Raw genomic sequence first — 119,597 nt, 5'->3', positions numbered from 1 at the left:
CTACAGGACAGTCTGGACACCTCAGGGTGGTGATGGACGGTTGCGTGATCATGTGACCGACCAAAGGGCTTAGCATTATTTGGATGTTGAAATAACATTATTTTTAAGCTCATGTTTTTCAGCAAAATTTTGAAAAGTAATGATTGTGAAAATAATAATAATTAGACCTACATCTAAAGAAATGTTGATATTTTAGTGTGGGATCCATAGTGAGTGAGCAACACCACTTGAATGTGTAATGTCAGTCTTATGCCAGCTGTGGTTCCACTCGGATGAAATCATGATCGGTGGATGATTAATGTGCATTTTGTAATCGTGCCTGACAGGTGCTGGTACAAGAGGACTGTCCATTGAGTCCAACAGCCTGGTGCTCCTGAATGAACTTCTGGCCAAAGTCTCATACACCAGCAGTACCTACCACATCAACAGTGGAGACCTGGGTATGTGTCCAAGAAAAAATGTAGATCAGAAATAAGAGCGAGAAATGAGAGTTTCAATGCAAAATTATGCCATGTCCCATTCCTGGTGCAGGAAGTGGTATTAAGATGAGGTGATTAGATGGATGGATGGAGGCATGCATGAGCCTTACTGAGCCCACACTGTGTTCTTCTGCACTCAGCATTCTTCAGGTTTGAGAGCCATGAAGCTGTGTTTCCCATTGTCATCAAACAGCCCCAAGTCCCAGTTCTGTACGACATGGGAACAGGTAGGAAAACACTTCTCATAGGTTGCTAAATACAACTCGTCTTAGGTTCCACACTGGTCCCAGCTTTGAACAACATAGATGCAAAATAAATTACTTAAAAACATAAAAAATGTGGTTTGTTGTCAGCCATGTCAGTTCAACAATATGATTTTCAGAGGTCATCAGTGTCACGTACCCATTTATTTGTTGTGTTCTTTCATTTGTCAGACATTCGATCTCATGTCAATCATTCGCCTCCCCTCCTTCCTTTGAAATGTCTCTATTGAGTCAGTCAGCCAGTCATTTGTGACACAGACAGGATAAGACTGGGACACAAGAAAAAGGTAAGAACAGCAGCATTTACATCCCTTAATTCATTTATCATTTATCAGGGAAAATTCTCACCAAATTAAATGTCTTCAAAAGTAGTTTCATTAATGTCAGATATTTTGTGATCTTTTGTGATATTTTATTTATTCTAAATGATTTCCCATTTTAAAGGGAACTTGACCCAGTGGATTATCATTACATGACTTCATTTACAGAACATGAACAAAACATCTTTGTTTCATTCTACCTACAGATGCCTGAATCAAACAAAAGACTGGTTCTGGTTGCTGTGATATGTGTGACCACACTGCTGTTGCTTCTCATGTATTGCAAGACGATGGGCAGCTTTTCACTGGCTTCTCAGCAAATGGTCATCAAACCAAAAAGGTAAGATCAGTAGTCTGGATGTGTGTGTCTGTGTGCCAACTTCTCATTTATCCTTAACATTGTTTGTCAGTATTGTTCATTGATCCGAATGAATTTTTGACTTGGATATTCCAACTACGTCTTGTCATATATTATGCAGCCAGCAGGTAGCTTGCATTTGTGACACAAGAGTGCTGCTTTTAGTTGCGTTTGCAAACAAAATCAAGTTCATGTGCCATCACATGCTGTCTGTGATTTATCCAAATGTCTCAGAGACCTACTCAGTGTAAGAAACAAAATTAACATATGAACTGAATGGACACATGAAAATAGGTGAAATGTTGGAATTTCAGGATTTTTCAGTCTTCCAGAAGTTTGGATTTATTGGGCGAATTAAGTGAGATTATGAACAGGTTGAGAAAGTCTTGACATGGTTTTTTTCAAATTGAAGGGTAAAATACTGATAAATGTAAAAAAAAAATGGTTCTTGATTTATTTAACAAAAAAAAAAGAAAAGAAAAGAAAAGAAAACAGCACAGACAGCTGCACAATGTGACTGTTGTCCAGCCTGCACCAGGACACCAGGTGGTCCATGCACAGTAAATGGCGTTTCAGTGGAATTGTTCACTTTTGTCCTCTCCCTTCTCCTGTGTGTTTGGTGCTGTTCTAACCTGTCTGTTGTTTCCAGCTCTGTGACTCACATATGGCAAACATATTGTCCAAGAACTAATTTTAACCAACATAGACATTTGTAAATCTATTAAAGTAACTAGAATTTCCAAAATTTGTAAACAAAAGGAGAGAAAGGAAGACCTAAAAATTTTACAGAGCATGAGGGAGCTCATCACTGACTGGCACCAAAGCCCAATAGATCACCGATTTAAACTGCTGCAATGTAAATTTGTTAATGAGAACATATTTTACACCAGTTAAATTGAGCAAGAACAATAGCAACTTTCCAGATTCATGTGTAACATGTAGTGAGGCAAAGGGGACCTGATGCTGTGTGCAACAGAGGCAAATCCAGAGAGAAAACAACCAAGAGTCCTGCTACACTGAGCTGTGAATTATGAAGAAAAAGTATTGTGGTTTGTCTTCTGTGATAGTAGTTAATGTATAACTACTGTTTAGGAAGAAAGATGAAGCTTTTCTTCTAAAAGGGTGGAAATATTGATCCTTCAAGACAGCGTTACACCTTTCAACCCTCTAGGTCCACATTTCCCCGTCAGCTTCCGCCTTCTCCATCCTGTGAATGCATGAATCACTCAGTGCTTCTCAAAGATGTCCTCCCCAAGGAGCAGCGTGAGGCCATCATGCAACGTCGAACAAAGGAGTTCCAGCAACACAAAGCAAGGTAATGGCTGCAGAGACTGGATCAGATCCAACAAGATGGGTGAATGATTGACTTCCCAGCAACTGAGAATGGTGGACTGTTTTTTCTTTCTGTTTTCCTTTTTTATATCTTGCACAACATTCCAGAGTACATCAAATCAAATTAAACTTCAGTTCTATTGCACTTTTCATCTTAAAAGACAACACAATGTGCTTTCCAGTATTAAAAACAAAAATCAGTATACAATAAAAATAAAGCAAAATCACACCTTCACCATAATCACACACTCCCACGTTCATCGCTTACAATAGGGAGAAGACATAGCATGGCACTGAGCATCATGGGAAACACCGCCACTGGGGCCATCTACACCAGGAGAAGTCATAGGTTGGGACTGCCGGGGCACCCCCCAGGTAGTAATAATTTTTTTATCAAGGGGAGAGTTGAAATCCTTTTTTGTTTTGGAAGACCAGGGAGGAGTCCATGACAGTAACCTGACTGACAGGAGACAAAAGCATATATTAGCACCTCCTTACCAGCCTGATAGAGAAACGGGTGGACTCTGGCTATATTCTTAAGATGACAAAAACCAGTCTTAGTAATATTTTTAATATGTGGTGTAAAATTCAGCTCAGACTCAAAAATCATGCCCAGTCTTGTAGTTGTGGTTGAAGTTATTTTCTGTGGCCTCCAGGACCGAAAACTACAACCTGTTTAGTCCTGGTTGCAAATTCACTGCCATTGTTACGTCAGCGGCTCAAAAGGAGGAGAGGAAGTAACATAAAACCCAGATATAAAGGGGTGAACAGAGGTGTTTAATAATTAAAAAGGATTACATTAATAATTAAAAAGGATTACATTAACTAAGGGACACCAGAAGTCAAAATCAACCCAAAAATGGAAAAACAAAACCACTCCGAATGGCGATTCCCAAACAATTAACCAAAACAACATAAAACCACCAGCTACTCTAATCCAATCCAGTTTAGCACACAGATCCAAGCAGTTAGACACTTCAGCCGAGCCAGACATGTGGGGAGCGACTGCTCAGAAGCAGCCGCTCCCAGAATGATCTTCCCACCAGGCTTTTCAAGGGGAGGCTCCTCCCATTCCTGCTCGTGATTGGAGACTGCCGTGTCCTTCCCTGTGGTCTGGTGCTCCAAATAATAATTCAATTATCACCTTCCTGGACAACTTGAAACTGAAACAGCAAGAAACCCCAACCACATGCATGCGCACGCACACACTCACGCACAACAACAAACAATACAGCAGCAGTCGTAACAACCATCCTCACTTGTTGTCTGCAGTACAGTTAAAAAGGGTTTCAATTGGCCCTGAGTCATCACAGCCATGTACAGCTGAGTATCATTCGTGTAACGATGGAAACTGATGCTGTGTCTCCTGATGACGTCCCCAAGTGGAGGCAAGTAAAGGTTAAAAAGAATGGGACCTAAAATTGAGCCTTGGGGAACCCCAAATCTAATTTCATGGGTACCAGAGAGCCCAGCCAGGTGTCTGAGTCTATTTAATAAAATGTGATGTTCCACTGTGTCAAAGGCAGCACACAAGTCCAGATATTCTTATGCTGAACATTATTTTGAGAGATACCCTCTCCTTTTCTGAGAATTCATGCATTTGTCGATTTAAAGGTGCCTTAAGGAGTTTGCACGTTTTATGCGAAACAGCGCCCCCTGCAGGCCTTGGGCGTAATGCAGCTTAGTGAAAAACTCGTCCCTGTGGCTCGCATGCACGGAAGAGAGGAACTCTGTCTTTGCTCGTTTAGAAGCGCTCAAGTAAGATTTAAGTTTCTTTTACCTGGTGGAGTCTGTGCTGGAGTTGTGGCAGTGCTGGAAGCCAGTCTTTTCTTACTTTGTGGAAGATCCTGCTCAGTTGTTGCTCACTAAGCATCTGGCGGAGTAATGGCGGACAAATCGAAACTTAACAACCCGGAGCGCGCATTACATCATTCCTTTCAAATTCTCCCCAAAAAAATGCTGGTGCCAGACCGGCACTGCAACTTTCAAGTGACAATTTAGCGTTGTTAGAGGGACTTGTAATGAATATGTCAGGGCACATTGTACACATCATTAAAAATGTGTAACATATTTATGGTGGAAAATAAGTATTATTAAGGTTGTAAAACTCCTTAATGCACCTTTAAATGCAGGTACCTGGAGGTCTTTGTTGGACAGACATGGGAGCTGACATTAAGGAGTGGTATTTGTTCTCACGACTTCCTTGCATCCCTCTCCTCCACAGGACATCATCTGTTCTATCCAAACTCCTCTATGCTTTGCCAAACTCTCCTCTGCAGTATCCAATCCAAGGCTACACAGTGCGGCCTTTGACCCCAACACTAATACCAGGTACTTAGCTCTCTTTACCAAAGAGTAATCTGAAAAACTGTTTATTTAACATGTCACAGTAGATGAGAAAAAAGAAAATAGATATTACCTGTAAATTGTTGATCTTTTTCAATGTCCTGTGTCAAGTTTCAATCTTATTCCTCTGTGTGCATTTTTTTTATATTTCAAAAAAGAGACATTTTTGAAGGATCCAATTTTCCTGAATGTGTGGCTGTCAGTCTCTCTGTTTGTCTTGTGATGGACTAGTGCCTTGTGCAGGGTGGGATGGGTTTCACTGCCCTGTGACTCTGAGTTTGGTGAAGCAGAATAAAGTTACCATGAAGCCAAACAAAAACATCCTTTCAAAAGAATTTTCTGAAATGAAATTCTTAAAGTTGAATGGATGAGATGTCCTTTTGTGTTTTCAGTATTAGGGCTGCATACGGAAAAAAGAGACAGCTACAAGGTTGGTCATGTTCCATTGACTGATCCTTGGTGGTGGGATTGGTGGTGGGATACAGGTCTGGTGGGTTCCTGTATGTTTGCTCCACCTTTCTGGAATTCTTCTACTGGGACAGGGGAGATGTATCATTGTTCTCCAACCCTCAGGTTTCTAATGTCTTCACTTTCTGTGATCTTGCTTCTATTTCCTTGTTGTCCCTTGTTGTTGTTCAATTCATGAGTGTAACGTCTGTATTTCTATTTAAAAAAGCTGCGTTTGAATGATCTGGCTCTCCATGGCTGTATAGATTGTCGCCATATGCCCTATGCACAGCGGGCTGCTAGGCTGGCACAGGCACACCTGCTGCTGAGGGTGGCCTGGGGACCTTCTCTTTCGGGCAGCTGCCTGCCTGTCAGCCGAGATGTTCAAAGTGCCGCGGGGAATCCGCTGCTGGAGCCCAGCCGCCTGAGAAGCAGGCGAAGACCGAGCAGCAGCTCGCTACAGAGATGGCTCGGCTGCATAGGGAACTGGAGGAAGTGAGGACCCTCCTGCACGAGCGGCAACCTGACTCCCTGGTGGGGGGGCACCAGAACGCCGTGCATACTGGATCTGAGGGGCCTCAACCGCTACTTGAGGGTGCTGCTTTTCCGGATGCTGACGCTGAAGGAGGTGTTGCAGACCGTCTCTCCAGGGGACTGTTTCACGCTGGTCGATCTGATGGACGCTTACTTCCATGTCCCGATTGCCCCTCAGCACAGGCGGTTCCTTCGAGTCGCCAACAGAGGCTGCCACTGGCAGTTTCGGGCGCTCGGGTTTTTACCCAAGTCGTGAAGACGGCCTCTGTCCCCCCTGCAGGCACAGAGTATGGCAGTGTTCCCATACCTGGAGGACTGGCTGGTTTGTGCACCATCACGAGCACAGGTGGCCCAGGATACTTCCAGGCTCCTTGCTCACGTGGAGCGGTTGGGCCTCAGGGTCAACCTCCCGCAGTTCTGCCTGGTTCCAGCTCAGAGGATAACCTTTCTAGGGGTGACCCTGGACGCTGCGACCATGAGGGCCTGGCCTTCCCCGACCAGGGTGGACAACGTCCTCAGTCTCCTCGTCGTGTTCCGGTGGAACGCCACCTTGCTGTATGGCACTTGCTTGCGGCTTTTGGGGAAACTGACTTCCCTGACAGCTGTGGTCCCTCTGGGCCTGCGGTCATGCACCTGCAGAGGTGGCTGAACGGCTTCCACTTTGATGCCAAGTTGCATCGCCACCAGTGGCTCAGAGTGTCGCAGTGGTGCCTTTCGGCCCTGGTCCTGTGGAGGGACAAGGCTTGGCTATTAGGGGCGTCCCCTTTCACACGGCCCCAGCCCGCCATGAGACCAGCACCACGGACGCCATTTTCTTGGGGTGGGGCGCTGTCTGGCACCACAGAACAGTATGGGGACGGTGGTCGGTCCAGGACAGCGCAGACCACATCGACGTGCTGGAACTGCGGGCAGTGCATCTGGCCCTCAGGCACTTTCTTCCGTACCTGAGGAAACGGCATGTGGTCGTGCGGTCCGACAATGTCTCTGCCTTTTTTTTACATCAACCACCAGGGCGGGACCAGGTCTGCCCGACTGTTGCAGGTTTCCCAGCTGCTACTCCTATGGGTGGCCCCCCCATCTGGCCAGCCTGTGGGCAATGTACCGACTGGGGGCTCTCAATCTGCTGGCGGACTCCCTCTCCCACCAGGGTCCCCCATCTGGGGACTGGCACCTCCACCTGGAGGTGGTTCACGCGATCTGGGAGTGTGTCGGCAGGGCTGAGGTCAACCTCTTTGCCGCCAAGGAATCCTCCCACTGCCCACTCTGGTTCTCCCTAGGAGAACCCACCAGCCCCCTGGGCCATCACACGCTGGCAGATTCTTGGCCGCGGATCCTGTTCTACATATTCCCTCCGGTCTCCCTGCTCTAGCCTATGCTCCTCAGGGTGCTGGGGGAGGGGCACACGCTGCTGCTGGTGACCCCGTACTGGCCGGGGCGGACTTGGTTACCTCTGCTCTACAGGCTGTCTCACGGCAGGCCATGGCGCGTTCCCAGCAGGAGGGATCTGCTGTCTCAGCAAGGGGGATGGGTGTGGCATCCCCGCCCTCACTGTCTCTGCCTTTGCGCCTGGCTCCTGATGGAACCAAGTAACTACTGAACAGCTGTTTGAAGCCTGTCAGGCGAACCGTTTTGAATGCTAGGGCACCGTCTACCAGGCTGCTATATGACAACAGGTAGAAGTTGTTTGCACAGTAATGCAATGGCCGGAGGAAGGACCCGGTGCTCTGCCCAGTCCCCGTGGTCCTAGACTTCCTGTAGTCTCTCTTGAACGATGGCCGGTCCCTGTCCACCCTGCGGGTGTATGTGGCGGCGATATCGGCCCGCCATGCCCGAGTTGCAGGCGGCACAATTGGGGGCCACACTCTAGTGTCGGCCTTCCTCAGGGAGGCTTTGAGGCTCCACCCCCACTGGAGCCCCATGGGCACTGGCCTGGGATCTACATCTGGTGCTGGAGAGCTTGTGTCAACCTCCCTATGAGCCCCTTGCAGCGGCGGAGCTGCGATGGGTTTTACGCAAGACAGCATTCCTGCTGGCCATCACCACAGCAAAGCATGTTGAGGAGCTGCTCACTCTGTCTGTTCACCTGGCGTGCTTCAGGTGGCATCCGGATGGGGCGGGCATCCCACGTGGCCGAACACTGCTTTCCTTCCTAAGGTGTTGCCGAGACTGCGAGCCAACCAGCCTATACGACTCGTATAAATTGTTCCAATACCAAGAGACCAACTGGTACAGTCTGTGTCCACGTCTCCTGAATAAACTTTTTCTCATTGAATACACAAAAGCAGATGTTCTTATTGAGGGTCAGGTTTTAGGAGTTAAGGTCAGGGTTGGAGTCCATGAATCGTGTATAGGTCGTACTCCGACCAGTTCCATGAGGACCCCATAAAGACAAAAGCTTCCTGGAGGGATGCATGTGCTATCTTGGCTGCAATGTGAACACAAGAGGCATCTTTTTAAAGGCATAAAGGAGTTAAAATGCTGTCTTCAACCTTAGGCAGGTTAAAAGAAAAGTGGCTTCAGCATTTGTAGCACCTGTAAATTGAACTTTCAGTTGGTCGGCTGATGTTTCTGACGTCAGTATTCAGTACAGCTGCTGATGAAGCACGAGAAGGCTCATGAGAACATGATTAGTTGAAGACGCATGACTTTGCTGTCCTCTTTTTAATACAGATTACAGAGTCTGTCTTTACTTGTAGTGATCATCTGGTTTTGTAGATGTGTTGTTGTTCTTTGTTCAGTTTCATTTAGGTGTCTCTATCGTAGGTGTTCTTGAATGTGTCCAAAGGCATCCTGACGACTGTGACTCCAGACACACAGGTGACAGTTAAAGGTGAGTTCCTGTTGGTAAGACTAGATTCACATAATACTGTGTTTATTGAGTTTTCATGCCTGTCAAGGCATACCTCATGCCGCCCTTATTCGTGGTGGTGGTGGTGGGGGGGGGGGCTTTCACACCTGTGCTGAGTTCTTAAATAATGTGTTTATTGGCAGATGAAAGAAAACTGAAGCAAAAAAAAAAAAAAAAAAAGCAAAACAAAACAACAATTGCAACATGAAATATTTCAAACATATTGATTTAAATGTACTCTTATATGGACATAATCTTGATCCACAACATTGTAGTAATGTGAGAATAATAAGCCAATACCACAAAATAAAATTAAAAAAAAAAAATCATCATCATCATCATAATAAATAACTAAATAAATAAATAAACAATATTTTTCAAATTTACATTAGCACAGGGGATATTGCTTAATTTGAGCCTACACAATATGTTTCATCCTGTATTTATTAACAGACATGTATTGTATATCACATACTGAACAAACTAAAGGGAGGGACATTAATAAAGGGAGAAATAGAATAGAAGAGGGGTGTGTGTGAGTGTGTAGCCATGAATTTGCTTCATGGTGCTGATTCATAATCTTCTCTAGATCATTTGCTGTGCTAATAGTACATCAATGAATAAATAAATGAATTAGTCACCATGTATTTAAATGTATTTGTTTATATTTAGCTTGACTATCCACCTTGTGCAAGACGGCATGGTTCTAGAATAGTTTCAGGTTATGCCTGTTATATTTAATTTGTGAGATAGATATACAAATATTACCATTTTAATGAGATTTTCAGAAAATGACAATTCAAATTCTTGTAATGATTAATGTTATTGTTGTTGTATTTTTACTGTAATAGTCCAAAATTATGCGAATATGTACATTGCATAGTTTTAGTGACATAACAAAATGTCCGCCATCATTGCCTCTTGAATTGTCGAAAAACATTGAAACTCACTTGACAGTGTAATGATCCATGTCTCTATTGCACTGATCTCCTGCCAAAACAAACATGTAGAAAAAAAAGAGGCATAGTTTCTCCCTTCAGCATTTGTGTGGCTAATTAGCTTCTATAAAGTTATAAAAGGTGTGTGAGTCAGACACACACACTTCAGTTAATTAATCATCTTGCAAGAAGACAACGTGCCCAAATGAAAACCACTGCAAAACCTCCTCACTGGACCACCTGGTGTTAAACCCAGTCCTAGATTAGACCTACATCTAAAGAAATGTTGATATTTCAATGTGGGATCCATAGTGAGTGAGCAACACCACCTGAATGTTTAATGTCAGTCTCCTGCCAGCTGTGGTTCCACTCGGGTGAAATCGTTATCGGTGGATGATTAATGTGCATTTTGTACTCGTGCCTGACAGGTGCTGGTACAAGAGGACTGTCCATTGAGTCCAGCAGCCTGGTGCTCCTGAATGAACTTCTGGCCAAAGTCTCGTACACCAGCAGTACCTACCACATCAACAGTGGAGACCTGGGTATGTGTCCAAGAAAAAACCAAGATAAGAAATAAGAGCGAGAAATGAGAGTTTCAATGCAAAATTATGCCATGTCCCATTCCTGGTGCAGGAAGTGGTATTAAAATGAGGTGATTAGATGGATGGATGGAGGCATGCATGAGCCTTACTGAGCCCACACTGTATTCTTCTGCACTCAGCATTCTTCAGGTTTGAGAGCCATGAAGCTGTGTTTCCCATTGTCATCAAACAGCCCCAAGTCCCGGTTCTGTACGACATGGGAACAGGTAGGAAAACACTTCTCATAGGTTTGTCAATACAACTCGTAGATGCAACATAAATTACTTAAAGACATAAAAAATGTGGTTTGTTGTCAGCCATTTCAGTTCAACAATACAATTTTCAGAGGTCATCAGTGTCGAGGACCAATTTATTTGTTGTGTTCTTTCATTTGTCAGACATTCGATCTCAAGTCACCATCACTACAAAGACTTTCCTGAGATACCCACAGCTAAAGGTGTTGTTGGCCAGCATTCGAAAGTTCTACCCTGACATAACGGTCATCATCGCAGATGACAGCTTTGAACCAGAACACATCTCTGGAGAAAATATCCAGCAGTACATCATGCCTCCAGCTCAGGTCTACAAGCACACCAACTCTGACACACATTCAAACTTTCTTTTAATTTTCTGCTTAGTTTCATTCAACTTGATTCAGGAATACAATCAAAGTAAGATGTTAAAGACTGTGTTTTGACCCTCAGGGCTGGTTCGCCGGTAGGAATCTGGCGGTTTCCCAGGTGATCACCAAATACCTCTTGTGGGTGGATGATGACTTTTTCTTTACAGAGAATACAAAGATTGAGGAATTTGTGAAGGTGATGGAGGCTGTCCCGGAACTGGACATGGTAAGAATCTCCATCACACAACTAAAGAGACAAAACCATAGTGTTGTGGAATTTTTGGTGAATCAGAGCCAAAGATGACGAGTCAAGGTGTTGACGCTGCACAAGGAGGATTTATTGAGGATTGCAGAGGAAGCACACACAAATCAGCTGATTGAGAGCAAGGCTGTCGCTCCGGGGAGAATCCAACCCGACTCTGGCATGACTTCCGGCCATGCCATCTCATATAGCTAGATCTCACGAGACTAGCAGACGCTGTTTCCAAGTGACTTCAGACAAAACAGAGCGGCCTTCACACTGTGTTCCTGAGAACTTTGTAAACAAAGCATTATTCCATATCACATAGTCCAACATACAAACCAAGCTCAAACATGGATTTAAAGATGCACTTTGCATTATTGCAGGTCACAGTGTGTCATCCACAGAAAACTACATTGCACTGCAGACCATAGTGTAACATTCATTCATCCATTCATTAAACTCAACTCAACTTTGTTTATATAGCACTTTAAAAACAACTAAAGCTGGCACAAAGTGCTGTACAAAGACACAAATAAATATGCAAGTGCAAGTGCAAAAGTAATATACAGTTAGAATAATAATAAAATAAGAATAGTGTAACATTCATTCATCCATTCACTAAACTCAACTCAACTCAAATGAACTTTATTTATATAGCACTTGAAAAGCAACTAAAGCTGGCACAAAGTGCTGTATAAAGATACAAATATGTAAGTGCAAGTGCAAGAGTAAAATACAGAACAAAGAAAATAAAAACAAACAACAAAAAAAAGGCATTTAAATAAAATTTTTTAAAAAACTGGAAGAAGTATTTTGTCCACTTTCGCCAGTCCGGCTCTGTTTCCTCTTCACCTCCAACAATTGAGCTAAGCTAACTACGATGCTAACAGCTGGGAGCCAGCCACTGGACAAACAGACACAAAAAAGGTATTTATGAGCTTGTCTCAATTTGTCAATGATAGGGAAAGGGCGTGGGTCCAAAATCTCCGGAGTATTCCTTTAAATAGAGAGGAGCAGGTGGAACAGATCAGCCACTCTCTGAACAGGTGACCCCAATGAGGTGATTACACCCTCCACACCACAGCAAGCTCACCTGCAAACAGAAGGGGAGGGAAGACAGCATAGAAAACCAGCTCCATCCAGTGGCCGAGGAGCGGATATGACAAGCACTAGTTTAAATCAACTGGACTTTTCTGAGTTGAATAAGCTTAATTTTTCTGATTGATCCAACCAGGCATTATCAGTAGTATTGGTTTAACATAGCTTAATTTTTATGAGCTCATGTAAAGTAATAAAATAATTTTCATTCTACTTAAAAAAGCCTTAATTTAGATGAATGTACTTCTGGTTATTCACCTCATTCATCTCAATTAATTAATTATACTGTAAAATTTATCCAAAAAAAACACACCAAAACATAAATAGACTTTCTAGTGAGAAGCAACAATTTCAAATGAAGAACGAGCTGAAAAGACATTTAAAATATTTATTTGTAAAATGTTTAACTTCTGTCATAAATATAGCCATAATGTACAAAATTCACCATAACAAGGGTGGCACGGCGATAAAAGTTAGTGGAACAGTTGAGCAACCAGTTCCATTCTGGAACTCCATGCACTCAAAGTTTGCTTCTGTAATTTCCTGCTTTATACTTCAAGCTCTGTTGCCACAGAGACCATTGAAAGAACCTGGTTCCTTCAAACATGGGCATTCCTATGTGAGAGCTTCTGCAACTGCAGAAGCTCTATATAAGATGTAAGATATATAAGAAGATATATTTGCTAAACTTACCTTTTTGTTTTTTTTCCCCCATTGAGGAAATAAACCATGTTGAATTATTAAACTTGACATACGAGGAGCCAATATCAAAGGAACAAACAGTGTTGTTGTGATGAATGTTTGGCCGCCACAAAGCAGTAGTAACCCCTGTTGTAGCTTTTCTGAAATCTCATTGTTAAAACCCTGAAAGTCAGAAGTGTTCCACTGGAAACGACACTACAAACCTATTGCCTGAAAATACAATTTTTTGGGGGCGGGTATTATTTCCCAATGTATGTTGGTACCCTTTAAGGTTTACTGTAAATATTCAAGACCACATTCAAGATTTTTTTATAAAATTGACATTTTTTTTGAGCAACAAAAGCTTTGTTGTCACGTTTTTGACGACAGGCTTTGTGCAGCTTTTTTCTGTTTCTGATAACATGAATACTGAAACCAGTCACTGTCCAGAAGTCCACAAGATTTAAAAGACATTCACACAAATTCAGATGGATTAAAATGTATTCGCCACATTTTCTCTTATCGTCCTGGAGCTCATGAAACACATTTCACGAGCCAAGCTGAATGACTTTGTGGTGTCTCTTCTCTCATCAGGTGGGAGGCTCAGTAGAAGGGGACACAGGGAGCCGATTCTACTTTTCTTTTCTCTATGAAGAAGGAGACGAAGAGGAAGGCGGCTGCCTGACCAGGAAGTATGGTCTAAAGTTTCACCCACTTCCTGACTTCCCAAAATGCTTTTTAGATCAGGGAGTGGTCAACTTCTTCCTGGCTCGGACAGACGCAGTACGGAGGGTCGGATTTGACATTCGGCTGCAGCGGGTAGCTCACTCAGGTGGATACTTTTATTTACTAATCTAAACCCATGCAGTTTCTTTCATCCATGACACAAACATGTTTTGATGTGAATATGACCAATCCTTCCCTGTGTTTTTAGAGTTCTTTATGGATGGTCTGGGCTCACTGATGGTTGCCACATGTAAAGACGTGAAAGTTGGGCATCAACGCAAAACTAAGGAAAACACCAATCCTCGCTACACAAAATTCAGAAAAAGTAAAAGCATTGGTGGCTTTAAATCCCGGCTTCACTATTTCAAAAACCACCTCAAGTGTGTTCATTATGCATGAAAGACTTCAGAACAAAAAAAAGTTATTGTACTCTACGCAACGGTCTTTTATCCAACCCTGTATTTTTGGAATTTGGTTGACAGAGTCCATGTCCATGGGTGATTTCCATTATAAGACACCAAGAAAAATGCTTCCTGTGATTGGAAAGAAAAAATCAGGTCACTGTCTGATTGCAGTGTTCAAACCAGTCTCATTCCAAATTGTGTAATAGGTGTAATAGGTTGGTCCACAGCACATAGTGTAGAAATGTCACCATACACTGCTACATTTGATCATCCCAGTCTGGCGAAAAATGCTGTATTTCAAGATAGTTTAAAACTTACCTTCGTTTTGATGACTTTTCTAGTGACAAATGTCCACTTTATTCCATATTCTCAGTTGATGTACATGGACCGTAGTTTATTCGATTTACCGTTTGTTCATTCAGCTTGATGAGCAACATTGTCGCCACGCTACAATTCCCTTGTTGCCAGGGTGGGTGGTTGCTACAGACATTTTTGAAGTCGGAAGGGAGTTGATTTGCCTCATGGGCTATTTGCGTGTGTTTTTTTTTTTTTTTTTTGAAAAAAAAGATTAATCACAATCAAAACTATTGAAAGGAGACATCTTTGTATTGTGCTTCTGTAGAGAAATATACTTCTGAATGTGATCAGTTTTTTTTTTTTTTTTCAACCATGACGTCTGAGAGCTCTTTGTTAGGCTGGTTGTTAAAGACTCTGACCCACCAACCGGAAGGAAGTTAATCTGCTTGTCAGGGTGATTTTTTTTTTTTTTTTACGAGCAAGTTGGTGGCGTTAAACTAATTATATCTGTCCAAAAAAATATGTTTAGGTGTATTAAAAACACAGCTCCTGTTTGTTTTTCAAAATAATATTCTTTTGTAATTCAGATTTCTGTATACATACAACAATTGTGTTCCTGTTCTGTTGTAAATCAATCAATAAATGATTCACTCTGTCTGTTTGTCTGCATTTATGTATTATTTCACAAAATTAAAATGATTCTTTATCCAATGTTTTAATAGTATTTATGATGATTATGAAGTATTGATATAACAACAACGACAATAAATGATGGTAAATTAACTTATTTCTTTTAACAACAGAAGAGAACAGTCACGTCATCACCCTCTAAAGGCCTCGTTGAGACAGCACACCTGTGCTGAACTTTGACCTATGTAGCTCTTTTGCTCTCATTTGGCCTCCACAGCAGAGACAGACCTGAAACTTGAACTGTGAGGCTTCTGGATACTATAAAATCATGAACTGGTGGATTTAATTCATTAGCTTCTTCCAATCAGGAAGTAGCTTCAGGAAGGAGGCAGGGCTTTCAGGCAGTGGCTTTCAGGCAGAGGTGTGAACACATCCCACAAATCTCATCTTATTTGGAGCAAATTTGACCAAATAACGAGGCTTAATTTTTAACTGGGCATTGCGGCGTCCCGTATGGACAGCAGAAAGAACTTCGTGGAGTCAAACCACCGCAGATGCAATCCTTTGGGAAGACAGAACAACATTGCAAGGTTTCAGCTTCCTTGATTTAAAAAGGAGCAGTTTTATCAGCTGATGACACTGGGCCCAATCAGGCTCTGTGACTTTCATACTCTCAGAGCCTTTGTGAGCAATCTGGAGAATCAAATTCAGGCGTGACTCTCCATCTCCACAATCTGAGCGTCCGTGATGGGCAGACCCAAAGCCTGACGACGACAGGAGGACAGGACTCTGCATCAACAGTTCAGAAGTTACAACTTGCTCCAATAAAGAAAGCTGGAGTCATTTTAATACATTTATACATAAAAAACAAACTCAACCTCTACTGTCCTTACCTTCATTTTTATCTAAGTATGCAGTGTCTTTAGTTCAAGGAAGTAGCTGAGGGATAAATGTCCTGCGTGAGAATTAAAAAGATATGATCCTCGGTTCATCGCACGCAGATAAAAATCCAGTTTGGAATCGTGTTTGATCACATTCTCTCAACAGACCTGAAATGCCTCCTTCTTGATGTGTTTGTTCCCACATGACACTTGAACCTTGTGAACCTTTTCCACAATCGCTTTATAATCAGTGTAAACTGTAGATCCAAGCGAAACTTGTCTGTTCTGCTTTGGATTTAATATGAGTCTATTGAACTATTACATTAATTTTTGTTTAATGAATAATAGAGATGTATTGTCAACTTTCATGTAATTTCAGCTAAACTGAAAACTTAACTACCCTCAACAACATGCTGATGATGCTTTTAATATCGACCTGAATTATAAATATTTTAGGGTAGTGATGACTGGATAAAAATTAAATTTTGCATTTGATTGTTTTGATGATGCTCTGTTGGTGACTAGTATAACTTTATAAGCTATGGCCACATGGACTTTTGGACTCTTTAAGGCCATTTTTTATGTCATTGTCTGGATTATTGTTGTTGATGTACATTGTTGGAAGAAAACATCCTCTTGTGAAGTAAACCCAGCTTCAACGTGTGCGCTCTCAGTAGAAGGGAACCGATGTGGAAGGCGGATGCCTGATCAGGAAGTCTTGTGGAAAGTGTCACCCACTTCCTGACTTCCCAAAATGCTTTTTAGATCAGGGAGTGGTCAACTTCTATCTGGCTCGGACAGACGCAGTACGGAGGGTCGGCTTTGACCCTCAGCTGCAGCAGGTAGCTCACTCAGGTGGATACTTTTTTCATCCATGATACAATCATGTTTTGATGTGAAGATGCCCAATCCTTCCCCGTGTTTTTAGAGTTCTTTATGGATGGTCTGGGCTTACTGATGGTCGCCACATGTCAAGACGTGAAAATCGGCCATCATTGCAAAACTGAGGAAAACACCAATCCTCGCTACGCAAAATTCAGAACACCTACAAAGAGTGACGATGGCTTTAAATCCTAGCTTCGCTTGTTCAAAAATCATCTCAAGTGTTTTGTTGTTCATGAAAGACTAAAGAACAAAAAAAATAAAAAATGTTGGTGTGAGTTCTGCATTTGTCTTATCCAACCCTGTATTGTTTTAATTTGGGCCTCAGAGTCCCTGATCGTGGTGATATCCTGTTTATGACACCAGCAGTAATGTGATCCTGAATTTCTGAAGCTGTTAAAAATTTGATTAAATGTTTGTGTGTGTGAGTAGGTTTGAGAGTGTGTGTGAGTGTGTGTGTGTGTGTGTGTGTGTGTGTGTGTGTGTGTGTGTGTGTGTGTTTTGTGTGTGCGGCCTGCACCCTGTATGGTTTGAACCTGTGGCTTACTGTAAGCAGTAAATGTATCTTTTTCTCCCTGAAATTAGTACAAAATGTTTCTGACATGCAACGATTGACCTTCTGACAACAAGAAGGTAAGTTGTTCGATCATGAGGCTTCACCACTTGGTGGCAGTAAAAAACCTGTTGCTGACGCAGCTGGGGTTCATGTCCTAATGTCACTTCTGCTTTCAAATCATTTTATATTTATTAATCAACTTTTTTTAAATATAGAAGTGTCTTGAGGATTAAGAAAAGCACACATGCTGTGCTTTATGACTGTGTCAAGCTCAATTTGAAGCAAACAAGAGGGAATTTGGAACTCACCAAACTTACAGTTCAATCTGCTTATTGAGCAGCTCTCCGATGACACCACTTTCTACCAGCTGAAATAAGAGCTTGTTTGCCTTTGGTGTTGGTCCCAACCTAAATGTTGCTTTTACAAGTGCTCAAAACTTGTTAAAAAAATATACACAACTACAAATTGTACCTTTACAGGTGCTCAAACCCTTTTCACCAAAGATACCTCCATAAGAAACAACAGCACCCTCTTCAGTTGTAGTTACAGCACTGAGCTGACAGTCTGTTCTTTCACCTCCCCTCCTTCTTTTGAAATGTCTCTCTTGAGTCAGTCAGCCAGTCATTTTAGACACAGACAGGATAAGACTGGGACACATGAAAAAGGTAAGAACAGCAGCATTTACATCCCTAAAAATTATCATTTATCAGGGAAAGTTCTCACCAAATTAAATATCTTCAAAAGTAGTTTCATTAATGTCAGATATTTTGTGATCTTTTGTGATATTTTATTTATTCTAAATGATTTCCCATTTTAAAGGGAACTTGATCCAGTGGATTATCATTACATGACTTCATTTACAGAACATGAACAAAACATCTTCGTTTTATTCTACCTACAGATGCCTGAATCAAACAAAAGACTGGTTCTGGTTGCTGTGATATGTGTGACCACACTGCTGTTGCTTCTCATGTATTGCAAGACGAACAGCTTTTCACTGGCTTCTCAGGAAATGGTAATCGAACCAAAAAGGTAAGATCAGTAGTCTGGATGTGTGTGTGTCTGTGTGCCAACTTCTCATTTATCCTTAAAGGGCAACTCCGGTTTTTTGGCACCTGGACCTTATTTATAGGTGTGTGCATGCTCATATACTCACTCAGACAAACATCGTGCAGCTCGGAGTCCTCCAGAAGTTATTTAGATCCAACCGATTTAGCGGGGGCCACGGCAAGGGAGCTTTAGCGTGGGACATAATCTCTGAAAAATCGCTCATTCCGGCTATATTTTTTCATCCATCGCCAGTCTTATCATAAAGTCAGCTCGTCTACCGTCTTCAGGTGGGTCAGCTGACAGTTTTCGCTAACTTAGCCACAATTAGCTCGGATGGGAACGTTGCAGAGCTCCTCTCCCCAGCAGAGAGGCACTTTGAGTCAGCCGTCAGCCTCGGCTGTCACGGCGCCCCCCCCCCCCCCCCCCCAGTACGTGGCGCCCCAGGCAATGAACTGTTTCACCTGTAGGAAGGACCGGCCCTGCTTGCATTTGTGACACGAGGGTGCTGCATTGCGTCTGCAAACAAAATCAAGTTCATGTGTCATCACATGTTGTCTGTGTTTTATTCAAAAGTCTCAGAGATCTACTAAGTGTAAGAAACAAAATTTACATATGAACTGAATGGACAAATGAAAATAGGTGAAATGTTGGAATTTCAGGATTTTTCAGTCTTCCAGAAGTTTGGATTTACTGGGTGAATTAAGTGAGATTAAAAAGAGGTTGAGAAAGTCTTGACATGGTTTTTTTCAAGCTGAAGGGTAAAATTTGCCTCGTAAACCAGACTCGCCCACTCATCATCCCCGTTTGGATTTTGGTGTTGAGCTCAACTCCAAATCCAAATGTGGATGAGGAGTGGGCGGGTCTGGTTTACGAGGCTAGGGTAAAATACTGATAAAAGAAAAAAATGGTTCTTGATTTATTTAAAAAAAGAAAGAAAGAAAGAAAAGAAAACAGCACAGACAGTTGCACAATGTCACTGTTGTCCAGCCTGCACCAGGACACCAGGTGGTCCATGCACAGTAAATGGCGTTTCAGTGGAATTGTTCACTTTTGTCCTCTCTCTTCTCCTGTGTGTTTGGTGCTGTTCTAACCCGTCTGTTGTTTCCAGCTCTGTGGCTCACATATGGCAAACATATTGTCCAAGAAATAATTTTAACCAACATAGACATTTGTAAATCCATTAAATTAACTAGAATTTCCAAAATTTGAAAACAAAAGGAGGGAAAGGAAGACCTAAAAATTTTACAGAGCATGAGGGAGCTCATCACTGACTGGCACCAAAGCCCAATAGATCACCGATTTAAACTGCTGCAATGAAAATTTGTTAATGAGAACATATTTTACACCAGTTAAATTGAGCAAGAACAATAGCAACTTTCCAGATTCATGTGTAACATGTAGTGAGGCAAAGGGGACCTGATGCTGTGTGCAACAGAGGCAAATCCAGAGAGAAAACAACCAAGAGTCCTGCTACACTGAGCATTGAATTATGAAGAACAAATATTGTGGTTTGTCCTCTGTGATAGTAGTTAATGTATAACTACTGTTTAGGAAGAAAGATTAAGCTTTTTTTGTTTTTAAAGGGTGGAAATATTGATCCTTCAAGACAGCGTTACATCTTTCAACCCTCTAGGTCCACATTTCCCCGTCAGCTTCCGCCTTCTCCATCCTGTGAATGCAGTCATGGCGCAGTGCCTCTCAAAGATCTCCACCCCAAGGAGCAGCGTGAGGCCATCATGCAACGTCGAACAAAGGAGTTCCAGCAACACAAAGCAAGGTAATGGCTGCAGAGACTGGATCAGATCCAACAAGATGGGTGAATGAATGACTTCCCAGCAACTGAGAATGGTGGACTGTTTTTTTTTTTTCCTGTTTTTCTTTTTTATATCTTGCACAACATTCCAGAGTACATCAAATCAAATTAAACTTCAGTTCTATTGCACTTTTCATCTTAAAAGACAACACAATGTGTTTTCCAGTATTAAAAACAAAAATCAGTATACAATAAAAATAAAGCAAAGTCACATCTTCACCATAATCACACACTCCCACGTTCATCGCTTACAATAGGGAGAAGACATAGCATGGCACTGAGCATCATGGGAAACACTGCCACTGGGGCCATCTACACCAGGAGAAGTCACAGGTTGGGACTGGGGGGACTGGGGCACCCCCCAGTTAGTAATATATATTTTTTTTTTATCAAGGGGAGAGTTGAAATCCTTTTTTGTTTTGGAAGACCAGGGAGGAGTCCATGACAGTAACCTGACTGACAGGAGACAAAAGCATATATTAGCACCTCCTTACCAACCTGATAGAGAAACGGGTGGACTCTGGCTATATTCTTAAGATGACAAAAACCACTCTTAGTAATATTTTTAATATGTGGTGTAAAATTCAGCTCAGAGTCAAAAATCACGCCCAGTCTTGTAGTTTTGGTTGAAGTTACTTTCTGTGGCCTTCAGGACCGAAAACTACAACCTGTTTAGTCCTGGTTGAGCTGTAGCAAATTCACTGCCATTGTTACGTCAGCGGCTCAAAAGGAGGAGAGGAAGTAACATAAAACCCAGATATAAAGGGGTGAACAGAGGTGTTTAATAATCAAAAAGGATTACATTAACTAAGGGACACCAGAAGTCAAAATCAACCCAAAAATGGAAAAACAAAACCACTCCGAATGGCGATTCCTAAATAATTAACCAAAACAACATAAAACCACCAGCTACTCTAATCCAATCCAGTTTAGCACACAGATCCAAGCAGTTAGACACTTCAGCTGAGCCAGACGTGGGGAGCGACAGGTCACTGCTCAGACGCAGCCGCTCCCAGAATGATCTTCCCGTCAGGCTTTTCAAGGGGAGGCTCCTCCCATTCCTGCTCGTGATTGGAGGCTACCGTGTCCTTCCCTGTGGTCTGGTGCTCCAAATAATAATTCAATTATCACCTTCCTGGACAACTTGAAAGTGAAACAGGGAGAAACCCAAACCACACATGCATGCGCACGCACACACTCAGGCACAACAACAAACAAATACGGCAGCAGTCGTAACAGCCATCCTTACTTGTTGTCTGCAGTACAGTTAAAAAGGGTTTCTATTGGCCCTGAGTCATCACAGCCATGTACAGCTGAGTATCATTCGCGTAACGATGGAAACTGATGCTGTGTCTCCTGATGACGTCCCCAAGTGGAGGCAAGTAAAGGTTAAAAAGAATGGGACCTAAAATTGAGCCTTGGGGAACCCCACATCTAATTTCATGGGTACCCGAGAGCCCAACCAGTAGGGATGGGACGAGATCTCGTGTCACGAGATCTCGCGAGATCGCAATGCCGCGAGATCTCGCGAGATCGAATGCCGCGAGATTAAGTACATTTATATAAAGGCAAAAACTCTTTATTAACTGGAATATTGACGGAATGATACATTACATGGCGCACAGCCATATAAGCACGTGCAAAACCCTGAATGTGCTCATTTAAAAACCCAGTCGAAAAGGACATGAAATACTGTTCTGCGCATGTTCTATCTGCAAGGAATCTTGGTCTTTTGAGTACACAAACTACTTGTGATACAGTTTAATTGATACGACGTAAAGAAAATGTGCGGAAACGGTCGTTCAGTTCTTCTCTTTTATTGAAAAAACGGTGCATCGCATCAATGAACATTTTACCTCGTCTTGCCGGCTCACACTCTTTTTCTAACAGCACGCAGAGAGAGCCTGCAGCGGCTGCGGCGCCCTTCTTCCTCTGTGGTGTCTGTGAAAAATAAGGTTGAACATGCAAACAGCGCACCTAGTGGCATGAAGTGCAAATGCAGTCATGGCGTCATTTGTGCGCCGCGGTTTGAATGGGAATAGGCGAACGAGGCGGCCGCTGAGGGCGCAGTGTAGAGCGGAGGGCAACGTGGCCGTACAAGGGGCACTCCAACCCGACACTCCATGCTCCGACGCTGCATGTGAGTACCGCACTGCCCCCTACACCTCAGCACCAAACCAACCAACCCCCCCCCCCCCCCCCCCCCCCCCCCCCGTCTCGTGTCGTCTCGATCTCGTGGACTCAATCTCGCGAGACATCTCGTCCCGTGAAATTTGTGTGTCGTCCCACCCCTACCAACCAGGTGTCTGAGTCTGTTTAGTAAAATGTGATAGTCCAATGTATCAAAGGCAGCACTCAAGTCTAGATATTCTTGTGTACATTATTCTTGTGTACATTATTTTGAGAGATACCCTCTCCTTTCTCATTGAGAATTCATGCATTTGTCGATTTAAATGCAGGTACCTGGAGGTCTTTGTTGGACAGACATGGCAGCTGACATGAAGGACTGGTATTTCTTCTCATGACTTCCTTGCATCCCTCTCCTCCACAGGACATCATCTGTTCTATCCAAACTCCTCTATGCTTTGCCAAACTCTCCTCTGCAGTATCCAATCCAAGGCTACACAGTGCGGCCTTTGACCCCAACACTAATACCAGGTACTTAGCTCTCTTTACCAAAGAGTAATCTGAAAAAGTGTTTATTTAACATGTCACAGTAGATGAGAAAAAAGAAAAAAGATATTACCTGTAAATTGTTAATCTTTTTCAATGTGTCGAGTTTCGATCTTATTCCTCTGTGTACCTTTTTTTTAATATTTCAAAAGAGACATTTCTGAAGGATCCAATTTTCCTGAATGTGTGGCTGTCAGTGTCTCTGTTTGTCTTGTGATGGACTAGTGCCTTGTGCAGGGTGGGATGGTTTTCACTGCTCTGTGACTCTGTGTTTGGGAAAGCAGAATAAAGTTACCATGAAGCCAAACAGAAACATCCTTTCAAAAGAATTTTATGAAATGAAATTCTTAAAGTTGAATGGATGAGATGTCCTTTTGTGTTTTCAGTATTAGAGCTGCATGCGGGAAAAAGAGACAGCTACAAGGTTGGTCATGATCCATTGACTGATCCTTGGTGGTGGGATTGGTGGTGGGACGCAGGTCTGGTGGGATCCTACATGTTTGCTCCACCTTTCTGGGATTCTTCTACTGGGACAGGGGAGATGCATCATTGTTCTCCAACGTTCAGGTTTCTAATGTCTTCACTTTCTGTGATCTTGCTTCTATTTCCTTTTTGTCCCTTGTTGTTGTTCCTTGTTGTTCAGTTCATGAGTTGAAGGTCTGTATTTCTATTTAAAAAGCTGTCTTTGAATGATCTGGCTCTCCGTGGCTGTATGGATTGTCCCCATATGCCCCATGCACAGCGGGCTGCTAGGCTGGCACAGGTTTCACCCGCTGCTGAGGGTGGCCTGGGGACCTTCTCTTCAGGGCAGCTGCCTTCCTCTCAGCCGAGATGTTCAAAGCACCATGAGGGATCCGCTGCTGGAGCCCAGCCACCTAAGAAGCAGGCAAAGACCGAGCAGCAGCTCGCTACAGAGACAGCTCGGCTGCATAGGGAACTGGAGGAGGTGAGGACCCTCCTGCGTGAGCGCCAGCCTGACTCCCCTGTGGGGGGCACCGGAATGCCGTGCACCCAGACTGCATCAGCCACCGAGGAGGATGTGTCCTTAGTGGCCTCTGCCTCACATTTTTCTGAGGAGGCCGGTGAGCGCGGCTCTGTGGTGTCAGAGCAGGAGTCCCTCCGGTCGTCGTAGAGATTGGTGGGCCAGTTGGAGAATGAGTCCATGCAGGCTGGCACAGCTGCAGCTGGAAATCCCACAGCCAGCACAGCCTGCTTCTGTCAGCGCTTTCTTCAGGCACAGGCGGCCCCTGTCTGCATTCGCGGTCCCTCCCTCGGAGGATTTTCTGACGGAGTTGCACTCCTGCTGGAGGGATGGCGCGGCCCCCCCTCAGGCTGTCGGAGGATGGTCGGAGACTCATTCATTCATTCATTCATTTCAGGCGATTAATACTGCAAAACAAAAAAAAAAATTCCAATATAATAACATAAACACAGAATGCCTGAAAAAAGGGAGTAGGAGGAAGAAAACTTATTTAATCCTACCCCCAAGCTCAACAATGGAAACACTGTGAGCACATGGTTATGCTACAAGACAAAATACAGTAAACAATAGACAGTAACAACTAGACAATACCGACAATGGTAATTAACAAAAACCAGCTATTGTGACGGACAGAATAGCAGAATGGACAAATAGCAGGAATGATCACGGACTAATAACAGAATGGACAGATACTGGAATGGACAAATACCAGAATTGAGCAAGGTGAAGGACAGAATACAATTGAAGGTAATGGAACACTAATATAGACGATAAACCAACATGGATAATGGACGACATGGAAGCGACAGGAGGAGAACGTACATTATGGTGAAGAATAACACAATGATCAGTATCTGTAAATGACAAGGTGAGTTACAAGATGCTGTACCTATATTTAGACCAGATCTAGTGTTTATAATACAGTTTAAATCTATTAATACTTTGGCATTGCTTGTGCTGTAAGTCCAAACTGTTCCAGAGTTCCACCCCACACACAGACACACAAAAACTTTTACGAGTAGTTCGAATTCTGGGTAATGTGAAATTAGCATAACCTCTCAAATCATGTGTTTGCTCTCGAATTATAAAGAAGCGTTGAAGATTGGATGGTTGGATTCAATAATTTATTGAAAGCTTTAAAGAGAATGATTGATGTGTTATATTTTACGAGATCATTGAATTTAAACAACTTTGACTGAGTAAACAAATTATGTGTGTGTTCTAAAAAACCCACCTTGTGAATGATCCGCACAGCTCGTTTTTGTAACAGAACAAGAGGATTAATTGTGCTCTGGTAGGTGTTTCCCCACACTTCAACACAGTATGTCAGGTAAGGAAAGATTAAAGAATAGTAAAGTGTGCGAAGTGCATTCACATCCAGGTAAGGTTTTGCTTTGTTTATAATTGAGAGACTTTTTGAAATTTTAGTTTTAATGTGTTTGATGTGTGGTTTCCATGACAACTTGTTGTCAATTACAGCACCCAAAAATTTAGTTTCACAAACAAATTCAATAGGTACATTATCAACCGAAGGTTGCATCTCTGAATTCCTTTGTAGATTCCCAAACATCATTGCCTTGGTTTTTTCAATATTTAAAGATAACTTATTTATATCCATCCATTTCTTTATCGCTTTGAGTTCTTTATTTACTACAGTTATTAATTCATTATAATTGTCATTACAATAGAATATATTTGTATCATCGGCAAAAAGGATGAGTTTCAGAGTCTGAGATACATTAAAGATATCATTTATGTAAATATTGAACAGTTTGGGTCCCAAGACAGACCCCTGGGGCACACCACAAGCAATTCCAAACACATCCGATTCAAACTGTCCCATTTGGACATACTGTGCTCTTCCAGTCAGGTAACTTTTAATCCAGTCTCCCGCCACACCTCTGATTCCATATTTATATAATTTATTAAGTAATAGAGTATGATTAATAGTGTCAAATGCTTTTTTTAAATCGATAAAAATGCCAATTGCATGCAGTTTCTGGTCGAGTGCAGATGTGATTTCTTCAAGTACTTCAATTATTGCCATTGATGTTGTCCTTTTAGATCTGAATCCATACTGCCCTTCATTTATTATTTGATGTTTTCCAAGAAATGATTCTAAGCGAGAATTGAAAAGTTTTTCCGGGATTTTTGAAGTGAGATTGGTCTATAGTTTGTAAAGTGGTGTTTATTTCCCTATTTATATAGCGGGATTACTTTTGCGATTTTCATTTTTTCTGGAAAACAACCAGTTTGAAATTACAAGTTAAAGATGTAGGTCAAGGGTTTGACAATATTCAAAATAACCTGTTTTATTATCATCATACTAATATTGTGACAATCAACAGATGACTTACTTTTACACTTTTGAACAGTTTTCATAACTTCTTGCTCATTTGTAGCAGACAAAAAAAAAGACATGGAATTATGTTTTATATGCACAATAGTCATCACTTCCTTGGTCAGGAATTTGTGCTGACAATTCAGGGCCAACATTTACAAAGAACCGATTGAATTTATTTACAACATCCTTCATGTTATAATTTTCACCATTTCCGTTGATAAAATATTCCGGATAAGATGACTTAAATGATCCTTGTTTAATTAAACTATTTAGTGTATCCCAGGTCCCTTTCATATTATTTTTGTTTTCATACAGTTTATTTCTATAATACAATTGTTTGCTACTTCTTATGATGTCGGTTAATTTATTTTTGTACTGTTTATACTGTTGCTCAGCTTCATTAGTTTTCAGTTTAATAAAATTTCTATAAAGTGTATTCTTTTTCTTACATGCCTTGATTATACCTTTTGTGAGCCAAGGACTTTTCAATTTTTTTTTTTTCATGGAATAGTTGATCAGCGGACAGTGTTTATCATACAGTGAGGTAAATAAATCCAGAAATGTATTATATGCAATGTCCACATTTGGTTCACTGAGGACTGTAGTCCAATCTTGATATGCAAGACTAGAATTTAAGGAGTGTATAGATTCTTGAGTTATCAGTCTTTTGGAGAAAGTTGTATCTTGGATTTCTGGTTTTTTTAAATGGTAGTCATATACAGTGAACACAGGTAGATCAGTGATATCACAAACAAGCAGGCCACTAGTGATTTTGTTTTCTATAATGTTAGTCAAGATATTGTCAATAATTGTCGCACTGTGTGCGGTTATTCTACTCGGTTTTGTTATAGTTGGATAAAGGCTGAAAGTGTACATAGTATCAGTGAAGTCATCAATAGTTTTAAGCTTTGAGGGATTCAACAAATCAATGTTAAAATCCCCGCAGACGAACAATGGTTTAGGGCTGACAGTGGAAAACAATGTTTCGATATAATCATTAAATGTAACTATACATGATCCAGGCATCCTGTACATGCAACTGATAATTATATTTTTCCTTTTATCATTAAGTATTTCCACTGTTAGACATTCCATTAAACCATCTATGGCGAGCGTCATGCTTGGTACAACTTTAAATTTTATAGATTTATGAATGAACATAGCAACCCCCCCTCCAGCTATATTTACTCTATCCATATGTGTTAATTCGTATCCATCAAGACTAAAGAGTGCACCTTTTTCGCAGTTAATCCAGGTTTCAGTTACAGCAATAATTTTAAATGGTTCAGAAAAAGTTTCTAGGTACTGTTTGATCGGCTCAAAGTTTGCGTACAAACTTCTGGAGTTGAAGTGTATGATTGATAGTTTGGTATCTGGTTTTACGTTGTTCTCAAATTGTTCATGTGTAAAATAGTTGCAGTTATTGGTAAGAGAAACAAGGAAATTATTGTCCGGGTCTCTTTCTGCATCATATATAGTGTTTTCATGATATTCGTCGGTTTCCAATTCCATTTGTTCGTCAACGTTAATAGTGTGCACCATGTCCATGTCCATGTCCATTATAGGCCATACTATAGAAGTAGTGTTGAGTATGTTGAATAACTGAGTTCAGTTACCTCAATATTTGTCCAGGTCCTCGATGTTTTTGACCACCAAAACTTTGGCATCCTCTGGCGTCCCGTTCAGTTTGATGAAGATTTTGCAGTTGGCATGCATGCATGACATGGCTGAAGCCGGCCTCGGCCCAGGACCTCAGTGCCAGGGGCCAGGGACTGATGTCCAGGGGCCGGTTGTCAGTGCTTTTTCCCATCAGCAGCTGAGTCTCTGGGTAGCTGTGGCCACAGACCCCTGGGTGGTTTCCACCTTGACCTTGAGGATACACGTTGCAGTTCCGACGCCGGTCCCACGTTCTCGGCCAGGTCACCATGACCGTCATCAGGGACCCGGTGAAGGCACTAGCCTTGGACCAGGAGCTGGCCACCCTCCTGGCCAATTGGGCAATCGAGGCGGTAGACTCCCTGGTGGACCCAGGGGGATTCTATTCTGGGTACTTCCTTGTACCTAAGAAAACTGGGGGATTTCTCCCCATACTGGATCTGAGGGGCCTCAACTGCTACTTGAGGGGGCTGCCATTCTGGATGCTGACGCTGATGCAGATGTTGTGGACCATCTCTCCAGGGGAATGTTTCACGTCGGCCAATCTGGTGGTTCCTTCGATTCGCCTACAGAGACCACCACTGGCAGTTTCAGGTGCTCCCTTTCGGGCTCTCCCTCTTGCCGCGGGTTTCCCAGGGATGACCCTGGACACTGCGACCATGAGGGCCTGGCCGTCCTCTCCCAGGGTGGACAATGTCCTCAGTCTCCTCGGCTTGTTCCGGTGGAATGCCACCTTGTGGTATGGCACTTTCCTGCGGCTTTTGGGGAAAATGACTTCCCTGACAGCTGTGGTCCCTTTTGGGCCTGCTGTCATTGCGCCCCCTGCAGAGGTGGCTGAACGACTTCCAAGTGGCATCGCCACCGGAGGCTCAGGGTGTCGCAGCGGTGCCTTTCGGCCCTGGTCCCATGGAGGGACAAGGCTTGGCTTGGCTCGGTGCTCTGCCTGGTCCCTGTGGTCCTGGACTTCCTGCAATCTCTCTTGAATGATGGCTGGTCCCCGTCCACCCTGAGGGTGTATGTGGCGGCAATATCAGCCCACCATGCCTGATGGCACAATTGGGGGGCCACACCCTAGTGTCGGCCTTCTTCAGGGGGGCTTTGAGGCTCCATCCACCCAGAGCCACTCGGGCACCGGCCTGGGATCTACATCTGGTGCTGGAGAGCTTGTGTCAACCTCCCTATGAGCCCCTCGCAGCGGCAGAGCTGTGGTGGGTATCACGCAAGACGGCATTCCTGATGGCCATTATCACGTCGAAGCATGTGAGGGAGCTGCACCCTCTGTCTGTTCACCCGACATGCCTCAGGTGGCATCCGGATGGGCGGGAGTTACGCTGTGGCCGAAAGCCGCTTTCCTTCCTAAGGTGTTGCCGAGGCTGCGAGCCAACCAGCCTATACGACTCACTTGATATGATCCTCCATCAGACGACACAGGGGGCTGGCCAGAGCTCTTGTGGCTAGTTTACATGGCAGAGGCTACATGGCGGCTACGGTGGATGTACTGACGTCTGACCTGTTGTTTGTCTGCTTAGAAATAAGGGCTCTGCACTGTCCAAGCAATGCCTGTCCCACTGGGTTGCGGACACCATTCGACATTCCTATCAGGCCGCGGCCGGCCTCTGCACCAGGGTGTGCACTGCCATTCTACTAGGGCGGTGTCCACGTCATGGGCCGCCCTTGAAGGGAGTGCCCCTGGTTGACCTCTGTGCTGCCACCTCCTGGACGATGCCTGGCATCTTCTCCAGGTTCTGCAGGTTGGACATTGTGCCTCTGCATCCACTGTGGGTGGTACTGGGCCCTACAGAGGCATCTCAGTGAGGGGAGTTCCTGGGAATCGTCATTACTAAGTTGGCATACGTCATTCCAGTGCTTTAAGCACCGCCTCTGGTGGTCAGTAAGGATGAACTAGAGCGAAAGTTCCGAATGTAACTATGGTTCTATGTATCCCGGATGACCGCCAGAGTGTTCGGTCACTCAGAATCCTCGTGGTCACGCGAGAAGATTCTTTAGGAACCGAACCCAGGGTAGATACCTGAACTTATAGTAGTTCCTGGGTCACCCAGGGGTCACGAGTGACGTTGTTGGAATACATACTCAAACTGCGCATGCGCAAAGGGAACATTCCAGTGCTTTAAGCCCCGCCTCTGGTGGTCATCCATGATTCATAGAACCGAAATTACATTCATAACTTTCGCTTTATTTTCACTCTGCTTTAGAACTTCCCAGTCCCAGGAGAATATGGACTGGGAGTCATGACACTCTGGAGGCCGCCATCGTTGTTTTTTACAATTTACAATTTACAATTTTACTTAGCAGACGCTTTTGTCCAAAGTGACGTACAACAGTGGGGGCAATTCAGGGTTCAGTGTCTTCCCAAAGGACACTTCGGCATGCAGACAGTGGGAGACAGGACTCAAACTCACAACATCCAGATTGTGGGACAACTGCTCTCCGAACTGAAACACCGCCGCCCCTTTTTTGTCCATCTTTTCATGACTGTGCAGATTAAGTATTCACTATGGCCATGTCCTGCATGCACAGCAGCGGCATTTCCAGCATCTCCACAGAAATGGAGCAAAAAAAAAAAAAAACATGTAGCAATGTTTTCATTTTGTCCCATTTGTTAAAAACTTCCACCTTGGGAGTCATTCTCAAAAAGTTGCTTTTTCTGTTGCTCCAAGCACTGTTGTTGTGTAAACCGACACCCAAAGCTCAATAAAAGTTTTGTGTTTCAACTTGAAAACATCTCTTATTGGTGGATGTTAGCGGATGTGTGTCAGTGGGTCTCGATTACTCTTTATTCTTTTGCTTGAATTCAAAACCAACATTTATTTACAATTTGATACGTGTTTAAAAAAAAAACTTGTGTTTTTTTGCTTCAAAGGTGATGCTTAATTAAGTGTACAGATTCTCAATTTGTCCATAGTTTAGGGTTTGGAATAGGGTCAGGGCATTGATGCCATTTAAATTGTTCCACTAGTAGTGGACCACTCTTTGTAGTGGACCACTACCAAGAGACCAACTAGTACAGTCTGTGTCCATGTCTCCTGAATGGACTTTTTCTCATTGAATACACAAAAGCAGATGTCGTTCTTGTTGAGGGTCAGGGTTTAGGAGTTAAGGTCAGGGTTGGAGTCCATGAATCGTGTATAGGTCGTACTCTGACCGGTTCCATGAGGAACCAGTAAAGACAAAAGCTTCCTGGGGGGATGCATGTGCTATCTTGGCTGCAATCTGAAGACAAGAGGTATTTTTTAAAGGCATGAAGGGGTTAAAATGCTGTCTTCAACCTCAGGCAGGTTGAAAGAAAAGTGGCTTCAGCATTTATTATCATTTCTCTGAATCTGTTGAAACGGTACACCTTTCCCAAACGTCATTACCTTCATTCCCGGATCTCGAGGACGTGAATGCCCAACCCTCCTCCTTGAAATGCATGAAGCAGGTCAGTTGCTTGACGATGTTGCAGCACCTGTAAATTGAACTTTGAATTGGTCGGCTGATGTTTCTAACGTCAGTATTCAGTACAGCTGTTGAGGAAGCAGGTGGGCTCATGAGAACTTGATTAGTTGAAGACACATGAATGACTTTGCTGTCCTCTTTGTAGTACGGATGACAGAGTCTGTCTTTACTTGCAGTGATCATCTGGTTTTGTAGATATGTTGTTGATCTTTATTCAGTTTCATTCAGGTGTCTCTTTCGTAGGTGTTCTTGAATGTGTCCAAAGGCATCCTGACGACAGTGACTCCAGACGCACAGGTGACAGTTAACGGTGAGTTCCTGAGGGTAAAACTAGATTCAGATAATGCGATGTTTATTGAGTTCCCATGTCTGTCAAGGTATACCTCATGCCTCCCTTATTTGGGGGGCTTTCACACCTGTACTGAGTACTTAAAAACTGTATCTATTGGCAAATGAAAGAACACTGAAGCAAAAAAACAAAACAACAATAGAGGGTTTTCACCGACGTCACGACTTGGGCGGTACCCTCGCTGCGCCGGCATATTGGAGATACTCAATGTAAACAATCATACTGACAGTAGTCATGATTGTATGTTATGGAACAATTTGAGTGCGTTCAGCCATGTCGAAAGCTCGTCAAAACGGACTGAAGAAGCACAGGAATATCGGGAAGGCCTTGGGTTACAAGAGAAAGCCCGATATTTCAAGAAGCTACGGTTTATTGGTGGTAAAGATCCGTACGAGTTGGCTCCCACCTCCTGGACCCTCACTGGGGACCAGCGCTTTCGTAGGGGTTGGGGTTGGGGTTGTAAATAATTGATTAAAACGCAAATATTACCAAGCTGATGGCTAGAAATAGTGTGATAGCTGAAATATGTTTTTTTTTTTTACATAAAATACTTTAAAAATCTAGCACAAACTGTTTTTTTTTTTTTCAGGAGTAATACATCTCTTAAGGCTAGGGACAGAAAAATTCAAGTTTCTGTAGAAGCTAAACGTTTATGAATGGTCAAAGTAACATATGAAGTCATTAATGAGCTTAAACTGTTGCGCTCTGTTTCACTTACCTGACAAGAAATGTGCCGAACAAATTCGGATGTTGTCCAGATTTTTCCCTCGTAGATCTTGGTGAAGCTTTGCTAACCACAAGCGCCTCCGTTCCTCTGATAGTTTTTGGCATTCTTCGCCCTGGTTTTTTATAACTTTTGGAAGTCTATTCATTCGGGGGTCTATTCATTATCGGGGTCGCGGGTGGCTGGAGCCGATCCCAGCTGCTGTGGACGAAGGCGGGGTATGCCCTGGACAGGTCGCCAGTCTGTCGCAGGGCGACGTCTATATAATTCGAAATGTTTTTCTCAGTCTGACCTATTGGTACAACCAAGACACGGCAATAATTTACCATTTTTCTTGATAACGCTCTGGATCTTCCTTAGGACTCGTGCTTTGTTGTGATACGGAGTACCTCCAAGATGGCGACTTCCGGGTCGATGACGCGCCTAATGACGCGACGAGAAAACCCTCTATTGCAACAATGAACTATTTCAAACATATTTATTTAAATGTACACATATAAACACAATCTTGATCCACAACATTGTAGTAATGTGAAAATAATAAACCAATACCACAAAATAAATACATTTAAATTAGTGGTGGCCAACGCAGAAAAAATAAGTGATTAATCGCAATTATTCGCATTATGCGCAAAATAAAATAACGAATTCAAAAGTTCTCTGTAATGATCATCCTGCCCCTTGCCGGGGACAGGGACATTTTGCAAGAAGCAATTTTACAATAATAATTTTACAATTCATCAAATATGATTTATAATAACTTGAAATAACAAGTCTTTCCAAGAGTGCACCCCGACCCCCCCAACACACACACACACACACACACACACACACACATACACACACACACACACCACCACCACCACCACCAAGAGCAGAGCAGATGAAAAACGCAGCTCATTCTGAGCACACACTTCCTCTGTCTCAAAAGACAGGATAAATTCAGTCAAGGCAGATTGTGTGTTGAAAGGAAATGTTTTTTTGTTTTGTTTTTTTGCGTGTTTTCAGCGCCCAGCAGGTCGAAATGTTGCGCCGGCAAAAGACGCGATTTAAGTTTCATTTTCATTTTTGTCATATTTGCTCTCCCTGTTTCAGTTTGTACCTTATACCAGCCTTTTCCTCGTGATTTTTCTGATAATTCGGCCAAGTTCAATATGGCAAATAATAAGGAATGGACCGTGTTTCACGCAGAAAGCGCTGCAGCTGTGTGTGCTTTTTTGATGCGCAGCTGGAGAGACACCCAGCTGGAGGGGGGCGGGGGGGGGGGGGGGGGGGGGGTGCTTAACGTCTGATGAAAATATTTGTCGGTGTTAAAGCTCCTGTCCAGAGTTTTGAAAGAGTGAGAGTTTTTTTTAATCCAACGTCTTGAGGTTCTGCCCTTCCTCTGCTTTCGTGAGCGACCAAGCCACGCCCCTTTAATTGTGCACGCGCATTATTCGTCCGGTGAAAATGAGTTCCTCTGAGTCCGCAAGCATCCGACATGTTTAGCTGTTTACGGTGGATGTTCAGGAGACAGTGGATATTCCGAGGTAAGCGGGGCGGCTGCTGCATAGCGAACTCACCTCTGCCTGGGCGAGTGCGCGTGCTCTCTGGCTGCATGCACACGTTGATTGACAGCATGACAAAGCGGAAGTTTGAAATTTATTGGCTGAAGCTGACGGCGCTTTTTTAGATAATATGGGGGTCTATGAGATGAAGGTGGAGCTCATAAATACATTTTTATGTTGCTTTATGCTAAAATTATATTATAGTATCGAACCAGACTAACACATTTAAGCTGTGTTGAAAAAATTATACATACATTGGAAACGAACGGAAACTCCAGACACAAGCTTTAAGAAAGCAGTGCAGTAACGCGTTAATAACGCGTTAACGTGCCGAGCACTAATTTAAATAAATAAATGAATGAATAATTATCAAATAAATAAATGAACTGTATTTTTCAAATTTACATTAGCACAAGGGAGATTCCTAATTTGAATTTACACAATATGAATAGTTTCAGTCTTCATTGTCAGCTAGATACAAACAGCAGGAATGAAAGGGTTTTTCAAAATCAGTGCTGTCTTCAGCCGGTGGAGCAGATCTGACGTTAAGTCTGTGTTCAGTTGGCACCTCAGTGGCTCCACCACAGGTCCAGAACATGATCACAATATTCCCTGCTTCACACAAAATCCACGAGCAAAATAAATCTTATTTTAAAACTTATTTTACTTTTTTACTTTATGATCTTATCTTACTTATTTTCTATTAACTTTGTATCATGTGTTTTTACGTTTTTAGCCGCTTAACTCCAGTGTTTCCTGAGGGCGGTCCTTCACACCGGGAGTTGGTCCCGGTCCAGTGCTGGGGTCACTGCGCTCGAGTCCTCTGGTCCTGGCTGGCCTGGGGGTCTCCACACCTCAGTGTGCAGGTTCCCCTTGGTCTGGCGGGTTTGGGGGTCGAGCGCTTGGGCCCCAGTATTAGTGACCTTCGCCTTCTCCTGGTTTGGACGGCCCCACTAGTAGTGTTTTCCCATGATGCTTAGTGCCATGCCATGTCTCCTCTGCTTTGCTGTGTGCAAAAATTGGGAGTATGTCTGTGTGTGTGTGGTGCATATTTATTAATGGTGCGGTTTTTATTCTTTGTTTTTATTATGAAAAGTGCTATACAAATAAAGTTTGATTTGATTTAAATAAATAAATACATTTTAAATAAATAAATCTTACAGCGTGGCACCGATCAGCTTTCCCAGGACTTCCTCACCAACCTACCTTTTCTCCCTCACTCTGCACCCCGAACAAAACAAAAGTGTTTCCCTCTCCCTTGAACTAATCAGAACTATGGTAGACACAAAGCCCGCCCCCCGACCAATCACAAACACATAAACCTGGCCATGACCTTGACTGACAGTCAGACATCCAATTACTGTTCAGTTAATTTTAGGTTCTCTCAATTTTTTTTCCACAGTCTATTTTTTTTTTTTTTTTTTGCAATAGGAAATGGCAATACGCTCATTTTTGTTAAAATTGCAATTTCCCTGTATTAAAATACGGCAAAACCGCATCACTTGACAGGTAGACAGGAGATTCTTGGGGGGAATTGTAGGAGATTAGGGGAAATTTTTTCTTTCAAATATGTGAAATCATCAAATTGTGTTTGTCACACACAATAAATGCCCAATTTGGTTTTAGTGACATAACAAAATGTCCGCCATCATTGCCTTTTGAATTGTCAAAAAATACTGAAACTCACTTGACAGTGAAATGATCCATCTATTGCACTGAGCTCCTGACAAAAGAAACATATACATATATATTAAAAAAAAGAGGCCTGGTGTAGCTTATCCCTTCAGCATGTTATGTGGTTAATTAGCTTCTAGAAAAGGTGTGTGAGTCAGACACACACACTTCAGTTCGTTGATCTTGCAAGAAGACACCGTGCACAAATGAAAACCACTGCAAAACCTCCTCACCAGACCACGAGGTGTTCAACCCAGTCCTAGATTAGACCTACATCTATATCAATAACATTATTTTTAAGCTCATGCATTTCAGCAAAATTTTGAAAAGTAATGAATGTCGAAATCTTAATGATTAGACTCTACATCTCAAGAAATGTTGATATTTCAGTGTGGGATCCATAGTGAGTGAGCAACACCACCTGAATGTTTAATGTCAGTCTCCTGCCAGCTGTGGTTCCACTCAGATGAAATCATGATCGGTGGATGATTAATGTGCATTTTGTACTCGTGCCTGACAGGTGCTGGTACAAGAGGACTGTCCATTGAGTCCAGCAGCCTGGTGCTCCTGAATGAACTTCTGGCCAAAGTCTCGTACACCAGCAGTACCTACCACATCAACAGTGGAGACCTGGGTATGTGTCCAAGAAAAAACCAAGATAAGAAATAAGAGCTAGAAATGAGAGTTTCAATGCAAAATGATGCCATGTCCCATTCCTGGTGCAGGAAGTGGTATTAAAATGTGGTGACTGGATGGATGGATGGATGGAGGCATGCATGAGCCTTACTGAGCCCACACTGTATTCTTCTGCACTCAGCATTCTTCAGGTTTGAGAGCCATGAAGCTTTGTTTCCCATTGTCATCAAACAGCCCCAAGTCCCAGTTCTGTACGACATGGGAACAGGTAGGAAAACACTTCTCATAGGTTTGTCAATACAACTCGTCTTGTTTGTGTTGTGTGTTCCAGAACAGTCCATGTCTGTCTTTTGAGATGTGTCCTCTGATGAGATGAACAAAGAACAAAAATCTCCCATGGAGTATTTAATTTTAACTAGAGCCTCTGCAGTAAATGAAGAGTAAAACATGAATGAACTAAAGCTGTTGATGCATGGACAAGCCGAAAAACCTTCTCTTTTGCCCAACAATCAAAATGACTGAATTGCATTTAATCTTTTAATTGCTTATTGATTTAAAGGTGCATTGAGGAGTTTGCACGTTTTATACAAAACAGCGCCCCTGCAGGCCTTGGGCGTAATGCAGCTTAATGAAAAACTCATCCCTGTGGCTCGCGTGCACGGAAGACGGGAACTCCTTCTTCGCTCGTTTAGAAGTGCTCAAGTAAGATTTAAGTTTCTTTTACCTGGTGGAGTCTGTGCTGGAGCTGTGGCAGTGCTAGAAGCCGGTCGTTTCTTACTTTCTGGAAGATCCTGCTCAGTTGTTGCTCACTAAGCATCTGGCGGAGTAATGGCGGACAAAATGAAACCTAACCAGCCGGAGCGCGCATTACGTCATTCCTTTCAAATTCTCCCCAAAAAAATTCTGGTGCCAGACCGGCACTGAAACTTTCAAGTGACAATTTAGCGCTGTTAGAGGTACTTGTAATGAATATGTCAGGGCACATTGTACACATCGTTGAAAATGTGTAACATATTTATGGTGGAAAATAAGTATTTTTAAGGTTGTAAAACTCCTTAATGCACCTTTAAGTTCCAAATTGGTCCCAGCTTTGAATAGAATAGATGCAACATAACTTCCATAAAAGCATAAAAAATGTGATTTGTTGTCAGCCATTTCAGTTCAACAATGCGATTTTCAGAGGTCATTAGTGTCGAGTACCATTTTATTTGTTGTGTTCTTTCATTTGTCAGACATTCGGTCTCAAGTCACCATCATCACAAAAACTTTCCTGAGATACCCACAGCTAAAGGTGTTGTTGGCCAGCATTCGAAAGTTCTACCCTGACATAACGGTCATCATCGCAGATGACAGCTTTGAACCAGAACACATCTCTGGAGAAAATATCCAGCAGTACATCATGCCTCCAGCTCAGGTCTACAAGCACACAAACTCTGACACACATTCAAACTTTCTTTTAATTTTCTGCTTAGTTTCATTCAACTTGATTCACAAATACATTCAAATATGTTAAAGACTGTGTTTTGACCCTCAGGGCTGGTTCGCCGGTAGGAATCTGGCGGTTTCCCAGGTGATCACCAAATACCTCTTGTGGGTGGACGATGACTTTTTTTTTACAGAGAATACAAAGATTGAGGAATTTGTGGAGGTGATGGAGGCTGTCCCGGAACTGGACGTGGTAAGAATCTCCATCAAACAACTAAACAGATAACACCATGGTGCAACATGAAAACCAAGCTAAAAAAAAAAACATGGATTTAAAGATGCACTTTGCATTATTGCAGGTCACAATGTGTCATCCACAGAAAACTACATTGCAATGCAGACCATAGTGTATATATGTGTGTGTGTGTGTGTGTGTGTGTGTGTGTGTGTGTGTGTGTGTGTGTGTGTGTGTATGTGTATGTATATATATATATATATATATATATATATACATACATACATATACATATACATATATATATAGTATATGTATATGTATATGTATATACATATATGTATGTATGTATGTGTGTGTGTGTGTGTGTGTGTGTGTATATATATATATATATATATATATATATATATATATATATATATATATATATATACATACATATACATATACATATACATATACATATACATATATTAGTGCTGTCAGTTTTAATCGCATTGATCGCAATTAATCATGATTAATTCATGGAGAACTGTCAACAATTAACTTCTCTTAACAATAACAACAATAATCTTAACAACAAGATCTCTGAAGTCAATACGTGATCAGGAAGTAAACTGAAGTACATCCACCAAGAGACACAGTAGGTGGCGCTGTGCACCAAAGTTGTTGGTCGCCACCTGCTCCAAAGAAGAAGAAGCACATCTCTGAACTGCAAACATCTGCTGTGGGCCATCTGCTGTGGAATTTATCCTTTAATCCAATGTCTGGAGGTTCCGCCCTCCCTCTGCTTTCATGAGCGACCAAGCCACGCCCCTTTAATTGTGCACGCGCATTATCTGTCGGATGAAAATGAGAGCCTCCGACTCCTACAGCATCCTACATGTTTAGCTGTTTATGGTGGATGTTCAGCAGACAGTGGATATTCCGAGGTGAGCGCGGCAGCGGCTGCGTACCTGACTCACCTCTGCCTGGGCGAGTGCGCGTGTTCTCTGGCTGCGTGCACATGTTGATTGAGGGCATGACAAGGCGGAAGCTCGAACTCTATTGGCTGAAGCTGACCAGCGCTTTTTCGGATAACTTGGGGGTCTATGAGAAGGCAGAGCTCATAAAACATTTTTTATATTGCTTTATGCTAATATTATATTATAGTATCGAACCAGACTGACACATTTAAGCTGTGTTAAAAAATGATACATACATTGGAAACGAACGGAAATTCCGGACACGAGCTTTAAGATAACACCGTTATCTGATTGACTAAAGATGGAGTGAGAGGACTGCTTCCCATACTCTTTGGGATCAGTCTTTTTACGATCTACAAACTTGGATCCATACGCTCTTCTAGGCAACAGTAACTCAATCCTGCACTGATTTGCATTCGAAACAAAATAAAATCACATTTGAATCCAAACCAGATCTCACTTTCAGTACCCATTGCCAGAAATCCATGTGATAACATGAATACTGAAACCAGCCACTGTCCAGAAGTCCACAAGAGTTAAAATACGTTCGCACAAATTCAGATGGATTAAAATGCATTCTCCATCTTTTCTCTTGTCGACCTGGAGATCGTGAAACACATTTCACCAGCCAAGCTGAATGACTTTGTGGTGTCTCTTCTCTCATCAGGTGGGAGGATCAGTAGAAGGGAACCAGTTCTACTTTTCTATTCTTTATGAGGAAGGAGACGGAGTGGAAGGCGGCTGCCTGATCAGGAAGTCTGGTGGAAAGTTTCACCCACTTCCTGACTTACCAAAATGCTATTTCACTCATGGAGTGGTCAACTTCTTCCTGGCTCGGACAGACGCCGTACGGAGGGTCGGCTTTGACCCTCAGCTGCAGCGGGTAGCTCACTCAGGTGGATACTTTTAATTACAAATCTAAACCCATCCAGTTTCTTTCATCCAAGATACAATCATGTTTTGATGTGAAGATGACCAATCCTTCCCCGTGTTTTTAGAGTTCTTTATGGATGGTCTGGGCTCACTGATGGTCGCCACATGTCAAGACGTGAAAATCGGCCATCAACGCAAAACTGCGGAAAACACCAATCCTCGCTACGCAAAATTCAGAACACCTACAAAGAGTGACGATGGCTTTAAATCCCAGCTTCACTATTTCAAAAATCATCTCAAGTGTTTTCTTTATTCATGAAAGACTTCAGAACAAAAAAATGTTGGCGTGAGTTCTGCAGCTGTCTTTTGTCCAACCCTGTACTGTTTTTATTTGGGCCTCAGAGTCCCTGATCGTGGTGATATCCTGATTATGACACCTGCAGTAATGTAATCCCTTGTTTTTCAAACTATTAAAAATGTCATAAAATATTTGTTTGTGTGTGTGTCGGTTTGAGAGTGTGAGTGTGTGTTTCAGGCCTGTTGCAGTGTGATGTCTTTTATCCAACCCTGTATTGTTTTAATTTGGGCCTCAGTTTCCCTGATCATGGTGATATCCTGTTTATGACACCCGCAGTAATGTAATCTCATATTTTTGAAACTATTAAAAATGTCATAAAATGTTTGTGTGTGTGTTTTGGGCCAACTGCAGTGTGCGCCCTGCATGCTGTATGGTTTGAACCTGTGGCTTACTGTAAGCAGTAAATCTATCTTGTTCTCCCTGAAATTAGTACAGAATGTTTCTGACATTAAGAAAAGCACACATGCCGTGCTTTATGACTGTGACAAACACAGTTTGAAGCAAACAGGAGGGAATTTGGAACTCACCAAACTTGCAGTTCAATCTGCTTATTGAGCAGCTCTCCGATGACACCATTTTCTACCAGCTGAAATAAGAGCTTGTTCGCCTTTGGTGTTGTTCCCAACCTCAATGTTGCTTTTACCAGTGCTCAAAACTTGTTAAAAATATACACAACTACAAATTGTACCTTTACAGGTGCTCAAACCTTTTTCACCAAAAATACCTCCATAAGAAACAAGAGCACCCTCTTCAGTTGTAGTTAGAGCACTGAGATGACAGTCTGTTCTTTCACCTCCCCTCCTTCCTTTGAAATGTCCCTTTGAGTCAGTCAGTCAGTCATTTGTGACTCGGACAGGATAAGCTTGGAACCCTAAAAATGATCATTTATCAGGAAAAGTTCTCAATAAATTAAATGTCTTCCAAAGTAGTTTCGTTAATTTCAGACATTTTTGTGATCTTTTGTGATATTTTATTTATTCTAAATGATTTCTCATTTTAAAGGGAACTTGATCCAGTGAAGTACCATTACATGACTTCATTTACAAACATGATTAAAAATCTTTATTTTATTCTCACTACAGATGCCTGAATACAACAAAAGAGAAAACCCCACTGTACTCAGTGACTGACAGTTCAATGGTGCTACCATGTGTTAGTATTACATACTGCTAGAACAGATCACAAACTCAGTTACCAAAACCTCCACTGACAGAAACATATTAGATCTGATATCAATAAATCTGACATTATATGAACAAATATTTCACAGAAGTCAGAATTTGGATCCCAACCACCAAATGTTTGTAAGTGTAAGATCATTGCCTACTGATAGTAATCAATGATCATACACTTATCACTAGGATGTCGACATACAAGCAGATGTTTTAGGCTCAGAAATCGCTCCATGTTTTACTGTTAACGCTGAGTTACTCAGTCACTGACAAAAGCTCCGGATGTGGCAAAAATAATGTTTTTAGAAATTTGAAGTTGGCTCACTGGTACCAAACATTGGTATATTTACTGACTGGACAAGAAATTTTAATGACACATCAAAACAAATCTAAATAACTTCCTGACTTTTCTTTGGGGTTCACTTGGAATGTGCTCTTGCACAAACCAATCAGAATCAGCGAAATGTTTCCTCTAGAAATTACACACGAAGGTCAAGAAATTCAGTGTCAAGAAATATGCATTTCAGTGACTTATTGGGTCTTATTAGATTGTAAACATTTCTATTTGAACCTAAAATGGGCTTCCATCACTTGCAGCTGTTTGTAATCATCCATCAGTCTGTCATTTATCCTGATTTGTCCTGTTCAGGTTCCAATCAAACCATTTTGCGACATTAACTGTCTAATTTGATTGTAAACCTAAATATTTTAGCACATTATGGTGGAGCATCAAAAGAAGAGCTGTCTTTGAGTGTGAGGAGCCTGGGTTTTAATCCCAGCTGCGTCAGGAAGGGCATCAGTGTAAAACATTTTAAAAAATGTTGCTAGAGGAAGTTGTGAAGGTCACGACCTCTGTATAAGAGACCAGCAGAACAGACACCAACTTTAACATTTAAAGCTTTGAGTGATGAAGGTAGAATGATGAGAAAAGTTCAAATGATTTCATCAGTTTCTTTACTGAGCTGCATCACAGCATTTACAGGCCAAACATCTGCTCATCTCAGTTAAAGCTCAAGCTCAATCTTCACGTCCATCTTCGCGTTGTACGGCTCCAGCAGGGGGCGCACTTCTTCAGACAGGAACCTGGTGACCTGGAGAAAAGAAAAATAACATGAAGCTGACAGATCACCTCAGTCATGGCCGAGAAGCTGGTGATGGATGAGCGGTCCTTGGCGCTCCACCTGCTGTGGAGCACGGCCAATGAAGGTCCTGGGGTCCAGCAGGGCATCCAGCTGCCCCAGGATGGGGGCGAAGTAGGGGTCTCGCTGGACTCTGGCCAGCAGATCATTGTCACCGCCCTCCTGTTTGACCACGGCTGCTGCCTCCTGGGACAGAACGCGGATCTTCTCGTGACAGTCCTGAAAAAAAAACAAAAAACATGATCGCTTGAGGCTGATCCAAAAAGACCTGCTGGAGTCTCTACACACTATTTCTTTATTTCTACCTGTCTGTTTCCTCCAGCCTTCACCATCGCCATAATGATGTTCTCCGTGGCCATGAAGGGCAGCTCATGGCGGATGTGTCTCTCAATGACTTTGGGGTAGACCACCAGGCCCTCTGTGATGTTCTGCAGGGTGCTGAGGATGATGTCTGCAGTCAGGAAGGACTCGGGCAGGGAGATCCTCCTAACGGAAACAGGGACGAAGTTCGAAATTCATTCTGGAACCAGCGCCTGCAGACGGAGTCTACTCAGAGTTGCACGGCCTTACGACTGACCTGTTGGCGCTGTCGTCCAGCGTCCTCTCCAGCCACTGGACCGAGGCCGTCTGCAGCGGGTCGGCCATCAGCGCCACCAGGTGACGGGCCAAGCTGCAGCAGCGCTCCGCCCGCATGGGGTTCCTCTTGTAGGGCATGGCACTGGATCCTGCACAGGGAGCGGCAGACAGTTTGGTAATGCAAGTTTCTAAACGAAAATTAAATGAAAAATAAATTTAATTCAGCCAAACAAACCAATCTGCTCCTTCTCAAAAGGCTCCTCGATCTCTTTCAGGTTAGCCAGCAGGCGGATGTCGGTGCAAATCTGAAGCAAACAGTTTAAAGAGGTTTGTTTGGTTCACAGAAGCGTGGAAGCAATGTCAGAAAATTCCCAATAGTCGCCACTAGATGGAGACAATCATCAACATGAGTTCACCTTGTGAACAGTGGCTCCCAAACTGGCCAGACTGGACAGACAGTCCACGTCCACCTTACGACTGTACGTCTGTCCAGTCACCAGGTAGGCTCTGAAAAACATGAGGTTAACATTAAAGCAGCTCATAACAAGATTAATACAGCCTGTTGAATACAGTAACCCTGATTTTGTAGCAGCTGCACTGAGACAATCATTTGATTTTTCACTTTAACTGCATAATTTTTCAATTTGAAATGTGAGAAAGAGGAGCTTACTTTTTGAAACCAGCCATTTCAGTTACCATCCGGTCCAGCTCCTCCACCTGGTGGCAGAAAAGTCTGATTTACAAACTCAAATTCATCAGAAATATTCTGGATTTGTATGATGCTGTTGCTCTTAGAAATCTGTTACAGCAAAATGTGACCTGTCCAAGATGGATACTGCTCAAAGACAGTGTCAGAAAAGCTGGATGGTTAATCTGGATCTGATTCTCCATCATTACTTTATCATGATCCCCTTGAAAAAGCTGCAGGAAGCTGGCCTGGGTGCCAGTGGTCCCCTTGACCCCCCGAAAGCGAAGATCATCTCGGGCTCGCTGCAGGTTCCTCATGTCCATGGCGAGGTCCTGCAGCCACAGACAGGCTCGCTTACCGACCGTGGTCAGCTGGGCAGGCCTGTACGAAAAGGGCAACGGAGGCACAAGAAGACAGGAAAAGGGAATATGACATAGAGATATAGAGACAGAGATATGAGATCTCAGGGTTGCAAGTTCAAATCCCACAGCTAACTGGTTTGCACTGTGGTTGCCTAAGCAAGGCTTCTGAGCTACAGTATACCGTGGCAGTGCAGTGCACTGCTCCTAGAAGAAGGATGGGTTAAACGTGGAGAAATGTTTCTTACTAATGATCCAGGGTGCTGCTGGTGGAATGTACCATCTTGCTAAGTCCTGATCATCACAAAATGCTTTAAGAGCACCACAACAGGCTCAAGAAATTCACAAAGACGCAACAATTCAATCAAAAATAACACATTTATGATGACTCACAAAGCATGAGGGGGCAAAAAGAAGTCTAACTTAAACTGTAAAGTTGGGATTATTATGACAAGAATGTGCAAATACTGAGTCTCTAGAGGTGGGACTGAACTGAGACTTACTGGTAATGTGTGAATCCAAGCGTGGGGAGATCAGCATATTTCTCTGCGAAGTTTGACAGCCTGTCAATGACTCTCGCCAGCTGTAGATGAAAGAACCAAACTCTGTTACCTCCAACCAATAAAACGAGCGTAAAAATTTCAGCATTGATGTTTGACTTTTAATCTTGGTGCAGTGTGAAAACTGTGTTAATTAAATTACTGTGCAGATTAGTTCTACATTGCTGACTTGTTACGTAACGGCTGGGGGCTTACACAAAATACAGAGGCGCTCTGATTTCCACTCATTTAACAGATGGGCGTGTGTGTTTTCTGTCCAACAGCTGAGCCTCACCTTAGGCAAGAGGACGTCGAAGCCATCTCGCAGCATAATGAGATCCTGGTGAAGAAGATGAAATGCGCTCAAGCAACTTTGTAAATAATTTCATGAGGAACAAACCCTGCATGCTGAACTGTTCTGCGAGTGAATGGACGTATTTACAGTGTTGTCTCCCACGTAGCAGGAGGTTGCTCCCAGGTGGATGATGGGAGCGGCGGAGGGGCAGCAGTGGGCGAAGGTGTGGACGTGAGCCATGACATCGTGCCTGAGCTTACGCTCCTCTTCGGCCGCCATGGCGAAGTCGATGTCCTCTGCGTGGCTCTCCATCTCCGCTATCTGAGCGTCCGTGATGGACAGACCCAAAGCCTGATGAAGACAGGAGGACAGGAGACAGTCAGAGACAGGAAGACAGGAGGACAGGAGGACAGCACACTGCATCATCAGTTCAGAAGTTACAACCTGCTCCAATATAGACAGCTGGAGTTGCTTTAATGCATTTATACTTTAAATATAAAACATACTCAACTTCTACTCTCCATATCTTCATTTCTATCTAAGTATGCAGTACAGTTAGTTCACAAGGAAGTAGCTGAGGGATAAATGTCCTGCGTGAGAATTAAAAAGATCTGACACCCGGTTCATCGCACACAGATAAAAATCCACAGTTTGGAATCGTGTTTGATCACATTCTCTCAACAGACCTGAAATGCCTCCTTGTTGACGTGCCTGTTCCCACATGACACTTGAACTTCTGAACCTTATCTGTTTGTAGCTAAAAATATTTAATCCACTGGATTGTCCACTTTCATGTAATTTCAGCTAAGCTGAACACTTAACCACCCTCAACAACATGCCGATGATACTTTTAATAGCTACCTGAATGATAAATTATTTAGGGTTAGTGATGATTTGATATAAATTGAATTTGACGTGGGTTTGTTTTGATGACGCTTTGGATTATTTGACCAATCTGAAGCGTAGCTCCACTAAAATATTTTCTTAAATGTCACATGACTTCCTGCAGCCACATTAAAACTACTTAGTAGTTTTTGGCTGAGCAGAAAACAAACTGTCTCGTGATCCCCTCGTGAAAACACAGTGGCCGCCCTGATTAGATTGGGATGTTTTTTCTTCCCATAGGAACTCAGGAGTCATGTGATTATTGGAAGACTTCAAATTGAAAATGATTGAATTAAGCCTGCTCACGGCTATGGCTTCACTGTCTTCACATTATGACACGACAGTTTTCTGCCGACAGCACGAGGTTCATTACAACCAACCTTTCAGATGCTTGTAAGTTAAAGGCCAAGTAAAAAGTGGAAAACACGTGGCCATGCAGGGAATGAAAATGGACAGCACAGGCCCCGACTGGTGTTCATGCAGAGCTGAGGGGTGGCTCATGTGACTCACTTAAACTCTTCAATAAACTACTGAAACTACACAGATGCTGATATTTTATGTCAATCATAATGTTTGGTTAAATGATCTATGGGTAAATTTCACTGGTTAACACTGAGCTGTCTTTGCAGGAAGAGATCTCACAGCGGATCGGTTTGACAGCTAAAGGTCAAGAGTTTTGATCATCTGATATGGTATCTCAGAAGGCATCATGATAGACTCACGCCATGCAGGCAGTCGTTGTTCAAAACCAAACAGACATTTTATAACTGCAGATTAAAAAAAGATATATCTACATTTCAACACAGAAATAGAGAAAATGATCTAAAATATACAGGGTCGCTTAGAAAGAGGTTGTAGTTTGGGCTTCAATTAGCTATCAAACTGATAATTATTTTACGAGACTATAAGATAGATTGATCTGCTCATTAATAGGTAACCAAAAAAAATTGAGGTCAAATATGTTCAAATTGCTTCATTTCTGACACTATTTAAAAGTAATTAATTTATTTATTTACTATGCCAATTGATCAAAAGGCAATATAAATCTATAGATCATTTTAAAAACTACTGGTGTGAGGCCACACGTTGTTCTGAAAACCATTTCTTTGAAACTTTTCATATCAATTACATTGATAAGAAATAAGAAAATATTAGGGAATAAAGATCACAAAGTCTTTCAAGTTGTAGTTTTCTCTAATAGTGATGTTTTGCTTTTGAGTGAAAATTGAAGAATCTAAAGAGTTGATTTTGGTCTTGGATTTAGTCTCTGAACTCTTTGACAGGCTGCAGTTTTTAATTACTGTTCTCTTGTGTGCAACATATATATTATTCATTAATTCTGTGCAACAATAATCTCTGGTGTATTTTAAATTTCTACCAACATTTTCTTGTGAGAACATACAATATTGTCACCCTTAACTTGTTTTCAAGAGTTACTATTGCTTGTTCTTTCCACAAATTTCTCCATTGTGGGACAGATAATAGGTTTATCTCATAGTATGTTATCTTATCAATGATTCTACTTTCATTTGGGCTTAAATACTGAAAAAGCCTGTTACCAAACGTCTGAAAAATACACTTGTATTTCAGTGTAAGGTGACAAAAAAAAAGTTCAAAATCAAGCACAACAATATAGTGTTAACCATTATCAATGGCATTTTTGAGGAAAGAAGATTTATGATATGGACTCATGACAGACAGAAGCAGAGAAATGGGGGTGCAACGAGGTTTGTGTTTGTGCTGCAACAGTGTAAGCTGTCCAGCTCTGTTAGGAAACAAGACAAAACATCCAGTCAACAGTATTTTCCTAAAGGAGTTCATCTTGCACAACAATGTTTAATGTAATCACGTGGATCCTGACTCAAAGCAGACTGCACTGGTTTGAAGCTTTCTCTGCTCTTCTACTTGTTGCAGCTGTGCACTGTGCACCCTCAGGACCTGAGAGCCATGCAGACAGCTCTGCTCTGCTGCTTCTTATAACGGCACTATATTTAGAGCTGGAAACTTGATAGGACTCTCTGAAGGTCAGAAAAAGCCCCATTTCAAACCGCTTGACACAAAAAGTTTGGAACGTGAATATTCTAAACAATGAAACGCATGTGGCAGCCGCAGAGTGTCAGACCTTCTCAGCCTTGGCCAGGTAAATCCACAGCTTCCTCCAGGTGCTGAATTTCTTCCTGTCGCTGAAGTTGTAGGCCATTTCTTTGCTGGCATATCTGGACACCAGCGGTGAGCGGTACTTCATGCACTCGTCGGCTCCCTCCATGGTTGTGGGACAAGGCTTTGGGTCCTGCAGCACAGAAACTTCAGAGAGAAGACTTCTTCCTCTCCCCTCACTAGCTCCCAGGTAGCAACTCGCCCTGGTGTTTTGGATTAACTGGTTTCCCTGTTAACTGGTGACCAACTTCCTGTAGCAGCCGCCGTTGGCGCTAATAACAGCGTATTTTAAAACAAGACCGTCGAAGGTGCAACACTTCGAAATTTTATTGTTGCTTCAGTTGAACTGAGTTCACCAGGATAGCTGTTGTTTATTTGACATCTGCTGTTATTAGCGGCAACAGTGGACTCTAAAGGAAGTTGGTGACCAGTTAACATGGGAACCAACCGATCCGAAACACCGACTCGTAGCGTCACATGGACTGCTTTTACGACACTTTCATTGGTTGTACGACAGGAGGCGTGAACGCTGGCTGCTGCTGCTTCCAAAAAAATATATCAGTACTTCGTTTAAGTGCAATGCTGATATGTTAGCTGCTAAAATACTGAAGTAATGTGCGCAATGTTTTTAGCCTCTTCGCACCTGGGTCAAAAAGTAGATTTTTTTTTTTTTGCATTTGTACATGATTTCCAGATGGTCCGTGAACGCATCTCGCTAGTGTACACAATGAACCTGTTAAGGAGCCAAAATGTGACCTCAGACATCAGGATGTGTGTTTTTTTCTGCTCCGCATGAAGCATCCTTCATAAAGAAGCACAGACCGAGGGTGACAGAACAAGACACATATCGTCTTACAGTCATCTGCTATTTATAGGAGCTTTTCTGCATTATGTAATCTGTGGCTTCATGTCTTGAATCAATATTTAAATTTATTCATGCAGTATGCATCTCCTGCCTGCTCCCGTAATGTCTCTATGCACGAAGGCATCATATAAATAGTTGTGTTTTTGTATGATGCAGCAGCAGCTGGGGAATACAGCCAGCTGTAAACAGAACAGAATGATCTCTCTCTCTCTCTCTCTCCTCTCCCTCTCCCACTCTCTCCCTCTCTCTCCCTATCTATCCATCTTTCTATCTGTTCTGACTGCAGTCTGCATCCAGTGCCACACTGCTGCTGCTGCTGCTGCTGCTGCTGCTGCTGTGATCCAAGCGAGTGGGAGGAACAGCTTCCTCTGTTTCGCCTCAAAAATGACCAGACATCTTCCTGGAGCTGCTGCTGCTGCAGGGGTGGATTTGGCTTCCAGTCTCCTGCATTGCACAACCTCTTCCCTCCACTCGGACAGATAAATAAGACAAAAGAGGGATTGCTTGGAGACGAGGAGAGGTGGAGACAAGCTACAGAGGAAAGGTTGGAAAAGAGGGAGCGTGTGACTGAGGGGGTGTGGAAAACATACAGATTACACCAAAAAGAGAGAGAGAGGGAGAGATAGAGGGGGGCTGAATGGCTCAGGAGGTATGAGAGGGAGGCAGGGGCACACAGGAGTGAAGACAGACTGAGTTCCACTGCAGTAGAATGAGGGTTAGAGTGAAAGAGAAGGATCATCCAAGCTGTCAGCCTTTCGCTCGCCACTCAGGACCTGCCTCTCTCTGAAAGGAGCAAGAAAAGGAAGCCACCGTGGAGGCGAGAAGGAGAAGGAGGAGGGGGGGCGGCGGAGGAGGAGGAAGCCAGAGGTTCTACACACAAGATGGCTGCTGTGTCCTCTGCATCTGACACTGGTAAGTGATTTTTTTTTTCAGTCCCTCACTGCACACCTCACAGCATCATCCATGCTCATCTCATCACAGGAACCTAGAAGGGCTAAACTCCCAGCCCAGCTTCCTGTCTGTGTCAAGCCTCCACAATAGGGAGAAACTGTTGCTTGAGTCAACTTTCTGTGATTAGCTACACACATGGAAAAGTCTCAGCAGCAGTAAGTAACAGGGATTAATCAATACACCCCCCTCCCTGCCTCCTGCTCACCCCTGGCGTCATCCTCACGCAGCATGCATCACTCCCCGTGCCGTCCTCTGAATGCTGATGCTCCCCTCTGACCAAAACATGTGTGTCGTCCTCTACTGTTTACTCACAATACATCATATTTTGTCCACATGCTATTCTGCCTGGAAGGAGTCCAAGATTCCTTCACTCTGACCCAATTTTCGCCAAGGAGAGGGACACAGAACACAAAAGAAGTGGCATGCTGGGAAGGGAGTCAGTGGACCAGAGGAGAACGACATGAATGAATCAAAAAGCAGTGAAGGAGAAGGGGTTCCAAAATCCAGAGTGAAAACAGAAATGAGAAGCTGATAATCACATACACTCATATCTGCCCCCATAGGCAAGTTAAAGTGACGAGTTAACTTAAAACGAAAGTTTTTGGACTGTTGGTGGAACCCAGAGCACCATGAGAAACTCTTTTTCATATTCTCTCAACCGTTTTAGAAACATGTGAGAGCGCATCATCCAGTCGAAGTGTTGAAGTAGGCGATATGTGTCAGTATCACTGAATCATTAAGGCAAACAGCCAGGGTTTCTCGGCAGAACAGACCTTCATGCCTTCTGGAGGGAAACATGACATTTGATCTATTAGCTCTTCCATGATCAGGTCAAAGCTTTAACTGTCTGTCCCTGAGTGATTCATTAAAAACTGACACTGTGTGTGAGAATCTTAACCAAACATTTCAGAGCTTCACTGTCTCTTCCCTCTGGACCGCAGTGCCCAGCGTCTCTGGCACTTCCATTACCTTGTCACGGAGTTCATCTGGTAATATGGTCGTTGGTCAAAGTCACTGAGACCCTCACTTTATCTCACCTGTGCCGCTCTCAACACTTTGAGGACACCGTGTTCGCTTTCTGCCTGAGATATCACACACATTCAAAGGTGCCGTTGCACCGACTTAATAAGTGATATTCGCTTCGCTTCATCTGGGCTCGTGATGTTCCAGCTGATGTTCGTTACAATGAGAGGAATGCATCTGCTTAAGAGGATGTGAAAGCTGCATTTTGACAGTCAAGAAAAGGGGATAAACAATCCATCCATCCATCCATCCATCCATCCATCCATCTTCTACACTGCTTTATCCTGTGCATGGCTGCAGGCTGCTGGAGCCCATCCCAGCTCTCTATAGGTGTGAGCAGGACACACGCTCGTCCATCACCGAGAGACAGACAGCCACACACATTTGCATCCACACCTATGGGCAATTTAGATTCACCAATTAACCTCAAATGCATGTCTTTGGCCTGTGGAAGGAAATCGGAGTGCCCGGAGGAAACCCACGCACACACGGGGAGAACATGCAAACTCCACAGAGAAAGGTGCTTCTACAAGACAGAATGTTCAGAATTTAGAGCACAACTCCACCGAAAGTGTGTGAAAGCCATTGTGTGGTTTGATGTGTTTTGCAGCGGGGGACCCCAGGAGCCGCCACCCCCCTGAGCGCAGGCTGCTGATCTTGGGTGGGCCCCAGTCAGGAAAGACCTCCACCGCCAACAGCATTCTGGGGGACGAGATGTTCGACGCCGGGACCGAGACCACCCACAGTAACGTGGGCCAGACGGAGATCTACGGCCGGCGGGTCACCGTGGTCGACACCCCGCCGTGGGTCATCCCGGCCGACCCGGAGGACAGCACCGAGGCCGACGAGAACGACAACGCCGGCGCCGAGTCCGACACGCCGCAACGGCCCCCGCCCAGCCTGGACAGCGAGGGGCCCTGCATGGGGGCCATCCTCTGCCCCCCTGGACCCCACGCCATCCTGCTGGTGGTGTCGGTCACTCAGCCTTTCACCGACTCCCACAGGAGGGCCGCCGAGGACCAGCTGGGAGCCCTGGGTGGGGGGACCTGGAGGTATTCCATGGTCCTCTTCACCAGCGTGGACAAGCTGCCTAAAGGGGTTTTTATTGAGGAGCACATAGCAAACACAGGAGAGGCCCTGCAGTGGCTCGTGGAGAGATGCGGAAGCAGGTACAGTAACTTTTTTATTGTCTCTCTGATTTCTCAAAGGTCTGTTGTACTTGGTCTAATTTATGTGCAACTTTGTTGGCTGTGTTTACACTAATCAATCCTCTTGGATCTCATGGGCTTGTCCTGTGATAGATCACGGTCAAATAACTTTGATTACGCTGCTTGTTTTTCTCAAAAACTGCAAGTCATTGGGAGAAATTTTTTTTATCTTTTCTCTCCTAAAGTGAGACATTTGCTGCAGTTCTCTCCTTTGGTTTTATTTAATTAGTTTTTAAACCTCTAGTGTTGCAAAAAATATCTATATCAGTATTGGAGGTCTTAAACAGTATGTGTCTACTCCAGTGAGAATTATTTGATGCTTTTTTTCTATAATAAAAAGCCTTTTCTGGAGGAGGCCTTGTTTGTTTTCCATTGCAGTGTTGGACAGAGAGCAGAGCAGGTTCTCACCTCTTTCATGCTAAACATGGGGAAACTGCACTGCACGGTCAGTGGCAGCTATTTTTTCAGCTGATGAGGGCGTTTTCTGGACCCTGTAATACCATCTGGCATAATGTGATGACGTTTCCTGTATGAAGGCTTCTGGTGAATCAGGTGAAGGCAATAAAAGTGGGAACAGTGCAGGAATTCTGAAGAAAAATTGCAAGTCGAAGCAAACACTGCAGAGGTCTGTTAAACTGGTTTCACTTTTTCAAATGTCAGTTCTGTGAAAGAACCATTTGTGGACTAAATATGTGTTTTTTATCATTTTTTAATTCCTAATATTCCATTTTCACTGCAGCATGTTATAAAAGTGCAAACAGAACTATTGGAACTGCCTTTTTCTAAATCTCATATGTTGTTTTTTTTTGTTGTTTTTTTTCCTGAACAGTCACAGATCATCTAATTTTAGCTCACACCTTTCTACTTAACTGCCTCAGTCTGAAGCCTAAGCTGAGTAAAACACATCATCATCGTCATCGCCGTGTTTAATATTCTTAACCTTCCTCCAAACATGGAGAAAGTCTAATGCATCTGTTTTCTGAATTTAATGCACAAATCCAAAGTTTAATCCTAAATTCATTCAAAGAGCTTTGCCCGTGCAGGTACCATGCCTTTGACAACACACGGAAAGAGACGGAGGACAACACACAGGTACCCGAGCTGATGGAGAAGGTGGAGGAAATGATAACTGACAACCAAGGTTTGTGTTTATTTTTTGAAATGTTATTTGTTTCATGCCTCACATGCTCCTCCAGCTTTTATAATGTCACCATTACATTATTAATCAATTCGGCATTTGTTTTTTCCAAGCCGTCTGAGAATGCCTCGGTGAATAATTCATGGCTGCCGTCCTGCAGGATGGTACTTTGAGGTGAACGAGCTGATTTTGCTGGAGGAGGAACAGGCCAGGAGGGCTCTGGAAGAGGAGAGGATGAGGATGGAGGAGCATGCTCGGCAGAGGGAGCAGATGATCGGAGGACCTCCCAGAGGTATGACAGCATGCTGTGCGTGTGTGTGTGAAGTGCTGGAGTGCGTAAGTGAGTGAGTCATGCAGTGATTTCGGGAAATTAGTGCACATGTCGTCATGCTGTTCCCAGGGAAACAAAAACAATTTCCTAACTTTGGTTGTGATCTAAACCTTCCTCTCTGTGCTCTGAACAGAGTTGAGGTTGCTCTTGTTGGGCTGGAAGGGCGTCGGGAAGAGCTCGGTGGGGAACTGCATCCTGGGCCGGCGCTTCTTCGAGTCCGGCCAGGAGACGGAGCTGTGCCTGAGGAGGCAGGCGCTGGTGTCGGGTCGCCGGGTCACCATCGTGGACACCCCGGGCTGGGACTGGTTCTCGGTGAGGCGGACCCCGAAGCGCATCCGGCAGGAGTCGCAGCGCGGCGCCGCCCTGCTCCGGCCGGGCCCCCACACCCTGCTGCTGGTGCTGCCCGTGGTGTCGTCCCTCACGGCCAGGAAGCGGCGGACGCTCCTGGCCCACATAGAGACGCTGTTCGGGGACAGCGCCTGCCTCCACACCATGGTGCTGTTCAGCTGTGGCGACTGGCTGGGACGCACGCCCATCGAGGAGCACATCCTCCGAGGGGGGAGGGAACTGCAGAGACTGCTGGAGTACTGCGGGAACTATTACCACGTCCTGGACAGTAAGACGCCCGGGAAGGACCGGAGCGTGTCGGTCCTGCTGGATAAGATCGAGGAGATGATCAGGGAGAACGGCGACAAGGCCTTCCTCCCGATACAGACAGAGTGGCGTAAGTCAGGCTCCTTCATTGAAATACATGTTTTGCAAAGTTATTTCTAAAAGTCACACACTCATATTTTTTGTTGCTTTTCGCAGTGAGCGAGGAAAGTTCTTACTCTTCCGACAACACCGAGCCGGAGGACGACTGCCGAGGATGCCAGCTGCAGTGACACCACCGCAATGAAGAAGAAAAGTCGTCCTTCTTTCTTTCTTTCTCCTCATTCTGAGCCTTCAGAGGACCCAGACATCACCTCATGCAACTTAAACCTCATCTAGATATCGCTCTCCGGCGCCGAAGGGTTTCAGGGACAACAGAAGCGTTTGGAACAGGAGTCTCGTGAAGAGTAGCTCTTCTGTGAGACTTAAAAAAAAGACCAAGCTCACTGTTACACGAACAAAAAGTTCACTCAGCCTGGATCAGCGGCGAAAAGTCACTCACGTCTGAGACTTACTGCTCCAAAGAGGCTCCTCAAACCCACAGGAAGGAACACCGCTCATCTTAAATGACTGCAGCTCAATAACTGTGGAGGTCACGGTGTGTCCACAGACATCAGCTGCTGCTGCTACAGAGGCCATGTTTTCAGCATCACTGCAACTTTACGATCTGCCCTCACTGAGAAGCCTTGTTTTACAACCAGTGAAATCCAGACCAAACAGGTACATGATCAAAGAAACAAGACTGCAGCGGCCCGTCAGACTGAAGGGTTAGAACGAGTCCGCTCAAGATTTGGTAAATGTAAAAAGGAGGAGAGCCTCTCTGTGCTAAGTGTGCTTTTACAAACTCCTCCTGCGCCAGGCGTCAACACTGCTGCTCATTTTGAAACATGTACAGCTGCATTTGTGGATCGAGTGAAAGGAAATGACTGAGTATCAAGTGAAAATCATGAACAGTGTGCTAGAATGTTTGCAATATAGTGCAGAAACGTGCACATAGTCTTGAGTTGTTAGTGAACGTCAGTATTGTAAGAGTTGAGATGTGAACATGAGGTGACCTTTTTATCTTTCACGTGAGTGATCGTGAAATTCTCCTCATTCAGATTTGATTTGGTTCAGCTCAGGGAATTGTATTGATTCCTCCAGCGCAAAAAATCTGGCACATTTACAGAAATGCTGATTAATGCAATTGATAAAACGCATTTGCGAGTCACATATTAACTCAATTTGAGGGTATTTGCTTAAGAGAGTCGGTCTTTGCACTTTGGTTTTGCTCTAGCAAAATCATTAAATCCATTTGCTGGTGCAATCACGCTCTAAAGTAGCTCAGATAGAAACGGGGGGGGGGGGGGGGGGGGGAGAAAAGGCTGCATTTGAAATTGTGTGCGCAGCGTCAGATCCCTATGGAGCAGCCCGGGCTGGCTCTGCCTCGCAGTTTTATGGTCATGCAACCAGCGTATCCTTTGACACGGTGGACCCAGCGACGTGCCTCAGCATCAGGGCGGCGGTGCGGCCCCGCCGCGGCTGCAGGATGGCTATCCAGTCGGCTTCATCAGGCTTTCGCATGCGACAGAAACAAACATAACCTCATGAACCATTTGAGCTCACACAGGGCTTTTTACCTCCTGGAAACTTTTTTCTACATCCTCTGAACATCAGTTCCTGACAATAGTAGTGATGTAAAAAAAAAAAATACAAAAAACATAACTATATATATATGTATACTCAGCTGTCAGAGGCATGTTAAAGATACCGCATGCAGAAGATACATGAGTGCCTAATGAGCTGAAGGCAAACACTTCTTTATCCCTCTGACTCTTGCTTGAACATGTGAGTTTCTGGTACCACATCACCTCCCTCCACCTCTACAGCTGCAAAAAATAAAAAAAAGTGAGTGGGTTAAAAGAGAAAGGCACCACTGAAAGCATTCATAATATGCGACCGACACCACTGCCATGCTGTAAAATGATATTTTCTACCAACGGTGTAGCCAGCGAGACCCCCCCTAGACGCCGCTCCCTCTATGTTTTACTGACTCTGTGCTTCATCTAGTGATGTAGGCTACCGCAGCACTTAATGTGACGACAAGCATGACTTTAAAATTTGATATGAGGATCTTTCCGACGTTCATCCGGAGTCTATTTGAGTCCCTGTGAATATGTTGTATAAATGGTGTATATTTAATTAAGAATATGTCCCACTGGAAGCTCTTAGCGAGGCATTTTGCACTGTGTAAGTTCTACCACTTCACTGTAGCCAAAGTGACTTTACTTACTGTGTCGTTCTTCTTATATGGTGACTGCAACATCAGTACTTTGTTCATCATCAGACAACAATAAAAGACATGGATATATTGTTGTGTATTTTTGGCTTTCGTATTATTTTATTGCTTTAAACCGCGGATTTGGTGGAACGCTGTTTTAAAAAAAATGACAAAAATATAGAATATAGAAGTTTGTTTTAAAAAAAGTTAGCAAAAATTTGCCTGGTGGGAAATTAGAGAAAGCAGTAATGCTTGGTTTTGACAGAAGGTGGCATCAAAATAAACAATGCACCTAGTACGATGGAGTCAAAGTCATTTTATTTCGAGAGCCTCAACTAGGCCAAAGTACAAGTATATTCTGTAAATGTTTATGCACTCTGCAAAACCTATGACAAACAACCTGGAATGTAACTTTAAAAAGTCCGATCTGAACTCCTCTGCTAAGGCGATTCTCGTGAGAATTTATCAGGTTGGACCATTTCTGCAGGCGTGTGCATGTTCTCACAAGCTCCCCATCTTATCATGGCTTTGATACGAATTCAATTTCACTGCAGCGTCCTGCTGCAATCGTGTTATGTTCTCATACAGCGCTGTCACGTCTGCTAATCGTACTGAAAAACTGCAAATCCAGTGAGCAAATGTGAAATAGCTTTTGTAGATCATGTCTATCATTTGCAGTGTCATCTCAAAGGCTGGACTGAATCCTCTGGAGGGCTGTCTTTGGCTCACAGGCTTTACGTTTGACATCCCTGACCTAGAATACTATCACAACCCTGTAGAAAGGGTTGCAGTACCAAAAAAAAAAAAAAAAGGAAGAAAAAAGTTTATTCTTAATAGTAGGTGTTCAGGGACTTTTATGTAAAAATGGGGTCATCGAGATAGGTGGTATTCACCTTTTTTTTCTCCGGTCTGGAGAAAATGCTCTACCTATTAAGCTCTGCACCATTTTGACGTTGGCGCTGCTCCAGAGGGGGATGGATCGCCCCTGAGCGATCTGGACTGAAGCCCGGGCCAGTTGCTGCATGCCCACCAAGGATCTGTCAGAGGATGAATGCTCACACTTTGGTTGGTAATATTATTCAAACTGTGCGTAGGTCAGCAGTACCACCCCCCCCCCCCCCCCCCCCCCCCCCCCCCCCCCCCCCCCCCCCCCCCCCCAACACACACACACACACACACACACACACACAACCCAACCCTCTCTGAAAATGTGTGGCAGTTGTGTACTCTCCCACCCTCCTCCAGTATCTCAGGTCATTAATCAGCAGTGACAAAGGGGCTTTCTTTCCTTTGCACTTTAGAGATTGTTAAATTCACATGACTGTCACTGATTGAATACTCGAGTGCGTACGGCACGCCGCGGGTCAGGCGCACTGCATTACCCTCATCCCCACTAACACGGTTACAATGTCCTGAAGCCTGAGAATGTTATAACTATCCAGGTGTACATTAGGTTTGAACCGCCTCAGCATGCGTCGTTGATAATGGATTCCACACAATTGTCTTTAACGTTGCAGCTGATAATTAACGTGAGCTATAATCTCAAGCTTTTATGGCGTGCTAATTTAGTCATTTTTAATTTAAAAAAAATGTATTACTCAAAAGAAACAAATCAGCAGCAGTTTGGTTCAAGACTTTATTAGGAGCTTGTTAATACAGATACTCTGGTGATACTAAAATACAGACATTTGAAGACTTAATAGAGGTCCATATATATATGAAAAGATTAAAAGACACCACACATGTTCATATACTGAATGCAAAATACTTTGTTCCATGTAACTACAACCTACGAGGAGTATTCTATATAATGCCAGGATCAGCTGCATTCAGAGGTCAAACACCAGTTCTGTGGGATTATAGATCCAAGTCATGCTGTGTGACAGAATAGATATTATACTGGTTCACATTTGCACTTTAGAAATAAAAGCTCATCTGCCCACTCTGTTACATCATTCTCTTTCTATTGCTATGACTCTATCCCTCCACTAGGGGTCAGGAGTGAGACCGATCTTGAGCCTTGTGGTGCGGACCTCCTCCATCAGCTCTTTCAGGTACTCGATCTCTCTGCTCATAGACTCGGCCTTCTCAGTGAGCTCCACATTCTTCCTCTCCAGCATCGCGTGCTCTTCGGCCAGCGCATCGTGTTCTGCTCTCTTCTTCTGCCTGTAACGCGTCGCCGCCGTTTTGTTCTGCTCCATCTTCTTGGTTTTTTTGTCCTTGGGCATCTTGAGAGCCGCCCTTTCCGCCCCTCGGGGGGCCTTCACTTTGATGCAGGTCACGGTGGGAGAGGGGGGACTGGCTCTGGGGTCTGGGTATGGTCTGCTTCTGGAGGACGTCTGCGGGGGGGAGGCAGGTGGCGAGCACCGGGTGACCTCTGGAGCGGTGGTGAGCGCTACTTCGCTCTGGCGAGCGAGCACGAGGACGATGCGAGTTGGTGAAAGGGACAGCACGAGCCTCGGGAGCTGAGGGACCACAGCCGCCGCCACCACCGGCTTCACCTCGGTCTCACACACGTCCACCAGCTTCACCTCGGTCTCAGAGACGTCCACCTCACTGCCCAGGTCCAGGGTGTATGCTGGGGACGAGGGGGAGTCCACCACAGGGGGTGGAGGGTCTGGAGAAGCAGGCTCAGATTTGATTTCCAGCTCCTCTTGTGGCTCGGGGACACACAGGGGAGAGGAAGGAACCTCCTGCCCATCAGTGAAAGATTCAAGCTCGTCGTCTGTGATAACGGCATCTGAGCAGACTGTGTCTGGAATAGGAGGGGGCTCTACTGTGAGAGACTCGGAGGGAAGGCTCGGGGGCACTGGAGCTGAGAGATGTGGCAGTGGGAGAGTTTCCAGGTCCATGGGGCAATCTAGGGAGGCCAGGAGGTCTTCTGGAGAGGCGGGAGACTCTTCAGGAGGACTGCAGGCATCAATCAGAGAGTCCAGGTCAAACTCACTTAGATCCATCTTCTCAGCCATCCAGTCCAGGTCGCTGAGCATGTCTGTGGGGAGGGGGGAAAAAAAGTATTAGATTTAACCGACACTGATTAAGATGAAAGACCTGAAGTAAAAACCAGAATGTTCTGGTCGTGTTTCATTTTACCTCTGCCGTCACCAGACAGCGTCTGGCTGGACCTCAGCTGACCCGGGTCGCTGAACCAAGACAGGGAGAGCAGGTCCGGCTCGGGCCCGACTTTGTCCCCATGGAGGAGGGTGGCCGGCGGCGAGGGCGGAGGAGAGTAGAAGGGAGGGGGCGAGGAGGAAGAAGACAGCGATGAGGAGGGGAGGGGCGACACAGGAGCTGTGTCCCCCTCCAGCGAGGTTCCTCCTACGCTCTGTTTATCTTCTGTATCAGGGTGAAACATCAGGGAGTCCACGGCGTCAGCCATGGGAGAGGAAGGCCCCCAGAGGATGGCCTCCATGTCTTCCAGGCCAAACTGTGAGCTTGTCATCATCATGGTCATAGTGGCTGTTGTTGGTCACAAATGGAGTGTGCGACGATGTTATTAGGCAGGCGGCGAGCTCTTTTATGCTGTCGAAAGCAGCAGTGCTGAGGGTTTCCACGAAGGACCTGCACACAAGGGAAAAACAAAATGGGTCAAAAATTCAGAAATATATTCATGTTGCATTCTTTATAAAGAGGTGCCATGTTTGATCACATGGATCTGAGAGGAAAGGCTCCCATACTGGAACAACACTGCCCCCATGCTGCAGTGCACCTGCTCCGCATCACGTGCTCCCACCCTGATGCCAGCCTCGTGACTCTGACGTCAGACAAATGAGGTCAAACAAGTCTGTCCTCCTCCTGCTCTTCCTCCCCATAAAAACCACGCTTTTGTTCTCCGTCCGCCTACACGCGGCCGCCATCTTGACTCCCGCGAGGAAACGCACGGTTTTCCGTGTGCCACGTCGACGCTAGAAGTCAGACACGATGGAAAGACACGGTTAGATTCGAGCGTGACTTTCTTCATTAAGGCGTTTAATAAAACACAATATAAAAAAGGACTTTAGAGAGGTAAACCAGCTGCAATGTAGCGAGACAAAGTAACACTAATCATACCACGTGTTACATCATTTCACCTACAGCTGGAATTCGATCCAAAAAAATCATTAAAGTATTAATATTCGACGGGTTTGTTTTTTGTCTCAAGTTGACAGAAAACAGTAAGATAAATGTAAGGTTAAATTCAATGAATTATCGTGGGCGGGCGGCCGACAAAGGCCTGACAGCTGTCGCCTATCGAGCCGTTTATAAAGCGATACTTACGACATGTTGACTGAATGAGAGGAGACTCAGTGCACTGGCTGGATGCACTGTTTGGAGGGAGGCTGCTGGGTCGCTGCACACTTTCACACTGCCATCTCGGCGAATCGAGCGCTGTCCGACAATGCTGTAACTTCGTCTGCGGCTCCTCAGGAGGGAAAATGGCGCATGTTGTGGCGCGGCGAGAATATAGGGCGGAAGAAAAAAAACAAGGAGTGGCCGTATCCTTCCGCGCCGGCGCTTAATGTTATCACTCCGCCAGGGTTTCCGTTCCTCGTGAGAAGAGATGCGCCAGCAAACTTTGTGAAGTGAAACAGTATTAATAATATTATTTTAACACATGAGAACGATTTCCAATAATTTATTTGTATTAAAATCATAGGTGGCAGGAGAACTGTAACCGTGAATACTGTAATATACAGTTATATAAAGTTAACATCACAGATAAATAAGAATTTATTTACTCATTGAAGGGAAGGGTGTGTCAAAAATGTTGAAAAAGAGAAAATCTCTCTCTCTCTCTCTCTCTCTCTCACTCACACACACTCACACCTCTCTCTCTCTCTCTCTCTCGCTCTCTCTCTCACACACACACACACACACACACACACACACACACACACACACACACACACACACACACACCTCTCTCTCTCTCTCTCTCTCTCTCTCTGTCACACACACACACACACCCAGAGCGCTTTGAGTCAGCTGGAAAATATTCCCCACATGTCATTCAGGTAATCCAGTTCATCCTGTAGATTTTCAGCCAGCAGGCAAACTCTTCCCGAAAACTTGCTCTTGGTCGACTTCCTCAGCGTCACGTCCCGTTCTGAGAAATATTGATCCATCTCCTTGACAAAGGCGAGAAGCAGTTTCTCCGATGTGTTCGGCGTGGACGTGGCCCTGGAGTTTTTGGTGTTGTAGCGGTACACGGCCTCGGACCGATGCGCCATCTTCACGGCCTCGGGTTCGGCTCCCGCCCGGTGCAGCCTGGCGACGTCGTGTCTTCGCAGCTCGTTCATCCCGACAAGGATGAAGTGCAGACACAGCTCCAGGTCAATGATGTTCGCCTTGTAGTCGTACAGGAGTTTCTCAACGGTCACTCTGTCCACAATCTTCTTGTTGGCTTTCGCTGCATGGGCGCCCATGGCGCCAGCGGACGCCACCATGCCGGCGCCAACGAGCGTCGCAACTAGAGAGGCGCCAATGGTTGCAGGAGCCAAGGCGATGCCCATCACTGCGGTCATCCCTCCGACGGCGCCCGTGGTGCCTCCAGCAATGCTCATGGTTCTGTTCTTCTTCTGGATCTTGTCCAGGGTGCCACAGATGGCCTTGAACTCTGTGAGGATGTTCTTCAAGTTGTCTTTGCGCTTTATCATGAGGTGGTTGTAAAGACGCAGGGCCTTCGTCACGTTCACAGCTCTCTTGTGAAATGATCTGAATAGAGCCAAAGAAGAAAAAAAAATGTAATTAGAATATATATATTTTCTTTCATAGTTTACATAAAAAATGTTTGTACTTTGTAAATGCAACAATTATTTGAGTAATGACTCTTGACTGGATTCAGTTAAGTTAATAGATCCTGATTCTTTGTCCTCGAGTCTGGAAATACATCACATTAAAATCCAATATTAAAAGGATAGAAATGTAATTTCTCAATTTCATTCCCGGCTTTATCCAGCTCAGGACTGCTGGGTGTGGAGGCTGGGCCAACATTACCAGACACACATGCACAACGATTTAGAATCACCGAAAAGCCTCAAGTACAATCTTCAGAAAGGCCTCCAAGCCTGGACTTGATACAGTTCCTTGAATTTGAGAGCTAACCACCACAGCATCGAATGCCCTACTTCTCTGTTAAGATTAAATATTGCAATAATTTCAATTTTCTTACCTCATTTCTTCATCTATGCTGAGGCCATACAGTGATGGAGCCATGCAGTCTGTTTCTGTTGACATAACAAAGAAATATTGTTAGTATCCCCGTCGTGTTACTGATGACAGTGAAAAGGATGTTTGTAACGTAATTTGCACAAGAAGACATTTGGTGATAATTATCAACATTCAAATCAACAATATTGTTTCTTTAACACTTTAGAAATAATTTAAATTGTACTTACTTGACATTTTTCTCAGCCATCTCAGCAGGGAAGTGATGTGCTAAAAATATAAGTACATTTTATCAGAAATGCAGTAGAAACATACTTTGTGTACGTGTGTGTGTGTGTGTGTGTGTGTGTGTGTGTGTGTGTGTGTGTGTGTGTGTGTGTGTGTGTGGCGTGTGTGTGTGTGTGTGTGTGTGTGTGTGTGTGTGTGTGTGTGTGATGCGCCGTGTCTCACCATCTCCTCTGACTCATCCGGGAGTATTTCCACGTAGATCGGTGACTCGGCCTCGTTGTGCAGTGAGTCCTCGTCCGCTGAAGGTAACAGTGTCAGTGGGCTGAACGAAGGCGGCGTCGGCGGTCTGTTGTTCTGTAAGACACAGCGGGCAGAAGTGACCAAATTCTTCAACGAGCCAATGTCAGAAGCTGCTGAATAGTCATGCAGCAGGTCTTGTTAAACACTAATAGTACTTCAGTCACCAGTAAAGTGTGCAGCTGATTTGAGCTTATTAAGCTCAACTTTGAACCTTCTACGCAGCCTCTAGATCACAGGAATTCTGGGTTTGTATGTCAAAATAGCCAATAATTGCCATCAAATGTCCAGCGTGTTTTCAGCAAATGTGGATTCAATTTCAGGTCTGATATGTTTCGCAATGAAAGCATTCGTTATGTAACAGTCCCTGACTAGATTTCAAAACATACTTGCTCTAATATTCTACTTGCAGCTCTATTGGTAGCGCATCATTTTTTTGTCGTGACACAGAATAATACAAGCCTTGGGTGTGGAAGCTGGCGCCTATTGTCATTTCAAGGCGGACAAGTAGCAACTCCTCCTGTAAATCCCAGGCTCTGATCCTTTAAAGACCTTGAAGCTGCGCCGACCGAACAGCATTAAATACAGTCAGAAGTGTTTTCAGTCGATTCGCATGAGATTTTCCCTGACCGCAAGCGCACTCCCTGCGTTGATCCTAAATCACATCTGCGGTGGCGTTCATACCTGTTGAGGCGAGAGTTCACACGCCAAGGGAGAGTCGAAGAGGTCCGACTGCTGCAGAGCAGGCACGACTGCTGGACTGGCCTGAAAGGAACCGACATTCATGCTTTTAGCTTGTAGTTACAGAATGGAGTGACAGTTGATAAGGGATAAAAGTGTCTCATATTCAGACAGTCTCCAGCAACCTACATTTCCACTGTAAGCCTCAGCAAAATCCAGTGTATCTTCATAAACATGTGAATGTTCAGGAGCCTGTTCCATGGAGCTGGTAGAAGAAGACCTGCTTTGTTGAGGTGCATCTGTGTCGTCCTGTTGAAAGAAACAAAGTATAAATCAAACTGGTCAAAAGTGTGACCTCTGTATTCTTATTCTAATTCAACTCACAAATCTTTTGATGTTCAGATATGTTAGTGAAGTGTAACACCAGAGTTTTAATCTGTTGATAAGTGTTGATGATGCTGAGGAGTCCGAGCCTCACCTCAGGATCTGGGGCTGTTTCTGGTCGCAGTCTGTCACAATACAGAGGCGGGAGAGGGGGGCGCTGAGGAGGGAGAGGGCGAGACGGGCGACGGGGAGGTAGTTTCACAGAAGAGAGAGCTGCAGGCTTCAGCAGGGAAATACAGAGAAACAAAGCAGCGTAAGGCTGAATACTGATTGGTTCTTAAATGTCTTTTCAATGACATTAAAACAAATACGTACTGTAACATGTGTTGGCCTGTGATCGTAATCTCCTGTATTGTTTGCATTTGAGTTATTTAGTGATTACAGACATGACACTAATAGTTGAGTAAATCACTGGTTTACCTTCACAGCCGGGTTTGATCTCCCATAAACACTGTTTCTTTTAACAGCTTCTGTGCTGGGAGCTGGAGGTCTGGGAGGAGGACGGACAGGAGGAAGCCCCCTCTGCTCCGGCTGATCCTCATTACTTTCAGAGCTCTGGTTAAAAAAAGAACAATGTAACATAAATCAGAATAAAATCAGCTTCCGTGAGTGACGAACAACCGTAAAGTGTTCAGACGGCTCAAGCTCACCGTGGCGTTTTCTGTAGTGACAGTTTTATCTGAGGAGTCCGCCATGTTGTTGTTGCTGTCACTCGGATGAGGAACAGACGGCGCGTGAACTTCTACTTGGTTTTCATCCATTACAATAGGCTGGAAAGAATCACACAAAATCAGCTGATAGACACACAGATTTATTAATCTGATCACATGCAGACATCTGAAGGGTCATCAAAAACCTGCTGAAGTTCATGCTTTCATATGGACAACTATGCTTTACCCCCGTTTCATCCAGATCTTTGTAGATGAAGGAAAAGCTTTCCTCTGAGCTGTTGGCAGTCAGCGTTGTTGTCCTGCTGGTTCCAGAGAGCTCAGACGGCTTTAGGGTTCAAACAGTAAGAGAAACTCAAATTAGGCCAACAGGATGAACAGAAACTAGTCGATGGGTTATAAACTTTGGGGAGTTATATATATATATATATATATATATATATATACATATATATATATATATATATATATATATATATATATATATATATATATATATATATATATATATATATATATATATATATATATATATATATATACATGTACATCAATGGTCATAAATGGTCAAAATATCTATTCCTTTTCAGTTTCTTGTCAGTTCATTGACAGACAACTTTCTAAGCGGAGTAATTACAAACCGAAGTTAAACTGCAGCTGAATAAACTAGTTGTTTACCTTCACAGATGGATTTGATCCTCCGTAAAAACTGTTTCTTTTAACAGCCTCTACACTGGGAGCTGGAGGTCTGGGAGGAGGACGGACAGGATGAAGCCCCCTCTGCTCTGCCTGGTGCTGATTTCTTTCAGGACTCTAGTTAAAAAAAGAACAAAGTACTTTGAATCCATACAAATGTGTGACAAACTTCCCAAAGTGTTCAGACTGCTCCTTACCGAATCATTTTCTGTGGCGTCGGTTAAATCTGAGGAGTCGGCCGTGTCGGTGTTGCCATCTCTCACTTGAGAAAGAGATGCTTTTTCTTCCATTAGAGCAGCCTGAATAAAAGAATATTATAACAAAATCAGCTGCATGTCCATTCATCACACATCAAACTGTATTTCAGGAAAGCTGTTATCTCACACTTCAAAGGGATGAATGTGACATTTTAATAAAATAATGATTTCAGATGAAATATATGTGATATATCCCATCATAGCTCATAAATGTTGACCTTTTATGTTGCATTCTGTGCATTTCAGCTGTTAACTGATTCGATTTGTTCAAGAAAACGTTGAAGTGTATGCAAGCTTCTTCATTTAAGATTAGTTATATAAAATGTCAGCTTTCACATAGCTGTCTTTAAAGCAAAACATGAAGTAAACAACACGTTTACCTTCACAGCCGGGTTTGATCTATAAAGACTGTTTCTTGTAACAGCTTCTGCACTGGGAGCTGGAGGTCTGGGAGGAGGACGGACAGGAGGAAGCCCCCTCTGCTCTGGTTGATCCTCATTTCTTTCAGAACTCTGATTCAAAAAAAAAAAAAACAAGGAACAAAGTGCTGTAAATCCATAGAAATTAGTAAAAATATATTCCCAACTGTTCACACCACTGAGCTTACCGAAGCATTTTCTGTTGGGTCAGTTAAATCTGAGGAGACGACCGTGTTATTGTTGCCATCACTCGGGCGAGAAACAGGCTGAACATTAACATCCGATTGGTTTCCTTCCATTAAAATTGACTGAAAAGAGCAAAACAAAATCATTCAGATAGATTAGATAATTTGATAACATGCAAATATCTGTCCGAACCTCAAAAATACACTCATGATGCTTTTAAACAGACTATGATCAGTTTTACCTCCATTTCATCCAGGTCTTCGAAGATGGATGAAAAGCTTTCCACTGAGCCGCTGGCAGCCGGCGTCATTGTCCTGATGTTTGCAGAGGACTCAGATGGCTTCAGGGTTGAAACAGTAAGAAAAAAAACTCAAACTATGGCCAGAGAAATGAGAGAAAGTAGCAAAATCTTTGACCTTCAGTGTTAATCTTTATTTTTAGCCTGCGGTGTCCAAACACACTTTCTTTGCCCTGCATCGTCAGCTATTTCCCTCCAGTGCGGGGTAATTATGAGGTTCATAAATTAAATTAAATGCCTTATTTTCCATGTTTTTAAACAGCTACTGAGGGTGTATGTAAACTGATTGGCACTACTTCCCTTTGCTGCATGTTTTGGAAGTAAACCGTTCGTTTACCTTCAAAGCTGGGTTTGATCTCCCATAAAGACTGTTTCTTTTAACAGCTTCTGCGCTGGGAGCCGGAGGCCTGGGAGGAGGACGGACAGGAGGAAGCCCCCTCTGCTCTGATTGGTCTTCGTTACTTTCAGAACTCTGGTTACAAAAGGACAAAGTAAATCTAATTCAGATCAGCTTCCATGAGTGTCAAACATTCCCGAGTGTTCAGACGTCTCGGCTCACCGAAGCGTTTTGTGTCGTGTCAGTTACATCTGAGGAGTCGGCCATGTTGTTGTTGCTGTCGCTGCATTGATGTTTGGAGAGAAACGTTGACCCTGGGCGAGGAACAGGCTCAGTATTACCCTCTGTTTCGTTTTCCTTCATTAGAGCAATCTGGAAAGAAGAACACTAAATCAGTATTTTCAGGACAAATGAGCACTGAATGTCATCAGGCTGTCATTTAAAGTGTCTCAAAGCAGCCGAGTCTCTTCTTCTTTATAAATGTGAATATGTCACCATATTTTAAACCTGTCACTGATCCAAACTAAAAGTTGTGAAGTAATGGCAGTTCCAGGTGGCATTATTTTGACAGAAAGATCATTAATTGACTTCAGAATCAACAAAAAGTAAGACGGACTTCATCTTGAAAACTGCCTCAACAACGCCTTTATTATTTTAACTCCTGCCCTCTTCACAATCTCTCAGTATGTTTTGCTAAGAAGCATGTCGTTATGTAAGAACTGACGAGGAAGTCCCAGGCCTCTAAGGAATGTCAATAATCTCATTTTTCTACCATGGTTTTTATTGATCTGCTGCCTTTTAAGTCTAAATCAACATCTGGCGACGTGGAGTAGAGTCGGAGGATTTGGGGAGAACACCCGGCATCCTGCAGCCGCGGGGCTGCATGTGGTTGTTTTTTAGCTCCTCTGATTTTCTGAAGCTTTCACCGAACTTCACTGTTGTTGTTGTTGTCGAGCTTCTCAGATCTGCCGATTGAAGGTACAATTATTACATTCGCAGATGGTGCAAGCCATGATGCATCTGCATGCTGACGTCCGCGAATGACAAACCTACAAATTATGTTTGTTTGTCCTTGTCAAGGGCGGCACACCAAGAGCTTTGGCTCGCCTGTTATTAACAGAACTGCGACTTTGTTTTCAAAGAAAGAAACCATGAAACCGAGGAAATCCCTTAACAACCAGCTGAGATGCGGCTGGCACTGGATTAAAACAATGCTCACAGCCATCTGTGTGGGAAATGTGCCAAATCAAGTCATCAATACATCTGTGTCAACCGCTGCTGACCTTCATGTTGGATTTAAAGTTAGAGCAGTTAAAATCTTTTATCCATGGAAAAGTGTTTTGTTTCTAAATGAGATTTTGCAAGAATATGAATGAAGCCACCTTGTGATTCGACTGCTACTTCACTGGTTTATCCAGTTTCATATCCTCGGGATTGAACGCATGTTGCAGTGAAATACACAAGAGTTTCCCTCATTTCTTTGTTGATGTGTCCCTAAAATCAAGTTGACAATTAACAGTATTAACTTCACAGATTGGGATTTGACGCCCTCTTCATCGAACTCATCACATGAGATGAATCTTATATAAAGCCGAGATGACTGGCAAGAGCAGAGACGCGACCAGATCAAAGAATATTTAATCAATGAAGCGAGGAATGTCGTGTTTTCTTGAATAGCTTGAGGAGCCTGATAAGTTTCACATATGGAAGTAAAGAAGAAGATGTTCTTACCGTCATCCTCTGGTTTTGAAGCCTGCTGTGTTCTTTGTTGGTGTTGATTATGAGTCTGGTTGAGGAGACGGCTCGAAGCATTTCTCACGAGGTGACATACCTGAGTCACTGCCAGGTGTCAAAGGTGTCCACTCCTCCCCCCTCCCTTTTTTTTTCTTTTCTCTGTCAAACAGCCCATCCAGGCCCTAAAGGAGTGATTTTTTTTTTCTGTGAAAGAGAAAAGAGAACATTTACAGTGGACTCTCTGCTTCATTTTGAAATGAGCACATGCAGACGGGTGGAAACGCGCTGACTGTCGTCCGTCTGCCATCTCGGAGATTCACCTCGGTGTTGAGACCCGGCCTGTGACCACCACACTCTGCATGAGCTGTGACGTGAAGCTGTGGGCAACTCTTTGGGGTTGATTGGCAGACTTTGAGGGGTCTAACTTTTTAGTAACGTGGGAGTGAGATTCCCGTTCTTCACTATGTCGGTATTTGTATTTTCTAGTGAAGGGGTGTTCACCGAGAAGCTGCCCGACAGGCTCGGTCAGGATGTTTATGCTTTGATTGCAGCTGCTTTGCTGATGTGTCATCGGTCTGTCTCAGATGTTTAATGACCAGGTTTACATCTTTACCAGCTGCAGACTTGAAAACATCATCTAAATTAGTTATTTGCATGGATTTCATCTGGAGATGAAACAGATTGGGACAAACTGCACAGGATTTTCCGTGAAGATTGCATGTTTGCCCTGTGCGTGTCAGGTTTTCAATCACGGGAATCCAGATCCCTGACACAAGACATGCATGAGAAATTAGATAAATCAGTCTGTCTCTCTGTGTTTGTTTGCCCTTTCAGCATGCACTGTCCCTCTAGACCAGGCTCACCTCGGATTGGCTCCACCTCCCTTCGATTCTCACCTGGATAAAGCAGACTAAGGAAAACATAATTATCTCAATGCCTATTACTGGAGAACAACATAGACATTGCCACATACCTTCAATGTAGATTTTATGAAGAGCAAAGACGGTGCCAGAAAAAATCAGCATGAATTCCCTTTACAATACTGAACTGGCACCACTGTGTTTGGCACAAGGGTTTTCATTTCAAAAAGAAATTTGCACTTCCTTGGATGGGTGGATGGATGATGTGTTCATTTGACTGAGTTGTTGCAGATTTTTAATGCATCTGTACTTTGTAGTTGAATATTTATTTGATAACTTTTCCTGTTACTCCATACATTATATATAAAAAAATGTCTGCTTTCTGCTTGTTACTTTTTGTCTTACAACTGTATGTTTTTAGCTTAAGTTTCTGTACTTTCATACTTTTCCCCAAATAAATCGCCAGGGTCAGGGAGCAGGAATTTATCACACCTCCAGGAATTTCTGAACTGTTTGCTCGGCGGAGGTTTCAACACTGTCTGTCAGTTTGTGCCTTATCGCCAATTTCACAGTCACATTTCAACCCGTGACCGCTGCAGGCCTCCAGGATTCAGTTCTAAAGCAGGATGATGGACGCGGACTTCCACCAATGAGGACGCGATCAATGACCGATCTCCTCCAATCACAGGGCCGCAAAGCGGAAAAACCCGAGCGAAAGCGGACATTACCGAAATACCACCGCTCATCTCCCAGCGTCAGTGAAAGTGCTGGTCAAACCTGAGATCTTTTTAAATAAATAAAAAATGTCGCGGCTGGTCGTCCGGTGCGTCCTGGGAGCGCTGCTGGTCCTGCAGTCCGCCGCCATCATCAGGTAAACGGAAGCGCATCAGCTGGTGTCGCTGCAACTTATTCCGCTCATTTATTTCTGCTCATTTAGCTGACTAATGCTTTTTTTCTTTTTTTAAAATAAATAATAAATACATCTGTTCTTGCTTAATGTCATGCTATACAAGTAGATCGCATGAAGTTGTGCATCTTATAAGAATTGCGTATTTAATTTGCGCCGCACCAGGAAGAAGCGCTCCACCGGGGCGCATGACGCACAAACACAGAAGTTGTGAATATATTTAGCTGCATGATTTTTTTCCTTTTTCTTTTTTCTCCTGTAAATCTATGCAGAGTTCCGCTTCATAAAACCAGAAGTCTGCGCCGCTTGATGAGCGACAGTGGCTTATCTCTGGAAGAGCTGCGGGCTTTGGCTGCGCGTAACGGAGCGCAGGACAGCGCGCCCTCCCCCGACGTGCCCGTGGAGAGGCTGACCAACTTCATGGATGTATGTAACCCGGCAAAACAGTTAAAGTTGAACTGGAGTTGACATTTTACTTCTTATCTCCTTCACACGAGTGACACAAGAATCAAAACTCACAGAGGTGGACTGAAAAAAGTACAACTGCTGTTCTAAGTGACACTGACTTACAAGCATGTCCAAAGTTTACAAAGTAAAGGTCCAAAGAAGTTTTTGTACCATTGGGTTCCAGTAACTTTCCCAAGGACACTTTACCTTTTAGATAGGTTTAAGATAGTAATGATCAAACCAGTTATTGGATTGCAACAGGGTTGCCAAACACATTTTAGTTCAGGAACCAAATACATCCCATTTCATCTTGACAGGGTCAGACAGGGAAAACAGAGCAACCATACCCTTCAAATTAAAACTTTAAAGCTTTTATTGGTTGTGGTGGAGAGTAAGGAAAATGTGTCTGATTTTAATAAACCAAACAATTAAAATCAAGAATGACTAAATTTTCAATATGAAGAAATGTAAAAGAAATATTAAAATAAAATCTCCTATATCTGTTGCATTATGCATGTTTTTACAAACTCGTCCTGACAGCACGGCTTTGAGGCATGTTTGCATGTAGCGAGGAAGCTGTCTTATGTTTGACACCCTGGACCAGAACGTCTCCTGTCGATCACCTGAGGCTCTTTCAACCTCAAACAGTCGTCTTACACCGTGTGAGGGCCGACTGAAATCAATCCCTCTGACCCTGCACTCAAATATTATTCCTGTTGCATTATATACATTGTATTTAGTTGCAAACAAAAGTGGTGTGGTTAATAAGTAAACAAAAGTACTGTCCTCAAAAAGCAACTGTATTTCATAACAATGTGAATGGAAGGTGTTGATTCAAATAACTTGTATGAAATGCACATTTGAAGCATATGTGTCAGATAAAATATAATTTATGTACAAGATGGAGATATAATGCATTGATTTTCAATCAAAGAATAAACATCAGTGGGTTTCAATATTAATTCAAATTGTGGACATAGTCAGTAGAGGTGGATGAGTTTAAAAGAATGAAATTATATATTTATATATTATTATATATGATCTTTTGCTATGCCTGGCATCAGTGGGATCATATCTGATATGAAATATTAAATCACTTTAATGCAGAAAAAAGATCCCAGTTTGAAGCGTTGGATCACTCAGGATTTATTCCTTCTTTCTGCAGAGCGGCAGCTCTGCTTCATGCCTCTGTGTCAATGTCACCGGTAGCACCGGATTCCTCTTATTCAGGTGTGATGGTGCAGTCTGAATACCGACACACCCACAGGCTACATTTACTCCGAAGTCACACCCTCTCAGCGCTGCTGTCGTTCAGTTTGCGTGACCAAGCGCAGACCGTTCATGGCTGTCCTGATGCAGATGAATAACAAAGTGCCCGTCGGTCCTGCCTCCTTAGGCCCAGTACTACGGGGCGATCAGCATCGGCACCCCCCCGCAGGAGTTCACCGTGCTCTTTGACACCGGTTCCTCCAACCTCTGGGTCCCCTCCTTTCGCTGCTCCTTCTTCGATTTGGCCTGCTGTGAGTTTGCTTTTTTTGAGCAAACGATTTTGTATCATGTGCTTTCAAATTAGATTTGTAGGATAAAAAAAAAAAAAAAGAAGAATTACAAATAAATGCTGTATTTTTGCTTCTCCTGTCAGGGATCCATCATCGCTACAACTCCAAGAAGTCGAGCACGTACGTTCAGAACGGCACTGCGTTTTCAATCCGGTACGGCCGAGGCAGCCTGTCTGGCTTCATCAGTGAGGACACTGTCTCCGTGAGTTCAAGAAACCACTTTTCCCCCTCGAGATCGCGCAGCCCTTTGTTTAACGGCATTCCTCCGCGGCGCCGATCACGCCGTCCCTCTTAACCCATTAGGAGATTCCTCTCAGATTGTCCTCCCTGCTTTGCAGATCGCCGGCCTGTCTGTGCCCGGCCAGCAGTTCGGCGAGGCGGTGAAGCAGCCCGGCATCACGTTCGCCGTGGCGCGGTTCGACGGCGTGCTGGGCATGGCCTACCCCTCTATATCCGTGGCTGACGTCACCCCGGTGTTCGACACGGCCATGGCCGCCAAGCTGCTGCCCCAGAACGTCTTCTCTTTCTACATAAGCAGGTCGGGACTCCAGAGATTATACGTCCTTCCCTAAACATTTCCAGCCTTGTGTGTAATAAATCAGTTTGATCTCAGAGACCCGGCGGCCGCCGTTGGCGGGGAGCTGATGCTGGGCGGGACAGACCCGCAGTACTACACCGGAGAGCTGCACTACGTTAACGTGACACGCAAGGCCTACTGGCAGATCAGTATGGACGGGTAGGAGAGGAAGATTTTCAGTGCTATTTCTCACCAATCAGTGTGAGTTTATCCTGATTAAAAGAAGCACGCGGCATCCCGTCTCTCGCCGCGCCCTCTCTTATTTTCCCCCACAGCGTTGGTGTTGGAAACCAGCTGACTCTCTGCAAATCCGGTTGCCAGGCCATCGTCGACACGGGGACGTCCCTCATCGTGGGTCCCTCGGAGGAAATCAGGGCGCTGCAGAAAACCATCGGAGCTCTGCCGATTCTGATGGGAGAGGTACGGTCGAAACAAGTTTTTTTTTTTCTAATAATTCAATAACTTATTTTTGCATTGCAAGATAATCTGTCAATATCATTCCTGTTCCCACCAGTACTTCATCGACTGTAAGAAGATCCCTTCTCTGCCTGTTATTTCTTTCAACATCGGGGGAAAGATGTTTAACTTGACTGGAGAAGACTATATAATGAAGGTATTTATTTTATTTAAATAAAGATCTACCATCTTTTATCTTTATACGTACATGTAGTAAGAAGATACTATGAAACCAGGGATAAAAGATCAGAAAAAAATTGGGTTAAAAATGCAAAGTAGAGGCTTGATTCTCATAAACAGTGAAGGTTTTGTCTCAAACTAGTATCAATTATTACCAGCATTTCTAAGAAATAATTGAATTGTAGAAAATAAATGAAGTTCAACATCTAACTAACTGTTCCTGCTGGAGGCAAGCCATGTGCAGGATGAGGAAGTTTGAGCTTCCTTGTTTCGCTTTATGAGCAAGAGGTGGCTGCTGGGATTGGTAATGAAATTACTTTCATGTGATGTGCTTTGTCCCGTCTGCATGTGAAACAGCTTTGATCGCTGTGGAAAGGAGACAGGTTTTATCTCTTCCTCTGATTAAAAATAATTCATCCCTCCTGGGACGTTGCATCTTGCCTTTAACTATGAGAATATATTCTTAAACCACTAAAACAGGCTCCAACTCTGATTTCATTCCTTTTTTTTATATAAATTACATCGAATTGCAGTTGAATTGCAGGGGAGGAAATCTCTTATTCTAGAGTCGGTGGGAATCTGTTCAGGCATTATGAAACCTAGAACTGAAGCATCTGAAAAAGGAGAAGAAGGCGTCTCGTTGACAGTAAATCATGGGGCTGAATGCCGATCGTCTGCCTGCAGACGGTGGAATGAAACCTCGTGCAGATATAAACAGGCGCAACTCAGAGGTGTGGTTGCAGAAGTGAAAACATCCATCAGATGCCTGAACATGATGGCGCCCGACGGCAGAATGAGTCATCAAATATTTACCTCTGATCTACCGGAAGAGCAGGAGAAAAGCATTTTTTTGTTATTGTCTCACATCATGCAAGAAAAATAACTCGATATGGTGTAAACACTGCAGATGATTGAACGATTCTCACTTTTTCCCCTTCTTCCTCCTCTGCAGGAGACTCAGATGGGAACGTCTATCTGCATTTCGGGCTTCATGGCCATGGACATCCCCCCGCCGGCGGGGCCCCTCTGGATCCTGGGGGACGTGTTCATCGGGAGGTACTACACCGTGTTCGACCGGAGCGCCGACCGGGTGGGGTTCGCCCCCGCCAAGTAAAACCACTGACCACTGAGTGACTGAAGAGGCTCGCAGAGCAGGACGCCACCGTCTTTATTGCACTAGTTGATTTTCAGGAAAAGAAAAAAAAAAAGAGAGATTTGTTTGAATATTTAAACTGTGTGCGTTAATGATGAGATTTTCATTGAAGTGTTCTGCCACTGAACAAAGGGACCGCTCCGTCCTGCTTCCAGCACTTTTTCCACGTGATTATCAAGCTTTAACATTTCATATTGTTTATGATGGGATTCAACTATGCAATTTATGCTTTAACTTTGACTTTTTCTACAATTTCAGTGGATTTTTGTTTAATTCTGAGCAAATAAAAATCACTAGATCACGTATACCGTAAAGACGTCCTTCTTTAACACTGCAATATGAATTTTGGTGATAAATTTGACATGAATAAAATTACAATGAATCAATGTTTTTTTTAATATATATTGAGATTAACAGGTTTAACAGGCTGCTACCCACATATACGATTTTGAAACCTTCAAACGACAACTGATCTTCAAAGAAAAAATACTCCAATATAGTTTCAACATTTAATTTATTTATTTACGAAGTATACAAAGTGCTGCACTGTTCAACTCCAGAGCTGAAGTAAAAAAAAAAGAAAAAAAAATACATCGCATGCAACACAGCATATGGCTAGTCTGCACTCCACAAGGTAGAGGTAGTGATCTACTTTGGGTCTTTTTTTGTTTTTTTAACGACGAACGAAACGGACGTGGCACAGCGACTCCCCTCGACGGCGGCACAGCAGTGGTGCGAGGCGTGAACCGGGTCGGCGAAGGAAGACGCTTCCAAACGCACACAGACAGAAAGACGGAGCACGTCATGAAGCGCAACGGGTGCGTGTTGAACTACGTCGGTGCTAATAAATAATCAGCTCTTTTCTTTTTTTGGTTACAAATGTACAATAAATACAAAAATATTCACCTGTTTTTTTTTTTTCACCACTGTTATTTGGATGATTTCTTTAACTTGAATGCACAACGCGACTATACACAACCCTGATCCCTCTAATATGTACACTATACACACAGTGGGCTGGGCATTGACAGGATAGTTGCTCCATTTCACTGCATTTTGATATTCTAAGGCTAAAAGTGACAAAAAAAAAAAAGTAACCATGTGACTATTTTCCACACCGACTCAGAGAAGGGTCAGGTTTTTGATTTACTGAAGATCTGCACAGCTCTACGCATAATCTGACATCCGTTACATAAGTGAGGATCTGTGTGTATCTGTGACAAGCACCTCTAATTTATTACTAAACACTGAAGATGTGACGGGCAGAGGCTGCCTGTTGGTGGCGAACGGATCACGCAGCCGTTTAGCTCCGTGCGATTCAGGATAATCCACGTCTGGCTGCTTAGACTGAGCCACGTCGGCCGGTTAATCGGGGTTAAAATAGCCGCAAACACAGAATCAAGAGGCTCCGCAACTCACGGCTACTAATACTGGGAATGATACAACAAAAAAAGCTTCTGCAGAGTGTCTGTACCGTCGGGTGTGTGGACCTGTGAGTCCAACTCGAGCAAATACGTGCAAAAACCGTGGTGACGGCGTTTTAAAAGGCATCAACTTAACTAGAAGAGGATCCAAGCAGGAAATTAAAGCAGAACACCAGGAAACGATGGTGTTTTCGCTGCTCCGAGGCTTTGAACCAGCTGAACTCTTAACATTCGGCTGGTTGTCAAAGCTCCCGTCACACGGCAGGTTTGAGAAATAAAAAAAAGGAGAGCTTGTCGGACCTGTGTACTGAAGTAACAACAGAGGATGAAGATGGATGAGTTTCCTAACTGAACACAAAGAGCAGCTCTGTAGTTCAAATGTCACACATTTTCTATTGACACGACAATGTCGCTGTCGTTTAAAGGTTGGAATTTCATCAAACCAAACATCCCCCCCCCCCCCCCCCCCACCCCACCCGATACGTTATGCTAGCATGTTATAGTATATGTTCCACTTCACATCAGGTCGACCGACTTGAAATCAGAAACGTTCGGTTTGTTTTCTAGAGTAGGCAGCGAACACATGCAAGTTGCAGACATTCCAAATCACACATTTGTTTTCAGTTCCCCCTGGCAAACATGTAACACACACATCATACACTCAGCCACTGTATTAATGAAGATTTCTCACAGAAGTGAAGCACTTTTAGGTTTAAAAAAAGAAAAAAATAGAGGGAATGAAAAGACACTTAGGTCAGCTTAGTAATTCAAAAATGATGAGTCCTCCACACCGATTGCAAATGTTTTAACACTTAGGTTGGCATACACACACACGATTAGCTTTGTAGAGCCTTCGATGCAGCGGCATGGACCCATCACAGTCAGCACCGCATGTGCTGGAAACCCTGAGCTGCACCAGGAATTCAGATGTGGCAGATTTCACGCGATGTGTGGATCTCACCAAACATTTCAAATCAATCCGACTTCCTGACTTCATTAATACACTGGCTTCAGGCAGAGCCGCTGGCTCGGACAAACTTCCACTTAACAACTGAGATTCAAGTCAAATCTGGGTGATCGCCACAGAGACAGCTTTCAGATTCTGTACCCGCTTCAGGCATGAAGAACGGAGACGGTGTGTGTCGACTGGGAGATGACTGTTTCATGCAGACGATGCGATCTATTAGAGGAAAGCCCGATCGGGACCATTAAACAGTCGATGCTGCTGCACCGCGCGACACGTCAGAGGTGGGAGGCCTGAGGCACGGCAGTTCTCAGCAGGCCCTCGGGGTCTGACAGGGCGCAGTAGAGCGTGTAGCCCAGCTCGTCCACCTCCTGCTCGGTGAGCTCGCAGAACAGGTTGACTCTGGGACTGAGGGCGCACGGCAGCCTCCCGGCCTCTAGGTGTCCCACTAGCGCCCGCAGCAGCTGGAGGAAGCGGTCGGCCAGCGCCTCCTGGGTCCAGTCGCCTTCTTTCTCGCTCAGCAGCAAGATGGCGTTGGTGAGCTGGCTGCTGTTGAGCCGGTGGAGGGCGGGGTTGAGCTTGCACACGGCCTTGGCCACCTTGAGGCAGGCGCAGCGGCAGCCCCCGTCCTCCAGGTCCAGAGCGCGCAGCTTGGCCGTCTCGGCCACGCGGAAGCTCTGCCGCCACAGGTTCTCGTGGCGCTCGGCGGCGAGCCGGTGCGGCTTGGCGATCAGCGAGGTGCCGTCCTCCATCACCAGCAGAGGCAGGAAGTCCACGTACAGCTTCCTGTCCGTCTCGTACTGCACCTCCAGGGTGAGGGTCTCCGAGGGGACCACGGGCCGGATGACGTAGTCCAGGACGCTCCCGATGGCCGGCCAGTTGATGGAGCCGGCGACGAGCTTGTCGAACACCTCCAGGACGGACTTCGGGGAGAGGTAGCCTCCCACCATGCAGCGGTCCCAGTAGCTGCTGGTCCGCGGGAAATATTCCAGGTTCTCTCTGCGGACGAGGAAGAAGCCCGGAACGTTCATGATGGTGTCTTCCCCCGGGATGGACGACCACAGGTTCTTCTCCAGGACGAGAGGCACCATCAGCTGGGCGTGGTCAGCTGTCACCACCTGAGAAACGCAAAAAAATAATTACTATTCGACAGATTCAATTTTTTTGTTTATGAGGAAGAGAAAAGTAAAAGAAGTGAAAGGTTCTACCTGGAGGTCGTCGTACAGACTCCCGCTGAGGTACATCTCTCTGAGGGGCATGTCGGGCAGTTTGGCATGAAGAAACACTCTGAGCTCGGCGCAGATGTCCAGCGCCGCTCTCCTGGCCACCGCCTGCTCCTCGGCGGGGATGTCCACGTTGTTTTGGTAAAAGTCCCACAGGTGTTCTTGCAGGGAAAGACGCATTCGGGCCCGCAGCATGTCTGACTGCGTGGCGCCGCTCGCTCCCACGGCGGCCCGACCTACAGCCCTCCGGAGGCAGTCTGAGGACCGGCAGAGAGCAATCAGAGAACAGAAGCTGCTCATTCTCTCTCTGAACGGTTGGATTTTTAACTTATCATGTATTAAAAAGGAACATCTACAGGATTTCTACAGCAGAAGTGTCAAACATACGGCTAGAATCTCATCCTTTGAAGATGTAAATAGTGTAATAAAACTCCTCTGTGTAAGTTGTGCAGCAAATGGTAAATCTGAGACATAACATTGTTGAAATTCATGTTTTTTTTACTCAAATTTCAGGTTTGCCACATGTTGTAGAGTAATATATTTATACTCTATTGCACTAAAACGAAGACAGATATTTAGATTTCTAGTTATTTCTATATTATAATGTAATTATTCACTGGTTTTTATCACCTGAGATCAAACTGCATGTGACCCTTGAAGTAAAACGAGTTTGACACCCCTGTTATGCAGCATCTGCTGGGTTCTGACATTAAGGCTGGACTAAACTAAGTGGCTGGGTATCTCACTACAATCCTAAACAGCTGACACCCACTGTAAAGGAAGAGCAAGATTCCTCCAAGCAGACTGTCTGTTAACAGACACAGAAATGCAAATATCTGAAAAGACATCACCTATAAAACTGTTTAACAAAATTAAATTGTGTCACGACAAAAAAAAACAAACCCTTAAAATGTGATTTTTTTTTCCTCACCTGGTTCAAAAGCGTGGGTCGAAGTGGGCAAATTCTGCATTGAGCGGCTCACTGTGGCCTTCATGTCGTGATTCAGCACCCTCGGCGACGATCCCATCCAGGCCGGCTCCTCCCAGCTCCTCTTCCCCGTCTGCTCCATCTTGGTGGGGCTGGTGGGAGCACTTACAGCACGATCGTACATCTGCACAAAGAACTGCACTGTTGGTCTGTTTGCCTCAGTAAGTCTATTTCAGTCGTCATCACACGTGAAAAAAGTCTTTCGACATACTCTTTTCACAGCTAGGGTTGCAATGCCAAGCATGGCCGCCCCTCCCACTCCCAGCACCAGCTTGGCATTGGAGAGCATGAAGTCGATGGCCGTTCCGATCCCATTGTCGTCCTTCTTTCCTTTACGGTCTCCGTTCACCCCCGCCATCCTTCAGCTGAAAATACAGACAAAGAAGAAAGTGAGTGGGAGAGCAGAGTACTGAGCCCAGAGGCTTCAACATGTGTTTGAGAACAACGTGACTGTCAGGAAGCAATAAAAACAACAAAAAAAGACTTTTTCACTTCATCCTACAAAGAATATCCAAAGTGTGAAAACACTTTATTTCTTGTTTGCAGACCCACCTGGGACATACACCTCCAGACGACCTTTAACCCACCACCGGACAGCCCGCTGAGCTCTTCCTCCTACATAAGCCCCCCTAGTCGACTGCTGAGGAAGAACTGCCCCCTCTTCAGCGCGTCCTCCTTCTCCTCGGGCAGCGTCAGGGCCTGGCAGCGCCGGAACTCGCGCGCCACGGCCCGTCGGTAGTAATTGCGGTCTGTGTACTGAAGGTGACGCCCTGCACGGAGCAACGCCCTGTAGAGCTCCAGCACGGCACTGCGAGACCAGCTGCCCATCAGGGATGGCACATGAGGAGGGGGGACACCCTGGCAACTGGGCACAAGAAAAGAAAGCCAGAGTTTTGAGATGGATCGATTGATGGAACAGTAATGTTACTCCACTGGAATAAAAGCATCTCACAGGATGACACAGCACTTATGACATATATTAAAATACATCCGTGGTTATCGAGTGATTAAAGTAGCGAGAAATGGAACAATGAGTCATGCATGAGTTCATTTGTAAGGTTAAAGCCAGGATCAGGTTCCTTCTTGGTGTGTGGGTGACTTGCATGGTAGCCAGCAACATGGGTATCAATGTGAGCATGACTGTGTGTAAAGCTCTTTAAGACAGTCAAAAGTGGCAATATTGTGCAGAATAAGTTAACTATGTATTTGCAAAATAAATACTGCAGGATGGATCACATTCACAATACACAAGACTGACTTAACCGCAATAATTTGTATGTTTTCAGTCACTGTGCATTTCATCACATGTGGTCAGCCAGACAGAGCCCAAGTGCACTAGAATTTATAAAGACCAAATCTTTTTTTTTTTTTCCTGCAGGTGCAAACTGTGGAATGCATATAGAATCACAAAAAACCCAAAACAATTGTATGCAGTTGTATCTGGTTAAAACAGCAACAAAAAAGCATTGTTATCTGGGAGTGCAAATTCCACAGAACCTTATACCTTAGTGTTCGTTTATCTCAAGTCAAACACATGGCATGTTTAACTAAAACTGTGCTGCTCTAATGGGAAAGTGGCGCTCAAACATAAACAATTCAATTCTAGTGAAGATACAGAGGATTAGTACTGTAACAACACATTATCTGTCAGAATGAGACAAGCCAGTCTCACATTAATCTAGGAGGGCGTGTTGACATAGTATCTACAATCCACACAAGACAACAGCAGGTTAATCCACAGCTCAGTCAGTGTCACATAAACTCCACGTGTGTCATTTCTATCTTGAATCGCCAGGTAAGAGATTGAAATCACATTCGAAAGGACAGGACGAGCAGATCCTTCTGCAGTGTGTCGTTTGGTAGACATGTGGTGCAGGTTAACAGCCACACACGCGAGCCCTTACTTAAGATCACGTTATAAATATCCAGTCAAACGTCGTGAATAGTATTTTACTTCAGTCCACAACACGTTAAAGAGAGAATTCCACCATCGTTGTCTGACTATCAACTGTGTAAACCAGCAAGATTCACTGCTGTGTAGAAAATGGCTGGCTCGACGGAAAGTCACACATCTATTGAACGAGCTAACTAGCGGTTAGCCTCAGAAGGCGCTGACCTTACTTTAAGACATCTTTACGGGGCAGACGCGACAATTAAAACAACCCGGAAGCAGTGGAAACAGCGACACAAACAGAAGAAACATGTGCATGATAAAATGACATACTTTTCGGAAAGGAGGCCAACGATTTGGTGCTGAGATAAGAATAGTGCTCAGCTCCAGCCGGGGTCAGACACCACAGTGACACCCGGAAATGAAACCATTCGCTGCACCCATAACTTCCGGGTCCGATATTTGATTATATTTTATCATTATACTTATACTTATACTTATACTTATACCTATATATATATATATATATATATATATATATATATATATATATATATATATATATATATATATATATATATATATGTATATATATATATATATATATGTATATATATATATATATATATGTGTATATATGTATATATATATATATATATATATATATATATATATATATATATATATATTTACATATACATATATATATATAGTGAAGCATGGTTTTTAATTTGATGTAGTATTTTCATATACGATTGACTCGTCCACAGAAATAATAATAATAATAACAATAATGATAATAATAATAATAATGATAAGGAGAAGAGGAAGAATTTTTCAATTAACAAAACTATTATGGAAGGATAGGAAAAAGAAAGGAAAAAAATATGTACACATATATGTATGTGTGTGTGTGCGTTCTCGTATTTCTATCCTTGTCGGGGCCAAATGTCCCCACAAGGATAGCAAAACGTGGAACGACGTGCCTTGTGGGGACCTTTTTCCGGTCCTAAGTAGGAGAAACAGTGTTTTCTTGACCATGTTGTTGTTACTGAAAAAAGTAAAAGTGCAAAAACATTTCTTTAGGGTTAGGCTTTATTGTGGTGTGGGTTAGGGTTAGGGTTAGGGTCAGGGTTAGGGTTAGGGGCTAGACATGAATGGGAGTCAATGGACGGTCCCCACGAGGATAGAAATACGAGACTGAGCGTGTGTGTGTGTGTGTGTGTGTGTGTTACACTGAAGCAATCTTGCCCCAGATAATCAATCATGTAAACAATATGTGAAATAAGATTCCAAGCAATGTATACAGCATAGATAGTGACTGATTTGTTGTGGGTTTATCACAGAAAAATCAGACAGAGAGTAAACATGCTTATTTTACATGCTGACACGTACATCTGGTACAATTTCACAACAAAAGTTTAATTCTAATATTAATGTTAATATTTAATGGAGAAAATTGCATTATGAAACATCTTTGTAGTTCGTTGTACTCTTGGCATGTCCTCATGAATGAGCAAACCTTTTTGTTTAGAAAAAGAATTGGAGGAAATAAGTCAATATTTTAATGCCTGTTATTCTGTTGTATTTGATAGTGTATTTGATCCATTTCTATACAAGCACATGTCAGTATTTGTATTACTAAAATTGTGAGATTGTGTAGAATCACCAGTGCATTACAACCTTAGGATATAACCTTTACCCAACTGATATTTATTCTAATAATTATTACTTTAACAGTGGTAGATATTGAATGAATACAAAATCACAGTGGCATTTGTTTTTCATAAACAATAACAAACAATAAAGAGCCATTATTTCAGTTGCACCATAAAACTTTTATTGAATAACATGACAACCTGATCTCACAGTGCTGTAATATCATTTAAAAATACACCTGTTTCGAACAGGTATTATCGGTCTTGTAAAGAGTCTTATGGAGTTGTCTCACTTTTTGCAAAGTTAAAAAAGCAACATAACAATAATCAAATGATCCCATGACTATAATGAAAATGAAATATAGATAGAAAATGCAATTGAAATGATTGTATAACCGAATAACATATTAGGATTAAACAACGATCTAAAGAACAACTTGTTTATGCCCTGTCTTGCAAAGATTGTTTTCATCCACACAAATATTCACTTTTATACAGACAGATGAACAAATAAACATAATTTAGAATTAAATTTGTTTGACCTGTCTGTGTTGTTTCCACCTTACAATAACATTAACACATTTATTCAATCTTTAAGGGTGGAAATAAAATCATATTGAAAAACAAATAAAAAAAAACACAACAACAAAACAACACATGAATCACATCTTTGAACCATCATTTAAAATCCAGAAGAATAAAGATTTTTGAACTGTCATAATTGTCCTGTATTGTTGCTTTTTTTTTCGCATTATATGTTTCATAAATGTTTGATATATAGCATATGTCTACAATGTGATGACGGATTGGACTGTTGTGTCATCTAAATACATGATAGGTTTATACGCTCAAACAACTGTAAAAAATCCAAAGACTGATCAGAGTTCTAAACCTGGGGTTGCTGAGACATGCTTGTAATTGATTCCATAGACTGCACTTCTTTTCTAAACTATGATTGGTCTTGAGCAATCTATGTATAGTATTCCATTAAGGCATGTACTTAATTCCTTTCATCCTCGGGATGATCTGTGTGTCTCTGACATCATTGTGCTGAAGCAGCCAACACAGGTAGCGCTCTGTGCCCATGCCCCAACCACTGGTGAGAAGGGGTTTCACTTGGCGCATGTTAATGTACCATTTGTAGGACTGCTCTGGTACTGCATGATGTCGAAGGGCCTCTTGCACCATTTCAGGCATGGAATGGCGTTCACCGAGACCAATGGTCTCACCCAATCCCAGCAACAGGTCAGCAGCTTTAGCTTTGCTTCGCCCACTGCCTTCCACGTATGCCTGGTAGAAGGGAACTCCGAGGTGATCCATCTCAGTCAGCCAAACAGCACCACCATACTTCTCCATCAAGACGTGTTCTCCTTTGCGAGTTAGCTTTCGGCCAAAGAGAGGCTGGCCATCTTGTACCCACTCTAAGCAATCAGCAGAGGGCATCATGGGAATGGCCTGGTCTAGAGTGACTCTTGGCAGAGTGTTTTTTCCACCCAGTTTACTCAACAGAGCAGTGGCATGTGCAACTGTCCCTGCAGTGTTCAGAATTATTTCTGAATGATTCTTCAACATTGACTTGGTGAGATGAGCCACGTATCCTTCTGCTATGGAAATCGCACGGTCCATGTCACCCAACAACTCACACTCAACATGGTAGAACTGGTTCAAATGTGTGGCATCAGGATCTTCTCCCCGAAAGCTGGGAGCTATGTAATATGTACCAGGGAGGTTGTCCTGGAAGCGCAGAAAATATTCAAGAACAAATTGCATTGAGTCAGCCAGGTAGACATCCTGTCCCAGTAGGCTCACAGAAACAGGTTCTGAGTCAGATCCCAGGCCCATTGGGGAGGAGATTGTGTCTGTGGTGAGTGGGGTCAGTGCATAGGAGTACTGGCAGGAACTCTTGAAATAATCCACTGTACTGTGGAAAAGGGTGTTCTGTATCTGAAACAGGTTGCGGTACCACTGGCTCTTGATGGCAAGTCTCGAGTGAGATTGTGGGTCTTCCCATGACCGAGGAGACCTGCACTGGGTGATTTTTGAGTGGATATTTTTCAGAGCTTCATGTTCAGCTGCTGGGCCATCCAAGGACGACACATATCCAGGGTAGCTGTCAACACATTCCAACTCCAACTTGACAGGTTTAGTGCCATCAGGTGAAGGTACCAGTGGGATCAGCTTGGCATGAGCATAGTCAATCTCAAAGCCCTCAAAGATCAGAGCAACATCAGAGGTTTTCATTCCCTCTTCAAGCAGTCGCGCAACTTTGTAGGTGGCTAAGATCAGTGCTGTGAAGTCAGATTCATCAAGTTTGAATATGTCACTGGTCAGTGGTTTGCGTGGCACAATAACTGTTAGTCCAGGACTATTTGGATATGGTGTGAGGAAAGCCACATGTCTGCTGTCTTCCCACACTCTCCACTGTTGCTGCTCACCACGCACGATACGACTGAACAGGTTCTCATTTGAGGGGTCCCCAAAGAAGTCAAAGCAATAAGGGGCATTTGGTGTTGGTAATGCATTTCTAATCTTGGCCTGCATTTGGACCAGTGCTTCATCATTCCAGCGTTGGCCACTTTTTGAGGTACAGTAGCCAGGATTGAAAGCATGGAATTCCTCTTCTCCAGCAAGATGGGGATGCCATTTTGGCTCAAGGCCATGAAGTGGGAGCAGTCTGATTTGAGCTGGCTGATCAGGCAGTGGATTGAACACCAAAGCACACCGCTGCACCCCGAGCCTCTCACATAGCAATTTTGACACAGTTTTTGCAGCATTAAGCATGGCAACAAAATCAGGAGTGGCCAACTGGAAGATGCTTCTTGCACCACTTAAAGTTTTTGTTGTCAGAATGGTGGACCCAGGGGTCCAGGGATTGGGATTTAGATATGCAACCAGTTGATCTGTTTCCCAGATGACATCAGAGATGTCCTTGCGAGGCCGGAGTACCTCAACACGGGAAATGCCTTTAACCACTGAGGCTACAGACATCACACCACCATTTGTTTCAATGACTGCATCACCTTTGATGTCGACAGCAATGACACCTGCACAGACCCCTTTCAGATTTTCATTCATTACTTCTCTACATGCTTGTCTGAGACTGTGACCCTTGTGATAGTACAAACTTGCTATTTTCTGTGCAACAGTGTTCCTCAGAAAAACATCTCCATCTCCAGAGCAGGTAATAGCTAGCTTGTCATCTGCATATATTCCTGCTCCTACTACTGCTGTGTCGCCAACTCGTCCCTTCAGCTTTCCTACCAATCCACCTGTGGAGGATGCAGCAGCCAAGCCATCACGGCAATCCAGTGCTACAGCACCAACTGTCTGTGGGTGATTGTTTGTTGAAGTACTTCCACCACCAAGTTTTGCCATTAGCTCTTTGTGACGAATGTCAGTGTAGAAATATTCAGGCCCCACTGGTTTCTCCTTCTTCTCCAACTTCTGCAGGAATTCTTCAGCTCCGTCTCCCACCATTAGTGAATGTGAGCTGTTCTCCATGACACATCTGGCTGCCCTTATGGGATTCTTAACACCTTGCACACAAGCCACAGATCCAGTCCTGGATGTAGCACCATCTACAATAGTCGCCTCCATTTCGTTTTTACCATCCTTGTTTAACACTGAGCCTTTGCCTGCATTAAACAGGAAGCAGTCTTCCAAAGCCTCCACTGATCTCTGAACTGCTTCTAGACTTTTTCCACCTTGCTGAAGCACCTGTGATCCAAGGGTTAAGGCTGTTTGTAAAGCAAACTCAATAACTCCTATCACCTGGGGGTTCAACATCATGTCTTCTCCAGCACCACCATGAATTATGAGCATGTAATCTGGGTTCATGCTGGAGGAAGATTCATCTGTACCTCTGGCACCAACTGGGCTCTCTGGGCAGTGAATCATATCTCCATTCATTTTCTCCATTTGACCTTTTTGGAGTAAACACCCCAGGGCACCCATTTGGCTTGCAATGGCGTATCTCAGAGCCAGAAGCATCACTAACTTCAGATTTATCTTGAGATTTTCTTTAAGCTTCTCCAGCGTAAGAGCAAAGCTGCCTCTTCCATTAAGAACAATGCGGATCTTGTCTTTCTTCCCTAAATAGGTGACAGCCAGCTGATTCTGAGCATAGACATTTCCGACACCACATTCCACACCCTCCAACAGATCTGTACCTGTAAGATACACTGATGGACATCCAAATGGGTCAAGGAACTTTTTCAGTGGATTGTCAGCTGACAATGATCGACGTAGGGCAGCGAGGTGGGGACCAACACCTTGACCACTTTTAGTGTTTTTTATGAGACTTTTATGCTCCAAAAAAGCCACATGGAACAACTGGAGTAGGTCCGTAGTGTATTGGATTGTGTTGTCTGGGCTAATGCTAGATGCCAAGGCCCCGACTAACTTGTGAGACTGCATGGTGAGTGAGTACGTAGGATCACAACGACCATGTTTGTAGTGTCTCATGTGGGTCGGTGTGACAAGCATGTGACGAGCAGCAGATTCTCCAAGGGTCTGTCTCAGGGATAGCTGCAAGGAGAAGTTAATCCAGGCATCATACAGGCCCCTCTGGCTTCTGAGTGTAGAAAAGACATCAGGATAGGAGGACACATCAAAGGTGAGAACTGGGTGAGTGTCTTTCAGATTCTGCCCCCGCAGTGACAAATGTTCCTCTTGCAAGGGGAATGGTAAAGAACTCGGACAAACAGAGGTGACATTGGTTACAGTGGCCTGCTCAGTCATGTTTTCTTTGTCTTTCTGGACTAGATTTAAATCGGCAGTCTCAGACAGATGGTACACACGTTCAGTCACAAGGGCGGCGACCATCCCATCCACAGCACTGTGCTCAAACACCATCCCAGCTGTGCTGTCTTTGAACACCACCAGGTTCACCACCTGCCAAAAAGACACAGAACATGTTGTGCAAAGCTTTTCTTGTACAGTAAGTATTGCTCTCATATATTCTGTTTGTGTGTGTGTGTGTGTGTGTGTGTGTGTGTGTGTGTGTGTGTGTGTATTAATTTATCTAAACTTTTTTTTTTTTAACTGTATAGGCTATGTGTGATTACTCACATTAGGTTTTTACCAAACCTGTCACCTTCTTGGAATTTGTACACAGCTGCTGATTTGGTTCTTTCTACTTTTTTCTATGGGGCTACATAAACACATCGACAACATTGTTGGTACCCTTCGTTTAATGAAAGAAAAACTCACAGTGGTCAGAGAAATAACTTGAATCTGACGAAAGCAGTAATAAATAAAAATTCTATGAAATTTAACCAATGAAAGTCAGGCATTGCTTTTCAACCATGCTTCAACAGAATTATTTTAAAAAGATAAACCCATGAAACAGGCCTGGACAAAAATGATGGTACCCCGAGAAAAGACTGAAAATGATGTGACCAAAGGGACATGTCAGTCCATGGAGTGTCCACTAATTAGCATCACAGGTGTCTACAGTCTTGTGATCAGTCATTGGGCTCATATTTAGGGCGACAGGTAGTCACTGTGCTTTTTGGTGCTAGACTGTACTTACACATTTATATATTTAAAGGCAGTAAAGTGTAGTATATTTAAACAGTGTTTAGAACTGTTATAATTTGTTAAACTGCCTCAAGTTTTATTTATTTTTTTTACATGAACAATTTGGTTACATTTGTAATCTAACAAAACAGAACAAAATATTTTCTCCATCAAAACTTATTTTGTTAAAGTACCATAAACTGCATATGAGTATTTATCAATTATTTTCTCCTTTCTTGATCAGAAAATTATGGCAAATCTTACAAAATCAATTTATACAAACAGTTCAAACATTTTAATGAATGCATTCCAAAATGTTCATGTCAGTTTTTTTTTTGCTCTGCTCTGAAATTGAATGTCTTCAAGGACGGAGCTGTTATCTTTTGTTGAAGTACTGTGGAAATTGCAATTCAAACTTTTGGTTAAGCCTTACTGATAATTCAATTAATTCAGCATTGTAGCTATTGGGAGAAAAACTTGGTGAAATACAAATATATATATGTATATATATATATATATATATATATATATATATATATATATATATATATATATATATATATATATATATATATATATATATATATATATATATATATATATATATATATATATATATATATAAATATATATATTTATTATTTCATTTGTCACAAAGTCCAAGACATAATTGAATTCAACTGTGTTATGTATGTTTTAATGTGGTATTAGCTACATTAGTCTGCACAGTGGCTTTTAAAATTGAATCACTGCTCCACACATGGAGGATATTGCTCCAGTTCATGATGCATTTCAGTGCTGACTGGTCTTGGAAAGAGAGAGAGAGAGGAATATATACCTTATCATAGTATCTCAGATATGGACCGTCACCTCTGCCTCCCAACCTCACAGCATTGAGGACATCGGCCAGCTCGGAAGGTGCGTCACAGTCCTCCAGACAGAGGGTGAGCACGGCGCTCTCCATCAGCCCCAGTGATGTAGCAGCTGCTCCTCCTCGCTCCAGGATCTTTTCCCGAATGCCGGCCCAGGTTTGGCGCTCCAGGGCCGAAAGGCAGCAAATGGCAGATGGATCATTCTGCTTTTCGGCACTGGGCTGATCCATCACCTGAGCCAGCTGGTTGTAGATGTCGACGAACGACCGAGCAGAAGCCGGCCCGCCAGTGCTCGGACGCCACAGTATGTCAACAGGGAACACTCCAGCAGCACAGGTGATGACGGCGTGGAGGCTGTCTGGGTAGACCTACAAAGACAGCAAGAGAGATTACAAAATGCTGCAAATACAATAAAAAAAAATCAAACGAAACAGAAATCTGAGACAAGTTGATTCAAGAATCACCCCCAAGCAACCTTAGGTTAATCAAATTGTCCCAAATTGAGGAAAACATTCCGTTCCCATCAGTTATCTCACCTTAATTTCATCTTGACCTTTGCCAGGAATGCGGGTGGCGGTGAATACTTCGGACTGCTGAGTGTGCTCCATTGGCACGTCGCCCTCCAGTAAGAGAGGCTCACTGTACAGCTTCGCCGCCGCCCAGAGCAGAGCGGCCGCCCTGCCCAGCTGGCTGCATTTCTTTGCTTTCGACGGAAGAAGAACGACCGGGAGGGCGGTGGAGGTGGGCAAGGGGTCCGCACAAGACAGCAAACCCCTCTTGAACTGGTTGGTCACCCAGTTCTCTTGGCCTTTGGCATGGGCTGCAAATTTCTGCTGAGCCTCTTCCAGAAGCCCCCTCTGTTGGTGCAGTGCGGTTTTGAACTCAGAGTAAAGGTCAGGTTCTAGCGTGAGCTGCAGAACCCGACCCACTTCCTGTAAGGTGGCGTCCAGATCCGGAACAGGGTAGCTGAGAAGGGTCATCCTGCCGAATAGAAGGACTCTTGAGAGAGAAGGAGACAAAAAGAAGAAAGTATCAGTTCCAGGTACTTGAAGGGATCAATGGAAAGCAGATTTTTACAGTATTCCATATATGACGCAACTTGCTGATTTTCTCATCTCGCCTTTATGTTTTCTTCACATGATGCCCAACCTTTCTCACATTAGCGGAGTCAGTAATTTGATTATGTGATTTCTGCTTCGAGGACAGAGACAGGGGTCTCTTTGTGTGCTAATATGATGAGCATGAACAGCGTCCAGATTTTACCTCTGTGTGAGACACAATACCCCCTGGACTGAGCTGCTACGCAGGCTGTCGTAATGGCTGCTAACTCAACCCATCTGCTTTCACGTGAAAGCACTTAGCGTCTGTTCAAAACTTAATCGAGGCATTCTTGTGATTACTGGTCAGTGAGCCACGGTACGATTTTTGGGAATCAAATTTGTCCCATCAGATCCAGGCATTCCCACGTGGCTTCCGCTCTGTCTATGAGTCGAATCTTGTATTCAATCCAAAAGATAGAAGATCTGCCACAGGAGCGGTCTTGTGATTGAAATATCTGAACTATGAGTACGAGCACTGTATATAACACAATTTATTCAATCTAACTCTACAGGATATTCTACAAGGTTAACTTCTTTAGCGTTTAATTGAGACAATTTTATTAAGACAAGCCTGGATTCCAGATGTACAATGAACTAACGATAAAAACAAAACTAAAACTTTAATTTTACTGTATTTTTAAGAAAAGGACTGATGTGTTTTGCACAGATATGTTTAATCATGTAGCCTACTGCCCATTTTTAAAAGTAATCTTAAAGCCCATTTTTACTCCTTGGCTTTTAACCCAGCATGAGATGTTGATCCTGTTTTTATTGCATATTATTGTTTTTTAAACTTCTAGGTTTTTATGTCTACTCATGTGCAGCACTTTGGTTCAGTTGTCGTTGTTTGCTATATATGAATTTGTGTTGTTTTCACCACAAAATATTGAAAGCAGAATAAATAAAATACACAAGAAACCCAATAAAATCCCACAGTTGCCCACAATAAGTCACAGAACTGTCAACACATGCTAAAAAAATTATACTTTTAATGTCTCAAATTCCAAATTTGCTGTTGGCATTTGTTTTAAAGAAGATAATATTAATCTTTTAGGTAGTAAAAGTCATTTCTCTTGACATTCAACAATCATTCTCATGATATGAAACAATTGAAAACCATATCTGTATTTCCTATTTCTGTTTCTCTTTGAGTACCTTAAATTTTAAATACATTTTAGACATACATTTTTAATACATTGGCTTCATTTTGAATTCTTCGGTATTTATTCTCCTATCTTATAATTTCCTTTTTTCTTTTAAACATGTTTTTATTTTCTTAATCTCTTTTGTTTCTAAGCTTTTGATGTAACTTTGTGCATTTCTTTGCCTTTGTGCAGCACCTTGTGTATGAATTGTGTGATACAAATAAACCTATCTTACCTTCATTTTCATTTCAATTTTAAAGCAAAGTATAACAGCAAAAATATTGATTTACACTCAGTTTTTAGCTCCACTATATTGATTTATTTGATATTGAATAAATGGACTTACCTTCCTCTGTAGTTTGTCCAAGACTCGGCTGGTCGGTAGAGCAGATGAAGCAGATGAAGACTCAGTGAAAGGAAAAACTGGACTGACTGAAAACACAAGAGTTGCTCTATAATGTAGAAGTAGTGACTCCAATTAAGCAATTTAGCTTCTTGTCTCTCCTCCTCCTCCTCAGCATCTCTCTCTATTTCTCTCTTTCACTGATTTTCCTCAACTTTTTCTCTCTGAATATTGATTTATTTCAAATTCATGTCCAACTTGTTTCCACAGGGAAACTCCAGAAGGCATGTCCAGTGTCAACATCAGTGATCAGCTCAGAAAACATTTTGTGAAAAATAAACTTGAAAAAGAAAATCTAAGTGAGTTCGAATGTCTTCAAATTACTTTATTAAATGGAAGTCAAAGACGTCTTCAGTGGCCCGTCTCTCTCAAAAGTCCTGATCTTGAGCTATATTTGACCTTGCTGACCATAAAATGCCGTTTAGTAACTGGGACCGTATCAAATCACATGACTGGAATTCATTGTAACAAAATTTGAGGGAAAAAAGCAAAATTAGAACAATTCCTTGATCTTTGTTGTACTAAAGAAGAAAAAAGAGATTACCTAAAAGAAGAAAATGGTGAAGAAGTAACACAAAACAACCCAGAATACATGTTAACTATCACAAAGTGACACAATCTGACTGTAAAGAGGCATAAAGAAGTCAGGAAAAAAGGATGAAAAATGCCCCCCAAAAACCAACTTATTTAGTAATCAGTTAATAATATATGTTAATATCTAACCACAAAGACACACAAAACTACCTGAAATAAATAAAGGAAGGACAAAAATACAAAAATGTCTTTATAGTGCTGAATAGTGCATGGGCATAATGCAGGAAGACCCAGGATCAACTATGACATTTACTTAGAACTGAATGTAAAACCGTATGCAGACGACACCACTGATCATCTGCTTCTACTTTAAAGCGCCTGAAGGAGCCTACAGCAGAGCAGCACCTCAAACAGGTTCGATCCTCTTTACAGACTCTGGTCAGATTGTTGTTATCAGTATCTGTAATGAATGGCACACAAAAATTTGCTGTATATTTGGCATACAATATTTTTTTTCTTTTTTAAAGCTGTAAAATTGTGTGGCCATGTTAATATTATTTTCTTTTTCTAATTCCTACAAATACCCAAATATCCAAATACAAATAGGGACATAAGAATTAATTCTATGCTAGACTGCACTAAGCTCTGTGGTTTGAGAAAGTAACTAATCCTGAGACATAAATTTACATGAGCACTTAGATGATGTTTGCAGTTTTGCAGCTTCATGTCCAACCTCCCATCCATCTTTTACACTGCTCCAATCCCAGTCAAATGTGTGCAAATTCATCTTAATTGCATGAATTTCTACTCGGGGAAAAAAGTGAATTATTTTGAGAAAACCGACTCATACGTAGGAAGAACATGCAATTCAAGCACCCAGCCAGACTCAGACGAGGGTTTTCTCACAGTGAGGAGAGGTGAGTAACCACTACACCACTAATCTTCTTTTGCAGATAATAGCTGTCCCCCAGTTGGCCATAAGATGGCAGTGCACTGATACATCCTCACCACGTAGAAGATGAAATCAATCACTGAGTACAGCATTGTTTAGCAGAGATATAACACATGCTTACATTCAAAGTCACAAAATGTAATATTGTTACCAGTTTCCTGTCTGTGAATGTATCAAACCTTGAAACATTCTTCAATCCTCATAATTTACTTTTTCAGAACCTTAATGATACGCTGAATATTTTCATGATTAAAAACAAGTACAACACGACAGTAACTGTCATAAAAACAAACCAGATCTTTTTATTTTGCACAATTCAAGAAGCACATGCAGTAAAATCACATCTCCAGAGACGATTTGCGGCTCTGGGGATGACGCTGCACCGACTGTTTTCAACTCACACATTAAAAGAAGAAAACACTTCAGTGTTTGTAATGGCACACACACCCATTTCACTCATTCATTTTGCATTTTATCAAACCATAAAGTGTCTGTCAGTGTTTAAGGCACAGATGAACACATCATCCAGTTCTTATACTCAATATAAATCATGACGATACCCTGAGTAAAACATGTATAAAAACCTGATTGAACAACTGACTCACATTAAATCTTTTTTTGTTTTCCTGTCAAATAGGAAAAAAAATGCATGAAAACATTAAACAAAAGCCTTTTCTTCATGTCTCCAATGCAGGCACGGTTCACGGTGCAAAGAGAAGAGGCTGCATCTCCACGAAGGAGAAGTTGTAGAACGGCGGCAGGCCCTGGTGAGTGATGTTCAGGAAGCTGTCCCAGACGAACGGCGGCAGGCCGTCCTGCGTCGTCGGCCCGTTCACCGCCTCGGCCCGGAAGTCCCCAGCCATGTTGAAATCTGTCACCTGGAAGGAGAACAAACACAACAAGGAAGGATTTCAATTTATTTATTTTTTCTCATTCTGCTCTCGTTGTCAGAGCGGCAGAAGAGAACCTGCTGAACCACCTTAGTGTCGTAGCATCCTCCAGGTGAAGGCCGCTCCGACTTCAGGTCGTTACGGCAGCAAATGCTCTTGCAGGGGTCGCCTTTGGAGTACGGATCCTTCTTATAGTCTGAGGACAACAGAACAAATATCCTGTCTCAGCAAAGATGTGAAATCAAGCAAGTTCCCCTTCCAGAAGTTCTTTGCTCTTCTGGAAATTCACAAAAAAAACAAAAAAACAATCACAGGCGTCTGAACGAAACGCTGCCGCTCACCGTTGAATCTCATGATGCGCTTTAGGGAGTCCAGGTCTTTGACGTTCCCCTGGTCACGGCGGAAGATCTTGGCTCGGGGACACAGATCGTAGGAGAAGTCGTCTCCGTACTCCTTCCATATTTCCACATAACCGCTCAGGTTGTAGATCTTGGGGTGGAAGGGGATGTTGTAGGACGGCCAGAAACCTGTTCCGAAGAGGCGTGGACGACACGGCCCAGAAACCCAAACGCTCACATTTAATTCCTGCTTGCTGTTTAGAGTTTTTCATTTCGAGGTCGAAGAACAATCTTCTCTTCAGAGATCAGGTTGATCATGTGTTGCAAGTTCATGTTCACAGAATCCACTTGGAAAACTGATTAAATACCAAGAACAACTCTTTGAATTACGACAGGGAAGTTCTGGAACGATTACCTCTGCGCAGAGCTTGCGTCTGGTCGGAATACTCCACCAACCCTGGGATCTGCTCCACCACCGTCAGCGCACCGTCTTCAACGCTGTGGCCCAGTTTCACTTTGCTCCTGTCCAGAACCATGTACTGGTTGTTGTAGGTGCCTGCAGGACGACATTGAACTTCAGTCTCGTGTGTTTTCATATTTTACTGCACTGAACATCAGATATGTTGTATTGGAAACAAGCCAGCTCAAGTAGGGATGAGGAAGTAAAACAGCAGAGGAAGCAGTGGTGGGTTGGTGAAAAGGCGAAGTGATCCGTGGACTGGGCGGCTTTCAATAAAACCATATTCAGGAACCAGAGCCACAGTAAGCGTGCTGCTTGCTTTTAAGCACTTTAAAACCGATGCTGTCGAGTTGTTCCAGCGCAGCCAGAAGATATTTCCCCCTCAGCGAGGTTCTCTGTGCTGCGCTCACCAGAATTGTGCATGGAAAAGGTTTTGGCCCATTCTTCCCCGCTGCGAGCCAGACTGTTCGCCAGCCTGACCCTCTGCCACGCCAGCAGGCTGTTGGGCGTGATGTTGTCAAAGAGGGAGGAGTCGAAGACGTTGTTAGTGGTCTGGGTCATCATCAGACCGCTGCCCAGCAGGTAGAAGTCGTCCAGAGACACCAGGAAGCCTGAAGACGAGAGACGGTGTTAGTTTTAGTGGAGGACAGCAACCTAAACAGGAGCAATAAACACAGCTGATGGAGGTCTGAACTTTTGGACAGATGTCATGTGATAAACGGCGAGTGTCAGCTGTGATTGCACTCAGGAAAAAAAAAAGATGTGCACACCCGGGTAGCTGCTGAAAGACAGCTTCCCAGTTGCAGTGTTTGGCTCAGCGATACGGAAATCCCAGTGTTTGTAGATCCGCATGGTGGCAGCGTACGTGTACCAGCTGGAGTGAGCGAACAGCAGGTTCTCGAAGCCCGGCAGCATCTGAGGAAGAACGCACAAAACAACAGAACTCCGTTCAACGCCATCATCCTGCAGCAGCAGGAGGAAAAGAAGTGTACATATTTGAGAGGGAACATCTGATTACTCAGGAAATTCATCTTTCATTCATCATCAACAGCTTCTTTCACGTATTTAAAAAAAATCGATGTTTCCAGCTGAAGTTAGAGACGCATTGCCAATTGGAGCTGCTGTTCTGCAGCCATCCCTCAGCGAGCTGCTCTCATTCCCCACATGGAGCTTTGGTCAGGACCTTGATGAGCGCGGAGCAGTGCCCCATCCCCGGAAGCTTGAAGTCTCTGAGCAGACGGCCGGAGTCCGGGACGATGGCCGGGATCAGATCCAGCAGGTCTCCCACTGCGTTCAAGAACTGGATGGAAAAATACGACAGCGGCTGTGGGAAGAAAAGCAGATAAACAGCTGGTGAACGGAAACAGAAACAGGATTACTGCTGTCAAATTCGGCAGGGAAAGAAAAAGACGTGTGACACTTTGGCCTGAAAACTGACTTCTGGGGACAATAAAACGATAATAAACCAAATCATAAATGTCTACAGGCCGGGAATATCTGCTACTGCAGTGTGGCTGACTTCGTTCAGAATGATTTTATGCTTGGCCAGATTTCTGGAATAAAAGAGATAATCTCCTGTTTCAATAAAGAAAAAAAAATCACAGGACTTAACATGTTGGGAGTTTTATTTGGATCTTACTTTACTTAATGACTTTGCAAACAATAATATATTTGTCTAGATTTCCTCAACTGGAACACGTTTGTGTTTCCTCATTTCATTCAAAGCCCAATATTCACTAAAATACAACAGAACATTCATATATCAGACACTTTGTACTGAAAATAATAATGCAAATACATGGTTTAATGAACATGTAGCAGTTGACTGTTCATCCATATTGAAGAAGATGCCCCTTTTTCTATTTTCCAGTGTTTTGTGAGGAATGGATTTGTGTGTGTGTGTGTTTTTTTTTAACTATTTTGTGACCGCTGTTCTCTTCGCTGTGAGAATTCACCTTTTTGCCCTGTTTTTTGGCCCAGTCTGCCACTCCTGCCTGTAATCCGTCCATCTGAGCCACGATGAAGCCGGCGTGCCTCCACAGAGGATCGGAGCTCTTGTTCTGTTTCACCTGCTGTCTGACCCACGAGTCCTGCTTCCTGAAGAAACACACCTTATTTATATTACAGTGAAACAAAAACTCAAAATAAGCCACACAAGAACACACTGACTTCAACTCATTTAATGAAAGAGATCCAATTTTTGCTCTCATTTCAAATAAAAAAACACAAATCTTTCAATCTGATCAGTTCAACTACTTCAGTTGATGCATCATGGTTAAAAACAGGAAGGAGTGGGAGGAAATGAAACACACTGACAGCGGTGCGTGGTTCTTATGGTGTAAGTACAGTGCTGCTGTTGTGATTTGAAAGTTTTCCGTGGAAAAGGGAACCGACTCACGTCATGAAGTCCTGCACCGGGCCGAGGACCTTCGGGTCATGGATCAGCTGCGGGTACATGTTGGCGTAGTGATCCATCATTTGCCTTTAGAGAAAGCAAAAAGGGGGGGAATTCCAGATGAGTGAAAGACAGAGTCAGACACGCAATTGGGTTTTTACCGTTTAACAGATCTGTTCATAATGGATATCGGCCCTCGGGCTTTCATGGAGAACATCATGCCGACACTCACTGCGCGGTGAGGAAACCTTCCAGGTAACCAGCCAGGAAGAAAGTCACGTCGTCACTTTCTGGGGTTTTTCCATATCCGGCACGGATCTCTAAGACGCTCCAGCCGGTGCTGGCCAGGGAGTTGTTCAGGTAGCCGTAAGCGTCCCCCTCCACCTCCAGCACCCCCTCCTTCAGCAGGACACGCTTGTGGAGCGCGTCCCAGTACACCGTTGCTGCCGTCAACTCTGGGAAGTCACAGTTGTGAAGAAACACACAAAAATCACAATGAGGACACAGAAAGAGTTTAACTACAGGCTTCACTCTATCAGCTGATCCCAACTGGTGACTCTTATAGATGTGAACAACTGCAATATTTATCAGCCAGATGATGGAAAATACTAGTTGAGACCATCTTGGTGCATCTCTGGAATGTCTGTGGTTTTGACTGCATCTTTCTTTTGACTGTATGTGGAGTGTAAGGGCAATTAACAAACTGCCAAGTCATCAATCATTTGATTGAGTCAAAAGTTAACTGAATAAAGCTGCTGAGTCACCAGGTTGTTTGCTGTGTAAGCATAAGATTCACCTTTGATCTCTCAAGTGCCAGGGCTCAGAGAACTGGCTTAAAAATGGCAAAATAGGTAAAACATAAAATAATAAATATCCCACAGTCCCAACTAAAGGCGTCAGCTGAGTGGACCTGAATGTTGCACAAAGCATGTCGATGAATCTGAACATTGTGATGAGAGACGAGCCATGTGCAGCTGATTATCTTGTCAATTCTAAACAATTGTGCTCTTTTTCCCACAAGCTAAAATGTGTGCAGTGTTTGCATTGAAAAATTCCAACATGAACAATGAGCTGTTTTCTTTTTTATGTTTTTATACAGTTTAATTCATTATAAGTTAAATCCATTTATATAGATAATAAAATATTAATGACGATAATTTAAAAGATAGAAATACAAAAGGTATAGAATGAAGAGATCCAGGTATTTCACACTGACTAGAGCACTCGTCCCAGTATGCAGTTCTGATTTTAACAGTAGCTTGATGGAGATAAACAAACTGAAAGTAACATTACAGTGACAGGATCCAATTGGAACCTAGCACGAAAAAAATATGCATTCAGATATAATTTTACATAACTGACACTTGATCCCACAAAAACTCATTCATACAACCCTCCGAAAGTCCATCTAATATGAGCTGTACAGTAAATCCCACTGGATCTTTACACAAGACTCCAAGTCGACCTACTTACTCTGAGCAGAGGCGAAGGTCGAAAACACGCGGAACAGGAGAAGAGCGGACAGACTCCGGAGGAAAACCATACCTGCGACGGTGCAGGGACTGAAAAGTAAAGCAACGGCGAGCAGGGAATAGATTTTAAAGTTGCCCACGGGAGGAAGAAGTGAAGTGTCGCTGAGTGGCAGAAGGAAAGCGACAAGGAGCGCGAAGTCACGAGAGCGAGCGCAGCGCTCTCTGATTGGCTGTGGGACGAAGGAAAGTGGAACAAGTAAATACACGTGCCAGCGCTTTTAGAACATGCCGAAATCTTTAATGTTCCGGTGTTTCCCTGTCTTCAGGTGTTTTTTACAGGAAAAATGAGTTTTCCGGCCAACAACTGAAAACAAAAAGCGTCCACCCCAGATGGGACTCGAACCCACAATCCCTGGCTTAGGAGGCCAGTGCCTTATCCATTAGGCCACTGGGGCTACGTGTAAAGCATTACGTCATATACTTTCCATTTAAAGGAGCAAAATAAAAGATGGCTCAACATTTACAGTTATTCTCATTGATAGTATTTTATAAAATTATCATTAAAAAATATTTACCGTTTCAGTTACGACAAACATATTTTTTATTTTATTCGTCACTTTTTCCGGTACTTTTATAGATCAATAGTCTTTTACAGGATAAATAAGTCAAACTGCAGGCAGGAAAAAAAAAAAAAAAAAAAACCCAAAAAAACCACGCAGCTGATCCATTTCATTAATTTCTAGATTTTCAGATAAACAAAACATTTTCCTTCAACAATGTGCAGTTCTGCGTTCAAGTGGAATGTAATGCACTGCTGCCCTCTAGTGGACGACTGACAAACAGCTTCTAAAAGTGGCCCGTTTAACTTGCACAGAACAAACTCTGACCTTTCAAACACTTAAATATTTATGGACAAAAAGTATAAAGTAAGTTTAACACATAAATAACACGATACTATAGTATTGTGATTATTTCCCTTTTGTGCATACAAGTAGTGTTTTCATCAAACCAGTGTCTTCGACATGAACGCCATTGCTGGAGTGAATAAGTAGTGTCAAGTGGTGAGAAAGGCAGTGATGATATAAAACAACCATTTATAACAAAAACCAGTATGATATGTGAACAGTCTGATAAACTGTGAAGGCCCGTTTCCCTTTTAGAAACAAGTAAAAAGTAAAACCTTGTTGGGATGTACTTCATGTAAGAGCTTAATGATCTGTCAGTCAACGTCTTCATATGACAAGAAAATAACGATAAAGATAAAAGAAAAACATTCAGCCTAGACATTTTGAACTTCACTATACAAAGAGTAAAGAAGGCACACCATGTATGCTTATAGATCCTTTTCTGTAGCATTAAAACCCATTTTATAGCTCTCATATTAAAATAAAGATGCTTCATAGGTTCCCTTGTGTCTTCCACACTGATTTAGGAATGACCTTATGTAACAGTAACATCTGTAAACAGGATGTTTTTCTTTTTATCGACAGCTAAAAGTCAAATGATTCATTTAAATAACCACAAAGCAGTAGATTTGACAGAGAGAGAAAAAAAAAAAAAAACTCCACACCAAGACCAACATTCAGCATCATAGCAGCAGAAATGAATAAGCAGTATTGACTTTTCGGAGAACAGGGTTAGTTAGCTGCTATACTCCAACACAAAGGTGGCTGTGTTGACAATAAATACAACTCTTTTGAACAACTCAATGAGACAACGCACGAGCGCGCACGTCACACACTCATTCGTCATCGATCAGTTTCTCGGCGCCGTTCTCAGCTTGTCTGTCTGCGCCGCTCCCGCCTTCCTCTCCTCCGCCGCCGCCGCCGCCTCCTCCCCCGTCCTCGTCGTCCTCGTCCTCGGTGTAAGAGAGGGACTGGCTGCTGTAGTTGATCATGGTGCGGGAGAGGTCCACCTCGATGGGGAAGACGTCGGCCTCCTTCAGCACGGCGTAGCACTCGTCGTAGTAGTGGGACATGCCCGAGACGAAGCGCTGCAGCTGGAACACGATGTCCTGAACTGGAGGTGAAGCAGAGAAGAGAAAAAAAAAATCATAATACTGATGCTTGTGGTAATTTGATTCATCTCTTAAAAAAATAATAACAACAGACCGTGTTTCTGGTCCAGGAGCTCTATCTTCTCCAGCACGTCTTTCCTCATTTTGGCGAAGCGAGCTCGCGCCTCCTGCCGACACCGCAGCACAAGCCGGTACTCGTAGTTGCCGGTGCTGACACGATACAGAGGCTCTCCCATTGCCTGAGGGGAGGAAACACACATCCATGTAGCGTGAGCCCAGAAGTAGCAGCTGACCGAGGCAGTACTTCAAGAATGGGCGAAATCGGCAGTATTTCACAAAGAATACATTCAGAGACGACGTCGGTGATTCACTAACAGGAAGAAAACATCGTAACACAACCAAAACGAATCCGTTTAAAAAACAACAATCTGCAATCAATATTGATATCCAGATTTGATCTGTGACTCACGATGCTGCTGTATTCTTCATCGTCCATTTCCTTCACCTTCAGGCAGTAAGACTGAAAGACAAACCGACATTCTGTCACTCTGCTGAGAGTAGAACCAAGACCGAACCAGGAAAACCAAACGCCGCTGCGAGCCTCACCAGATATTCAAACTTCACATCCAGGTACTTGCGGATGGTGAGCTTGGTGTCCGGTATGGCCTTGTGAAGGTACGTGTTCAGATCGTGGAGCATCTGCACAACGCATGAATTTCACTCTTGACTTAATTTTCTTTTTTAATAGAATTCCAGATATCTCAGTGAGACATTCGGTAAATTCCACTCACGGGTTTGATGGTCTTCAGCAGCTGAATGCCGTATTTCTCAATGTTGCGGTGGGCGTCGGCAAACTTCACAAACGCCTCGCTGGCTGCAGCCTGAGGCTCTCGCACGCCGATGACGGAAAAAACGTCTCCGAATGCTGAAAAGCATCCAACAACAGTCACAACCAGCTTTTTGGAAAACATGCCTTCGGACAGAGTGGAAAGAAAACAACGTCCACAGGAAACACACAACGGATGAAGTTTGGACATCATATTAAACTGCAGAATCTCAAAACTTCATTTAATCTCTATAAACTTGTTGTAAAGGTTTGAAAAATGAACTCTGAACAGGAAGTGAAAGAGGATGTGAAAAGACAGCAGGTGCACTAAAAGACTCGCAAAGAGAGTTTCCACATATTACATCAAAGTAACACAAAAAGGAAGGGAATTAGTGACTTACATTTCCTTGTAAACATTCTACTGTTATACTACTGGAAATTTCATTTATTTCCCTTTTAAATTAAGCAATATTTGTAAGACACATGCATTTGTCGGTGAGAGTCAAGATGGAATCAAACAAGCACAGTAAAACCTGAACAGCTGCTTTATTTTCTCTCACTTTCTTGTGAAGAAACTGACCTCTGTGCGTTTGAGAAAGCTCAAAGAAAGCCCGGAGTAGTCTCTTAGTGTGCTCCATCAGCCCTGAAAGCAAACACACGAACTGATGAGAGAGTATTTCAAGTCAATTCTGTCTGATTAAAAGAGCAGATTCACACTTCCTTTGTATCTGTAGAAGTTACTAAATATGACTGACAGTGTCAGCATCCATAAACTAGATTTACTGAACAGAAAACATTTATTTTTTTCCAAAATGTTTCACCTTTGTAGAGTTCTGCCGTTTTCTCCAACTCTTCCAGTCTCTTGACCAGTCCATCTATAACGTAAAATGATGAGTTTACATAACGAAAAACCTTATTTCATACAGATAAATAAGCTTGCGTTGATCATATTAATCTTCTTACCATTACACAGAATGGCTCTACTGAGTCCCAGAGCATCTGCGGTGCCAGAGCTCATGTTCTCCACCAGGCGATGTTTCACCTTTTTCAGCACTTAAAATGAATTCAACACACAATGACAATGAATGAGAAACCCAATATTAGAATGACAAACATAATACTAAAGCCAAGGCTTCACAAGTTTGAAAACATGTAATATTAACATTTTAACTACAACACTTTAATAACAGTGACTTGTAGAGATGATGTTCTGTATAAAATTAAGAATAATAAAAAAAAAGATCACAAAATTGTCCGAAATGTATTGAAGTGAAGTGTTAAATGAATATATGAAAAGTGAAGGAGATACCTATATCCAGAGACTTGCCCTGCTTTGGGTCAGCCTGCAGTTTGTTGTAGTGAATTACTGCTTCTCCCTGTTGAAAAAAAAAAACAAACTCAGAGATTCAACAATTCACTACCCATCAAAATCTCATCTTCAAAACAACAAACATTTAATTTATTTGTACAAAAAACTACAAATGCACACATTTCATGTGTTGGAATAAAGAATGCTGAAACTTTACGGTGCTGAAGGTGAAACTGAAAGGCGGTATTTGCACTGAACACACGCTAATCCTTTAATTCCCAAACTGACCCCATCTTTATTCCAGCAGGCAGGAAGTCATGGCATTTTTGAGGTGTGAACAAAAGATGCCAAAAACAACACAGCCGCTCCACACCGGTGACGTGATACCAAAAGCTGTGGCGCTATTGTCCGACCCTCTTTAGCACCATTTGACAAGACAGTAGAAGCAGACACAGTCAGACCACTGATCGACCCGTGCTCAGGCGTGGCCTGCTGGATTATTCACTGAAACAGCTGCAGAGAAGAGGTGAGAGTTCTTCTTTCCTTTCATTTTTCTATGTTTATGTGGATTTTAAATGTTCTCATGTTCACTCAGTGTTGGTGTTCTGATCCAACCTCCCCCGTTAGGTTTTCCGCAATTTTTGTGCTTCTTGTTTTAGAGCTCAGTGTGACAAAACTATACCTGCTCTGACTTTTATTTCTGCAAATCAAAACAACTGCAGCAAACAAACATTTAAGTTGTACTTCAGGTCCTAATGGGATTAACAGAAGAATCAGACCATGTACAAGCCAAAGGATCGAGGAAATTAGAGAATATTATTCAGCAACTTGTGATTTATAGTGTTTAGTGCTTGAATCAAATCAAGATCTCTACAATCTCAGAGCTTGCCTACCTGAACAGCTTGAATCATCTTGGCCACTTCCACCTTAGTTTTTCCCTTCACTGGTTTCCCGTTCACACCCGTGATTTCATCGCCTGCTGCCAGCGTGCCATCCAAAGCTGCTGGGGTGTTATCGAAGACCTGGGAGAAAACAGATGCCACATTATGCACTGATGACAGACCTTATTGTAGTCAAGTACAAGCTGAGACATCGGAGATATCGTGGTGCAGTGATAGAAACTGAGTGAAGTTTGGATGCTATTCAATAGACACCATTAATGGGTGAAACATTAGAAATGATGGCGTGCCCACCTGGACAATATAGAGGCAAGGACAGTACTGTGCTCCCCCGCCGATGCTGATCCCAATAAGGTTATTAGCATCTTTCTTCAGGTTCACAGTACCCGGTACTGTTGGTATCCCTCTGTTAAGAATGAGAAGGGAAAAAAGAAACAGTCTGAGCTTTGCAGTATTTAGCTGATTCAGTTTCACACATTTCAGAGCTACTTTAGGAGATCAGTGATGTTTCCACATGCTTTTGATTTGTCACTGTCAGAATCGGGAAGGTTCAAAAATATTAAACACTCAGAAATAAATGAATGAGTTATAAAACTGGGGAAGCATAAATGTGACTCACAACTTGTCCTCCTCCAGCTCATAATCCATGTCTGTGAACATTGTAGATTGTCAATGCGGTCCCTTTAAAACCTGCAAATTATCGGAACAGATCAATTCCGCTGCTTGAAAAACATCCCCAGCAAGTAAAAAATGATATAATGATGAAGTTTATTTTTTCTGATAGGGGAAAGACAATCAGGATGGAAACAGTAACTGGGATAGCAGCTGATTAATGAGGGGATGCTAGGCTAGGCTATGCAGCTAACAGCTGACAACCTGCAGCGCAAAGAGTCCCAAACTAACATTCTTCAAGTGCCTCAATATATGAATATTGCAAATTGAATACATCAACCGGTGCAGCCAGAACAAATAAGGATGACACTGAACGGGAGAGACGGAAGCATAAGGCGGATAACTTCCAGCTGCGCTGTTAGCCGTTAGCTTCTGGAGGTGCTGACAGGTGTTCAGAAATGTTAAATAAAGTTTTTTTTACCTTTAATAACGTCGCAGGCAGCAGCGGTCATTCGGGTGTCGATCAATAGGAGACAGAAATACAAATGTCTTTGTTTAAAAACGCCTCCGTTTCAATGCTATAATGTTAAGTTCTGCCTGTGCTGACAGCTCCTGTTTACCTAAATGCGTCACGTCCGGTTACAAACCGGAAGTTGTTCATGAAAACGTGTCTGAAGAAAAGACATGACGGAAATAAGAAATAAATACATTTGGGAATTAAAAATTCTTCAGTGGTCTTGAGAGTAGTGCATCTATTTCTCTTATTCATGTAAAACCTTTTTTTAACTGCCTTTTTTCTGTTTCTCATAAAAAGTGACACAACATCACAGTGGGAAATTTGAAGGTAAAGAATCTATATTGGTAGAAAAAAAAAAGTGCAATAAATGTAAAAACACATCTAAATAACCTGGAGTAGTGGTTCCCAACCTGTTTGCTCTGGAGACACCATAGATTGCCTCTAGGAAATATCTGCAGATTCCCTCTGTGAGTTCTGATTTGCCCAGCTTTTATTAAAAGGGACCACTGATGTGAAATATATACTTATGTAGGATATTTGTCAATTTGTGAGAGAATGCTCAATATTGGAGAGTACATGTTCTTTATGGCTACTGACAGCCAGATGAAACTCCAGAATCATAAAGCTCTCATGCTTTTTGACTCTGGATGTCTTCATATTGGTGGCTCTTTGTTTTCCCCTCTGGGGATTAATAAAGTAAATCTGATTCTGATGTCTGGGTCAGATAAATGCTGCGATCCAGTTGTTTTCTGGTAAAGTGAAAACAAGAGAGAATCTCACTCTAATCAGCCTTTTGTTTTCCAGACAGAGCAGCTTCCACCTCCATTCCTTGTACATTTTCTCCAAGACTGTCCATCACTTTCCACGATGAGTATGGTAAGTTTTGGTCAAATTAGGTAAAAATGATACTGTTGGAAAGCTGACTGAGCTCTTTTTTCCTGTTGAAAAGGAAATAAACATGTTTTCCAAAAGTCATATTAAGATGAATGTTTTACAATAAAACATATCACTTAACGAAAAATGATGCAGCTCTCCCTACTACAAGAATTCATTGCATAGAACTACAAAATATAAATCCTGTCTTCAAAGGTTGAAGACAGTATTTATATTTTTAAAGCAGTTGTTTCACTCTGAAACATTTGCACTGTATTGCATTGAAGTTGATTTGTCTAATTTAATGTTGCACGACCAGTGAAAGTTGCCTCCAGAGTATAATTTACAGAGAGAATTAACAGAAAGAGTATTTTATTTCAACATTTCTTGTTATCGACATGTATAATATGCTTGTTTCGAATGAAACATGTTCACTTTTCACAGCAACTTGAACTGAAGAATGTGACTCTGAAAGCTGGAGATCAGCTGAAGATAAAAGGAGAAATCCTGCACGATGCTGAAAAGTGAGACAAAGAAATGCATGACTTCTTATTATTGTTTTTCAATCAAATACATCAAAATTGTAGTATCTAGGCTGTTACTGTGGGCTGGGATGTGGACATTTGTGCGTCCTGCTGTAGCCTATGTCCTGCCATCATGTCATCATAAAGCCGCCTCTGCGTTTCCTCTGATTCACTCAGGTTTCGGATCGACCTCGGCTGTGACTCAGAGGACCTGGCGCTGCACTTTAATCCTCGTTTCTGTGACGACACCGATGGCTCTGTCATCGTGTGCAACTCGAAGGAAGCTGGTTGCTGGGGCGAGGAGATACGGGAAATCAAAAACCCTTTAGAGAGGGGCTCTGATGTCAAGGTGAGAGGGGCAGCCTGAGGAGGCAAAGTGTACAAAAAGAAGTGACTTGGAGCTTCTGGAATTATTCTGGAAAGAAGTTTACAATTTAATTTGTGACATTTAAGAAGAATGGACCAAATATGGAGGGAAAAAAAGCTTTTTTTAGGCATCTCATCAGTTTTGAATAAACAACCAAAACTCTTTTTCTTTACATCTGTGTAATAAGCACCATAAGTCAGTCACTACATGATTGTCTCTCGTTTCAGATTGTGGTGAAATTGTCTTTTGACATGTTTGAAGTGGAGCTTCCTGATGGACAGGAGGTCCAGTTTCCCAACCGCGCCGGGATGGATATCATCACTTACGTCAACATCAGAGGCGACCTCAAGCTCAAGTCTTTCAAGATCGCCTAAAGCGCATGCACGCTTCCACGACAGGTTTATGGATGATTCTCTGCTCACGTTGGAGTGAAATGATCAACATCTGTGGTTCCTCTTTGAGAAATGTTTCTTTTTTTCACTTAAATGTACCATTGTGTTTAAAAATATATATCATAAAAGCTTTAAGTTGATGTTATCTAGTATGGATGTCTTGAAGCGGTTGCAGACTTATTCTGGATTTCCACTCTGCTTTTAACAGTAATAAAGTTTATGTGCTTAATGTGCCTGGGTTGGAGCACAGCAGTCCAACTCTTATTCAAATTATTAAAAGGAAGTCAACGTAACTGTTGTGGGGTATATGTGGTTTAATTTGACAGCTGCATGCAATCACTTTTATATGTGTTTATAACCACCATGCAGGAATAAAGTGAGTCTTGATGAGGGAAGCTGCAATAAATACATTAAGACAGCAGACAAGGAATAACAGTTCAGCCGAGATTTACAGTCAGTCTCTGAAAGACCAACATATGAAACAAAAATTGGAGTCGTTGACGACTGTTGTTAAAATGAAGGAGGGGGAAGAGACAGGGACAGCCATGAAAAATTCCCTCAACATCTACAAAGCCAAAAAACTGAGATGTATTGGAAAACACACAGGCGCCATAAAAAAAGACGAGTCTGTTTTAATATGGTCTTTTATTACACCAGCCCATTATTATCTTGAAGAAAGTCTAATACAAAATCAGTCGATATTACACAACTTACAAGAGGCAGTCACATGAACATTAGAGTTGTAAAAATAAGTATGTGGTTTCCTAAATTATGTACAATGTGTGTAGTCAAGCAATAATATGAAAATACTTTCCACATTCCTCAAAAAGCAGTGGTTCACTTGAACCTCATGGACCATTAAATCTAAGCATGTTAAATAACATTTTATTGCTGCAAAGGATGATTACATGGAGTTAGGTGTAGTGATACGTCATGCAAATAATTGCATAAATACTGGGTCACAACAGCAGAGGAGAAAAGTGAGAAGAAGGAGGTGCAGAGTCGAACCGAACGTCTTTCACTGTGCAGACCAGTGTCCTGCAGTTCATCAGTAACAAGATGAATATGAAGAAAGTTTCAGGAGCCCAGGTCAGACTTTGATCTCCTCTTCCTCCTCGCTGAAGGCAAACTGTGTTTTGTGGCTTTGGGAGAAAGCCGGAGAGGCGCCGCTGCTGCTGCTGCTGACGCTGCCCATCCTGGACCCCTTGGAGAAGGAGCCGCCGCCGTAGTGCCGGGACAGCACGTCGGCTGCCCTCTGGAAGCGCTCCGCCTCCATCGCAGCCTCCGCCCTCTGGGGAGACGCAGCGGACGCGTCAGGTGTCCTTACAGAGCTCTTCTCCTCCTGCTGCTGCGTCCAGTTCGACCGACAGGAGCGTCCAATGCTGTTGATGTGACGCCTGAACGAACCGCAGCCCAGGGAGGGGTCGGGCGAACTCCCAGAGGGCGTCGGCACCGGCGTCTCCGTGAGAGAGCTGTCTTCATCCATGTCCTCCTCCTGCTCCTGCTCCTCCTCTCCCGCCGGGCGCTGACCCGGTGCGTTAAGGCAGCTGGGGTTGTCGATTAAACTAAACACCTCGGTCATGAGCGAAGGGCCGAGGTCGACGGTGAAGGAGGCGAGGGAGTCCGAGCGGGTCAGAGTGAAACCGCCGCCGCCGCCGTCCGGCAGCGAGCTTTTCCTCACATCCCCGTCGTGGAACTGTCTGTCGAGGCGAGACAGGCGGGGAAGAGTGACAAATCCAGACTGCAGGCCTGCAGACAGGGAACAGATCATTAGAAAAACACAGAAAAAAACTCTGTGATCACAGCGAAAAAAACTGCAAGGTGAACCCTGTGACCCTGAACGGCTCAATGACAAGCTGCAATATGAAAGTGACTGCAAAGTTAAACATGAGGGACCTGCACGTATGTTTGCACCTATAAATCAGCAAGTGTTTGATCTGAAGTAACGCAGTCATTACGCACAAAGTTAAACATTTGCTTAACACTTCAGTGCTATTCTGTCACTGCATGCATATATGATTGAACCACAAAATAGAAAAAAAGATTTGTGTCCCTGAACAAAGACACAAGTATGTCACATTTCTAACAGAGAGCCTGATAGAAACATCAGAAACAGAAACTAGAACTGCAAATATTAAAAGAATAAATTATCCTGGAAAAGGGGGCAGAAACACTGATTCGCTGCACATTTTTGGACAACTTCATAGATACAAAACTGAAATAATAATCAGGTTTGATATCTGATCAGTCATTGTTGCTGCTTTGAAATTTTTCACACTAGAAAATCGTCGAGAAAAACAGAGTTTATTATAATTACAACAAAGAAAAGGTCATGAAAATAGCAAGAATTGTGTCAGACTGATGAGAAAGTGAGGTTTTTATCCAGCAATTGCAACATTTACCAGAAGGTGGCAGTATGAAACCACCGCAATCAATTTTCCATATTGAAGGGGTGAAAGTAACTCCTCACAGAGTACTCCTAAAACAGTAATTAAGAGGTCTCTGAGGCTATTTGTACTTTTATGAGTTTTCTACCCATATAGTTGCACTCATTACTACACACAGTCTTGCATTTTTACTTTTAACATCTTCTGTCACTACAGAATGCACTCTGAAGTCAATTTAACAATCAGCCTCTATTGAATGTGCATTTTTCTCACCGGTGCTTGTTTTCTTTGAACGAGAAAGCCTTACGTTCTATCTGCATTTGTTTCATGTATGCATTTGTTCAGAAATGCACTGCAACATTCACTTTTAGCAACTGAAGCCCAGGAAAGACTGTTCTTGATGGAAGTTCATCCACAGATGTCAGAATATCACACTGTGGGAACAGATCCTGAGCCGCTCAGGGTCACGAAAAGGATGGCTGCTAATTACAATAATGACATAAATAACCGACTCAGCTGTACTGGGGTATAATAAATAACCTACTTGAGAGAAGACCTCTCATCACGCCACAGTTCACTGCCTCTCTATGCCGGCTCTACATCACTCATTTTGGCCAAATTCCACATGAATTAGGTAAGCCATCTGAAGAGGGGAAGGGGATTTCCAGTCCAAACTCTGCTGACTGCGGCCTGATAGGCCACGATCGGTGAGCACATACAATGAATGGCGTGTTTATGTTGTTCAACCAGGCGCTCCCACTTGCATGCAAAGATGAAAGGAAGTGCCTAGTAAGTATATTTCTTTCAGCTACAGCAGAACAGCTGTGTGCATGTGAGTGAGTGTGTGTGGGTGTGTGTGTGTGTGTGTGTGTCTTTATTGTCCTCATTGTGTACAGGTGTTGCCCCGGTGAGCCCAGATAACTCAGAGGAAGCCCGTCTGTTTGCTGGTCGTCTTGGAGGAATGCGAGAATGATGTTGAAAAGAGGGCAAGCTCACCCTCTATTTGTGTGTGTGTGTGTGTGTGTGTGTGTGTGTGTGTGTGTGTGTGCTGACATTTATAGTCCTGTTTGTACCAAAGTCTGCCGGAGAATGAACAGTCAGACCAGAGACCGTAAAGACGCGCTGCATCATCGCTCTGGGTTTTTATGTTTTTCGTGCGTATGTGGATGAACACCATGCAGCTCGACCAGTGAAGCCCATAATCAGGTTCCTTATTTGGTCACATTTCACTTTCACCACCCTAAAGTGGGGCTTTGGACCATAAAAATTCAGGAGATGGTTCGTAGATTGCTTTCCAAGGCAACACCTCTGTATGATTTAGCTGTAATGTGAAGATATAAGTGCAGATAAAGTCTCTCCCTCTCTCAGAGAAATTAAGGCAACACATCAAATAAATGCCTCTGGAAATCAAAGTATAACAAAGCTGCCAAGTCTCATGTTTTGAGAGTGAAACTCAAGCTCCAGTACCAACACTCAGGGTGTCTCTGATGCCACAGAGGAATTCTCTGCTTCAATCTAACTTTCCAGTCTTTCACGTAATGAAAGATTTGTGGCGGTCGGGATTCAAAAACAATGGCAGGAATTTGCTGATTAAAGGCTTTTTTACTTTAAAAGGCACAGTGACTCTTTAGAGCTTTTTAAACCTGTTACACCATGTTATTCAAATTAATTTGTAATCTTTTGAAATCACATTCACTTCTTATAAAGTGTTTTTATTACAATAAATATGGTTATTATCCCTTTCGTTATTATGATGTATCTTAAAAAAGGGAAGCATGACAGATTGACTAAACCCAATCGTTTTATATTTAGACTGCATTTGTCTCATGAGGCCAATATACAGATCATTGTTTAATGCTAAATACATCAGCAAACACTGATATTCACAGCTGTTTGCTTGATCCATTGATACAGCCTTTCCTTTCTAGCATTTTGCTTAATATTATAACTTCTTTCAGTCTACATTTCTTTACACAAGTATATAATTCCAAAACTTTGTTTTAAGGGAAACAAAGTATAAGTACGTTGTCAATTTAATTGATTTTTCTCAATAATAATGACTGCTTATAAGATGTAATTTGTTTTTGGTTTGTTGCAAAGAAACTGTTCATACAAAAAAATATAATATAGGTTTCGTTTTTTTTTAAAGTTCTTAAAAAAAGTTTCATCTGTTAACCATATTGTGCTCAGCGTCATGTAAACTTGAATTTGCATGCACATTAAAGTTCAGCATCAGTGTTCGAAGTTGATTTCTCATGAATTAATCTGCACCACCTAGCAGGTCAAGTCCTGTTGTTGATACCTAATGAAGCTAATTGAGCAAAATCACCGCGACTATATTTTCTCTGCTCACTTTTAATGAAGATAATCCGGGCGCTAAGATGCTTTCCATAAATCCCGCCCCATGCTGGAGGTGATTATCTGTATTATCTCACCATATGTGCAGAAGGAATCATCAGTGGAGCTGAGGGAGCTGGGGAAGAGCACCCTCTGCAGGCACCCGTTGGGAGAGTCCACGTTCAGCTGGGGTAAGGAGATGGCGTTCTTGATGATGGGCGAGATGTCAGGCGGCGGGGACGACAGGTCACGGGAGCCGGCCCGGGGCCGGGGCCCGGAGTTCTTCCGCACGTGGCGAAAGGTGCGGGTGAAGAAGCCGGTGGTCTTGGAGCTGGTGGCCGAGTCGGGGCTCCCGGGCTCCCGGGGGCCTCCGTAGTTGCTGAGGAAGGAAGTGTCGCCGAACACGTCCCCGCCGCGGCCCACGTGCATCGTGTGGCGGAAGTCCCCCAGCGGCGGGCTGATCATGTCCACGGAGAGGTCGCTCTTGAAGCGACGCTTCCCCTGAGAGCTGGACACAAGGCCTTTAATCCCTGGCAGCTTTCCCAGACTCATTGTGGAAGAAAAAGTTGTGTAATGTCCCTTTAAGATGAACGAAAGAGTCTGAACTTTGATCACATGACAGTCAAAATCCTGTGTGAGGCCCGCTGTGGAAAAACAGAAAACAAAAACACAAAGTGAGGACAGAAAACTCAGATATGTTCATGTTTCAGAGAACGTGTGTGTCGTTCATTCCGTCCTCTGTCTGCCCACGCTCTCTCCTTCAGATCGACGCTGTCAGATGCCAGCGGAGATATGGGATTAGCTGCGTCCCGTCGACATGGCCTCCTGTTTCTCCTCTTCCTCTTACACATGGCTGCCACCGCCAAATCTGACCAACCTCACCTTCTACGGGTCACAACCGTTTGTAGGTCAGAGGTTTAGACTCCTGGGACACCGCTTCAATGTGTGTGTGTATATGTATCCCTCTCCTGCATTGCCTGCCGCTTCTTCTCTGCCTTTTCGCTCCTTTATCTTCATACCTGCAGGATCTATAACGGTGGAGTTGGAAGTTCGTGATCAACTTGGTGTCTCAGCTTGTTTAGCTGTTTTCTCTCCGATCATTTTCTGTCTTCCTCCTATCCCCCCGAGTCTGGTTTCTCCATGTTAGAAGGGAGTTTCTCCTTTCACTTGAGTGGGTTCTTGTTCAGATTTGGTTCAGTAAATGCGAACTCAGGCCGCAATTCTAACAGTACTGAGATGTGACCTCAGCCTAATAACTCAGCTGTGGTGTGCTTGTGTCAAAAGCCATAAATAAGAGTTCTTCACACTTTGATCTTTTGATTTTATATGTCGGTCGACTTGGGAACTGTCCTGTTATCAGACTCATCTTAGATTTCGCTGGCAGCACTAAGAGGATCACCCCACCGGGAGGCCCGATGAAGGTAAACTACGTTTGATTTGCATTTAATCCAAACACAGAAAGCATACAGCCAAGAACAAAGCAGGGCCAAACGGCAAGGCGCGCCCATATTCAAGTTTATAAATCAGTCTATTAAGAAAGTAACTGGGCTGAGTCACTTTACAGGCTTGTTAAACTGTGTTTTCCTTTTATTAGAAATTAGGTCTCCAGTTCACCAACAAGGATTATCAACCGAGAGCACGCCTGAGGTTCTTCTGGCTTTTAACTTCACCTCAACAACCCAGACCCCGGGCTCTGCCACACATCAAAAACATTAAATGAACAAATTTCATCCTTTTGTTGAGAATTGTAAGTTTTACCTGCCGCCTTGCTGTCGGTCCCTGAAGTCTTGAGTAACTTCCTTTGATCCAACGGCAGCACATGTGAATGTGACTGCAGGGTGTCCGCTTTCTGAGTGCAATCAGCTGTTTGGGAGTTCTTCAGCGAGCGATGGAGCTGCCCTGCTCTTGTCTTCCTTAGTGTCCAGTCAGAAAAACAATGGTGGGGGGGAGGAGGGGGGGGCGGCGTCCACTGCCACACAACGTCTCCCACTAAAAAGGCTTATCCATGTGTGGCACCACGCTGTCCACAGGACATCCTGTCCCCAGAGGGGTCCCGCTGCTCCTTTGCTCACTCTCCTCTGCAGCGTCGTCCTTTGAGAGGCGGCGAAGAGCAAAACCAACACGAAGGGCCACACACTCTGGAAAAAGGCAAAACGGGGCAGAGCGCAGTAATCCACCTACTGGTTTGTCTGCATCGTCTTGGAAGAACGATAAAGCCCCAACAGGATTGTCCGCGCACTGGATTAGCCCCTAATCCCTTCTGTCTTCCCTCCCTGGCTGACTCCGGTCTCTGCTCTTCTTCAATCCACTTAATTCTTCAGTGATGTCCAGGTCTTGGGGGGGGAGTCGCCGTCTTCATTCAGTTCACACCAGTCCAGCTAAAAGACGGCAGGGAGAAAAAACGGAGAGCACCGAGTTACACAAAGGAGCAAACGAGACGCATTCAGGCACACATAAATGTGTCAAGCAGATAAAACCGGGAATTGATGCTGGGAATGTTGTCTGAAGCGTCTGTGACCTGGACCTGACAAATAAAGCCCGACTCTGCTGGGAACTTGAAGTAGTCTTGTCTGTACTCTGACGCTTCTTTCAGCTTCTCCACAATCACGCAGTTCAGGATCAGATTTACTGTCGAACTAAAACAATCACAGAAAGGCTGATCCATTGGATTATTGAACTTATTTTGATGGATAAATACAAGTCATGTCCTGATGTAAACATGAAGTGGACAAAACCTCAGTCTTCCTGGAGAACTACAGTCATTCTGCTCTTGACACTGACAATGTCTTTCTCACAGCATCTCACATCCTCGTTATTCTGTGTCTACAAGATGCACATTGAGCCCCTTTTCTCGCCCGCTGAATAAATGAACCCAAGGTAAAGGGAAGCGCCGGTAAGCTGCAAACACGTGACCTCCTGAGGACACGGCCGGCGCTGGATTAAAGTCAGGAGCTGCCAGGGTTCCTGGATGCTCCCGGGCCAATCTGCACCTCTGATATGGCTTCATCTGCAATGCCGACGATGAACCTGTCTTTAAAATATGATCACCACAAATACGCTTCAACTGAACTTCTGCAATTAAAGAACGTCCTTTAAATCTGGAGATATGAAAACATTGGAGCTGACGTTTACCCTTTTCATATAAAAGAGGAGGAGATTTTGAGCGGTTGCTTTACCGCCTGCAATCTCGTCGTTTAGGCTGAGGGAGCAACTTCACGACAACGTGATAAACATAAATCCAGACACAAACCTTCACTGCCTCTGCAGACATAAAGTTTGGACCCAACCAATTCAGAACTCTTTAGCGTTATTCACTCACGGTAAATGCCGTGTTTCAGTGATCTGATGTGTAATTCACTGATTTTAAAAGTTACAAATCATTGCATCTTCCCTCCTGTTGCTCTTTTTCTTCTGTCATTAGGTTATAAATTCAGCTCAACAATAAAAAAAATTCACTTGGGAAACTTCACTCCCAAAACTGGTCTCATTAGAAGCATGCAGGAAGACATTTGGATCTGCTAAACATGGTACTTATCTCTAAACTGTACCTGCAGACATACATAAACAAACCCATGAGCTGCCTCGCTGATTGCGAACGCAGGAGTTGGAAAGCGTAATGAGAACAGCGTGCAGTGGGGAGGGCAGACCGGACGCCATCTATTACGGCCATCAAATAAAGGATCTGAGGAGGCTGATGAGAAACACATTTTTTTTTAACCTCCTGTCTCGATGTGTTTTCTCCCAAAGACAGCTATTTTGGGCTTTTCCTTCAATTAATCTCATTGTTTTATCTCTGCCTTCCTCTCCGTTGCACAACTCTTTGTCAAACATGTTCCCTTTTCCCATCACTCTCCTGGCTCCAAGCAAATCCGCTATGTTAGAGGAACATCTGGAACCACGGAGCCACAAACTGCAGAACGTTGCTCTCGTGACAGTTCAGAGGCCCGCCGACCGAGCCAGTGAGAGATACATCCGCTGATTTACACAGTGGGTCGGGACAGAAGTTGCTCCCCACCCCGGTCCTCCTCAGAGCACCCAGCAAACTGTGGCTGAGGTGGAAACACCCTGACCGTTTCACACACGGCTCAAAAATACAACATGCACTCAGTTTACAAGGATCTACCGCTGCAACGTGGCAACGCGCTTCATGCTCTCTCAGATCCTTAAAGCAGGAGCGTATATATGTGTGTGTGTGTGTGTGAGCAGTGTCCTTCGCTGGCCTGAGCGAACAGACAGTAGATACATCTGACTGTGGCCTTTATTCCTCATGGCATTTATTTCTCTGACATTCTGCGCCATATGGACGGGATAACATCTCACAGTTGCTGCACTTTTTTTTTTTTTTTTTTGACTGGACATTCATGACGTGAGGCTCTCGTTCCAATCAATCCCCCTGTGTGCTACACCGGATCTGTTGAGCGTGGAGTCCATTTAAGTCCAAAGAACTCCCTGTCAGGTTCAGTATAAACTGTGTCAGGTGATTGGATTGCTTGGTGAATGTGGATCACGATGGATAAATAACAGTTCTGTATTGCTGAACTGGATGAAGGGAGAACAAAAGATTGATGGGAAGTACGGATAAGTGAAGTCTATTAAAATTTTCTGAGTCTTCTATTGTTTAACTGTGGCAAGCATAAGTGAAGTGTGAGCTTGATTCTCCTGTAATTAGCTGAACAAAGTGGCATCTGGCCTGCTGCTGCAAGACATCTTTTCAAAGTTCATCTTTTTTAAAGATGATTTCATGCATACGGAGGATGAACAAAGATAAATCTGTTCCCTTTCTGTTATCTCCAACCAGTCTGGCCATTTTCTCTTCAACCTTGGCGTCACTCCACAAGCACAAACTACAGATCATTGGATATTTTTATCTTCATTACATCACTGGGCATGAATAACGAAGTAGATTAGCTGATTGTGAGATACTTAAACAACCATCTTCAACACCTTCTTTTAGAATGATAATCGTTATAATACTCAATTTGAAGTCATTCTACTCCTGTCATCATTTTTTAACATGTTACGTGTCGCCTTTGTGTTGTTTCCAACATAGCAGTACTCAGAGATAAATGCTGCCTGAATGTAGAAACAGATGATAAACATGAAAGACATAACTGATGCACGGGATTGAGGTGGATCTGAACTGTGTTGCATTATCAAGGCTCAGGATGACAGATCGATGTGTCAGGCGTTAGTCTGCTATGACATTACACAAGATGTGACTATAAATGTCATAATAATTAGTATGTAATCAATTTAACGAAGGGTTTAGAGTTTCCAGTACACAGTGGGCTCAAATAAAACACGTTGTGTAAAGGTGCCTTGTTTTATCACGATGAACTTAGATGATCCACATCAGCTGAGCCAAGCTTGATTTCCCTGATCTCCATCACACACACTGATATTTAAAATAACTTGGCTCTTTGACTGGTAGATGAATGTTGCATTTACTCCCTTTTACACTTTTTGTTTTTGCTGATTCAACAGAATCGCTCAAAGAGGAGAGATTCCAGATAAGAATTCATCACTCGCCAACCTTTTTGAACTTGGCTTTTCACAATGAGCAAACCTGTATAGAAGGAAAATGAAAAACTGCAGAAGGGCAAGTACAAGAATCCATCTTTCACTGACAACTTTCATGAATACTTTGTGTTATTTATGGGACTTTTGTCAATAAAACTCAGGGGAAATGAGTCAAAAGACCAGTGAAGTGCAAATATATCTCATTCTGTTCAAGAGCTCGGCCAAACAAAGAGCAAAAGGAAACGTTGCCTCTACAAACTTCCACCTAGCAAACGTGAATAGGGAAGAGAAGGTAAAGAAATGTAAAACTCTGTTTTAAGCAGCAGTTCTCAAAGTGTGTGGCGGGCCTCCCCCGGGGTCCAGCTGCAGGAATTCCTTCTTTTTGACGAGAAACTACAGCATAAGGAAGTAAATAGAGTGTAAAACACACATTTTTAGAACTGAATCTGATGAGGAAATTTTCATTTGACATGGATCCTAACAGCTGTAAAGTACATTATCTTATGATGTGAAAAATATCAGCGAGCTCAGTGCTGCATGACATCAGATCGATGCCTCTTGCTCAGGGACCCCGGGGTTGGCCGGCTGAAGGGTCGCCCCTCGCCTCTCTCCCTACGGCCAAGACGCCAGCCTCGCTCTCCGGCTGCCAGCTCACTGATCTGCCGTCTGGCACAGCCGGGAGACAGTTGTTCTGCGGTTTAGCTGGAGGAGAACAGTGACCAATTGATCTGAAAGCTTTCCAGCAAACATCCTCACAAGACAGGCGGCCCTGCCAACAGTGCCAAGTCAAAGGATGGATTACTGACTGCAGGCAACAAACTGATCAATGGAAGTATTGCTACAAAATAGGATGTAAAAAAAAAGAAAAAAAATCAAAGGTGAATTAGTTTTGCAAACCCTGATGTAAGAGGAGAATGTTTCAAGTTGCATGCCTGATTGCAGCATTTTGGGAAGTTGCTCTTTAGTGAAGTGTTTCTGACTCACAGTCTTACCTGATGCACACACACTGTGAGAACACACTGAACTCACTGAAGCATTGACACAAATATCAGCAGTTTGTAGCTCATCTTTGTAACATAGTGCAATATTTCCATTTATCTGGACAAATTACATTGTGGCTCATTTTTCTGTTTTCACAGTCAGTTGATTTTAAAAGGTTATTACTTCTCTTTGCACCTAAGATGTATAAAAGTAGCATTTATAAAAAGCAGTATCTAAACTTTGTTTTTCTGAGGCGTCTTACCTTAAAATAACTCCACACTGAGGTTCTTGAACACAAAGGAAATCCTCGCCCTCACTGCTCCTGGTCCTCCTCAGGTCTGGTCCTCCACGGTGTGTTTCCTGCCTGGACTTGAACTTTACATCCGCGTGGCTCCGCCGTGAGCTGCACGCGCTGCTGCTGCTGCTGCGCACAAATGAAGTGGAGGAGATGGAGAAGAGAGGAGGAGGAGGAGAGGAGAGGAGGTGGAGGTGGGTGGATCTTAGAGGCTGAAATGACTTCACTGCCCAGAAAAAAATGACGGTCTGTGTGATGCGCGGAGATTTCAACATTTAGGAATCTTTCTGCAAACAGCAGATCGTCTCATTTTAGAAAAACGGTTGTTCTTCAAAGCAATGAATTATCAAGTTAAATATAAAGCTGTTAAAAGCGTATTAGTGGTCATTAAAGATCATTCAACGTGATAAGGAACCACATTGAACACATTGTCACTTGAGAGGCTCCAATAATAAACCGCTGGGACTCTTCCCACACTGACTACAGAGGGTGCTTGTGTTTTCAGGCTAAATATGGATGTATGTTTATGATTTCAGAGTGTTTTCATGTGTGTTTCAAGACCGTCAGATTATTTTAT

General features: G+C 43.3%; 13 protein-coding genes, 1 long non-coding RNA gene and 1 other non-coding gene across 21 annotated transcripts; 6 read left to right on the top strand and 9 right to left on the bottom strand.

Annotated features, from left to right (window-relative positions):
• Positions 1 to 619: 619 nt before the first annotated feature.
• LOC115387435 (beta-1,4 N-acetylgalactosaminyltransferase 2-like) lies at positions 620 to 15,175 on the top strand. Its single transcript, XM_030090143.1, has 13 exons — positions 620 to 706; positions 914 to 1,029; positions 1,269 to 1,402; positions 2,592 to 2,735; positions 4,977 to 5,083; positions 5,491 to 5,528; positions 8,843 to 8,909; positions 10,294 to 10,407; positions 10,587 to 10,673; positions 10,845 to 11,026; positions 11,151 to 11,294; positions 13,686 to 13,923; positions 14,026 to 15,175. Exons 3-13 carry the CDS (start codon positions 1,269 to 1,271, stop codon positions 14,214 to 14,216), a joined length of 1,446 nt encoding a protein of 481 aa, XP_029946003.1. The 5' UTR covers positions 620 to 706; positions 914 to 1,029; the 3' UTR covers positions 14,217 to 15,175.
• A 2,841-nt stretch (positions 15,176 to 18,016) lies between these two features.
• LOC115387780 (beta-1,4 N-acetylgalactosaminyltransferase 2-like) lies at positions 18,017 to 40,551 on the top strand. 2 transcript variants are annotated; one of them, XM_030090634.1, is made up of 13 exons: positions 18,017 to 18,132; positions 18,369 to 18,499; positions 20,151 to 20,294; positions 22,882 to 22,988; positions 23,390 to 23,427; positions 23,746 to 23,949; positions 31,685 to 31,751; positions 36,256 to 36,369; positions 36,553 to 36,639; positions 37,604 to 37,785; positions 37,906 to 38,049; positions 39,664 to 39,892; positions 39,995 to 40,551. In XM_030090634.1, exons 1-13 carry the CDS (start codon positions 18,124 to 18,126, stop codon positions 40,186 to 40,188), a joined length of 1,650 nt encoding a protein of 549 aa, XP_029946494.1. In that variant the 5' UTR covers positions 18,017 to 18,123; the 3' UTR covers positions 40,189 to 40,551. The 2 variants fall into 2 exon arrangements, with proteins under 2 accessions (XP_029946494.1, XP_029946495.1); XM_030090635.1 differs by lacking the exon at positions 23,746 to 23,949.
• Positions 40,552 to 41,329: 778 nt separating this feature from the next.
• LOC115387785 (uncharacterized) lies at positions 41,330 to 56,197 on the top strand. The gene is made up of 3 exons (XR_003931414.1): positions 41,330 to 41,342; positions 54,889 to 54,892; positions 56,110 to 56,197. It is a non-coding gene; the product is annotated as an uncharacterized LOC115387785 (long non-coding RNA).
• Positions 42,337 to 48,253, bottom strand: adsl (adenylosuccinate lyase). Its single transcript, XM_030090640.1, has 12 exons — positions 48,003 to 48,253; positions 45,143 to 45,346; positions 44,996 to 45,040; positions 44,665 to 44,744; positions 44,012 to 44,183; positions 43,785 to 43,831; positions 43,531 to 43,621; positions 43,350 to 43,419; positions 43,116 to 43,263; positions 42,844 to 43,024; positions 42,581 to 42,757; positions 42,337 to 42,490 (listed from the first exon to the last, which is right to left on the bottom strand). The coding sequence occupies exons 1-12, from the start codon at positions 48,144 to 48,146 to the stop codon at positions 42,404 to 42,406; spliced, it is 1,446 nt and encodes a 481-aa protein (XP_029946500.1). The 5' UTR covers positions 48,147 to 48,253; the 3' UTR covers positions 42,337 to 42,403.
• LOC115387782 (GTPase IMAP family member 8) lies at positions 49,055 to 55,895 on the top strand. 3 transcript variants are annotated; one of them, XM_030090637.1, is made up of 8 exons: positions 49,055 to 49,446; positions 49,693 to 49,814; positions 51,331 to 51,396; positions 51,487 to 52,045; positions 53,128 to 53,225; positions 53,383 to 53,514; positions 53,687 to 54,277; positions 54,364 to 55,895. In XM_030090637.1, the coding sequence occupies exons 2-8, from the start codon at positions 49,784 to 49,786 to the stop codon at positions 54,435 to 54,437; spliced, it is 1,551 nt and encodes a 516-aa protein (XP_029946497.1). In that variant the 5' UTR covers positions 49,055 to 49,446; positions 49,693 to 49,783; the 3' UTR covers positions 54,438 to 55,895. The 3 variants fall into 3 exon arrangements, with proteins under 3 accessions (XP_029946497.1, XP_029946496.1, XP_029946498.1); XM_030090636.1 differs by having other exon boundaries at positions 49,055 to 49,814; XM_030090638.1 differs by lacking the exon at positions 51,331 to 51,396 and having other exon boundaries at positions 49,056 to 49,814.
• On the bottom strand, positions 49,105 to 68,981 carry LOC115387779 (fibrous sheath CABYR-binding protein-like). 2 transcript variants are annotated; one of them, XR_003931412.1, is made up of 19 exons: positions 68,794 to 68,981; positions 67,285 to 67,434; positions 67,063 to 67,197; positions 66,669 to 66,767; positions 66,430 to 66,549; positions 66,203 to 66,334; positions 65,763 to 65,864; positions 65,548 to 65,682; positions 65,099 to 65,197; positions 64,852 to 64,971; positions 64,622 to 64,756; positions 64,296 to 64,421; positions 64,007 to 64,126; positions 63,821 to 63,901; positions 63,062 to 63,193; positions 62,842 to 62,881; positions 62,616 to 62,670; positions 61,320 to 62,158; positions 49,105 to 49,121 (listed from the first exon to the last, which is right to left on the bottom strand). XR_003931412.1 is itself a non-coding variant. In XM_030090633.1 (18 exons), the coding sequence occupies exons 1-18, from the start codon at positions 68,872 to 68,874 to the stop codon at positions 61,426 to 61,428; spliced, it is 2,595 nt and encodes an 864-aa protein (XP_029946493.1). In that variant the 5' UTR covers positions 68,875 to 68,981; the 3' UTR covers positions 61,064 to 61,425. The 2 variants fall into 2 exon arrangements, 1 of the variants encoding a protein (XP_029946493.1); XM_030090633.1 differs by lacking the exon at positions 49,105 to 49,121 and having other exon boundaries at positions 61,064 to 62,158.
• atf4b (activating transcription factor 4b) lies at positions 58,087 to 60,903 on the bottom strand. 2 transcript variants are annotated; one of them, XM_030090642.1, is made up of 4 exons: positions 60,722 to 60,903; positions 59,558 to 60,025; positions 58,996 to 59,456; positions 58,087 to 58,965 (listed from the first exon to the last, which is right to left on the bottom strand). In XM_030090642.1, the coding sequence occupies exons 2-4, from the start codon at positions 59,916 to 59,918 to the stop codon at positions 58,453 to 58,455; spliced, it is 1,335 nt and encodes a 444-aa protein (XP_029946502.1). In that variant the 5' UTR covers positions 59,919 to 60,025; positions 60,722 to 60,903; the 3' UTR covers positions 58,087 to 58,452. The 2 variants fall into 2 exon arrangements, with proteins under 2 accessions (XP_029946502.1, XP_029946501.1); XM_030090641.1 differs by having other exon boundaries at positions 58,087 to 59,456.
• A 1,378-nt stretch (positions 68,982 to 70,359) lies between the features above and the next one.
• Positions 70,360 to 75,051, top strand: napsa (napsin A aspartic peptidase). The gene is made up of 9 exons (XM_030089507.1): positions 70,360 to 70,527; positions 70,836 to 70,989; positions 72,407 to 72,530; positions 72,653 to 72,771; positions 72,908 to 73,107; positions 73,183 to 73,305; positions 73,422 to 73,566; positions 73,661 to 73,759; positions 74,735 to 75,051. The coding sequence occupies exons 1-9, from the start codon at positions 70,460 to 70,462 to the stop codon at positions 74,894 to 74,896; spliced, it is 1,194 nt and encodes a 397-aa protein (XP_029945367.1). The 5' UTR covers positions 70,360 to 70,459; the 3' UTR covers positions 74,897 to 75,051.
• Positions 75,052 to 75,786: 735 nt separating this feature from the next.
• On the bottom strand, positions 75,787 to 81,847 carry mief1 (mitochondrial elongation factor 1). The gene is made up of 6 exons (XM_030089505.1): positions 81,759 to 81,847; positions 80,087 to 80,399; positions 79,746 to 79,899; positions 79,478 to 79,658; positions 78,532 to 78,803; positions 75,787 to 78,441 (listed from the first exon to the last, which is right to left on the bottom strand). The coding sequence occupies exons 3-6, from the start codon at positions 79,890 to 79,892 to the stop codon at positions 77,602 to 77,604; spliced, it is 1,440 nt and encodes a 479-aa protein (XP_029945365.1). The 5' UTR covers positions 79,893 to 79,899; positions 80,087 to 80,399; positions 81,759 to 81,847; the 3' UTR covers positions 75,787 to 77,601.
• Positions 81,848 to 84,037: 2,190 nt separating this feature from the next.
• On the bottom strand, positions 84,038 to 92,092 carry LOC115387214 (uncharacterized). The gene is made up of 4 exons (XM_030089829.1): positions 92,067 to 92,092; positions 90,012 to 90,474; positions 89,442 to 89,843; positions 84,038 to 87,976 (listed from the first exon to the last, which is right to left on the bottom strand). The coding sequence occupies exons 2-4, from the start codon at positions 90,453 to 90,455 to the stop codon at positions 84,071 to 84,073; spliced, it is 4,752 nt and encodes a 1,583-aa protein (XP_029945689.1). The 5' UTR covers positions 90,456 to 90,474; positions 92,067 to 92,092; the 3' UTR covers positions 84,038 to 84,070.
• Positions 92,093 to 93,886: 1,794 nt separating this feature from the next.
• plbd1a (phospholipase B domain containing 1a) lies at positions 93,887 to 99,235 on the bottom strand. The gene is made up of 11 exons (XM_030090033.1): positions 99,166 to 99,235; positions 97,925 to 98,147; positions 97,696 to 97,779; positions 97,253 to 97,394; positions 96,481 to 96,621; positions 96,068 to 96,212; positions 95,708 to 95,908; positions 95,253 to 95,393; positions 94,841 to 95,026; positions 94,589 to 94,695; positions 93,887 to 94,487 (listed from the first exon to the last, which is right to left on the bottom strand). The coding sequence occupies exons 1-11, from the start codon at positions 99,233 to 99,235 to the stop codon at positions 94,311 to 94,313; spliced, it is 1,617 nt and encodes a 538-aa protein (XP_029945893.1). The 3' UTR covers positions 93,887 to 94,310.
• A 311-nt stretch (positions 99,236 to 99,546) lies between these two features.
• trnar-ccu (transfer RNA arginine (anticodon CCU)) lies at positions 99,547 to 99,619 on the bottom strand. The gene has a single exon. It is a non-coding gene; the product is annotated as a tRNA-Arg (tRNA).
• A 1,022-nt stretch (positions 99,620 to 100,641) lies between these two features.
• On the bottom strand, positions 100,642 to 105,452 carry pick1 (protein interacting with prkca 1). Of its 2 annotated transcripts, XM_030090034.1 has the most exons (13): positions 105,309 to 105,452; positions 104,835 to 104,905; positions 104,510 to 104,621; positions 104,210 to 104,338; positions 103,317 to 103,383; positions 102,971 to 103,060; positions 102,829 to 102,882; positions 102,588 to 102,650; positions 101,973 to 102,106; positions 101,788 to 101,880; positions 101,651 to 101,701; positions 101,276 to 101,420; positions 100,642 to 101,183 (listed from the first exon to the last, which is right to left on the bottom strand). In XM_030090034.1, the coding sequence occupies exons 2-13, from the start codon at positions 104,873 to 104,875 to the stop codon at positions 100,906 to 100,908; spliced, it is 1,257 nt and encodes a 418-aa protein (XP_029945894.1). In that variant the 5' UTR covers positions 104,876 to 104,905; positions 105,309 to 105,452; the 3' UTR covers positions 100,642 to 100,905. The 2 variants fall into 2 exon arrangements, with proteins under 2 accessions (XP_029945894.1, XP_029945895.1); XM_030090035.1 differs by lacking the exon at positions 102,971 to 103,060.
• On the top strand, positions 103,714 to 107,732 carry LOC115387353 (galectin-1-like). The gene is made up of 5 exons (XM_030090036.1): positions 103,714 to 103,842; positions 106,149 to 106,220; positions 106,662 to 106,741; positions 106,919 to 107,090; positions 107,336 to 107,732. Exons 2-5 carry the CDS (start codon positions 106,212 to 106,214, stop codon positions 107,480 to 107,482), a joined length of 408 nt encoding a protein of 135 aa, XP_029945896.1. The 5' UTR covers positions 103,714 to 103,842; positions 106,149 to 106,211; the 3' UTR covers positions 107,483 to 107,732.
• Positions 107,733 to 108,136: 404 nt separating this feature from the next.
• cdc42ep1b (CDC42 effector protein (Rho GTPase binding) 1b) lies at positions 108,137 to 119,100 on the bottom strand. The gene is made up of 4 exons (XM_030090549.1): positions 118,988 to 119,100; positions 113,983 to 114,602; positions 112,323 to 112,868; positions 108,137 to 109,249 (listed from the first exon to the last, which is right to left on the bottom strand). Exons 3-4 carry the CDS (start codon positions 112,774 to 112,776, stop codon positions 108,591 to 108,593), a joined length of 1,113 nt encoding a protein of 370 aa, XP_029946409.1. The 5' UTR covers positions 112,777 to 112,868; positions 113,983 to 114,602; positions 118,988 to 119,100; the 3' UTR covers positions 108,137 to 108,590.
• Between the last annotated feature and the right edge of the window lie 497 nt (positions 119,101 to 119,597).

This window comes from Salarias fasciatus, chromosome 4, assembly GCF_902148845.1.
Source record: "Salarias fasciatus chromosome 4, fSalaFa1.1, whole genome shotgun sequence".
NCBI classification, from domain to species: Eukaryota; Metazoa; Chordata; class Actinopteri; order Blenniiformes; family Blenniidae; genus Salarias; species Salarias fasciatus.
The sequence above is the reverse complement of the archived record's forward strand: the minus strand, read 5'-3'. Positions and strand labels throughout refer to the sequence as shown.

Coding starts and splice junctions, on each gene's coding strand:
- LOC115387435 (XM_030090143.1), top strand. CDS start 1,269: ATGCCTGAATCAAACAAAAGACTGGTTCTGGTTGCTGTGATATGTGTG. Junction 5,084..5,490: donor GACCCCAACACTAATACCAG/GTACTTAGCTCT, acceptor TTGTGTTTTCAG/TATTAGGGCTGCATACGGAA. Junction 10,408..10,586: donor CATCAACAGTGGAGACCTGG/GTATGTGTCCAA, acceptor TTCTGCACTCAG/CATTCTTCAGGTTTGAGAGC.
- LOC115387780 (XM_030090634.1), top strand. Junction 20,295..22,881: donor TTCCAGCAACACAAAGCAAG/GTAATGGCTGCA, acceptor TCTCCTCCACAG/GACATCATCTGTTCTATCCA. Junction 31,752..36,255: donor CGCACAGGTGACAGTTAACG/GTGAGTTCCTGA, acceptor CGTGCCTGACAG/GTGCTGGTACAAGAGGACTG.
- adsl (XM_030090640.1), bottom strand. CDS start 48,146: ATGGAGGGAGCCGACGAGTGCATGAAGTACCGCTCACCGCTGGTGTCC. Junction 43,622..43,784: donor GAAATGGCTGGTTTCAAAAA/GTAAGCTCCTCT, acceptor CATGTTTTTCAG/AGCCTACCTGGTGACTGGAC. Junction 42,758..42,843: donor AGGCTGGAGGAAACAGACAG/GTAGAAATAAAG, acceptor TTTTTTTTTCAG/GACTGTCACGAGAAGATCCG.
- LOC115387782 (XM_030090637.1), top strand. CDS start 49,784: ATGGCTGCTGTGTCCTCTGCATCTGACACTG. Junction 49,815..51,330: donor GTCCTCTGCATCTGACACTG/GTAAGTGATTTT, acceptor GGCCTGTGGAAG/GAAATCGGAGTGCCCGGAGG. Junction 54,278..54,363: donor CCCGATACAGACAGAGTGGC/GTAAGTCAGGCT, acceptor TGCTTTTCGCAG/TGAGCGAGGAAAGTTCTTAC.
- atf4b (XM_030090641.1), bottom strand. CDS start 59,918: ATGACCATGATGATGACAAGCTCACAGTTTGGCCTGGAAGACATGGAG. Junction 59,457..59,557: donor GCTGTCTGGTGACGGCAGAG/GTAAAATGAAAC, acceptor CCCTCCCCACAG/ACATGCTCAGCGACCTGGAC.
- LOC115387779 (XM_030090633.1), bottom strand. CDS start 68,874: ATGCTTCGAGCCGTCTCCTCAACCAGACTCATAATCAACACCAACAAA. Junction 67,435..68,793: donor TTCAAAACCAGAGGATGACG/GTAAGAACATCT, acceptor TCTTCTTTCCAG/ATTGCTCTAATGAAGGAAAA. Junction 64,127..64,295: donor AAACAGCCCCAGATCCTGAG/GTGAGGCTCGGA, acceptor TTCTTTCAACAG/GACGACACAGATGCACCTCA.
- napsa (XM_030089507.1), top strand. CDS start 70,460: ATGTCGCGGCTGGTCGTCCGGTGCGTCCTGGGAGCGCTGCTGGTCCTG. Junction 70,528..70,835: donor CAGTCCGCCGCCATCATCAG/GTAAACGGAAGC, acceptor AAATCTATGCAG/AGTTCCGCTTCATAAAACCA. Junction 70,990..72,406: donor GGCTGACCAACTTCATGGAT/GTATGTAACCCG, acceptor CTGCCTCCTTAG/GCCCAGTACTACGGGGCGAT.
- mief1 (XM_030089505.1), bottom strand. CDS start 79,892: ATGGCGGGGGTGAACGGAGACCGTAAAGGAAAGAAGGACGACAATGGG. Junction 79,659..79,745: donor CAACCCTAGCTGTGAAAAGA/GTATGTCGAAAG, acceptor TTCTTTGTGCAG/ATGTACGATCGTGCTGTAAG. Junction 78,804..79,477: donor GACCCACGCTTTTGAACCAG/GTGAGGAAAAAA, acceptor GCCGGTCCTCAG/ACTGCCTCCGGAGGGCTGTA.
- LOC115387214 (XM_030089829.1), bottom strand. CDS start 90,455: ATGACCCTTCTCAGCTACCCTGTTCCGGATCTGGACGCCACCTTACAG. Junction 89,844..90,011: donor AAGGTCAAGATGAAATTAAG/GTGAGATAACTG, acceptor CTGTCTTTGTAG/GTCTACCCAGACAGCCTCCA. Junction 87,977..89,441: donor ATCTGAGATACTATGATAAG/GTATATATTCCT, acceptor TCTTTTTGGCAG/GTGGTGAACCTGGTGGTGTT.
- plbd1a (XM_030090033.1), bottom strand. CDS start 99,235: ATGGTTTTCCTCCGGAGTCTGTCCGCTCTTCTCCTGTTCCGCGTGTTT. Junction 95,027..95,252: donor GACGCAAGCTCTGCGCAGAG/GTAATCGTTCCA, acceptor TCTTCGGAACAG/GTTTCTGGCCGTCCTACAAC. Junction 94,696..94,840: donor GCGCATCATGAGATTCAACG/GTGAGCGGCAGC, acceptor TGTTGTCCTCAG/ACTATAAGAAGGATCCGTAC.
- pick1 (XM_030090034.1), bottom strand. CDS start 104,875: ATGTTCACAGACATGGATTATGAGCTGGAGGAGGACAAGTT. Junction 103,384..104,209: donor AGATGATTCAAGCTGTTCAG/GTAGGCAAGCTC, acceptor TTTTTTCAACAG/GGAGAAGCAGTAATTCACTA. Junction 101,702..101,787: donor ATGTGAAGTTTGAATATCTG/GTGAGGCTCGCA, acceptor TTTGTCTTTCAG/TCTTACTGCCTGAAGGTGAA.
- LOC115387353 (XM_030090036.1), top strand. Junction 106,742..106,918: donor ATCCTGCACGATGCTGAAAA/GTGAGACAAAGA, acceptor TGATTCACTCAG/GTTTCGGATCGACCTCGGCT. Junction 107,091..107,335: donor AGAGGGGCTCTGATGTCAAG/GTGAGAGGGGCA, acceptor CTCTCGTTTCAG/ATTGTGGTGAAATTGTCTTT.
- cdc42ep1b (XM_030090549.1), bottom strand. CDS start 112,776: ATGAGTCTGGGAAAGCTGCCAGGGATTAAAGGCCTTGTGTCCAGCTCT. Junction 109,250..112,322: donor TGATTCCTTCTGCACATATG/GTGAGATAATAC, acceptor CCCTGTCTGCAG/GCCTGCAGTCTGGATTTGTC.